The sequence below is a fragment of the Salvia hispanica genome, chromosome 5, assembly GCF_023119035.1.
Source record: "Salvia hispanica cultivar TCC Black 2014 chromosome 5, UniMelb_Shisp_WGS_1.0, whole genome shotgun sequence".
NCBI lineage: Eukaryota > Viridiplantae > Streptophyta > Magnoliopsida > Lamiales > Lamiaceae > Salvia > Salvia hispanica.
Genome location: NC_062969.1, coordinates 5,513,135 through 5,635,030, shown reverse-complemented (window position 1 = coordinate 5,635,030; position 121,896 = coordinate 5,513,135). Strand labels below are relative to the sequence as shown.

The window sequence follows — 121,896 nt, the reverse complement described above, 5'->3', positions numbered from 1 at the left end:
GTTAATATAAAATGCTGAAAACTAGATGTATTTGAAGTTAGAAATATTTTAAAACAAAATACAAGATGTGAAGCATAGATAAAACTCAAAAAAAGTTATAATGGACCGTGGGATTTAATTTCGTTCTAGTGCGGTCTGATAATTTTTTATAGTCGATGTGATCATGTGAGTTACACAAGATGGAATTATTAGCCAATACTCCAAAAAAGATTTAAAAAGGCATATATTTGGATGACTAAGACATCGATAGATTTTTAATATAATGTGGGCTGCCACCATGTTCCGTCGATGAAAATGGCCCATCACACTCTGTACTGTGAATTACAGACAGGCCCACTCGATTTAGCTATTTCATAGAAGGATATATGTTACTATTGATAATACTACTTTAAACAATTACATATATTTAAGAAATTATATTTGAGTTAAAATGTCACGGTTCGTTAGCATATTATGAAATTTAGTCCAACCCAAAACATATTCAAAACTACTAACTAATCTTCAATGAAGTTAGGCTTCAAAGGGAAGTAATTAAAGAAATAAAAATACGATGGCAGTGCCAGTGGGGAAACAAATGTGCACGAAACTCAATTACGATTTGAAAAGAAAAGTGGAGCAGCATATTTGAGGTAGGTTCTCCTCCACAAATGAGGGCGGAATGGTTTAGAGTCTGTGGCCTCGCCTCTCCGTTAAGAAGAGGTTTGGGTGGAGGAGGAAATGGAGGTGGCGAGAGAAATGGGCATGAGGCAAAGACCCTTTCCTTGAAGATACTGCATGGCAGAACCCATGTCCTCCTCTAGAAGCTTCGCCACCTTCTGCTCTGCCGTCGCCATTCCTTCCTTTTCAGCCATGTCGCCTCCGTTATCCTTCTTTCCCTGCAGTCATCACACCACCCAACTTTTAGCGTGTGCATATTTCTAGGCAAGTAGTAATATATATTACAGAAATAGGTTATGCTTATTGAGATATGTAGCTTAAATATGATACACAAGCCTGTTTCCAAATTATCATCTAGTGTAAACTGAATGTATGTTGATGGGGTAATGATTATGAGTGTTAGATTCCTTGTAAAGATTAAAGAAAATAAAATTAGGAAGTTTAACAAGTGGACCTAATATTTGGTGGAATTCATATGAGGTTTCGTGCAAATTCAGGATGTAACTAGTTGAAGTTGAGAGAGCAAAAATAGGGAGTAATATTTGAAGATAAAATTGGGTCAGATTTGTCACTCCAAAGTGGGGAGAAAGGGGTTTTGGTATGAATAAAAAAGGCGTTTAAAGGAGGGGTGAGAATATGAGGTGGTATCTGAAAAGTGGCACGCGTGCTACCTTTTGGTTTTGTTGTTTTCTGGTTCAACATGGAAATGGAGATAATTCAAATTTATTTTAATACGTACGGATAACAACCACTCGTGGGGTTGGGTTTCTTTATCAATACATATTTTTTGAAAGATGAATATGCAAGAGAAAGTATGGCTTAAAGGTAAGTAGAAACACCTCCAAAATAGTAACACTCACTACTCTTAATTGACCTTATAAATGTCTGTTACATCTAAACTAAAATATAAGTAGAATGGTAATAAAGTATTTCTGTGAATTATATAACCTAGTACTAGCTTTTAGGAAATGTAATGATTTTATACTAAGCTTGTCAAAATTTACAACAAAAGGAGTGAAAAACTTCATCAAAAGTTCTCCTTTTGTTCAACTAATCAAGTGTAAGAATACCAATTTAAACATAAAAGTATTAATCATTTTATTAATGAGATTGTGTGCGGAATTTTGTCTTAACACGTGGGGTTTTCACTTCATAATTTTGGAAGATGGGGATTTTCAGATTTTCTATGGCTACATCTGCTTTTTTTTGCTTTATATAATGCTCTTTTCCATTTTCAAAAGATTACAACTTCTAGCCTAAGACACGCAACTTCTTTTCTTGTCACAGTTATTAAATACGATAACGCAATTTCATTTAATTCGTCCAACTCATGATAAAACTTTTAGCCTATATGACGACATAACTATTTAAATCTATTAAATAGCCCCTTCCCCATATTCTCCAGAATAAGACCATTCCCTAATCACTTTTTCATTTCAACTAAATCATGTTTATCTCTAAATAAATGTATTTTACATTACCTGAGAGGATGCATCACCAATTAATGGGGCGACAGCTCCAACCCCGCCTAATCTGCTCGTACTCAGTACCTACACGTAATAACATTTGGTTAAATACATCTATATTAAATTATTAATTAAAAAATAATCTTAATCAAAAAAGTAATTTGCAGATTGAGAGAGAGAGAGAGAGGAGAGGTACTTTGACTTGGAGGCGTAGAAATTTGACATAGTCGATGATCTCATCCAACATGGAGGCTTTGTCCGTCTGTCAACCAATAATGTAAAATTAATAAAGCTAATCTTTCAGTGTACCAAAGATTATCATCTCATAAATTATTCAAAAATCTTCCTACCCAATATTCCAAACAATTTTTTATCCAATTAATAATTCCTTCCTCCCCTATCCCGAGGCTTATTAAATCATAAGCCCCATCATTATTAAAGTGATTAATTATTAACAACTCCCCCTGAGTCAGCATCAGCTGATAATGATTTCCTCTGCCAAACACTTTCTCCAATCGACACGTGCCACATGTGACTTCTATGCTAATCATTCACAAAACAGCACGTGCCGCTGGATTGATTTAACCAGATTAGCGTCTTCTCGAGAGTAAGAAGAATTTTCAAAATTTTAAAAAATGGGTTCTTGTTAAAAGCTGTCAGCTTATCGCTCGCCACACGAAGTTTCTTCCACATACAGTGATATGGAGTAAAATATTTATTTACTTTTTTACATGTATTTATGTTAGTTAATGAATGGAATTCCGAAACTGAGTCGTGCAAGAAAAATAAAATCGAGAAAATATTTGGTTTCAAATAAAAAAGAAAAATGAAAGTATTACCCGGTTAGCATTGGGTACAAGCTCCTGTAAAGCCTTCATTCTCTCCGCAATTCGCTCCCTTCTCAACTGCCCATATTTGGTTTCACCGGAAAGCAGGAAAAATCAAAACCAAATATTCGCTCAACAAATACCAGAACACATTTAATAATTTAATACTACTAATTATTATAAAAACGACAATAATAATAATCCAAAGGAAAATGATTTTTTTTTTAAAAGTGCCTTCAACAAACACTCACCCTTTCGGCTATACTGTGAGGGTCGGTGGCCTGCCCTCGCCTGGCCCTCACCCGCTGCCGCGGCTGCCCAGTCGCCGACGGTTGGCTTGGCGCCGCCGCAGACGCCGACGCACCAAAACTCTCAGCCTGTAATAATTCGACGTTTTAGTAATTTATATTAGTAGAGGGGGGAAAATAGGATCTGAGAAAATGATAAAATTGGATTTAGATCAGTTGCCAATTTTGCATAATTATTGACTGCAAAAGGAAATTGTAGGGCAAACCTGAGAGTGAGTGAAATGCTGATCCTGATTTGTAGTCTGACCTAGGGAGGCGGTGAAGCCATTGAAGAGAGCTTGAATGGAGGCATCATTTTCCTGCATCAATTAATAAATTAATCAGCATCAATTTTGTCAACGACGCGTAAACAATTAAAAAAGCCGACCGCGATATCAGGCTTGAAGGAGGGGCCGTCAACGACGTCGTCGCGATCGCCTCGGGGAAGGGGGAAGAAGGCGTTGGCGGCTTCCGTGGGGGAGCGGAGATCGTTGGCGTCGGCGAGGCTGCGGGAGAGGAATAACTGCTGCTGGAGCATCATCGCTCTAGCGCTGATCTGGTGGTGCTGGTCGTCGGCCCAGGGGAAGGCGGCGGCGGCGGGGGAATTCATGGATAGCATTTGCTGGAGGAAGTCGTCGTGCGAGGGGGGCGGATCGAATTGGGAGTCGTCGTGGAGAGATGACATTTGCTGCTGGTTCAAGAGAGAGTTTAGGTTGTTCATGGAGTCAATCGGCGGAATCTGAGTGGGGATTGGAGTTGGTGAGAGGGAAGTCAGCGAGAGAGGAGACAGGGAGCAGAGTATCAAGTTTGGGGTTTGGGAATTCGGGAATGTTTTGTTTTTGTGCAAAAATGATTTGGAATCCAACTGGGCCTAACAAATTTATAGACTATATTCACGGCCCATATACTTCTTGTTGGCCTATTTATTGTGAACATTTAGGAAAACCACTTAATGTGATATTTCAAATAAAATAATTAAACAATCATTTATCTCGTGGTGGATCCATAAATTTTAAATTGGGGGTACCGGTTTTATTAAATAAATACTTAACACAATAAAACTAAATAGTAGTAGTATTTAATTGTATATCTTAAATACTCAAATTCAAAAAATTCTAATAATATAAAAATATAGGTGTGATAAAATATAAAAAAACAATAAAATATAGTACTCCATAAACTACCTATGTACTACTGGTACTTAAAATCCACAAAATATAAAAGTTAAAACCAGTTATATAAAAATACAATGAGAATACAGGGGAGTGAAATTCAAACTCTGGTCAACGGCCGAGAAATAACATAATCTACTACTAGACCACCAATCCTTTATGTAAAATTTATGTCATATCTACATTAATATATATGGGGTTATAATTGTACCCTTTTATTGACCGTTGGATCCGTTCCGTCAGTGTTAGTATGTGCACGGCCATGCAGGCGAAAGACTGCCGCACTGTGTGTCTGTGCATGGTGTGGGCTTCTTCATAATCCAAACTTCGTCCTAAGTCCGTTTACTCGACTCTCCACCTATGAAGGGAAATACTACATGTTTATTGTGAGTATAAAAACATATGAAAATGTGAAATTATTTTATTCACATCAATATTAAGCTATTAAAGGTGGCATATGTGAGAGGATGATTCTAACTCAGTTATAACCATTCAAACGTTAAATGAGACACATGCTCAAAACTTACAAAACTCAGTTTTGGTCGATTATACTCTATAAAAAATACTTCCTCCTCCTTTAAAAGATACTATCTCATTTTTATTTTTAGTTTATCCAACTAAAAATGTCACATTTTCATCTTATGTCACATTTTCATCTTTAAAAAAATTATCTTTTTTGTTAATGTAAAAATTATATTTTTTATGTCTACTTAACACACAAAATAAAACCTTCTAAAATTTTGTATTGTGATTTTTTTATGTGACGGAAAAAGTAATACTCTGAACTAAAATACTTTTAAGTTTTAGACAAGATTATAGTGACAAGTTACATGTGATTGGTTAACCCAAATAAAATGATGATCAAACCTTAGTTAGTCATTGAAATTCCAAATAATTTAATATCATCGCACGTCTGCGAAATGCTACACAATTAATATGATTATATCAATTATTTAATTTAAATTTCGGAATTCCATGTTATAAAATCTGTTATAATTCTATAGTTTGTAATATTCAGTTCTCAAATTATTTTGACAGGTTACATGTTATAGGAAATTTAAAATTCGTCTCATTGTTATTAGTCCAAAATTCGTCTCATATATTGTTTATTAACTCCCAAATTTTTCGTATTTGCTGCAATTTTATTTAACTTTTGATTTGATGCAATGCAATTTTCAGCAAATCTGGGTTACTCGTCAATTGATATAGCAAGATTTAATTAATGTCATGAAGTGATAAAACATGTATATTTAAATTCTTTGGTCAATAAATAAGTACAATATGATCAGTTATTATCTTGAAATTATTAAGATATTATAAGAATCAATATTATATAGTAGTACTAAACTAAAGTGGATACTAATTTCATGTTAATGTGTTGTCTAAAACACTGTCATAATAGTAAATAGTAAGTAGGAGTATATCTTTTTATTGAAAGTATCATTACAATATATTTACAAACGCGAACACCAAAGTAGATGAATCAACCACAACATTAAGTGGCTGTCAAACTAGTGTATAGAAAATGATGAATTTAAAAGAATTACGTTTATAAGTTACGTGGATCCAATTTTAAAATATTGGTGTAGAATTAAATTTGATGGGCCAAGGCTCGAAGCCCAACACAGGAGTGGCATAACTTTCATTTTTCCCACATCGAACACTCACAAGCTTTACCTGAGGTTTATAGTTGCGAAAACAGCAAGAAGTGTTGTCCCTTCGGGGACATCCGATAAAATTGGAACGATACAGAGAAGATTAGCATGGCCCCTGCGCAAGGATGACACGCATAAATCGAGAAATGGTCTAATTTTTTTTTCAATTAGTGTTTTCGGATTTGTATTTTGCCCTTTTTTGCCCTAAGATCAAAAAAATCTGGAAGAAGCGATCACTGGCAGCGATTCAGCATTTCCCCCAATTTTTAGAACCCTAACGGTATGTGCTCACTCCAATTTCTTAACGGCGTTTCAATTTTGTGTTTCTTCGAACATGTAAAATTATGTGTGTTACATAAGCGAAGGAATTATGTTCCTTTAATGCTCAAATCCAGCCCCAGTGTGAAGATTTGGGTTTTGTATTTTTGTGTTTTTATGAAAATTTGATGCGGTGTTGGACTACTACTTGGCTATTGAATCGTTTATGCATCCAATTTTATGATTCTGGTTTGCTTCTACAGATTAATTGCGTATTTTAGTTGTTGAAAATGAACAAAGGAGGAGGGGGGATGGGAGGTGGAGCTGGCGGCGTTGCTGGGCCGACTGCTGCTGCCGCAGCTGCAGCGGCGCAGAAGCAGAAAACCCTTTTGCAAAGGGTAGATACAGATGTTGGAGGTCTCATCGATAATTTTGGATTCCTGGTTAATGTAGCTCGGGTATGCTTAGTCTAATATCTCTACTCATGGATATGTCTGTGTTTGTATGCTTTTTTCTTTGCCATAGGAAAATAACATATTTCAACTCCGAATTCAGATTCGTTTTGTATGTTTATCCTTCTAGGCTTTTTGCAGCTTCATGTATCCAATATATCCCTTTGTAGAGAGTCGGGATCATTTAAGTAGTGAAACAGTGAGCAGAAATTTGATTCTAGATGCTAGACTTGGATTAATTTGCTTTCCATCCAAAATGCTGATGATCCCTAAAGAATTTTGTGAACCAGATGGACAGTAATGATAATTGACTGGTATATCACTGCAGAGTTGATTGTTGTTATTATTGTTATTGACATTGAAGATATCGTGTCTGCCTAAACTTGATGCACCGCCTAGATATTTGGAAAAACAGTATGATCATTTACCGGTGTATCTCTGCCAGTTTAGCTGGTCTACTTGAGGGCTCAGGTTCTTACACCTATTAGTGTTTTCTCTCTATCAATGTAGGCAACCAATTTGCTATGGAGTGTCTTCAATAAATGGATTGGTACAGTTGGCAGATCTTCTGTAATACATATCTAGTTTATGAGGAATCACTCATTTTTCTTTTTACCATTTCAATAAAAAATCAAGTTTAGTGTGTTGATGAGTCATGAACCCGTAAATAGACAAAAAATTGGGAGAAGTTAGACTCCTGCCCTGGAAAGAAAATATATAAAGATTTAGGAACCTTTTATTCTGTTTAAAGAAAATGGATATATGGTTTTGCAACTATTATTGAGTTCCTTACATACACTTTAATAAGAGGTTATGTGGTCGACTAACTCCATAACTTTGTTCTTTCACACTTTACTTTACCTTACCCCTTATATAAGTCTTTTTAGATTTTTGCCATGCCTCTTGCTCAAATACATTTGAAATTTGAGAATTTGATTTAGCTAAAAATTAGCTTTTGCGATGAATGCACATGTGATGGAAATCATACACTTCAGGTTAATGATCCACCAGTGCGAAACTCCCAAGAATCTTTCATGATGGAGATGCGCGCTGCCAGAATGGTAAGGGATATTGTTAGAACTACTTCCCTTATAACGTCAGTGTTGTAGATTTCTGATATCCATTGTTCTTCTACTTAAAATGCTAGAGCATGCCAACTGGTACGAGCACCATGACTCTTTGTGAACTGAAATTTTTAAGAAATGCTGCAACAGTAGTGCTTTAATACGTAGTGCCAAAACCCAAATGAACAAGATTTTCCAGGCACTGATATTCTTTACAGTATAATTATTCGGTCATTTTTTAGTTCTTCCATGAAACAACATCATTAAGTATACAGTGCCATATTGAATAGTTCTATCAATTCCTCACCATTTATTCTCTCTTCCGCTTGCTCTATGCTTGACTAATTGGGGACACAAATGTCAGGTTCAAGCTGCTGATTCTCTGCTGAAGCTGGTGTCCGAGCTGAAACAGACAGCAGTCTTCTCCGGGTTTGCGTCTCTTAACGATCACGTAGACCAAAGAACTGATGAGCTCAATAAGCTGACGGAAGATACAAATAGCATATTGACTAGAATTGGAGAAGAGACAGCTGCTAGCCTGAAGGAGCTCGAGCACCATTACTACTCTTCCACAATTAGAACGCCTCAACCTTGAAACAAGTCCTCGAAATGTATGTTGTATGAGAATTTGGCTGTAGCATTTTTATTGATTCGTAGCATTAATTTTGGTGCAAGTGCAGGGCTTAATTTTTATGTATGTGAAGGTGCAATGATATGATATTTGTCTATAACCTTTACATGTTCGATTTTCATGCCCATATATTCAAGCATATGTTATTAATTGGCCGAATTTCATTCTAAAATATGTTTTCAATTAAGAGTTCTTTTAATCATATGAACATTCTTTTCTGTCAATACATGGTGAAATAAAAGTGCATACTCATTTGTTTTGTAACAAATAAGTGGAAATTAGTAAGTGGAAATGACGAGGCTGAGATCGTCATTTCCGATATCCAGTTGTTCTTGATGAATTATCCTTGCCGATTCAACGAGTGAGTCCAGGCACTGCCCTCTCACCTCAATCATCACCAGCGGCCCGATTTCTCCGATTTCGGTTGGAATCTCTTCCAGATTGGGGCAATAGCTCAACACTAATTTTTGAAGCTTAGGGAAATGTTCGGTCGATTCCACCTTCCATTCAGAGATGCCTATTCTATCCAATTTCAAGAATCTAAGTTGTTGGAATTCACCATCTCTCGTCTCCCATGCTTGGCCCACCATTGCCCAAGATCGCAATTTGAGAACTTCTAGCTGTTTAAGTTTCCCAACTATCGACATCTTCTCACTTGAAAACTTGGAACCGTGTAGGCTCAGCTTCCTGATGTTGTAGGGGAACTCAAATTCCTTCATATTAGGCCAGAATCTTGCCGTGAGCGAGTCGAGGTGTGCGAGGAAGCGGAGATCGAAATGCTGGTACGCGTCGTACCAGCATTTGAGTCTGCTGAGATGGGGCGAACTCTTGAGCATCTCTTGGTGCTCGAACCTGCTGATCCGCACACGCGACAGGGATTCTATATTGTTCCTCTCGGAGCTACTGCAGTGTTTGTCGTATATTGCTTCGGTGTTGACGTGGATGCATCTCAACTTGAGCATCTTCATCACTGCGGGAGGAAGGTGCACTTCCTCCTCTGTCTCCACGCGGAGATACTCCAGATTGGTAAGCCTGCCTATAGATGGCGGCAAGTAAGTGATAACCAGGTATCTCAAGTTCACTAGATACTGCACTCCCATAAAATATATTGGCCTATAACAATAGTAGAAACTCAACACTCGGAGTGATCTCATGTCACGAACATAGAACGTCGAGATTAAACCGCGTCCATGGAAAGACCGTACGTGTTGGCAATAGTAGGATGTCGACGAGTGTTGGAGCGCTTTAAGACGGTAGCCTCTCTCGCTTATTAAGTTATCACTGATGAGAAAAAAAATAAGGCTTATAAACAACATAAGCACATATTATGTGCAAAATTAGTTTTAAATGCAGAACGCATAACTATAATACATAGGTCATTATTAGGTAACACATTGTATTATATGCAAAATTAGTTTTAAATGGAGAACGCAGAACTATAACACGTAGGTCATTGTTAGGTAACACGAAGTTCATCTAAGTTTGTTTGTAGTACTAAAAATAAACAAATAATGAACTACTGTCCGTTATCTAACAATGACCTTCCGTGTTTTGGTTCAAAGTTCTGTATAGATGAAGAGACTTGCTCTTAACAGATTTCAATAAGTTATCTTCAGTAGATCTTCTGAAGCACAAGTCGCGCCATAAATCATGTAGAGTACAAGATTTGACTCCGCCGTCTGATCTCCGTTTAGCAACCATGACAAGACTTTTGTCAACTAACTCAATCAAATACTCCTCAGCAATATCCTCCACACCCTTGTCACCTACCTTATGAACGAATCCTTCAGCCACCCACAGTCTCGTCACCTCTCTAACTGAGATTTCTTCGTCTTCTCTAAATGCCCCAAAATAAAGAAAGCATGCCTTGAGATGCTCTGGTAAATGCTTGTAACTGAGCTCCAGAACTCGCATTACTGAATTGCTTCCACCATCAAAAATACACGAGGCAACATTTCCTCCTACTCGTTCCCACGCTTGCTCCTCCAAGTCCGTGGATGAAAGAATCCCAGCAATAGCAATTACTGCGAGTGGAACTCCGAAGCAATTAGCTGCAATTTTCTTTCCAGCCGCTCGCAGTTGAGGAGGGCAGGCTTTGCTACCCAACACTTTCTTCCTTAAAAGCGCCCAACACTGGTCCTTCAGCAAACAAGGCATTGCATAAATCGTGGTGTCGGGTGGAGCTACATCTCTGATTCTACTGGTAAACAATATCCTGCTTCCATTCCTATCATCTGGGAAACATGTCTGCAAATCGTACCACACATCTGGATCCCATACATCATCCAACACAATCAGGTACCTACGGCTCTTCAGAGTCTTGTATATGTGCTCCACTAGACTTTCCTCTTCCAGCTGCAAGACCAACTTATCATCTAGCTCGGTCGCTATATCAGTCAGAAGCTTAATCAACACCTTCTTTTTATGAAATGTTTGACTAACTACGCACCACGAGAGCCTGTCAAACCAACATTGAACTGAGGGGTAGTTGTACAATTTCTTAGCTAAAGTAGTCTTGCCAAGTCCAGCCGTTCCAACGATTGAAATAACTTGTCGGCCTTCTGACCTACCTAGTAAATGATCTAACAGATATCTTGTCTTCTCCTCACAACCAACTACAACATCATTGACCTCGATACTACTCTCTTCAGGTTGTATCACTGGTTGCTTGCTAAGACACTGGACAGTTCTGAGTCTCCAAATCATGGTGATCTCGTGAAGCTCGGTCCCCATTTGCTGAATCCTGTTGTTTACATCAGTGAGCCTCTTGGCAATGTACCAAAGGGGAGCATCTCCACCCAGAAAAGAGATTATCAAATACTCAGCTTCATGAGCCATATCTCCAATTCGCATCAGCGGATCTCTAAATTCTTCAATTTCTGATGGCCGTAGCGCCCTTATATCTTTGAAACAAGACTGCAGAGAGGTGAGCCCCTGGTGCAGCTTTTCGATGTGATCAGCTATCCCGTTGTCCTCCGGTTTCATGGAACCCTCCTTGAGATCGTAAACTAGAGAATCGACCATATGGAGCGAGTCGGCCACACAAGTCCCTGGAACCCATCTCCCCATACAAGGCAAAAAATTCAATAACTCACTGATTCCAGCTGCCATGACTTGAACATTGTCGAAAAATGCAGCAAGCCCCTCATCCAATTCCGCAGATTCGAAAAACAAGGAATGCACCAAAGCTCCAGCTTCATTTGCGATGGCTTCAATTCCGGCCAAGAGTTTGTGGAATTCTTGACGTGCGTCACACAACAACATCAGTGATGTGTCGGAAAGAACGGTGAGGAGAAACCTCAGCTCCTTGTCAAGACAGTCAAAGCTAGCGCAGTTTGAGCAGAAAGACAAGTCCCTTCTTAGGTGTAGCAATTGAAGAAGGAAGCTCACAAAGACTTTCAGAAGCTGATGTCTCTTAACGTCGGTGTGGCCATCATACAGCTTTTCAAAGCTGGGCACCGTGAAGAGATGGCGAAGCTCTCGTGTGAAAGAAGCGACGATGTTGGTAAAAATGGAGGCCTCTCCCAAGTCGGAGGTGCTTGAGAACTTAGAGAAGTAGTTGCGAACAACTGAGAGATGTAGATCGTTCCAGTTGCAACTGTTTTCGGTGGCCTTCCTCCACCGTATTATCATTTGAAAAAGTCCCAACAAGTTAGATCTTGATGAACGCTCCATTTTCGTTCGCCCAAGAGATAAGGAGCGCTGGCTATTTGGTCAGGGAGGCGTCGGTGCTGCACACCACAGTGTAGTGTGTCCCTTGACCAAGTGGAGTATTATTTTCGATTCAATATTCCATCTAGAATACTCCCTCATCCACCGTTACAAAGTCATATTGACTGGATACGAGTTTTAAAAAATGTAATAGAAAATGAGTGAGAAAAAGTTAGTAGTATGTGTACTTTCCATTTTTTTCCATCCCACAAAAATATGTGCATTCAATTTTTGGAAAGTTATATCAATTTAATAATATAGGTCTCATTATCCGTTAACACTACTTTAACTATCATTCTCATACTCTCTCTTACTTTACCTTACCAATCCACTCCTCTTTCTTACTTTACCAATTTTGTCTTAATTTTTGTGCCATATCCATTGCCATATTTTAATGGGAAGGAGAGAGTATTAATTTTAAATGATACGCGAGTGAAGTGAGTTAGTGGATTGTAGAACCCATTTACTGTTTACGGTAATTATGAAAGAGGACTTCTATTCGCGAATAGAATGAGTATTAGTTTTATAATGAAATATGGGTGAGATAAAATTAGTGGAATTTGGGGGCCATTACAAAAAATGGTAGTAAAAGATAAATAGGACTAGTATTGATGGATTGATAAAAAGATAAAAATGGAACGTTTATTAGTGGACGAAGGGAGTAAACAAAACATATTCTCCATGTTCTTTTTTGTTTTGATAAATTCCCCATGTTATTAACTCAATCGCATATTGGATACATTTACTGGGTTTACCCTTAGTCAACCCGATATCCGTCGGATATTAGTTGAATATCCGATATCTGATTTTATGTGATTGGATAATCCTAGAATTTAAAAATTATTGGGTATTGAGTATATCCGGTTAATACTCGGATTACTTTCTTTGTTTCCTACAAGAAGAAATTCTTTTTTTATGACCGCTCCTAAAAATAGAAATTTTATTTTTAGAAAATTAATTTATCTCTAATGAGGTGAGATTTATTTTCCACTAACACACTCTTCTTCGTATCTCTCTCTTACTTTACCAATTTTACATTAAAATTTATGCGGTTTCAAAAATTTTATTTTTAGGGGATGAAGTGAGTATTGTTTAAAGCTCTTTCGTCTATACAACATTAGTCACCATCGAATGGAATCATTTAAATGAGAATTGCACATAATTAGAGTGTGTGATACTTTAGATACTTGATGATTTATAATTAATGACAGAAATGTCAGGAACTGTATCACTGTTACTTCTACTATATGTTAATCAGATGGATAATCACTTTTGCATTTCGCATAGTCAATTCTAGTAAAGTCACTCATGTGTTTTAAATTGAACGTTTCCTTTTTTTTAGTTTTATACTACTATAAAATACTCCCTCCGTCCACGAAAATTCGTCCCGGTTTGACCGGGCACGGGTTTTAAGAAATGTAATGGAAAGTGAGTTGAAAAAGTTGGTGGGATGTGGGTCCTACTTTTAAAGTATTAGTTTTATAATAAAATGTGAGTAAGAATGAGTTAGTGGAATATGAGGTCCACTACCAAAAATGGTAAAAGTGAAATGGGACAAATTTTGGGGGACGGACGGAAATGGAAAACTGGGACAAATTTTCGTGGACGGAGGGAGTAAATGTGATATATACATATTAGTCCATTTGAGTATTCTACATATTCACATTAATTTTAATTTATTTTAAAATAAAAATGAACACAATAATTGAATATTCTGAATATTCACATTAATATTAATTTATCTTTTCCGGTGTTGTATTGTATTTTGTTTTATTTGGGTCCCAATTCACCATGTTTAAATATTCGTGTTGCGTATGTTTGGGTATCCCTAATGCACTTTGGGTCAGGTTCAAGTATGCACTTTAGACAAATCTTTTGGATATGAGTATTCAATTTTTGCGGGTCAAGTAAACGGCAAATATCTGTATTCTTACCATATCTCAATTCATGATCTAAAGCGATGTTTGATATAATGGAATAAAATAAAATATATGTGAAAATGAAATAAAAAGAGGATATTTCTCTAGATTTTCTTTATATATTTATATAATTTCTACATACCAAGTAAATAAATAAATAAAATCACATTTCATTTCACCATCCCATTTCATCATAAAATAAATAAATAAAATCACATTTCATTTCACTATCCCATTACATCATATAACATGAAGTGGTCTAAAGATAAGCAATAATTAGCGTGAGCAAGTTGAATACAACAAGATGTGCCCACGGTTCCGGAACCAGCAGTTACAGTTCGGAACTGTTGGTTCCGGTTTTGGAAATTGCGGAACCGGAACCGAACCGCGCGGTTACGGTTCCGGTTTCAAAACCGTCAGTTTTGGTTTCGGTTCTGAACCAACGGTTTTTTACGGTTCTGGACTGCCTATTTTTTTTGCGGTTCCGGCTTGATTTTACGGTTTTTCGCAGTTTTGATTTGGAATCGTCTGGAACTGGCACGGTTTCAGTTCGAAATTTTTTGAACCTAAACCGAACCACGGTTCAAAAATCGACCGTTTTAATTTGGATAAATTCTCACGGTTTAGGTTTGGAATAATAACCGACCGTTACGATTTTGGTTTTAACTATTGGTTCGATAAACATTGGGCAAGTCTAAATACAGCCGAGTGATGTTTATCATTATTGGTGAAAGTGGTGATCCTCTAGCAGATTATCATTTGTAAATGGGTCAATAAAACAATAGTAACATATTTTTGCTCGAATTATTCGCCGCCATTGCAGACTTATAAATTAATACTCATGTTATCACTATCAATGGTCCCATGGTATATGTTGTAATCTGTTTCACATTATTTCTCAATTGCATAATTATATGTTAGCCGGCAATTGTAAGTCAGCTAAGTAAGAAAAAGGATCAATAAAACAATAGTAACATAATTTTGCTTCAATTATTCGCCGCCATTGCAGACTAGTAAATTAGTACTCCCTCCGTCCCAAGGAAGATGACCCCTTTCTTGGACGGCACGAGATTTTATGCAAATTTATTTTGTATGTTGAGAGGAGAGAGTAAAGTAAGAGAGAGAATAATATAGAGATAAAAGTGTTTCCATTTTAAGTAATGAATCATCTTAGTTGGGACAAACTAAAAAGAAAAGTAAGTCATCTTTAATGAGACGGAGGGAGTAGTACTCATGTTATCACTGTCAATGGTCCCGATGTATATGTTGTAATCTATTTCACATTATTTCTCAATTGCATAATTATATGTTAGTTGGCAACTGTAGTCAGGTAAGTAATTAAGTTTGCTAGAGTTTGTCAGAGCATCCACAGTGGGGTGGATGATGCTTCGGACAATGCATCGTCTGCTACTGTAGGTGGGCGGATGATAGAAAATCCTTAGAGCGCGCCTAATCAATTGTCCGCGGACTAAGAGGCGAACGATATATCGTCCGCCCCATTGCTGAGGTGCAGACGATAGATCCGAATGATGTAACGCGTTTTCCATTTTTTTTATTTTTTATATATAAATATAAGTCTTTTCCATTATTTTACACATCACTCTTTCTTTCCCCAACTCAATTCTCTCTCACTCTCTTAAAATGAATCTCAGCGACGAACCAAACATAATAAATAATTACAAATATTTTATACTCCACTACATGGTCTTTTAGAATATTCATTGTATGGACATGGACCGCACTCCGTTTTGGGCCATTGTTTGACACCTATTTCGAGTGGGCTGGCCCGGCTTGAGCACGACTATATGCATATCAGCCGTGTTATTTGACACCCAAATCTTCTGATATTCTATGTGGTTTTCTATGAATTACTGTATTAGTAAGAATTGAATAGAATTTGAGAGCGTATGTCCAATTCGTGATTCTGGGATTGAGATGAGCTACGGCAATCTTAAAGTATGGCGACATAAAGCCCTAATTCTTGTAAAAGGGGTTAGAAATTACAGCTCAAATTCGCGTCTGAGCGTGAATCTGGAGAAGCTGGGGCCTTTGATAATGAAGCGAATCGCGCAAACCAAGAATGATCCCCTCAAACAGACGCTTCCGGTGGCGCGTGAAGTCCTCCGAGCACGAAACGCTCTTTACGACGGCGTATCAATCCTCATTCGCCACATTCCGGTCTGGACTTGCAAGTACTTATACTAATATTACCCATCTTCTTCTTTTATTAAAATACAAATGAATTTGCAGCTCATTTCTGCGCCTCTTTTCTCCTTAACTATTATTGGTCTTTGGGAGATTTAATAGTGACTTCTGATTAATTGATGAATCAAATTGGTTGTCTCCCAATAAAGTATTTCTATTGACAACTAAGATTAGATTGATTATGTTGGATGACATTAAAGTATGACTAAATTGTTGTTTTTCTAGTTAAGATAAACTGATTGAAAATGAACTTGTTTGGTATTGTCCGGTTCTAAAATCTCTTACTTGCATCCGCTGCCATATTTTGCTGTCTCTGTTACTTGTATTGAAACGTTGTGGATGAATTGCATTTATAGCATTTCACATTACTCCCTATGATTCTAATCAATCGTGTAGCTATATTCTGAATCACATTCTCTGATTATTTCAGTTTGTTTGTGTTTCTATTGTTGGAGATTGGTTGCATAATTTGACATGTGAAGCTTTAGCTCTCAACTTCTATTTGTTGCACAAGAATACATTTTTCAGCTTGTTTTAGTATTGAACATAGAAATTGATTGACTAGCGGTGGAAGAAATTGTTTCGTGTTAAAACCAATTTACTTCTCCAATGCAGTATAATTCGCTGTTCATTCTTATAGGAGTATTTTCTTGTGGCAGATATTGCCCGGAAGTTTATATAGGCGAAAGTGGTCACTTGATCCGAACATGTCATGGCTACCGGCATCGTACAAATAAAAAGTTCCACGAATGGGTAAAAGCAAGCATAAACGATGTTATAGTCCCTGTAGAGGTTCTCCATCTGCAGAAGAAGATATTCCCGGATGTCAATGAAAGATTTGATCATCAATGCATTCCTGCAGTTGTGGAGCTTTGCCTGCAGGTTGGAGTGGATGTCAACGACCCAAGTACTACTTCATCTAGTCTGATTACTCCACCATTTCCACATTATGGTCAGACACTGATAGCCCGACAAACCATGAATGCATGGGAGGTGCTTCGGTCTGGAGTCCACAAGTTACTGTGTGCTCATCCGGTGAGAGTGTGCAAATTCTGTAAGGAAGTGCAGGTTGGGCCATCGGGGCACAGAGCACGAGCATGTGGGGTGTTGAAGGATGAGAGTTCTCATTGGTGGAAGAGGGCGTTTGTGGAGGACTTAGTCCCGTCTAATGTGGTTTGGTCCAGACGCCGACAGGATGCAGCTGTGCTCGTTGATCAGGGTCGCAAGTATTATGGTCACGCCCCTGCTGTTGTGGATCTGTGCAGTAAGGCTGGTGCATTGGCCCCATCTAAATACTTCTGCATGATGAAAGTTGATGGATTCACTGCTCCCCCTAAATCGTCTGTGTGATCTTATATTCAACTACCGTGGCCGGCGACGATATGGTGGTTGATTGATTGGCGTGATTTCAAACAGTTTGTTAGAACTTGGAAGAGAAGAATTGAGAAGAATGAGGGTTTTAGAGTAGAAATTGGGATTTTTTTTACCCCAATGGTTGGTTTATCCTATAGTGATTTTCTGCAAAACATCAAGAGCAACAGTTTTTGTATACAGTATATACCAGACTACCAGTAGTACCCTCTGTGTCATTTCGATCATTAATTATTTTTAGGTGTAATTTGAAACTTATTATTTTTTAACTTTGTTTTGATTTATTCATCATGCCACCTTAGACCATATTTCACCAATTACCACCCTAATTACGATTTCAGCAAAATTCAATTTTATAAGAAATTAACTACTCCACACTAAATTATTTACTCAAAATTGGTGTTATATTTTTTGGGTTTGAAATGAGTGTGCTATGCTTATGAGCGAAGAGATTGGAAACTTTGTCCACAAGATTCAAATTCCTTTAAAATCATTATTCAGGAAAATATTCGAGTAGGTTCTCAATTATTCAAGAATGTTGATAGAGTATAATCATAAGGCTCTCAACGCTCCACGTCCTCTTTCAAAAAACCCTATCGACAAAATATATACTCCTCCTTCCCCAAATTCACAAAACCCATAGACATTAGACGCAGAAGTAAAATACAGTCAGAAACAATGGCGACGAAAGAGATGCAAGTAGTGAAGGGGCTGGACATCGAGAGATACATGGGGAGATGGTACGAGATCGCATCGTTCCCGTCGAGATTCCAGCCGAAAAGCGGCGTGGACACACGCGCCACCTACAGTCTGAACCCCGACGGCACGGTTCACGTGCTGAACGAGACGTGGACGGATGGGAAGAGGGGCTACATCGAAGGCACCGCCTACAAAGCCGATTCCAACAGCGATGAGGCTAAGCTCAAAGTCAAATTCTACGTTCCCCCCTTTCTGCCTATCATCCCCATCACTGGTGATTATTGGGTTCTCTACCTCGATGCTGATTATCAGTATGCTGTAGTTGGCCAGCCCTCCCGCAATTATTTATGGGTATGCTCCTTCTTTCATTTTTCTGCTGTAGAGCAACACAAATGCTAATTTTTTAATTTTTAATTACGAATATTCCTTGATTGTTTATAATAAAACTAGTAACTAGATCTGGAATTTGGGCCCCCCTTGGAAATCGGCAATATATAAGATCAAAATTATTTTTGGATTGGATAGAGAACACAATTTAAAAGAGTGTGATTTTTAAGATCGGAAATGTACCAGAATTCGCCTAAAGTTTATGGTTTTAGGACCTATATTACCAAACATTAGTAGTGTGGGAGGAGTAAAAGGATTAGTGAATTTGTGTTGCAGATTCTGAGCAGGAAGGCTCATATTGATGAGGAGACATACAATATGCTGGTGGAGAAGGCCAAAGGGGAAGGATACGATGTGAGCAAGCTCCACAAAACGCCTCAATCTGATACCCCGCCCGAAACTGAGAACGCCACCAACGACACTAAAGGCATCTGGTGGCTTAAATCCATCTTTGGAAAATAGGATGTAGTATAAGATAGTACTCCATGTTGAACAAGAAGACTATGTATTCATATTAATATTTCGTCTTATTTCCTCCTTGTGCATAATATAACATGCTAAGAGTTTTTATCTAGTACTCCTACTTACTATGCTCTTTTGATAAGTGGCTTACAAAATGGTCCAAATTGTTGAATGAAGTTCCACCACTAGTGGTTGCATCTTGTGCAACTTTGCTCAATGCCATCGCACGAGCCCTTCTATCCATCCACTTGTGCGATGTAGCTTCGAGTACATGTCGTGCTAACCCATCCGAACTAAGCAAGGCCTCGTCGCCTACACATACCTGAACCCCAATATCGAGTTCGTTCTCTATTAATGTCGCGTTGACAAATTGGTCAGCGCCCATAGGCCATGCCATCATCGGCACTCCAGCAGTGATACTTTCCAATGTCGAGTTCCAACCACAGTGCATGAAGTAGGCACCCACCGCTTTGTGTCTCAATATCACAACCTGTGGAGCCCATCCCCTGATCACAACCCCTCTCCCCACAACTCGGTCCTCAAATCCAACAGGAAGCACTCCATAATCACTCTCTATTTTATCCTTCACCACTAATATGAACTTGACTCCACTTTTCTCTAATCCCAAGCATAACACTTCCAATTGCTTGTTACTCAATAATGTCTGGCTTCCGAAACATACGAACACCACCGTTCGATCTTGACACGTGTCGAGCCACGCGGATATTCTAGAAATGGGTACCGAACTCGATCCGCCCCGGCCGACTGCCCCAATCTCAATAGGAGGCAAAAGTGGCCCAATGGGCCATATCCGATTATGGCCCAACGCCTTAGCCAAATAGTCCAAGTAAGCACCCTCCAACTCCGTAAACGTATTCAAAATCAGCCCATCACTAACTGTATTAGCGCGGAAGGAATCTTTAACGAATTCCAAAACTAGGTCTCCCTTCACGTAGCTCTGATAGAGAGGGCTCAGCTGCCACCAGGGGTAAAACGGGGAATTTGGAATCTTTGGAAACCGAATGACCTCGTGGTCGTCGTCTTGGTTTCTCCTCGTCGGAATCTCACACCAGAGTGAATTGATGATGGAAATGGCGAGAGCGCCGCAGGGGGAGAAGACGTAGCGGGGGATGCTGAGCTGGGAGGCGAGGTGGTGGGTCCACCCGAGAAAGAGGTCGGAGATGATGGCGGAGGGCGGGGAGGGGTGGCTGCGGAACCAGCGGAGGAGAGGGTCGTGGAGATCGCCGAGCGCGTGGAGCATGAAGCGGAAGGCGTCGGGGGGGAGTTGGAAGAGATTCTCGACGCCGGCGGGGATGGCGGGGTGTGGCGGGAAGGGGAGGGAGAGGGCGGAGATGGAGGTGGGGTGGGCGGCGAGGAGGCGGTCGAGGAAGTGGAGGTTTTTGGGGGTGACGACGACGGTGACGGTGAGGCCGGAGCTGGCGAGTTGAGCGGTGAGGTCGAGGAGCGGTATCATGTGGCCCTGAGCAGGGAATGGGAATACTAGCACGTGTGTGTGCATTCTGGATTTTGATTAAACTTAGACAAGAATTGAATGAATTTGGTTGAACATGTGAAGTCTGATAAGCCAGTATTTGTACATAAATTAATTGGAGTTAATTACATTTAAAAAGTATTTTGCGATTGACAAATTGTGATTGGTAAACGTGTTGGGCACGATTATCACCACCGACTACCTAATATAAATACAGTTCTAGTTGTATTATGATAATCGAATTTGTTAACTTATATATTTTCAATAACTGAGAGTAAAATTCTTAACAAACTCTATACATATGTACAAGCAAAATTTCTAACCGAAAATTCTAGATCCTCATATTAACTACTTCGTGCTGGGTCAATATAACTCAAGGGAATCAATTTCATTGCGATTCTTCACATCTTAAACGATTAATTATAAACACTCTTCCAATTGCTTATTAGTCGATATTGTTTGGGGCATTTTAACATGCAGAGGGCTCAGCTGCCATCAAGGGTAAAATGGGGATTTCGGGAGCAGTATCATGTGCCCTGCCTAGAACGTGCGCATGCATGCATGTGAGAACTTAAACAAGAACATCAAGTTTGTTTTCTATTTTTACACATTAATCTAATGTGCTTTAGAAAACAATTAATTCATATGCAATTGATTACTGGTAACATAAGTACCCTTTTATACTATATATCAACTGTAATACTCCATCAATTAATAAAAGTAAGCTGATTATAGCTATAAAAAAGAACAACAGTGTTGCATTGTGATATTACCAACACTGCCAACGTGATTATAACCTTTAAACAATGTGGTGACAGAGAGGAGGAGCAACCAAAGATTTGAGCCTCAAAACAGTATACAAGCAATATAAACACTGCCAAACTTCACATTTTATCAATTCATCAACACAACTTAGCCACGTATGAGATCATCCCCTTCTTTCTGAAGCATTTACAGTACAGTACAACATTGATTAGTCTTCTTCGCCTGCTTATAAAACATCTGTTTCGAAATAACTTGCATCAGAATGATCAGCAAAAAAAGAACTTCACATTTATCAATTCTTTAACACATAACAAGTCGAAGAAAAGAACACTTCTAACTACATTAAGCATCTCATTAAGGAAAACCACCATGTCTACCCCATCTACACCAAAGAATAAAAACTTAACTGATAAAGTCAAAAAATTTACAACTCCCAGAAAGTTAAAGCCGGAGGAGCAAAATGAGCTTAACTTCATTTGGGCTTTTATAGGGTCATGTACTTTTGAAGATTACCTTAGATATATAAAATTGGAAAAACTAATCCCTAGTTTACTTTGAACTTTGAAGGATTGGAGTTTTTGGGATATCCCAAGGGACCTTGATAATTTCTATCATTTGAGTTTATTTTGTTTGATTCATATCTCATTCATGTAGAATTGGAGAAATCCTACAAATGAGGATAAAAATTCCCAATCTATCTTTAATAATCATGAAAAGTAAATGCCCACTAAGAGTATTTTTGCTTATGCTCATCACCAGTAACCATGATGACATCATCTTAGGGAAAAATTCAACCACTGCTAAACTTATTCAACATTTGATACAGTGCAACTTATAGAATTTTCAATACGGTTTGAGATCAAAGATAAGTCAGGTGGGGATGGCAATGGGACAGATTATAAAAAAAAACAGAAAAAAGGCCAGGTCGAGGTGGGTCTAGAGTCTCAACTCGGTCAGACAGGTCCCTAGAAGGGTATGACTCCAGTCAAACAGGAACAAAACGGATCTGGGGTCAGTGAATTTTAGCAGACTTATTCCACATATTTTAATCATTTTAATACATATATTCATTCTAGACACTATCCAACCACTTCCCTTCCTTTCCCTTCATCACATCACCACTTCTCTAATGCATATACATGCTACATTTCCCTGTGACTCTTCTGTCATTACATTTTCTGAGAGTCTCAGCAGCTACGTCTGCCCAAATTCTGCACTTTCACCCATGGACACACCCACCACTCCAGATGCTAGTAATAGACACCATGAGCCCTCCTCATCCCTGCCATTGGTTTTGTTCCCCTACATATTCCTCTTCTTCCCACTTTAAAGTCACTAAATATACTGACATATTAATGTTCTATTTTCTCAATTTTCTTCCACTGCCATCAATGCAAGAAATTCTATTTTCTTGATTTCTACTATTGATTTGTTTACTTCATTCTTGCAGATCGGCAAGTTCTGTAATCCAACTTAAATTGTGAATGTAAAGAAGAACCCTATTTTAAATAGTTGAAAAATAAAGGAAACAGTAAACTGGGGGTGCAGCAGACTAGACACGCTGGGTTTCATGACAGGGCAGGGCCAGACGGGAGCTACTGAGCTGGCCCACATGTTTCCCAGGCTGAGTGGATCCTAGGAAAATCCCATCCCATCCCAGACCTCCCCATTGCCATCCCTAAAGCCAAGGATACTATATAACAATAGTATAACATGCAACTAGACTCATTAATAAAATATAAGTACATTTTAACGTTATCGATTTTCTTCAGGGGGAAAGATAAATGTTTTTTCTTTTTTCAATTTATTAAAACATATCCTAAGAAATCAAATAAGGATGAAAGGGTGCTCTCGGTGTAGATCGTGTGGAATCATATGCACTGTAGAACACATACAACAGATTAATGGTTCATGATTCAATTATGTCAGGGAAATAAGAGACCATTTGCTCTTGGAGATTTATTTTAGAGGCACCAGATGATCCAACAATAAACAAACCTGAGAAGCTGCACTGAGATCTGAACTCTTCTCAACCAAGCTATCAAGCTTCTCACCTCGTTCTAGCACACTGTCAATAGTTTTGTGCTGAGACAAAAACCAAATACAAGTATATCATTATAAAAAGGTTAAGATAGAGGATCAGGTGAAAATATCACAAAGATCTTAGTGTATTAACTTGGAAGCTTAACTAAACCAACAGTATCTAGCATTACGAAAATTCTAAATACATGCTAGAGTAGACCGTGCAGAGTAGTCCCCGTACAGGCTTTCAGTAACTACATGGTACAATCTTCTAATCTTCAATATATCACACGAAATGAGAAATGTGAATTTAAAATCTCAAATTATGAGGAGCATAGTTGAAAAAAACAAGTGAAAGAAAAAAATACACCTAAGTAGTTAGAATGTTGAGAAGTTAGCAGAGTTAGAAGAGATTGGTGACAATTTGCAACTCAGGTGGAAATGTGCTTCCCCTCTAACTAGTGCATTGTGAGTATGGTGTGTGTGAGTTGTAAGCTGTAACTCAAAAAAAAAAGTTATAAGAGATTACTTACAAGAATAATTTTAGTTTCATCCAACTCCCGCTGGATTCTTAACAGCTTGTCCGCCTCAGCGGGATCCTGAACAGTTACAGGGGTACTAAATTAGTAAACTACAATACATGGAGAGAAAAAGAAAACAATGTTCACTGAGAAAAATTGCAATTCTTGACTAGCATACCTGAAATTTGGTAAGTGCCTCACTTAGATAAGGCCATTCTTGACTGTTGTCAGCTTGGGCTGTTTGCCATGAATCACCAAAATTCTTTAGATATTCATCGAAGACCTGCCAAACAATAAAAAGTTCATTCAATTTCATACTACGAAAAAGGTCTTTTTCCTTGCAAAGTCAAAACATTTTCACTGTAGCATGAGCCAAGAAGATTATGGATACCTGGTTGAGCAGTGAAAATGCACTTCGAACAGGATAGTGGTCATCCATAAACCCCAATACACACAAGCCATTTCGATTATAAGAATGAACCTTGTATTCTGATAAATAACAATCAAAGAAGATGTTAATTGATTGTATCTATTAATAGACTACCTTGCATAACAAATTGAATAAACAAGCAACTACATGTTCTGCGCACAGCATACACATCAAAATAAGTTATCAGTAATCAACAACAAAGAGAGACAAAAAACATAAACCAGCAATTCGAAAACAAACTTGAGGGAATAATACACACCAAAGTAAAAGATAGTGTATAAGCTAAACAAAGCGCAAAGCCCCTCAAATCACTAAAATCCGCACAATCCCTAGACAAATCGAACCAAAAACTAATCAATCAACAAATTGATGAAGAATCGTATGAGACTGACCTTCATGCTGCACCGATTGGCGTTGTCCGGGCGGCGTCCGTTTAGCTACGGTCCGACCAACAAAAACAATGAACTCCTTAACGCTGTGGCGTTGGAAAAATCCGAAACTGCTTAGATCCGTGGCGTTTGCCAATATAATCGGATCCGCGCCCTCCGGGATGCATTTCAGTACCGTCAGCGCCGTGATCTTCACCATTCTCTCTCTGCGGCACTCGTTACGGAAGGCGAGAAACCCAAATTTGGTGTAATAAAAATTTGAAATTCTATATTCTCTTATCGCAGAATTAAAAAAGTGTTTATGATGGGGGATCTGATGCTCTTCACTTTGCATTTCTATTTTCTTGCAGCAAATCGTTATTGGATTTTTGCATTACATTATTTTATTTCTTTGTTATACTACGATGTCGATTGAAGTTATTCCTTTTAATTTAATTCAATTTTTGGTTTATGTTTCATAGTAGTATTTCTTCATTATTTTGTAGTAGTATTGACTTTATCACAAAGTTTCAATGATATGTACATATTTTATTTTGAAGCAAATGTTTGCTAACTTAAATTGTAGTAATTTATTTTGATGATTAAATTGAATGTGTTTTACCATTTCAAAAAGCAAAATATTCTAACATTAAAAAGGAAAGGAGTAAATTTATGTTACACATATTTTATATTATTACAGCGCAATTTTTTTTTAAAATATTAAAAACTATAAATTTAATTATCAAAATGTCATAGTATAACTAAAAAGTTTAGCAAAAAAAAAATTTAATAGTCATATTACTATAAAATGTAGGACTCATATTTGATTAATTTTTTCATTATTTTTAAAATCTGTGAGTTAAGACTCCTATTCTAAAATGGAAAAAGTATAATTTGAGAATAATATTTTATAATTCAGACAATCAGTGAAGAGGGAAGGGGTAAGTAGATCACGTGAAGCGTAAAATAATTGGGATCGAGTGGAATTAAAAACATGAAATTAAAGGAAAAAGCAACATTGAAAAGAGGACAGTCGCTGACATTCAGACATACATTGTTGGGCTGGCATCAGTTCACTACATAGCCAAAATTAAAAAAAAAGAAGAAATAAGGACAAAATAAAAGAAGATTGATTCATGGATTAATTTCCGCATCAGACGGTAGCAACTATAATCAACTACCCGACTGCATCGCAGGTTCGCAATATTAAAGAAAGAGTAAAAAGCAGTAACTCACCACTGGTAGTGCTGCTGGATGAGTTGAGAGAGAGAGAGATGAGTGGCGGGAGAACAGTGAAATGGAGTTTGGTGATTCTTGCTGTGGTGTTATCGCTCTGCGTTTGTGGGCCAGCTCTCTTTTTTAAAGTGAAGAAGGGTTTCAACTCCAAGGGGATTTCTGCTTCTTGCGCTGAATGCATTTGCCATTGCTCCCCACCTCAATCGCTCTCACAGATTTCTCCTGGTTCGCCATTCTTTCCTTCTGCTTTTTTGCTTCTATTTTGATAAAATTGAAGTCTTGATAATGTTTCTACTCTTTTTTACTATGAATTCAGCTCTGCGTGTTTCAGCATTATTTGCCCTTTTTCATCTTCAGCTCTGTTTACTCAAAGGTGTTTTTTTTAAAGAAATGGAATAAAGGTTAATTTGATTGCGACAACTGATACTATTGGGGAAAATATAAGCATATAATGCCAATGGAAAATTTTGAAGCACTCTTTTTAGTCTCAATATACACGAGATTATCTTCATCTATTCCTATGATCTATAGCAGCGTGCGTGTATATGTGCTTGCTGTTATTGTAATTTACTCCAAGTTCTGTGTTAGTGTATGGCTACATGAAGTAAAGAGGTTATGCTGATTGACAGACTGTGAAGCTCTTTTCTCCAGAAATAAGATTATTTAGTAAATTTGCATTTTGGAGCATGTTTAAGGCATTCTTATTCCTGAACCGAGTTGCTGTGCTGCCTGAGCTACCTGTACAGTAACTTTTCCAAGCCATAATGTAGGAGGAAAGAGTGAAAATATATTGTTTAGATGCTGATATACAATGAGGGGAACCAGATCCTTGGTTGGTTTCACCTTTCCAATTGCTCCAAGGCCTTTAGAACTTATTTTCTCTGTCTTCTATTCTCTTGTAATTATAATTCTTAGTTTTTTAGTGATAATTTTAAGATCAAAATCCTAGGTGCTATTCGTCTGATTAAGGTCTTGAGCAGGTTTTGTCACAGAGACGAAAAAGTTGTTTGAACTCTTCTGGTTTGTCTGCAATATTGCTATCACCTTCTCCTGTCCAAGTGTACACCAATTTTTAGTCGCATTTGTTTAGTTCTAATTGTGTATTTCTTATTGCCTGTCTTCCCTTTCCCTTGTCATATCAACAAGAGGAAAGAGAGAAGAGCAACACGAGAATGAAATACGTTAGTGAAGGAAGATGCAAATGAACCGTTGAGTTAGGCCTTCTTTACCAACAAGCTATTTCATCCGTTATTAACTAGTAGTAGAAGTTATTTGTTCTCTGTAGAAACTTTTGGGTACTTTAGATTTCTCTTCATTTTCATATTCTTAGATTATGTTTGCTTGACTCTTAAAATGGAGAGTCACAACAATTTGTAGCTTGGAAACTCAATTTTACTGACCCTTTATGAAATTTTATAACTTGTGCGTTTTTCTGTGGTGTTTGCAGGCTTGGCTCACCTCATTGTTAAAGGTAAGAATATTGGACTGAATTTCTCTTAGTGAACATTTTTTGTGAATTTAGTTAGCATGAAGAAATCATGGTGGTCTGGCAGATTGTGGAAGAGATGATCCTGATCTCAAGGAAGAGATGGAGAAGCAATATGTGGACTTATTATCCGAGGAGCTAAGATTGCATGACGCTGTAGGCAAACAACAATCGCAACACATGAACATCACTTTGAGGGAAGCAAGGAAGTCGGCTTCTGAATATCGCAAGGAAGCTGAGAAATGCAATGTTGCCACAGAAACCTGTGAGGGAGCACGCGAACGAGCTGCCCTGCTACTTACTCGGGAGAAGAAGATAACAGCTTTGTGGGAACGAAGAGCTAAACTTCTTGGTTGGGAATAACTGTAGCAATGATGCTCTGTAATGAATTGTTTAGGTATTGTACAATGTTTTAAAGTTTGCAGAAATCTCAAAATTCTGCTGCAGCTAAGATTACAAGTGTCTAACAACAAAATTTTGAAACTTTCATCCAAAAATTCTAAACTAAACAAAATCCAAATTTCTCCATGCTCATTGTAACTGGGAGTTACAAGAAAAAAAAAAGTAACAGTACTAGAATAAAGCTTTGCTAGAAGGGATCTATCAGAAAAATGATAATTTTGAATATAGATAACCTTGAAGAGAAGCTCCTACTGCGTGCCTGCGCCAAACGAGTGATTAGCAAACGCAAGCTCATCATCTGGCACAGCTTCATCTTGTTGCTACAAATCAAGAAAACATGATAAGTACTATATATTAGTAACATATATGTATATATCCATAATCCTGCTTCTGAGCAGAAAAGAAAGAAACAAAAAAATGCAACATAATTATGGCCATGATAATCTACGATAGTGCAGAGGAAGTGTGATATAAAAAGTTAAGATAGAGTCGAATGATTGCCTACCGGCTTGAGCATAACATTCACCAGTTCATCCATCGGATCATAACCTTGAGGAGTATATCCTGGCAGTAACTTTGGTTGCTCGGAGAAGAGCAAGTCCTCGTTAGAACTTGATCTGGATTCTGTAGCCAGCTTTACATTCTGCTGCACAAGAGCTGAAGCACCAACGCTTGATCCGCCACCAGTATGCATATCCATCTTCTGGTTCAAGACCCCACTACCCTGCCCTTGTTCTGCCCAACATTGGGCCATATTCTGCACATCGCCCGTCGACCCTACCTGGCACTGCATTTCTCTAGAAACTTCGAAGCCAGAAGAAAGAACAATAGGGTTGTTCTGTAAATAAGCCCCTGAAGAGTTATTATCACTGAAAACATTTAAAGGCAACTGACTGTGAAAAGGCTCAGCAGAAAGCAGAGGATTTGGGTGCATTTCAGATGCCTCGACTCTTTTCTGCCAATGAGAAACACCATTATTGATGGATTCCAAGGCAAAGGAAGCCGACTGATTAATAAACCCTCCACTACTCGCGTTTCCATGCAGCATCTGCGGATTATTCATGGGACCACTCGCCAAGTTGTTCAAGCTGCTTAGAGCGGTTCCAGTTGAACTCCATTTCCCTTGTTGTGTTGAAACTGACATTCTCGAATTGTTGAAATTTGCATTTCCCTTGTTGTGTTGCAACTGATCCAGTTCCAGAGACGGCTGAACTCCATGAAATAAACTCGTATTTCGATTGGAAGTTGGAAGGACGTAATGCATTTCCCCAACTGAATCGATGGAGTTGCTCACGTTTTGAACTTGACTTGGATGGACTAGAGTGGAATGAGTAAGGTTATGAATATTCACACTGGCAGGACTGTTTACTCGACCAAGCATGCCCCCCGTGCAAGGTGATAATGCAACATTAGTTGGTCTTGCTCCACTAAAATCTCCAAATCCATCCAATGAACCCATATTCATGACACCGGGATCATTATCCATGCTTGCTTGTTCGGTTGCAGGATTAATTTTTTTCAGGTAACCCCTATACTTCTGCAGGACAATAAGTAACAAGAATTACGGAGTATTAAAAGAGAAGATAATTTTCTTTGCATCTAAAATAGGAGGCTATTCCATTAGTTCATGATTTTATTCACTAAATGGTTAGATGTAATTTTCAAGGATGCAAATACTTTCATAGGCAAAGGAAATATTATTACCTGGAGATGGCTCGCCACATTTTCGCGGGTAATGCCTTCGACGTTCATTAAGTTCAATATTCTTTTGGGAACGGCCCCTGCAATGAGAAACATAATCAAAGGAAATTAGACATTAGGAAGTTCAATATCAAAAGGAGAAATTTGTGTAGAACTCACTTTCAATTCCCAACTGACTAATTGATTGGAGAAACTTCATGTGAAGCTCTTTAGTCCAGGTAACCCGGCGTTTCTTGCGTGGCACATTGTCTTCTTCATCTTCATCATCATTACCATCGTCCTCATCTTCATCATCCTTTTTCTTTCTATTACATTTTTCATCATTTTGGTCCGATGAAGACCCATGACCTTCTCCAATTGCCTGAAGAGCTTTGGTTTGATTATTCTGGTTCTTAGGCTTGCACTTCATCCTCCTTACTACATGCTGCCAAATGTTACTCAGCTCTTCAATCCGAATAGGTTTCACCAAATAGTCACAAGCTCCATTGTTAACCCCTTTAAGTACAAGCTCGGGATCACCATCTGCCGACAACACTGCAACGACATAGCATCAGAACAAGTTACAAGCTGAACAAACCACCATAATAAACACAAATTTAGGTTGAGGTGCACTTACTGATAACCGGTATATCCAACTTAAGACCAACAAGTTCCAAAAGCTTAAAGCCATCCATGTCGGGCATGTAGACATCGCTAATCACCAAGTCGAATCTGTCATTGTCTTCACTGATCATCTCCCACGCAACCCTCGCCTGGCTCGCTGTAGTGACTGTGGAAATAATAATAATATGTCTTATTCATGAAAACAGTGGATTCGGCAGTTAGTAATTTAACCAAAAGAATCAAAATCCCGGATTCATTAAGGGGTCGTTTGGTTGCTTTGTTTACTCTCGACTCGTCAAAATTTTATTGTATCTCGTGATTAACCATTTATCCCTCCCTCTATGACTTCAAAAAAATCACCAAACATGGTTTCAACAACAGAATTCAGGAACACTGACAAAACAACATAACTGAAAACGCGAATTCGACAAACCAAATTTCCATAGGCGACCAAGTAACAACTCAAAATTCAAACTTTTCAAGAAAAAACAAACCATTATAGCCGCATTTTTTGAGTAAAGTTTCCAATAACTTCAAGCAAGTTGGGTCATCATCAACAGCAAGAACACGCATCCCCGCCGGGAAATTCTCATCAATAACAGTCATTTTTAACAATTTCAAATCAGAGTCTGAAAATCAAATCTCCAACACAAAAAAGTTAGTTGCTTTAAAACTCCCGCCAAAATCCCACATGAAAAAGAGCTTCTTTTAACATCCTGTGAAGCATTGACTGAGAAGACAGGAAGTTATCACAGACACAAACAAAAATTACACAGCGTGTGCCAGCAGAGTGAAGAATTAAATCCTGTCTCCTCTCTGTCTCTCAACTAAGTGATTTGTTAGAGAATGCTGATACAGTCTCTAACACGAGTATTTATATAGGACTTGTGAAAATTATTGTGTTCCGTAGATCAAAGTTAACAACTTAAGATCTTCACCGTTGGATTTGCATCAACCAATATTTTTGGTAAGTGTTTATGGGCCTGGGTCTCAAAGTTAAATTAGGAAAAATTTTGCTCTTTTTGGAAATTTAAAAGGTTTCCTTAGCCATATTTCTTCCCTGCGCGACTGCAACCTACAAATGGTTGTTTGTGACATATGGTAATTGGTTACGGCTATTTATAGACGTTGTTATCAATTGAGAGTGGCTCCATCTAGTTATTCAGAATCGTTAAAATTATTTATAACTTGAATGCTTATTATATTACCCTTTTTCCTTTTCTGAAAATCATTGGCATCTTTCAGCACTGCAAAATTACCCTATTTTGAAAAAGGAAAGGTTATTAATAATGATATCTATCACCAAATTTAAAACAAAATCTCTTCATCTTATTTTTTTTTACATATATATCAGTTGGAAGGGTATGAATTCAAGACTCACAAATATTGTTTCTACTAATTGATTTTAAGATACAAAAAGGTACTAGTACTATGAAATAATGAAATCATTCACAATTGTAAACATCTGAATTTTCTTATCAAAAAAATTAGAAAATCTAAAAATTCTATAACGTGACTCATTTGCACTTTGCAGAGTACTGATTTGTTTTCATTTTTCAGCCACTTTACTTGTAATCTTTAAATGGCTATAGTATTCTATTTTGTAGAACTTTTTTTTGTTCCCATACTAACATAAATTGAAGCAATATAATTATTTTGGTCTTGTTACCATGTGATGATTAAAATCTATTTTAATAGAATTAAAATTTGATAATTCATAACAGGAAAAAAAGTTGACCATGTTTGTGCTTTATTTCCATTTTGGTGATTAATAGGTCAAATATAATTATGCATATGTATAAACTTTCGTAGTTTTTACTTTTTAGCTCCAATTTTATGCGATTTTAAGTTTGTAGTATTATTTACTGTATTTATGTAATCGCGATAAAAAATTCGATATATACAATGGTTTACAAAAGGAGCATCAATTTTTCATAATTCATAATGAAAGTGTACAACTCGAAAATACAGATACACATGAAAAACAAAAAACCTTCAATTTCCACTGTCCCATGTCATGGAGGCTGCAATACAGAAAACAGTTTATGACCATTATTCCAAAGATGATTTTACTTAAAAGTCTGATAAACCATATAGAAAAGTTAAAGACTGAATATTATATATACCTGTCTTAGCAAGAGTCCAGTTGCTGTCATCACCAAGTGCCCAAAAGAAATAGCCTCCAAGCCCCTGAGCCTTAGCAAACTTCACCTTAGCCGCTATCGAAGTAGCATCGTCGTATCCAACCCAATTCGTCCCAGAATACGAATACGTAGACACTGTCGCGTTGTCGAAAACCACCGTCGCATTATTCCCAGCGTTGAACTCCACAACCGCCGAATAAACCAGCACGCCGCCGCCCTGGCCCGCTCCGACGGCCGGCGCCCCGATCCCGTGCTGATCCGGATCCTTGAGCATCCACGTCCGCCCATACGCCGGCATCCCCATCACTATCTGCTTCGATCCCACCCCGCCCCTCTTCCACGCCGCCACGCCGTAGCTAGTGCTCACGTTGCTTTTACTATCATACAGCAGCGCGTGCGCCGCTGTCGCATTCGGCTCCCATCCGCCGTGGTAGTCAAAGCACATTGGACTTAAAATGTCCACATACCTTAGACGACGTATTGCCAGAAATAGTAAACATAAAATGAGAGTAATATTCTAGATTTATGGAGAAAATTAGGTAGAAATATGAAAAAAATATCTGTATCATACCTCCTGATGGCGTCCCCGGGATAGGCGCGGGGCCCGGGGTACGACAGGTCTGGGGAGTAGTAAACGGCGGCCGAGAGCAGCAGCCTCGGCTGGGCCGTGGCGAGGGACTCTTGGTTTAGAAGGGATCGCCATTCTTTGAGGAGGAGTGCGAGGTTCGACATGTCTTGGGCGTTGCTGGGGAATTCCCAGTCGAGGTCGAGGCCGTCGAAGCCGTGGTGGCGTGCGGCGGTGATGGAGGATTGGATGAAGGCGGAGCGGGAGGCGGAGGAGCTGGCCATGGCGGAGAAGGTGGCGGGGTCGGCCCCTGCTCCGCCTATGGAGAGGATAGCCTTGGATTTAGGGGTGGAGGCGTGGAGGGTGGAGGTGAAGGCGTGCATCCATTGATCGTCGTTGGGGTTGAGTAAAATTTGGAATGTGTTTGGGTCGATTAGGACGAAGGCGTAGAATAGGTGTGTGAAGTAGGCGGTTGGTATGGATGAGGGCGGGAGAGACTCTGCCTGCCACGACGGCCAGTATGCGGCTTTTACGCCGCCACGGTGAGGTGGTGGAGAGGGAGAAGCTGCAATATGATGGGACGATGCATAGAGAGTGGTGATGAGAAGAGAGAGAATTTTATGATAACCCATATTTTAGTTTGTGTTGTTGCAGGAAGTAACTATGCTGTTGCTTGTATATATAGATAGGTGGATAGATTTAGCAGTGTAAACGGAACGTTGGATCTAATTAGCATGATGTATGTTTATGTTTATGATGCCTATGAGGACATTCACAAGAACACAAAGCTGTGTGTTTGTTGTGTGCGTCTTACTATGAATAGATTCTTGTTTGAGGCACAATTTTCTTCAACTTGTTAATCTGGTGTTTTGATTTTGTAGTTTAAATTGTTGTTTGACAAAATATTCAGCTAAACAAAGGGTCAAAATCTTTTCAGTTTTGTGGTTGAATATTGAAGATACAATATAGCAGTCAATTCCTTCTTATCGAGGCATTTTTACATTTAGAAAGTTTTTTTTACAGTTGAATCAAATCTCTGAGTCATTTTCATATATAATACAATAACTTTTTACTATTTTTAACTTTACTCTCTCTTACTTTATTACTTTATTCACTTTTTACTTTATCTTTTATACGTTTTTCTTTTTTATTTTTTTTATCTATTACTCCGTAAGGGTGTCTCCAATGGCGGAAGTCCTGGTAGGACGTCGCCGACGTCCGCCGTAGTGAAGGGGAAGGGCGCCCACGCCCGTCCCATGTGCCTGTCCCATGTCCTCACCCCTCAGCCCGACGTCATATCTGACGTCCGCCACTGTGGCTTGGGTAGGACGTCCCACCGAAAATTAATTTAAAAAAAAAAAAAACTCTATAAATACGGCTCGTGTCGAAATTTTAATTCCATAAATTTTAATTTTAATTGTGAATTTATTAATTTTATTGCGGGAAGTCCTAGTGAAATGGGAAGTCCTAGTGATGACGTGGCATGAATTTTGTGTGGGAAGTCCTAGTGGGAAGAGCGCCACCGGAGACACCCCTAAGTATTTCCTCAATATTCCTTTCTTATTTTACACTCCGTGTCGAAAAATTTCACATCAATTATGAGAAAACGGAGGAAGTAACATTTTTTTCACACTTACTTTACAATGCATTGACTTTTTGGCATTTGTTTTTCAAAATTTTAACTATTTATTATGTGTTCAAAAGTTTTGCCTCAACCATAAAGTAACGGGGATTTGCAGTCCAATTTCAATCTCATTAATTAATTCGGAGCAAATATCATGAGAGAGTCGTATCACATTCATATGTCTGCAAAAGAGTCTGATACGTATTAATTCGAAGAAATACTTGGAGAGGGAGAGAGAGTAGATAATAGATTGGAATTTCACTCTTGTGAAAAACATTAAATTCTTCATTATTTTATTAAAATATTATAATATACTACTAATTCTTCATTTTTTATTCTAAGAAAATATTTTACATATATTTATAAGATATGGTATGTAGAAAGATATTCTAATAAACCAAATCAAATCATAACTGACTATATAATAGATCAAATCAATAATAATATATGAAGATTATAAAAATGAATTGTATTCTAACGGATAAGGCAATGATTAGATAATTAGTCATATGTTTCAAATTAATCTGAATATGCACGAATGTACCCGGAAAGGTTATAATAATGCCTGTAAATTACTAATACACCCCTGTAATCATTCTCCAAATGCAGCAAAATCAGTCTCAAGTTAGGGGCAAAACTAACCCATAGAATTCAGTCATCCTAGTATAAAATCGCTCTGCTACCCAAGCTCAACAACCCAGATCATCCGTAAGTATTTCCTCAATTATCTGTGTTATCTGTAATCCAGGTCAAAGAGCTCGAGTGTCAGAACTCTTTCTGTCTCCGTGCATGTGTGTGTTTTGGGATCTGCATAAGTTTTGAGTAAGCTGTAGGTTTTGATTAGAAACTGAAAAGAGTGTTGAGTCAAAGGGATTTCGAAATTGGGGGCTTTACAATTTCATCTTAACAATCAAGAACTAATCTTTTTGTGTGATGATCGGTCACTAAAATAATTGCATGTTTAATTGCTTTCAATTTTTTCTAATTCCGATTTTGTTGAATCGCTTACTAATTTCTAACTCTGGTGCAGTATTATTCTGTTTTATGAGAAATGAAAATGAAGAGCGTCAAGTTCTTGTTGTTGCTATCATCCCTAATTGTGGTGGTCTCTTATACAGCGGTAGAGTTTCTGTCTTTTTTCAGTTTGTAACATTTTTCCAATACGATTAGTTATGAAATGAATGAATGTGTGTGCAGACGGCTGCGCCGCCGCCGACTTGCCCTGCTGATGTTTCAAGTGATTGTGGTTCTGGTGAATGGGAAGGGGACTTCTTCCCAGGCATTCCAAAAATTAAGTATGAGGTGAAATTTGTGATAAGTTTTTTCTTTTCCCAATAATAGTTACTGGAATTGATGAATATGGTGATCATGGTTATCCTTTGCTAATGTAGGGTCCTACCAGTAAGAATCCTCTTGCCTACAAATGGTATAATGCCGAAGAGGAAATTCTTGGCAAAAAGATGAAGGTGAGAGTTACATTGTGGTTATGCTAAATGCTTTTCAGCAATCTTGTTTGTAGAGGATTTGTTTTGGAACCTAAAATTTTAATTTGACCTAGGATTGGTTGAGGTTCAGCATTGCATTTTGGCATACATTTCGTGGGACAGGTGGTGATCCGTTTGGTGCACCCACAAAGACGTGGCCTTGGGAAGATGGAACTAATTCTTTGGCAATGGCAAAGAGAAGAAGTATGGTTTAAGCTGCTAGTATTTAGTTCTTAATTTTGATTTAAAATGTATTTATTTTATCTGATGTTTTTGGAATTTGATTATTCAGTGAGGGCGAACTTTGAGTTCCTTGATAAGCTTGGACTTGATAGATGGTGCTTCCATGACAGGGATATCGCCCCAGAGGGTAAAACGATTGAGGTTAGTTGTTGGTGCATAAATTCAGTTAATCTGATAGACTGATATCTTTCTCCCTTTGAAGACAGTAAAATAGAGTGGAAAATCATAGCTCTTTTGTTCGAAAAAGTTACTATCTTATTAATCTGATGCAAACTTAAAATTTCAAATATTTGAGTTTGCTTATATTTGTTTGTGATTTTGTAGGAATCTAATGCTAACTTGGATGAAGTGGTTGCTCTTGCCAAAGAACTCCAGGTAGCTTTACGTATTGCCTTTTAAAAGATAATAACAAAGCAATAGCATGGCAATCTCAATTTTGATATTCATGCATATGAAGTTGAGATCATCACAATTTTCTCTATAAACAATTTGAAGCTTTTTATTGAGTACAAACTTTGTTCAAGTGTGCATTGAGTACAAACTTTGTTAAGTGTGCTCATAGACACTTTCTTCCAACATTCCTGTCTGTAAACACTAGGGCACAAGGATTCGTCCTTTGTGGGGTACAGCTCAGTTGTTCTTCCATCCAAGATACATGCATGGAGCTGCAACTAGGTACACGACCGTATATGTTTGTTCTATTTGATGACTCATTATTGAATGTTCACCGCCTGCCTAATATTCTGACCTTTTTGTTATGCAGTCCTGAACTAGGAGTGTATGCATACTCAGCAGCACAGGTCAAAAAGGCAATCGAGGTTGGTGATTGAATCACTTGGTCACAACCCATTAATACATAATATAGAGTTATACTCGACATCCCTTATTTTGCATTATGTTTGACATTCCATTTTGTGCCTATAGGTTACGCATTATCTAGGTGGAGAAAATTATGTCTTCTGGGGTGGTCGTGAAGGCTATCAATCTCTTTTGAACACAGATATGGAAAGAGAGCTCAATCACATGGTGCGATCATTATGCTATGTTATCTTTTCATGCCTATACCTGAATCATTTCACGTAGATTTCTATTTGTGTGCCTTGTATGTTTGCTTCTAGTAATTTTTTTGCTAAGGTTATGAATCAAACGATTGTCATTTTATTGCAGGCACATTTTTTTGAAGCAGCTGTTGCCTACAAGAAGAAAATTGGATTCAATGGTATTTTTATATATTACTTTGTGTAGACATTGACATTTATTTCTGAGTTGCAACACTAATATGAATGGTTGATGGTAGCTCCAACTCGACCTCATTCTAAATTTGTGCTTTACCAGAAAAATCGAACCATTAACTGCAACACTAATCTGATTGCTGTCGTTGACAATCGTTTTCAGGGACGCTGCTCATTGAACCTAAACCCCAGGAGCCTACAAAACACCAGTATGTTTCTGTCAACGGGTACATACTATGCATAAAAATATTCAGCTAACATGACATATCTCAAAACTTGCCAGGTATGATTGGGATGCTGCAACATCAGCTAACTTCCTCCGTAAATATGGATTGATAGGTAAAAGTTGTGTCCTTTACTCCTTTATGCATAGTTCTATCTTCACCGTTTTACAGAAATAATAACGGGTTTATTTAACAAGATTGACATTAGAAAGCAAAGTTGTTACTCGAGTGGAGTTGGATGAATTGATTGTGGCACTGTTCTGATTCAGCTGAACATGTCCTTTGCATTTATTTTTTTCCTCAAATTCTATGCAGGTGAGTTTAAGCTGAACATTGAGTGCAACCACGCAACTCTCTCAGGTCACAGGTATGCTGTGTTCTGTTTCAGAACTCGTAATTTAATGACATTGATTGTTTCCCACCATTCACACATGAGTGATGAGTGAATTTAGTATTCCTGACACCCAGTTGTACACTGCAGCTGCCATCATGAGATTGAGACTGCTCGAATCAATGGCATATTGGGTAATATTGATGCAAACTCCGGTGACCCCCAAGTCGGTATGTTTATTAGACTTTTCTGCTCAGTCTACCACACCGATGTTAATGCATTTTGTTCTATTTCAGCAATTAATAATATGAGTGAGGCCATGTTGTGCAGGTTGGGATACCGACCAGTTTATGATGGATGTTGGAGAAGCAACACTAGTTATGCTCTCCGTTATTAAAAATGTACGTGTATTAAGTAGTTTTTCATGCACAATGAAAGAAGTATTAGAAGTATATAAATCTAATAAACAATGTTTTTTTGTTTTATTTATGCATCACAGGGAGGGTTGGCACCCGGTGGGTTTAATTTTGATGCAAAATTGTAAGTTTTCTTTTCTTTGCCTACATTTGGTTGCAGATTGAAAATCCAATACTATATTTAAAAAAAAGAAAACTATATTGATCTGTTTTATGTTGATGTATTTGTAGGCGGAGAGAGAGCACAGATGTCGAGGATATCTTCATAGCTCATATCGCGGGTATGGATACCATTGCACGTGGGCTTCGAAATGCTGCCAAGCTAATTGAGGTAGTCATTTCTTCATTCTACATAGCTTCTTTCTCCAAGCCTTTCCATCTTATGTCAAAAATTGCGCTGTCTGTGTACTCGTGCAGGGTGGTTTGTTAGATGAACTAGTTCGCAAGAGGTATGCAAGTTTCGACACAGAATTGGGAGCCCAGATCGAGGCAAGTTTCACCGTTCCGACCTCTTTTTTCGTCTATTTTTTGTATTGTTCCATCCTATGGTTGATGATTGAATAATGCAAACAGGCTGGAAAGGCTGATTTTGAGTTACTTGAGAAGAAGACTATACAATGGGGAGAGCCCAAAGTTGGTTCTGCTAAGCAGGTAACTGCAATTGTAGATTAATTCAATTTTTGGAATGCATTTTGTAAGTTTCTAAAAAATATGTGTGGGAATGGTGGTTGCAGGAGTTGGCGGAGATGATATTCCAGTCTGCAATATAGAGTCGACCATTTCTTAGTGTTTTTTTTTCTCGTCTACTTTGGATATAGCTTCTTCTATTTTGCGCAACGGACTAAACTTTAATAAACTTAGAGACGTATACTCTCTTTCGTTTGTGATATAATTCGATTTCTAAGGAGATTGGTGTATTTGAAGTTCAGATATTTAATGTTACATTCGTTTAGATTTGACGAACTCAGTTGTAAAAGAACCCAAGTACAAAATCTTTTCTCATAATTATCCGTTAAAATAATAGCATAGAAAATTTATTGTTCTCTTTAAAAATGAACCATTAAAATAATAGCATAGAAAATTTATTGTTCTCTTTACATTAAAGAGACTATTTAATTAAGACATTTCTTTTTGGCCAAGTAATACCAAAATTAAATTAAATAATTGATCAAAATAAGTTGATTTGATTTGATTTTGGTAGTAAATAACATAATTAATACCAAAGGCAATCATAACCATATATATTCTTGACTAAATTAATGTTGATCAAGACATTATATAAATATCAATGTTCCTTATTAATAATAGGAAACATAGTACTTAGTCAACAATTAATGACTAATTAGGAAATTCCTCATTCAAATAATGTGTCTTGTACCAAATTTATGTATTATGGAATATATTAAAATTAAATTTTATTTAGGATTCTATCATATGTAACATATGTGAGACTTAAAACATATTACGCTTATCTTTTGAGTTGAAATTAATTCCAGCAATCTCTGAGTATTTTCTATTGTTAACCCTAAAATATTTTTACATCTTTCATTCTATTTTAAATGCCTTTTTGACATGGTTACTTAGGAGTAAGTTAATTAATTAGAGAGTGACATTCTATCCCATGTGTAGGAGTGTAGAGTCAAGAAAGAGCATATGGCACACAAATAGAAGGAAAATGAGATATTTCAAGTAACACGTTCATGTGGTCTATTACTAGTACAAACAATTTGATAGTAGGAGTACAAAATTAATGTCATATGAAGCCTGCTAGATAATTTTGCAAATAATCGCTACTATTACTATATACTACGAAATGACAAAATTACTAATCATGATGAATATTGATAAGGTGTTTTTACAACAATTCAAGGACGTTTTGCATCGATTAATTGTTTTATAGTATTTCACAAAATTGGAATGATATAAACATGGCATCGTTTCCAGTTAATTTTTCTTCCATGGTTTACCATTTTGCTTTTTCACTCGCTAAGAGAAGGAACTGCCGACTGCCATTTTGGTAGATATATTTGGAGAAAGAAACAAATTGGATTTTAATACCTTAAATATAAAAAAACAATTCTATGTTAAATGTAGAGATCAAGTACCATATCCTGGAGAGGCAAATCAGCCTAAAAAACCGAGTCAATAATCGATACCATGAGACCATTATGAGTGATGGTCTACCATAAATTTTTCAATCAAAATAATAGTAGTAACGAAAGCACTATGTTAAAAACGATGAACATGCAAATCACAAAGAACATATCAATCAACAAATTATCTAATTAGTTTTTCAATGGAGCGTCAAAAATCTGTGTATTAGATTAGTACTTTATGCAGGTCGCAGGATAACACCATTTTCTGCAAGCACAACATTGATGGCATAAAACCACAAAAACATTACCCTCAATAGGAAAATCAAAATAGAGAAAGAAACAGAGATAATCCATAGTTTCAAGCCTTTATCTTAATAAAAAAACACCATTATCTAAAAAGATAGGTTACAGTCTACAAATGAAGACTTAAACCTAAAACCAATTAGCATAAAGCAGTAACAAAAAAATTCCCAAGCAGCACCTCAAAACCCTAGCTTGGTACGGCGCCAATGCCTGCGCTTCGCATTGTACCTACAAATAACAACAACACTCTGCTGAATTTCCCCCAAAAATAATTATATTTCAAAGTAACTGAAAACTAGCAAAAGCAAAATACCTGATGGTGTTGTCCGTGCGCATACGGATCCAGTAAGGAATTGGCCTATTTTGCCTCTGCTTCTTCGCCAGCTTCTTCTTAATCATGAACGTCTTGTGCGACGGCTGTTCACAATTTCGTTCCGTTATTTACAAATAATGGAAAATAGATCAACAAGCTATTTACTCTATACGAAACACATATGGACGAGAGAGAGAGAATGGTCACCATTTTCGCCTAAAGATGTTCAGCAATGGGCGAAAGCCTCTGGTTGAGATGGAATAAAACCCTAGATTTGAAATAGGGATTTCGTCTAAATATGTGAACACACTATAGGAATGGGCTGAGTACTTCTGGCCCACTTAAATATGGGCCTTTACAAAATGGATATTAAAATGTGACTATTGGATCGGATCATCGCATCTAAAATTGAACACATTTTTTTGAAATATTTTTTTATCATTAATCACCTAAAAAATCCGAAGTAACAATATCCACGAGCTATATATGTTGGCCAAGTTATAAATGTGCAAATGGATTCGAGTACTAAGAGCATCCCCATCGCCATGTCCGTCCGTCCGTGCCAGCGGCAAGGAGATCCCCGTCCGCCGCTGCGAGCCGTCCGTCCGTACCGCTGAGCAGCACACACGGCGCTCTCTAATTCGCCAACGGCATAGCTGTTGGCAAAATTGATTTTTCTTTTTTTTTTCAAAAAAAAAAATTCGGAAATAATTCAAATAATACCAAAAATTAAAAATATATATTTTTGGATTCCCAAAAAATAGAGCCGATTATGGACGTTTTGGATTTTTTTTTAATCTCAAAATCATCTATAAATAAACATATTCATCATCCACTTTTCACATCAAATTATCTCTCATTCATACTTTTTCATACTAAATCATCTCCATCTTCCTCTCTCACTCAAACCCTCTCTAAAACATTCAAAAATGGATTTCACCAATCTCATTGCGGAAGCGGAGCGCGAACTGAAGGAACTGGCAGCGGAAGCGGTGCGACGGATTAACATAATTTAACAATTATTAATCGCACAAATAAATCACATAATAATCCGATTTATTTAGCAGATTATTTAGACAAAATCTATTCACGTAATTCTCACATGTATCATGCTCATAACTTGAATTAATCATGCTTTAAGAATATTGAATCCTAAAACATGCTTTTCTACGGAGCAGAAATAATACCTAATTAATTCTCCAAAAAATTGAAGATAGCTAGCAGCTTCTCCACGTGACGCTTTGAATACTAGACCACAGATCTTCTCTCTTGGTTCCCAAACTGTACTCCGATATCAGATGAGCTGATCTCACCAGAATACTAGGACTTAAATAAAAGAGACAGAAAAACTACTCCTAAGAGGAGATGGAAATTCGACCAACTCAATATGAGGGGGGCGACATTTTCGAAAATATTAAGAATAAAAATTGTGATGATTCTGTCTCCTTTATTCCCCTATTTATATTAAGTTTCTCTTTGGGCCCAGACATGGATCTATGGAAGGTTTTGGATATGGGCTCATCCAATTTACTTTTTACTAATTAAATTGAACCCACAATTTAATATAAGCTTAATTGGAATATTACGAGCAGCCACTACAGAAGTAATATTGAACTCTCCCCATCTAAATCCAAAATTATAAGTAATCCGGGTTTCCGTTTTAACTTTCATTTCCCGCGCTTAAGATAAAAATTTCCATTAATTAATTAATGTCTGCTATGGACTTAATTAATTAACTTCTTATTAATTTCAAGAGTGGACTTAGCATGAAACGCTTATTTATTATTCATAGAGTAATCAAACTCCAACTAGCTAGGTTCCGAATAATAAAACCTTGTTTCGCGCTCCTCTTGAGGACATTATCAAACGAGACTCTCCTCGCGCACGATTCAATATAATAGCAATCCTAGCACCGCTAGATATTAATCACCACTACCCAATATATCAGGTTTCTTGGGTTACGAAAAACCCGCACCATTTGATAAGTCAAAATAATGCATAATCAATACCGTATGCTCAATGCTAACCTACATTGATTAAGAAACAAATATTTATCAAGACCTCGCCTTTCAGTAGATAGCCTAAGGACAAGTCTTGCTGTTAGATCCGTTCAGTGCTATACCACACCAATGTCATCTTATTTCAGTAAGGCTTAGAAATATGCGGACTGACATTGCAACCTTTCTCGATGGATAGTCTAATTCCATCTAGGTTGTGAAATTCTTCTTTTTCTTTGTTTAGGACTGACCGTGTTACCTTAAAGTGGACGCCGCCCACAACCGGTCTACTAAAACAAAGACTTAGACCTTGTTAAGTTAACTTATACATTTAAACATGCAATTAACATCCATTAAATGTAAAACATAACAACATTATGACAAAAATAATCTGTTTTATTCATTGGAAAATAAAATAAGAGTTTTACAGTATTCAATCACTCGAAACGTGATTTCTAGTATATAAACTCTAACAATCTCCCACTTATACTCAAAACACTTTCGAGTATACAAAAAATGTGCTAATGTCTAATTCTCCCACTTACACTGAAAGCGAATTGAGGTCTTGTATTAGTCGAACTCTCATTCCTTCAACATGACTCTCAAATGGCTTGACCGCTAATGTCTTCGTGAAAGGATCTGCCAGGTTGTTTTCTGACTCAATCTTGACCACTTGTATGTCTCCTCTCTGCACTATATCTCGAATGATATGATACTTCCTCTCTATGTGCTTGCTCGCTTTATGAGCATGTGGTTCCCTCGAATTTGCCACAGCACCAGAATTGTCACAATAAATGGTGATGCTCTTGGGCATATTCGTAACCACACTTAAGTCCAGAAGGAAGTTCTTAAGCCATACAGCCTCTTTTGCAGCCTCCGAAGCGGCCACATATTCGGCTTCCATGGTAGAGTTTGCAATGCATTTCTGCTTTACACTCTTCCAAATTACAGCTCCACCTCCTAAGGTAAACACATATCCGGAAGTTGATTTTCTCGAATCTACGTCAGCTTGAAAGTCGAATCTGTATATCCTAAAGGACAGAGCTCGGCTGTATTGTAAACTAGAATATAGTCCTTAGTCCGATTAAGGTACTTGAGTATGTTCTTTACGGCAGTCCAATGTCCTTGGCCGGGATTTGATTGATATCTTGCTACCATGCCAACAACAAAGCAAATATCGGGTCTAGTACAAAGCATAGCATACATGAGACTACCAACAGCCGAGGCATATGGTATCCTTCTCATCTCTGCTATCTCAGATGTTGTCTTTGGACACATCTCTTGAGATAAATGGATGTCATGTCCAAAAGGTAAGAAACCTTTCTTGGCATCTTGCATGCTAAAGCGTCTAAGTACCGTATCGATGTAAGATTCTTGGGATAAGCACAACGTTCTCTTTGCACGGTTCCGAAGAACCTTGATACCGAGAATGTGTCCCGCATCACCCATATCTTTCATCTCGAACTGGCTGGACAACCATGTTCATACTGATGACAACATCTTTTTATTTTTTCCATTTAGAAGAATGTCATCTACATACAAAACTAAGAACACAACATTTCCCTTTTCAACCTTCTTATACACGTAACTTTCATTGGGGCATTTTTCGAATCCAAACTTTTGAACAGTTTGACCAAAACACTAGTTCCATGATCTAGATGCTTGCTTAAGGCCATAAATGGTTTTCTTAAGCTTCCAAACCATGTGTTCCTTGCCCTTTACTACATAGCCTTCGGGTTGTTCCATGTAGATGGTCTCCTCAAGACCGCCGTTTAAAAACGCAGTCTTAACGTCCATCCGCCATACTTCCCAATCCATGTAAGCTGCTATAGACAAAAGAATACAAATCGATTTGAGCATGACCACTGGGGAGAAGGTCTCATCGTAGTCGATGCCTTCCCTTTGGGTATACCCCTTAGCCACTAGTCTTGCCTTAAAGACTTTAACTCGTCCATCGGGTCCACGTTTACGTTTGTATATCCACTTACTCCCAATTGCAGTACAACCTTCGGGTAGGATAGACAAATCATGGGTTACTATGGTGTAGCACCGGCGATCGACTTCACCGTCAACGGAATTGCATACCACATGGGTTACTATCTCGCTGATGGTATCTACCCAAGGTGGTCAACTTTCGTGAAGTCATTCAACAATGCGCATGACCCGAGACTGATTCTTTTTGCGCAACGTCAAGAGTCTGCTCGGAAAGATGTCGAAAGAGCTTTTGGGGTCCTTCAAGGCCGATTCAACATTGTGAAGGCCCCGTCTCGGCTGTGGTATGTTAGGAATATAGCCGACATCATGTACACGTGTATTATCTTCCACAGCATGATTATAGCTGACGAAGGACCGATGGCGGCTAACTTTTACGATGATGAAGCTGGAAGCTCAACCGCGAGGTCTCCCCCACGACGAGGTGTGCATACGTCGGTGAACGAGAGGATCGAAACAAAACACACAATGCGCGATACAAGAACCCACGTTGAGCTACAAAAAGACCTAATCAAACACATTTGGGCGAAATTCGGTAACGAGTAGTGGGTCTTTTTAATTTTATGAATTTAACTATGTATTTTTTTTATTTCCAAGGATTTTAATTATGCATTTTTATTTTTTAGGATTTTAATTATGCAATTTTTATTTTTTAGGATTTTAATAATGGAATTTTTAATTTTTAGGCTTTTAATTATGTAATTTTTATATTTTAATGTATTTTTATATATATTGTAGAAATGTTTTTAGTAATTGAAGTAATTAAATTGAATAATAGAATGGTGGGACACTTGAGCTTGTCCTTATGGAAGAGCACGGATGTGGGTGTTGTGCTCTTAGCTAAGGACAAGAAGTAAAAGTGGGTCCGGACTCACCTCCATGCTCTTATTTAAAAGCACGAATGTGGATGCTCTAATACTGTCTCTGACTCTCACGAATAACACAATACTATTATTTAAAGCTATTTATTTATATATTAACAATTGAAAAAAGGGCACTTTAGTAAATACCAAAAGTTGTGTATTAAAATTAGAGATAAAAATGGTGGATCTCTTTGCTTGGTGCGTTGACACAAGTTTTACCAAAAAAAAATATGAGAAAGATTGGAAGGAGCGGCATCGTAGAGAGATAAACCAATAATTGAAAGAAGGCATATATAAAGAGAAGATGTGAGAAGCAAAGAGAGGGAAGTAGCGCTAGAGTCTCCCTCTCATCTATAATTTGTTCCTCTCTCTTGAGGTTATATTTTGCATGGGGGGCAGGGACATACATCATTAATCCCTTCGTGTGATCACAACCTTTACCATTGCTGGGAGGACAAGAGAGAAGAGTTTGAATGCTCTTGATCTTTCTTCCCCAACCCACGTCTCCTTGTTTCCTTCAAGAATAATCTACAAATTAATATTTGGAATTAATATCCATGGACGCCATTAATATTAAAGATGTGGACCTTGTAAGTCATCTCCATATCTATAATTATATAATTTCAAATAAGATTCCAACCCGTGACATCGAAAACAGGAGAAAATCCCCATTGAAGAAGTTTTCGCGCATTTAAAATGTTCGAGGGAGGGTTTAACGTCGGCAGAAGCTGCAAAGAGGCTTGAAGCTTTTGGCGCCAATAAACTTGAGGAGAAGAATGAAAGCAAACTTCTCAAGTTTTTGGGATTTATGTGGAATCCTCTTTCATGGGTTATGGAGTGTGCTGCTATTATGGCCATTATATTGGCACATGGAGGGGTAATTAATCCAAACAAGTTACTCCATCTTATTCTACAATATTGCCCTATAATTTATTTGAAACTGGATGAATAATCCATCTAGGGCAAGCCTCCGGACTGGCAAGATTTTGTCGGCATCACGGTGCTGCTAATTATCAATTCCACCATTAGTTTCGTCGAAGAAAATAACGCTGGAAACGCTGCAGCCGCCCTCATGGCTGGCCTTGCTCCCAAAACCAAGGTACATGTTTTTTTGTTGCATAGCTAAACATTTGAAACGACACGGATTTTAATGCATAACTGGTAAAAAATACAAGAGATGGAATCAAAAAGTGAAGGAAAATGAGTCTCATCTCATTAGAGAGAAAAAAAGTTTCCTAAAACAGAAAAAGCGTAATTCTAATGATCCACGAAGTAAAATGAAAATAGTACTGATAAAGTGTGTGTTTTGGTCTATTCGATAACAATATGCATTGGTGATTAAAAAGGTTTTAAGAGATGGAAAATGGAGTGAGGAGGAGGCATCCATTCTAGTTCCGGGAGACTTGATCAGTGTCAAGCTCGGAGATATCATCCCGGCTGACGCCCGTCTCTTGGATGGTGACCCTCTCAAGATTGATCAAGCAGCTCTCACCGGTGAATCCTTGCCCGTCACCAAAAACCCTGGGGATCAGGTCTACTCCGGCTCCACCTGCAAGCAAGGCGAAATCGAGGCCGTTGTTATCGCCACCGGCATCAACTCCTTCTTCGGAAAGGCGGCACATCTCGTTGATAACACCAACAATGTGGGACATTTTCAACAGGTATATGCATTTTCTCCTGATGATAATTGATGTACATATATAGCTCAACAATATTTTGAGTTGTTGTTTTTTTGTTAATTAGGTGTTGACTTCGATTGGAAACTTCTGCATTTGCTCGATTGCTGTGGGAATGCTGATCGAGGTCATAGTGATGTACCCTATTCAAAAGAGAGGGTACAGGCAAGGAATCGACAATTTGTTGGTGCTCTTGATTGGTGGGATTCCGATCGCCATGCCAACCGTATTATCCGTGACTATGGCAATCGGGTCCCACCGGCTGTCCGAGCAGGGGGCCATCACAAAAAGGATGACCGCGATCGAGGAGATGGCTGGAATGGATGTGCTCTGCAGCGACAAAACCGGAACTCTCACTCTCAACAAGCTCACCGTCGATAAAAAAATGATCGAGGTCTTTCCAGGCGACTTGGACGCCGATGGCCTCCTCTTGCTCGCTGCTCGAGCTTCTAGGGTTGAGAATCAGGGCGCCATTGATGCCTCCATTGTTAACATGCTCAAAGATCCCAAAGAGGCGAGGGCGGGGATCACGGAGGTGCATTTCTTGCCCTTTAACCCCGTGGAGAAACGGACAGCCATCACCTATTATGATTCCGATGGGAACTGGCAACGCTCAAGTAAAGGTGCTCCTGAGCAAGTAAACACCAGCTAATCCTCAACTTCATCACATATATATTTATATTCCTAACTCAGTTTTTGTAAGGAGAAATTGCATGTTTTGATTAGATTATCGAACTATGTGAACTTGAAGGAGAAGTGTTGAAAAAGGCTCAAACGATCATCGAAGATTTTGCGAATCGCGGTCTTCGGTCTCTTGGTGTTGCACGGCAGGTGAGTCATTGATAGCTAGAAAATATTGATACGGGTATATGTTGTGAGGGTTCATCGATGCATATCCGAACTCATATTAGTATGACATCTTCCAACAGGCCTTATACTACTATTGCTTGCAATTTTAATTATTTTCCGTGGTTTGCATCACATCATATGTAATAAACTGAGTGATGTTCAGAGTGTGCCGGAGAAGACGAAAGAGGGCAAAGGCGGAGCTTGGGAGTTTGTAGGGTTGCTACCGTTGTTCGACCCTCCGAGGCACGACAGCGCAGAGACGATCAAAAGAGCTATTCAACTTGGCGTCAGTGTGAAGATGATAACCGGCGATCAGCTAGCCATCGGCAAGGAGACGGGCCGTCGCCTTGGGATGGGCACCAACATGTATCCTTCTTCTTCCCTACTTGGTCAAAGCCAAGACGCCTCCTCAATGTCCGTTGATGAGCTCATTGAAAAAGCAGACGGTTTTGCCGGAGTCTTTCCTGGTAATTCAATTCATCAATTAAAACCATCTTTTAAAATATTAAAATCCATATTTGTATATGTAGAGCACAAGTACGAGATCGTGAAGAGGCTGCAAGAGAGAAACCACATCTGCGGCATGACTGGAGACGGCGTGAACGACGCGCCGGCGCTGAAGAAGGCGGATATAGGCATCGCCGTAGCGGACGCGACGGACGCTGCCCGGGGCGCGTCCGACATCGTGCTGACGGAGCCGGGGCTGAGCGTGATCGTGAGCGCCGTGCTGACAAGCCGCGCTATTTTCCAGAGGATGAAAAACTACACCATTTACGCGGTGTCGATCACAATCCGCATCGTCGTTGGGTTCATGCTCATCGCTCTCATCTGGAAATTCGACTTCTCCCCGTTCATGGTCCTCATCATCGCCCTCTTAAACGACGGCACCATCATGACCATCTCCAAAGACAGAGTGAAGCCTTCGCCCGTGCCGGACTCGTGGAAGCTGAATGAGATCTTCGCGACGGGTGTAGTCCTTGGGACGTATATGGCTGCCATGTCCGTCCTCTTCTTCTACCTTGCAGCTCACACTAACTTCTTCTCAGTACGTGATAGGATCATCGACTGCACATTTGTTTGATATTGTCCAAGTCTACACAGATTTGCTTTTGGAAATGCCTCAAACTAATTAGGATTGGACAACACTTATATATTATTGCTTCCAACTTCCCTCGTTCTCCAATGTGCAACCAGAAACAATTATTGATGGTCTAAATGTTTTGTAGGATATTTTCGGTGTTAGGTCGATCAGAGGGACGACGGATGAGCTGACGGCGGCGCTCTACTTGCAAGTGAGCATTGTAAGTCAGGCTCTCATCTTCGTGACTAGATCGCGAAGCTGGTCATTTGTGGAACGACCAGGGGTCTTGCTCATGACTGCGTTCGTCATGGCTCAACTGGTGAGCACTCACAAAATGGTTTGTGGATTAATGTGATTGATTTTGAGATTAAATTAAATATATGATTGTGATCAGTTGGCTACATTGGTAGCGGTATATGCGAATTGGGAGTTTGCAAGGATGAAAGGGATCGGATGGGGATGGGGCGGAGCCATTTGGGTGTACAGCATCGTCACCTATTTCCCTCTTGACATACTCAAATTCATCATTCGCTCTCTATTCGATCACAAGGTATCAAACCAAACCAAACAAGTTAAATTTAATTTACCTTGAACTGACTCTACCTGAACTCTCTTAATGTATACAACCAAGAACAACAATGGCGATGCCGAAAAGAAAGCGAGAAGCTCCCTTACCGACCGCCTCTCGGCTTCCGACTTCTGATGATACTGCAAACATAAAATGGCACACAATCGCAAGGTATCATATCTGTCCTAAACATAAAACATCTTGTCTACTCAAGCTTAAATTTCTTATACTATTAAAGTTGGTGTTGCAGTTTCATGGTTTGGACAGTGGCCAATGTGCAAAATTCCAGCAACACTAAAATTTGGTCCAAGAGAGAGAAGCAACCAATGTATTGGGAGATGAAACGTAAATTTGAACAAAAAAGTTGGCGATGATGCGATGGAATGGGCTGTCCAGTTGGATGTTCAAAGCACGTACTACTGGGCACTGGTAAGAAAACCATATTTTTTCAATAAGTTTTGGATGATGTAATGTCAATCGATGGTTGTAGTTTAGAAGGAAAATGTGATTCTCAAAGAGTAGATATAAATTCAGTTTATGAACATTTAATCTATCTGTATATAAGTTTTCTCATCTTTCACATGTTTGTTTGTCTACGAGCTTTGAGACAAGTTTTTGTCACGATCCTAAATACTAAGAATAGATTGTTACAACAAATTAATTCAATCTTCTGCAAACCCTACTGGAAAAACATCTTCATAAACATCTCTAAACGACACCGGAAGAGTATATGAAATCAAATGAATTACTATTATAACTCAAAATATATTATTACAAGAAGAAATAAACAATGGAATGAACAAAAAATAATACTACAAGTTAATCGAGAGACATCTCCATAACACTGGCTAGTCTACTTGGTCCGGTTCTTGATTTGTTGGGAACACCTCTCAGTATTTTCATCGATCCTTCTTCATACATTGTTATTAGTGCATTTTATGCTTCCATGAGGTTAGCTCCAACGGAAGCAAATCCTCGTTGCAGGAAAGCACGGCTCGAACCAACAGTTTTCCAAGCCAAGCATGGTAGAGCAGACCCCTCGCTCCGAGGCCAGTAAACAACCAGTATTTGCATGAATGTCTACCATCAATGTACTTATCTATGCAACCCAGGAGAGGAAGTGATCCGTTCGAAGTGACAGGCGGCATCCCCCTCAGCCCTCCAACAGTTCCAGTTACGTCCCACTTTTCTATGGGTGGATATACGGAACATGCTTTTGGGAGAAGCACTTTAACTGCCTTGGAAGCTTCATCAGCTGTGACGCCCCTCGAGTAATTCCTTGATTCCCAGTCCCATGTCGATCCCAAATCCATGTGTCGAGCACCATGGACAGCAAGCCAGGCATCTGACAGAATGGAGGGACTGTGTTGTGGATACTCTTCCCTGCAATAAACAGGCAATGAATTTTAATACGAACTTATGAAGTTTAGAAAGCTATTAACGCCCGAACCTTTCATCCAATATTATTCTTGAAATAAGCCTATGAATGGGTAGCATTAAACGTACCTAACATCATCAGGAAGTTGCAGCTTAGCAATGATGCCTCTACAGACTCTCAGAGGCAGTTTTCCAGAAAGCTCCGGAAGAAATGCTGCCTGGGCTCCAAAGCAGATAATCACTGCATCGTACTCCCCTGAATAATATACAATCAGATCTTATTACTATTGAGGGTCAACCGGATGAATACAATTAAAAAAGACTTCAAGAAACACCATTAACTCAGTCACTCAAAAGCTTATAATCTTAGTGTATGTAATTATTAGATTATTCCTTACATTCATTAGCAAGAAAATAATGTATGCAAAGTTGTCAGATAATAATTCATGAAGTTATGTGAGAAATTATAGAAATATTTACCAGAAAGTTCTAGCAGAGATGGGATGGATTTCTGGTAAAAATTTAATTCTTTGTTCGTATGGCCCAAGGTTAACACGCCATTAGCTAGATTTTCACATGCTAGGTAAAGACCCTAGAGATGAAAAGATACGATAGTCTCAAAAACCATGTTGAACAGAATCCAAACACTTCACTTTTGCTCTTTTTTTCTAACCTTGAGGTAACGTTGAGCATCAACATTCAGAGCTTCAGGCATGTAAAACGCCACGTCCAATGGTAGCGATAAATTTGGGACAAGCTTTTGAGCAGCATCCTCATGGATGAGTTCTAGTCTGCAATTGGCAAGATAGTTCTGAGCATTCTATTCATGAAAACAAAATAAGTATGCATCAGAGAGAAATCAAACTAAACGTATCACGGTTAGAAGGTGTTTAGCTGAGCTTAAAAGGATGAAAACACGTTAAAGGTGAAGGAGTATAATATTCCAAAATTATCTTTACTGATGTACTAATCTCAGTACTCTAATTTATGTAAAGGCTATGATAGGTTCAAACATCATACTATGAACTACATTAGCATCTTCAACAATATAGGAGTTTACAAGATAGTAGTTTTAAATAAGCTTAGCCAGACACCCATTCGATTTGGCAAAACTCTTACCTCTGACATTATATTCATGCTCTTTATATTGACAGCTGGCCTCAAGATCCCCCTACACCATACAAGTGAGTGTCAGTTCGAGAGCAAAGTAATTCTTAATGTGAACTAAATGGGAATAGCGTACGATGTAGTGAAAAGTCTTAAAGTAGAACAACCACATGCACCACAATAGATCTAGGACATGCAACTACAAGGTATAAGAAGAGGAAGAAGAAATAATGAAAAGAAAGAACAAAAATTTACAAAACAAAATTTCCAGAAGAAGAGATCCATGATTAAACACCAAAAACCTGACCTACGAGAGGATTGCTGAAAATGGTTAACATGTAGGAATATAAACTAGCAACCATACCTTCCAACTTAGGTACGCACTGTAATAGTTATAAACAATGAATGGTATCTAACACAAAAGATCACCAACATGCTCCAAATTACATATTTAAACATGAAAGCAAACACATGACAAGGAACAAACCTTCTCCTAACTATAATAGATTCGCCATCTTCCACAATTTCACCTTTTCCCTGATTTACTACATTAAGAAGTGCTTGTTCAGCAATATTTAAGAGACTCAAACTTTCTTCCCAGCACTCTGCACCTTGCCAAAGAAGCTTGACTGCAAAATAGTGAACTACTCAGCAAAATAACATTCAAAGCATTTAACCATTTAGGTGCCAAAACAGTAAAGAACCGAAGACTGACTCAAAGAAAATATGGACCTTTAGGCGAGTATGGATGCAAAAGCCCACCAGCAATTCCAGATGCACCTCCGCCAACGCCAGCTTCATCATAAATATCAACAGAAAGATGGGAGTCCTTGGAGCCATGCTGCAAATACACACTTCCAGAAATTAATGCATTAATTAACAAAGAATTTTAAAATCTTGAATAACACATGCAAAGCATTGCAGCAAATAACAAGCATTTGAAATCTAAGATAACACAAAGGAAATGGTTCTCTTTTATTCTAGTTCTAATTCTAGTGCTTCATTTTATCTCCTATAATCCTAGTCCTAGTGATACCTCAAGCTAAATTTGCCCCATATAGCTTTTCATAGGAAAAAAAGGGTTGTTGAAATCATGAGGTTAATATTCCATTGTTTATTCTCTTTAATTTACTCTTCCAAGATCACTCCTTCTCTTCTAGCACTTAGTCTCGAAGACTTCCAAGTTCCAATACAAATCCAAAATTTGAACTTTGAGAAAAAGATTTCATTTGAATGACAAATACTACGTCAGAAGAGGAAGCAACACCACCAGATAAAGTATGCAAAAATTACTCGAAGCAAATTCCAAGCCACGGATAAGCCAGCAAAGCCCGCGCCAAGAACTGCGTATCTGCAGATTAACCAGAACAGGAAAAGAGATCTCACTCAAAGTCAAAACAAAGGACCTATTTTTTACTACTAATATACAGAGAGAAAGTGGGGGGAGGGGTGCACCTGAGGGGTCGTGGGGATACAGTTGAAGAGCAACGCACATACAATGAAGTGATGGGTGTTGAAATTACTGTTCTTCTCCAATTGAAGGACAAAATTCCTTGGTTTTGCGCCAATATCGCTCCCATCATCGATTCTTAGGCTATCAAGACTCATACTGACTACGAGTATAATAAAACGAAGGTGATCCGGATCCGGATCCGTCCTTCCTTATGGGTCGGGCCACAACTACTCGTATGTTTTTTCTTGAATAAAATTGTTTTTAAAGATTATTATAGGTAGTATTCTATTTAATCAAGGTACCGTAATATTAACATTTATGGTAATTATTATTCACTGATTTTAAATGTGGTATTGTCACATTCACAATGCTCATTTGTGCCACAATAAAATGGACCATTGTTTGTCGATCGACGTGAATTTAATTGAAAATTGATGGTTTTGAGTTCTCGAATGCGTTTACTGGTCCACTTAATAATTATATACGGTAACATGACAAAATATATCAATTTTTAGTAATGTAGGTGATATAAATGGTATACATTAATTTGCACTCACCGTGGATTCTATTCCATAGCTAATGGAATTAGTTAGTTTTTCTTAGTTCGAATCCGAAGGGTAGATTATGAATTAAACATGCTTTCGTTAATTACCCTTAGCTATGTAGTACAAAACAATTTCAATTCAAACGAATTAGTTCATTTTTTAAATATTGGAAAATGCACATGATATTGTATCATCAATAGAGTCTGATATATTCATAACATTTAGATATTGAACTCGCTAAGTTTCACTATGTCCTTGCGAAAGTAGTAAACCATATCGATTTATATCCTTCGTTGAAGAGATACAGAGCACAAATAATAAATTGAGAAGATAAATCTCATCTCTGCATCTTTCAACAAACATTCTTCTACAATGGAAGATTGAGCTGCATGAGTTCAGTTCTACCTTGCTATGACTTCAAGCTTTACGGACTATCACTCGTCTTTCTCGCTTGTATTCCACTTCTTCTCTTTGATGCATAATCAGTAACGCTCTTCTAACCTGTAACAAGCTCACACCACGTACAAGAAGATGTCAGATATATGATATGCCATTTACTAAACTTATTGTAAGTAGTATAATGGCTTTTGACCCTACAATGGATTCATTCAATCCCATTCTAGAAAGCTCATCGATGAGCCGCCTCTCTGAAATATGGCTTCCAATCCCCATCCGTCTCTTGATCTGTGTTTCCGCTTGCTGTCATTTCAAAAGAGTTAGCAAGGTGTAGTTGAAGATGGATTTATATTAGGGCAAGGCAAATTGTATCTGACCTTTATCTCATTTGCCATCTCAGGAGTAAGGTTTATATGTTGATTTAATCCAGAACGTGCAGCATCCATTGTAGAGTTGTTGAATAGCCTGATGGCTTCTAGGACGTGGTTATCATTCGCCACGTGAGACCTAGCATCACAGAGAAGATTCAGCAACAGCTGTTTTAATTATACATGCATATAATACTCTGTTACAGTTGCAATAACACCAAATACATCTATAGCAAACATTGATTTATCATCTTTGTATACTTGGTATATGCTGAATGTTGTAGCAATATAATCCATTAATTACCAATTGCAACTATGGATTATGATTACGCAGACCAACGTGAAGCATGGAGTAGAGCGTCAACTTACAGAGTCATTTTTGCAAGTGCTTCACTTAACCTCACTATAGCCTCCAACTGCCTTACTGTAATTGGTATAACAGTAGCCTCACCAGTTTCATTTGCTTGCTTTCTCATATCCTGCAACAAAAACATACAGCAAGAGAAATTTATAACATTGTTTCAACTATTTGCAATTTTGCACAGCCATCAAAGTACATAAAACAGGACGAAAACCAATCATGAGTCATTAATAGATTTGCAGAAACAGTGAAACCTAATGGAACAGCTGCACTATAGGACAAAGGAACAAAGAAGGGAGAACAAGCTCGAGTTAGAAATTTTTTAATAGCAGTTAAATATCATCAAATTTAAAAGGAATACATAAGCTGATTGTCAGACCAAAAAAGCTATTTAGGAAAAACCAATGAACACACTTGACAAGATTTATCAGTGATTTAATAAGAAACAGAATTAGCCCTAGACATGTTTATGGTTTTGCAACAAACACCAAGAAGTTAATGGTTTTCCACCATCAGACTTAATTCAACTAAGGCCACATCCCAAACTTGTATGAGTAGGTTGGGATCAGCATGGTATCAAAACTTAATATCCGGAATACATCATTTTCAATGTTGAGTACCTATTAAAGTACATAGTTTTCGTACTCTTCCTATTTCCTAAAATAATATTATTACTATGGCTAATAATATTCATGTTTGCATCATTAAGATTTAAGACCAGTATGTCACCTACCTGTCTGATTTTTACGTAGCTCTCCTGCAATCTGGATGCTGCAGACTCTGAAAGACGAGGACGGCATTCAGTCCGACAATAGTTTATATACCTGCATAAGAAATTTAGAAACTTCAGACGATGAATATCCCAAAAGAAATCGTTAAGCTAGATATAAAGGATCTTGGTTAAAACCTTTTCAGCCAGTTGTCTTCTTTGGTAGTCCTTGTGTCGCTAGTGGTTCCATCAGCTGATGCATGAATTTTGATGATGTGGCTGGCAATATTCTGCAAAGGTTTAACATCTGTTAAAGCATAGCATTATTTAATTTGCCTTTCTCAGGCTGACCTCTGGTTTAACATTCTTAGTAACAATCCACCTTGATATTCAGCAAATATATTTTAAAGTTCCATGCATTTTAACTTTATATATTTCAGAAATCACATGTATGAGCATATATATTTATGCATGATAAATTTTTTCAAGTTGAACAGGATTTGAGAATATGCTGACTAAGTCAATCAGTAAATTTGTACCTTGTCCTGTGCATACATTCTGATATCTTTTACGATAAAAATTAAATCAAATCTTGATAGAATTGTTGTCTGTAAATCAATGTTGTCTTGAGCAGTCTGAAAAATAAGGAGATATGTTAGTTTAACCAATTAGTACATCACAAGCACTAACATAAAAATGATGAAAGAATAAACGAACAATCCACACAAACTAACTTTAAGGTCATCGTAACGCCCAGACGGAGGATTGGCCGCTGCAAGCACAGAGGTCCTTGAGTTGAGAACTGTTGTTATTCCTGCTTTAGCAATGGATATAGTTTGCTGTTCCATAGCTTCATGAATAGCAACCCTAAACAGATATCAATAGTTTGAGCTCTCAACTGGCAAGTGGAATCACAGAACAAGTATCTGATTCTAAGGTCAACCAAATCACAGCGCAATCACCTGTCTTCTGATCTCATTTTATCAAATTCATCTATGCAAACAACTCCTCCATCTGCTAGGACCATGGCACCTCCTTCAAGATAAAACTCCCTCTGTATTAAAGAGACAGAACCATGACAAAATGCTTTAAATTGCATGATAATTTTTTATAAAAAAAGCTGTATAGAGGAAATACATCTATGCCTTGCATAAAGATTAGGAGCTCAAAACTTACTGTGCTATTATCTCGAATTACAGAAGCAGTCAGACCAGCAGCAGATGAGCCTTTTCCAGAAGTATAAACAGCTATTGGAGCAGTCTTCTCAACAAACTTGAGAAACTACAATGGGGTAGGACAAAACTCAGAAACATTTTATACTGCCTTATTTGAAGCAATGAGATACCTTTTTTTATCTTTTAGATCTCAACATTATTCAAATCAGAAAAAGGTAAGTTTGCACAGGGTTAATGATCAAGCACAACATGCAATTGTAACATAGTACATTTCTCATATAAGGAATCGAGACCAACCTGGGACTTGGCTGTGGACGGATCTCCTAAGAGCAGCACATTGATATCACCTCTTAATCTTACACCATCAGGCAAAGTCTGCATTTTCAAAGGTAGAGTTTAATAATTAAACAAATAAATTAAAACTAATAATAAAACAAGCTAATATACCTTTCTTGAACCTCCAAACAAAAGGCAGGCAACTGCCTTTTTCACGTCTGCATGGCCAAATATTGACGGGGCAATCTTGGAGCATATTTCTTCATATGCATTAGTTTCTGATGCAAATTTTTTGAATTCTTCAATCTGAGATAGGTAGAAAGAGTTAGCATGACACCATACCATTGTCAATGTTGAAACAAGTTTACATTCAAGGTTGAGATTTAGTATTTTATAGAGCCATGAAAACCCCGGGCAATCACCTCATCTCTGGTGAAGTTGGTAGGCCCTCGAGAATTAGCCTCAGAAGTTTCCTCTAATCCAACAACACGAATATAGGGCTGCCTGACTGCTACTGCTCCTTTATGACTGCTCAAACAATTCAAAATACATTGATTAACAATCGACCAGATTACTTAAATTCTCAAATCATATTAGTGAATTCTTACGAAGCTGATGAGTTGGCAGCTTGAAAGACACTGTATATCCCCATGATTGTTAATCTTGTTCCAGGAACAATTGTTTGCACAAGATGGCGATCTACAGACAGAAGCATGTTCCTTGGTAACTCTCCAGTGGGGACATCCTTAAATTTCAAGAGTAGAAGACGTGAGTTACGCAAGAATAAATCTTTTGGAATAATCTTATTAGTCCCTGAAGTAATTATTCACCTCAGGATTCTCCTGCAACTTTAGCGTCTGTTGATCTACATACTTGCTTTTATCAGGAACCACGAGCCAAGGATCAATCGGGCATGGCTCTTCTCCAGGCTGAAAAAAGTATAAAGACATTAGAATGCAATTACGATGTTACTAACCCGAAGACTAAAACCCAGAAAGTGTTTGAGAAATACCTGAGGGGCATGATCACAAGAACGCGGGACAATTGCTCCACCAAGCCCTGGACGACATGGAACAAGCTTCACATTCTTGCAATTCTTACATAACAGTGTCACATATGTAGCTTTTGCCTTAGTCCTTGAGGCAGCTATAACAATCCCAGAGATCTTTACTAGTTTTGAAATATACTGTGCCTGCACACATTTTTGGCAGGATAAAAGAAATCAGTACAAATACGCACTCTAAACAAAGTAGCATGAATGTGAATGCAACATGACACATAAAAGGTGGCGCGAGGTGATTAACTAACCCCCAACGATCGCATTGATACAGGATCCTGTTCTGACTTCAAGAGCACTTGAACTTCCCCTGGCACCGGCTCCTCCATTTCTCCAGTATCTCCTTGAACCCTAGCTCTGAGACCTGCCAGAACCTCTGCTGCTGCATTTTCAAACTGGTTTGTTTTCGAAATAGCAATAGAGAGTTGAATAAGTCAGCCCACATATCTAAAGTATATATGCAGATGCACTGTCCAAATTTCAAAGTTGATGCTATCATGCAATAAGAGGAATCAAAGTTTCACATATCTCTTTGATTGTTGCAAATTGTTATGGATGCTTAAGTGAGACATACTGAAACTCAGTGTCACTTAAGCAGATTAAAATGGGAAATGCCTTGTATGCATAAACGTATCCTTGAAATACTGCCTTATGCTATTCATATGTGCATTAGTTGAAATTAAGAGGGATTTCAGAATCCAGATGAAGAGGACGAACCAGCGGGAGATAGTCGGCGGGATTGTGTCGAAGCAATTGGGGAAGGATTTGGTCGGGATCGTAGGAGATGAGGTCGGCGAGATCGACAAGCAGGAAGTTGGGGTTGGACAAGAGGGCCTCTCTGTAAGGGAAGACGTTGGGCTGGCTCTTGTGCTGGAAATTTCTTATGAATTCCTTGAATTTCTGGAGCGCTTGATGGCGGTTGGCGGTGTCCGCCTGGTCGCCGCCGCCATGGGGGAATTGCGCTTGATCGCTGTAGTATACTCCACCCTCGTCCCAGCCAGACATCTCTCTCCTGCTCTCACTTTCACTTTCTCTCTCTTGAAAAAGGGGAGAATGCGCGGTTGTGAGCAGAAGGCGAGGGTTTGAGGGTGGGAAGATGGGTATTTTTTGGCGGGAAAGAAATGGCGGGAAAGAGTGGAACACGCGTGCGGAGCAAAGCTGAAGAAAGGAGAGTGGAATTCAACTACACAAGCTCTGTTAAAAGTTAAATGGGCCTCAGAGAAAAGAAAAGCCCACAGTTCCTCAACTCAATAGCCCACAACTACAATATCTAAACAAAATTCCTCATTTCTTACTTAAATGGGCTATAATTAAATAGCCCACAACTTCAATATTTAAACAAAATTCCTCATTTCTCTCTAGGGTTTTTTACATCCACGGCTCACGAAAATGGTAATCCCTGTCTGTTTCTCGTCCATGATTTCTGTGTGTTTGTAATTTTTTGTGGTTGTTTTCTGCCATATTTTGTTCATCTTTTTTCCATCATGTGTAAATAACGGAACGAAATTGTGAACAGCCGTCGCACAAGACGTTCATGATTAAGAAGAAGCTGGCGAAGAAGCAGAGGCAAAATAGGCCAATTCCTTACTGGATCCGTATGCGCACGGACAACACCATCAGGTATTTTGCTTTTGCTAGTTTTCAGTTACTTTGAAATATAATTATTTTTGGGGGAAATTCAGCAGAGTGTTGTTGTTATTTGTAGGTACAACGCCAAGCGCAGGCATTGGCGCCGTACCAAGCTAGGGTTTTGAGATGCTGGTTGGGAATTTTTTTTGGATGCTTAGTGTTAATGGGTTTTAGTTTTTTTGCTTCATTTGTAGAGACTGAAACCTATCTCCCGAGACAGAAGTGTTTTTTTTATTAAGATAACAAGTTTGAAAATTATGGATTATCTCTGTTTTCTTTCATCATTTTTGCTTTCCAATTGACAGCGATGCTGATGATACTTACTCAGTTCTTATTTTCTGCCATTTCGTATAGTGCTAACTAACGTTAATGACGAGTTTGGTTAATTCATGAATTTGCTGTCATACGTTTGCCTGCTTTTATCATGCTGCTAAATTTTGATTTTGGGTTTAGTGAACTTTTTTTTATCTTCAATACCCATCATTACTAACAGATCTAACTTTATTCGTAAATGGATAGTTAATTATATAGATTGCAATCAATATTTAATGTAGTAATCACATCTGAATCCTAGGCCATTCCAATTTTGCAATTTTCTACGTCTTTTGTTGTCAAATGCGGATGTAAACTGGCATTCAATAGAAATGACTCCATATATCATTGTAGGTTTAATTAAGTGCAGCAACAAGGCTGAACTGTTAATCAAAGCGATGAATTATGTAATGCTCATTGCTTGGGTAGATATTATGTAATGTTCATTGATGAATTATGTAATACTCATTGCTTGGGTAGATAAGTACATATAGATAAGTGCATCCTAATATGTACGTATGCACATTTATACATTTAAATATGGATGCAACCTCAAGATAGTTGGATACTACATTACCTTTTTCACTTGTCACGATTTCTACCCCATGTATACCCTTCATTTTCCAAGTACCACAGTGCAGCATCTGCTGCACTCTCGGCTGCATCTTTTTTCCTGGCCTGTAGTTCCCCATAGAACTCGAATGACTCATTTGGTAACTCTTCTATTTCCAACATGATCTTGAAACAGAATCTGCAAAAATTAAGAATATGATGAGATACTCTTTGAAGCAACAGACAGGAGGTGAGGTTGAACACACTACAAACATGAAGCAATGGAGTTCATTTGAAACAAACAATATTTGCAATTGAAGGATGTCTCAGACACAAAACACAGAGAATTAGTGAAAAAGGCTAAAAGTTGTTACCAACCTTTTTAGTAACACAATTGAACAAATAATCTTATATGGGATAGCATCTTTCACACAAAGGAAGTTAATAGTTAAGTACAGAAACAGAACATTGTAGCAACTTACTCTTTTAAGTGGCTTGGTCCGATCTCTTGGCAGCACTCAAAGACGGGTGGTCTCCAGCAGTTAGCAGTACATAATTCATATAGACGTGATTTTGCCGATACATTGGTGGGAGCACCTAACAGAATTAATTTTGAGTAAGATGTGACACGTAGAAATAGAACTCCATAAGTCACATGTTGGTACCTTTTCCATTCGAGTTTGAGCCATTACTTAGTTTGGCGGCAGGGAGATCACTCTGGAAACTACTGCTTGGGGGTTGTGTAACACAGACTTCTGGAGACTTGCGATGCGAAAGAAGCTCTGTAGGTCTGGAAATGGACTTGGGCTTCAAAGTTGATATATTCCTAACTTCATAATCTTGTGCAACATCATCACTACCAGAATCTTCTACGCCAACAGATTTAGCAGTTCCAGTAGAGGGTGTCTCATCATATCCAATCAATTTGGCTGCCCTCACCTCAATCTTCGTAAGAACTTCCTTCAGTGATGGTGACTTTGTCTTGTAACCTTGAGCCTGCAAGATAAAAACAGAAGAGAAAAAAAGGGGTAATAATCAGAAAATTACATTGTTACACCTTGTGTAGAATGAATTTTGAAATCTACTTTTATCCGAGGTACACAAGTTGAAGTGATAGAAGATCTGAATCTCCTAAGATGCAGAACTATTGACCTATCATCCTGTCATCTAAGATGCATAACTATAGACCTATCATACTGCCCTTTATCTGATATCAGGCATCAGCTGACGGTCATAGCTCTGTGCTGGTCTAAAAGACATTACCATATAATCAGAGATTTCAGCCAGTCCAAATTTGTGCAGCTAATTTCTCATTTTAGATCTGCTAAAAGTGAGGCCTATAAATCCATCCTTAGTCCTTGGCTCTATATAACATAGTATTACAGAAACAAATCACGTATTAAGGGAAAACAGAAGAAAAAGCAACTAGATTTGTTTTAAAAAAATGTATTTCTAAAAGATTGATTACCTTCAAAGATTCAAATAACTGTCTTGCAGCCACTCTTTTAGCAGCTTTTCCACTGATGTTGGTAGCCAAAGCTGAGGCAGAAACATTTTTATCATCCACTTTAGCTTCAACTGTAAATTTGTTGTCTTTCTTTGATGAAGAAAACTGCAGGTCCCAGTTATAGGATTGGCAAAGTTCATAAATTTCTCTCAGTGGATTGCATTGCAGCTTCGAAATACTAACAATAGGGTCCAGCAAGAAGAGCATCGTCTTCCAGACGAGTTCCAAATTGAACCCTGTGTCAAGAAATAGGGCACCTGTAAAAGACTCCACTAAGTCGCCAAGGGCCTGAAGAATTACCAATTAAGGCACAGCTATATCAGTTCCTGTTTCTTCAATAAATACAAGGATATGTATAGTTTCATAAGAAAACAACCACTATACCAATTGAATTCATCAAATAATATTGAAGATTATGGTATAGAAAGATAATAGTGTAACCAATTTTTATTCTTCGTTTAATTAGAAGCTATTTCAGTAGTTTTCCATACGTTGCAAATGATTCAACAATCTAAAGTTTGGAGATTCTCAATTTCTCACCATGCTACATATTGGCTCAGCTCACAAAGTAATGTAAGAGGATATCATACCATTTCACATACATCACATTGTCAGACTTATACTTAAGAAATTTCTTTCAGATATGCATGCTACAAATTTGAGAAAATAACAGTTTGAGAATTACCATCCAGATGATATCATGGGGCTTTTCAATACAAACTCATAGAAGATATGGCCCTTTTTTAAATGGTAAAAAGTAAAGTAACTGATTAAAATATTTGAACAAGTTACTCTCAGCATATGAGGCACTGCTCAGGAACAACAGATAGAAGCAAAACCCTCGAAGTGAAGTTAGACTCTGTTCTGAAAACCCACAATGCTAACCCCAAATTAAGCGTACCCCAGAGAATTTCTAAACATTCCTTTCTATGCTTGATGATTCTTCTATTTCTTTCAATCCAGAAAGACCTACACAGCTCACTAGTCGATGGAAATACTGTTTTGTTTGCTAACTAAGCTCTCCTGATTAGAGAGAAATAGATCAGTGATTGAACATTGCAGTACGCATTATACACCCAGCTCCATATTAATATAGAAAAATGTATATCTGCATACTTTAGCCCATCATCTTTCACCTTATCTTACAGATATTTACGATTACAGCTTTACTCCAAGGAACTACAGATCTATTAAGAATGAACAACAGTTATTCAGACACAGCTAAGGAACAAGAGGATTACGGAATAGTGGAAAGCATGCATAAAAGCTATAATAGTTTCTTATTCTACATGCATAAGGATAAAAAAACCACAAACAGAAAGAATGACAACCTTTGGACATGCTTTCTCTTCTATATGCTCTTTCTCTGTTCCTGATTTACCAATGTTAAGGTATTTGGCTATTGCTTCACGGAGAACACTAGAATCACAAATCATATATTTGTGAAAGGACCATTTTCCAGCTACATCAGCAAATGAAGTGTTGTTCACGCATGCTGATCTCAAATCTGTTAAATGGCCAGGTTTTAAGCTTGGATAGACAGAATACAGATAGGAAGTGATCAAATAATCCAAGACAGCATCTCCAAGGAACTCAAGTCTCTGGTTGAAGTAAATGCAATATGTATTAGCACCAAAGATTGAAAACATAAATGAAAAATTAAAACTTTACTGGCATTGACAGTGGAGTGGACATCGGTAGTACCTGGTAGCAACCTCCCAAAAGATTGTTGAAAGATGGATGAACAAATGCCTGAATAAGCAAACCCTTATGGGAAAATTTGTAACCTACCAGATTTTCAAGGGCGTTAACATCAATCTCACTCGAAAGAGGAAGAAATGACTCACTGGCAGAGCAGATATTATCAATTTTTGGGAGAGTAAAATCTACTTCTACGCCAACCCAGTTAAGAAATGCAGTTGCTGATTTAAACCCACTATCTACTATAAAAGCTCCTGTAAGTGCCTCAAGAGCATCAGCAATTGTCTTGTTGTATAACCAGTGATGACATTTGTTGCATCTAACTCCAGAATTTTTGTCATTGTTCGTGCTATAATCTGAGTGAATGTCCTCCTGAGTTTCCTTTGTGCAATTTAAAGGGCACGGACGACCAAATGCATAGAATGTGTCAGGCTCAAATGATTGATCTCGAATGTAGACCTGGAGTTGTAGTTTCAAATGCAAAAATGTATTCAGCATAAAAAAAATTCTTGAAAATTTATTGAAATTATAATTTGAACATGATAAGGACACATTAATGAAATTGTTATGGCTACTTAAAACAATTAACCCCTTTTAACAGTCAAAGTATTAAAACTTTGAATGAGTTGGTCAATCAACTGTCTACTTCCAGATTCATCTTATATGATTTAGAATTTCTCGGCAAGCCCTTGTACCCACAGTAACAACAGTTTTTTTTTCCTTCTCAATATGGGTAGAACTGGAAAAAAGGTACCAAAATGGGATTTCTTTTTAAATCTGGGTAGACAAGTTTGTAACTCGCATCTCTTCTTGAGTGAAGACGTGAGCCTTAGTCGCGTCTTAGGGTAAGACGCGAATTGGACTCGCGTATCTAGCTAAGCTTTGCTGCCAAAAATTCATACGCGACGCATGACCCTTGCCATGAAGCGCATGGATCGTGCGTGCACTATAGGAAAGACAAGTTTGTAACTCGCATCTCCCATGTCTTGAAACACATAGCATCATCTCTTCCTCTCATTTCATATTTTGTATTTCATCTCCAAAAAAGATTCCCAAACCCAACGCAAATTTCAGAATTTTAGGTATGTTGGATGCTATTTTTCATATTACCTATATATTAGTAATTTTCACCCTGAAAGCTCTTTTTAAGTTCACCACACAGAAACACCTCCTTTCCTCCCCTTCTCCAACCCGACCCCCTCAGTCTGCCCCCACCATACAGCACACCAACTCCAGTAACATCTTTTAATTTGAATTGCTCTGGAACACAAAAAAGCATAAAAAAGTAGATTGTATCCTACTACCTATTCTATAATATTTCATTGGTGGCTCTTCAAGTACAGGAGTTTTACAGATTTCATGCAAGAGTCTTCCGATTATCTAAATAGTAAATAATCAAAGCAGTTCTGCCAAATCCTGGTTTCTCCAGTTCTCACTAGTTCTACTATGATGGCTTTGATTGGTTATTTTTCGTTAACTTGCAAATTCAGTAATATTGATTTATTTGACTGGCCAATTATTGTGCGAGCTTAAAATGGATACTCTTCTACATCAGTTACCTGTAACTTCTTCATCGTTGCAAGCTTGAGTAGATTAGAATTCTTCACGATGTTGGAACGCTTTCTAGTTAGTTGCCCTTCATCTAAAGCATCATGCTTAAGGAATAGACATCTGCCCACCGCAAACTTAAGAAATGCATCTCCAAGCACTTCAAGTCTTTCAAGAGAAAAGCTTTCAGAGCATTTCTCTGTTGTGAGTGCTTCAAGAACCTGAACCAGTTTTAAAGAATTATTAGCACATCTGAAATATAATTATGTGTTTCAGGGAAACTGGATGTGATGCATGAAAATAAATTTAAATGTAGAAGTGTAAGAATGTAACTACGCGGTCAAAATGGTTCAATGATACAACTAATTAATCCTGTAAATCCTTACACGAGCAGTGGTAACTTCAGCTCCCTCTGGGAAAGACTCAGCTAATTTTTCCTTCAACTCAATGGCCACAAGTAAGCTTTCAAGCCGATGCATGACTGATGGTAACAGAGACAATGAACTCCCGATATCTTTAGAGAAACCAATAACTTTCAACTGACAAATCTCAGGAGGCAATGCAACAGAGTGTTCCTCCTTTTCTCGCCATTCTTCTGAAATTAAGTGAGCAAATGATTCAACATGTTCAATATATAAGTAGACAAAGGTAAAGAGGCAAAAAGCAAAGAAGTCAATACAGAAATGTGAATGCACATGACTGTCAATTACTTTTTACCAAAGCTTTTACAGATTGATCGTGTCTTAAGGATGTATCATCTTAACATATGATGGTGATAATTCTTATTTGTATAGATATTTTTACACATATAACAAAGCTACCAGCACAGCCTAGTTCTACTTCTATTAAAGAAATCAAACAAAGCTCTAGGTCAAGCTATCATAAATGTCCTTCAGTACAGATATCAAACCACACAGTTACGCAATTCACCGATCCTTAAGTATATGATATGAGATTGAACTATAGTCAGAACAAGCATGAGAAGTCACATGCTGTAGAAGCCTACTCAGACAAGCAGGAATGCAAGTTAACTTTCCCACCTTTTGGCTTCTAAGACTCTTCTGCTTTTGTCAGTAATCAGTATACTATATACACTTTAGAACTCCCCACAATACCATAAACATATTGACCCTAGAGAAGAAAAATATAATACAATGAAAGGACAAAAAATTTGATGTACTCCCACCCATCAACAGTCATAAGTCAAATAACATAATCAAACACGGAAAATATGCCAATACAACTAAAATGCAAATATTATTTCTTAATGGGGCTTAACTCAATTCAGGGTACATAACAATGAATTAGATATATATAAATGAAATATACCTGTAAGTTTTTTCTTTCTCAATAAATTCTCCAAGACAAAAAGTTGTTTGGCTTTCAAAACAGGTTGATCAGGGTATGCAAGATGAATATCAAACCTATAAAGTTAAAGTTGACCAGTTACATAATCAGAAAACTAAAGAACAACCCTTAGAGCACATAGATCATGCAATAGTTCAACCATGTTACGTCTCATATAGAGATGGGTTTGTACTCAACAGAGATCTAGAATCAGAACAAGCAAAAACATTGAGATGACCAGAAAAAAAAAATCATCTAGCTATGCTCAGTTATCTTCAGGCATGTGAAAATTTATCTACGGATAGCGTGAGAATTGTGTGCAGGCAAACCCTCAACAGAGTCCTAATTGGTAGAAGATGGTTTCATAGTAATTCATCAATCTCAAGCCTCTATATTTGATCACCTAGTTGTGACGAAAGTTGACATAGTAAATGGAAATTATTTGCAGATGACTATAGCTGCCGGCCACTAAGTTACTAAAATACACTTGCGATGTGATTTGTTGTACAATTTCCTAAACCATTTACGAAGAAAAAAAAAAGATGATGTTTGAAGTTGGATACACTGAAATGTAATTGAATAAGTTACAGCACAATCACCTCTAGAAGGATCTAAAGAGTTCACATTCCTACTGTTGATATGGTGAACTATGTAGAACAAAATTGAGTTTGGAATATCATTATTTTTCTCAGTCTGATATATAAGCTACAATTTGAGTGGCAACATGGAATTTTAATCAAACAAGATACTAGCATTTACCTGACATCCAGACTTCATAAACAAACTAGGAGAAAGTACTGTAATTATTCGGAAACAAGACAGGGAATAACTTACTTCTCCTTATAGTGCTGCACATGGTCCTTTGATACACCATGTAAGCTATATCCATTCTTCTCCCAGTAAACTTCAGAAATAAAGAAAAATTTATGATTGCATGGGACATACACCAAACTGTTCACAACATCGTCTGAGCTAAAGTGACCATTGGCAAGATGCAAGTACTTGCTACTTTGAGAAGTTTGATCACCCACATCAAGACGTGGAAGTTTGAAAATTGGAGATGACAAACATCTCTTAATTAGTGCCCAGTCCACAGAGATGCTGCCATGTTCTATTGGTTCTATAGGAAGCAATAGGTAGAATGTTGCCGAGCTTGAGTTATAGACATCATCATTTTTTAGTGACACATATTCAGATACAAATTTATGCCTGTCAAGAATAATTTGGAGGAACATTTTCTGCACCATTTCAGCTGCGGCAATCTGTATAATACAAATAATTTAGCCTGGCATGAACTACTCAATATCATCACTTACTTGTATATAAAGAAAGAAGACTACCTCATCTTTATGAAATCTAGTAACTCCGTATGGAATAAGCTGTGACCTCACCATTCTACCACGAGCCAAACAAAGTTCAACCTTCATTTGTCCAGCCTCGTCTGGGAGGGGATCCTTCATGAAAAGACCAAACCTTCTGTATTCTCTATCTGCTGGAGTAGGACAAATATCAATGTAGTAACAACTAAAGCAAGTTGAGCTCTGAGCTTCTGTCCATGGTTTCCTAAGGGCAGCTGGAACAAGCATCTCATGTAATTCTGCTCGTGAATCCTCTTCTGCAGTGAATGAAAAAACTAATTATAAACCTAATAATTGGTATAAGAAATCTGAAACTTATTTCTATATAATACACCAACCACTGCTGCCATCAGAATCAGATAAATCTTGAGTCAATTCCTCATGTTTATCATCTTGCTCCGGCAAGAGGTAATCAGTCAGTGCTCCAATTTCATGTAGAGCCTTGCATGCTCTCAAACAGGCATCTTTCTTAGCTGCATCCGCGGAAGATTGAGGTGAACTAACAATTTGATGAATTGGAGCATTGGCTGGGAGAATTATGGTGCAAACCATTCCATCTACATCATCAAAGTAGTAAATCTGGGGCTTTGGTTGAAAGTACCTAATACAGATTTCATCAGCAAAAACTTTGAAATAAGGGATAATAGCTACGACTTCTGTTCAGATGGTAGACAATATAACAAGAGAGTAAGATCATACTCATCATGAGGCAGTTTTGAACAATAGTGATGCAGCAATGAGATGCTCATTATAGAACTAATTGTTGCCCCAGTAGTATCCACTTTATAGGTTCTCTCTTCAAAACTAGTTATCTGATTACTAGATTTTCTCAATGAAATTTCTTCATTCATCAGTGCTTCATCCTTTTTAAAGTGTTCGATCAAACCGAGTTCCTTCAGGTTGCCCCTGCATAGTGGAGAGTTTTAGACATTTGATTTTACTCGCAGAATAAAACTAAAATGTATCTTAATCAAGCTCTAAATGAAGCACCTGTCCACCAAAAATGCATATTCAGACTGGGGCATACGTGCACGACCTCTAGATTGGATAAAACTTGCAACTGTTTCTGGAAGATCAAAACGTATTACAAGGCAACATGTCTGTATATCAAGTCCCTCTTCGCCCACTTTTGTTGCAACTAATAGATTTAGCTGCCAATATAATTTGATAACAAGAACTATTATATTATTACAGCTTCAACCAAAGTTTGGTTATAAGAGCAAGGAATAAAGAGTTACAAAAACTAGAACACAATATACTGAAGAGGGAAATACAAGCTGAAGACAAGTAAATAGTTATTTCAAATTGTATGACCCCATGATCCCATTACAAACGGAAGATACAAAAAGCAAAAGAGAGGGGCATGTCATTATAATCATAATTACCTCTCCAGATCGGAACTTATCAAGAATGATATTTGTGTTTTTACGTGATACAAGTCCAACATGCACTCCCACAAGGAAACCACACTTCCAAGCTGATAAGAACTTCAAGTTTCGAAGAATATGTGAGAGGGATCTTGCAGTAACAATTCTATTAACAAATACAATGCATTTCATATTGGGCTGTAACCTGTTAAGAAAAAACGGTCTTTGTCATACATGCATAAACCGAAGCATTCAATATAAATTAATTTTGATATAAAAGATTCCTGATAATAAAAGTTAATAATAGTCAAATTGTGTGAAATAAAGAATCAATCAAACTCATAAAAAAGTTTAAGATTGTATCAGTCCATCAAGAACAGTAACATCAAACACATAAGTACTTTGTGTGTGTTGGCCTAGTGGTAGAGTGGTTAATGTCTATGGCCTCATGTTCAAGTCCACCATGGTGTGGTCCTTGAATTCAATGTTGCAATTACCAACATAAAAAACAGGGTATTGTGCCACTTTAAAATCTAGAGAAAAAAGATGACAGGAACTAGGAATCAAGAAGAAAGAGAAAAGTCAGAAAGATTGATACTGCAATTGAACTCATTAAGAAATAGACTAAAGTCCAAAATTGGTCCCGTACATTTGCTCAAAAAAACTTTTTGGATCTACACATTAAGTGTGTCAGTTTCTAGTCATAAACAATATGTTTTGGTCCATATTTGATAATTCCGTCAAAAAATAACAATCAACCACATTTTAAAGTCAAAAATTGGTCCTGTACATGTGCATAAAAAATTTAGGTCCTACACATTAAGGTATTAGCTTATGGTCCTAGACAATATGTTTTCATCCATATTTAACTCATTAGGCAGGTCAAATTATCAAATTACTCATAGTGCAATATCATGTACTATGAAAATTGTGTAATAATACCCAAAGCATGTTACAAAACTTAAGAACATTATCTCGAAACATTTCATGACTACAAATTTGTGATGTAGGTGTCTGCATAATTTCTTTAGTAACAGTTTATTATGACAGTAAACATAGGTGTACTAAGAAAGACATACATAAACATCAAAGCTGGCCTAGTAACTCTTGAAACAAAAAGGATTACTCCATTATTTAAAGCCCTAAACCTCAATATTGATAGAAGATGAGACCAAAAAACTAAGCTTCCAAAAAGAACATAAGCAATTAATTGGTCTAGCTGCTTTTATATTAGGAAACAAACACAAATTTAAGGCTCAAATTACATGGAGAATCGTAGACATTCTAGGAGAAGCATTTTAACGACAATTGGTGATATGACATTATAGTGCGACTTTCATGGAAATATGCAATTATAAAAATTATTAGGGTAATTATTACTCATGGAGCCTATTTTACTAGGAGATGACACAAATCCTTTGTGCTTTGCATACTAAATTACAGAGAAGCCATGAAAAGAGATTCGAAGCAATTACTTCACGACTATATGTCAGTTGTCAAGTGCCAACTGTGTCTGAAAGGGTTGGCCTCCTGATAGACATTATCAAGTTCCACGATAATAACAACGAGACATCTACCATTTAAATAAGTCAAATGCATTTCCAAAGAAAAGATTCTGGTTGAAAATGATTGTCTAAAAACATAAGAGCAAGCAAAAACCAACCTAAAGTTGGATAATATTCCAATAAGCCGTAAGAGCTTTTTTGAGAAGTAAGGCTCTTTCAAAACTTCAACAGTGGACAGATCAGCTTCCTTACCATCTGCATGCATAATAGGATATTATTGCTGGCATTCAAAGTAAACAAATCCCAAAAGGGAACTAAATTATAGTAATAAAAGGGAGTATATTAATCTGTGTTCCTAGTGAAGCAAATACATAACCAGAGAATGCAAACTGTATAATATAAGGTAAACAATTTATATTGATATGTCATAGGGAAAAGGGAGCAAATGCATATATATCTATCAACTTAGAAGGGCAGACATGCAACATAATAAATGGAATCAATTGTAATATTTTGGAATTTTGATATACCTCCAGTGCAATCAGAAGCAAGAACTGATACAACCTGATGCAAATATTTGTTGCACAAGTTACTCTCACTTGAACTCTCTTCTTCCACAACGTCAGTATTCTCAAAATGATCACCCTTCAGGAAAATATGGCTGGCCTTTGACAAAAGCAGGAATAAATTAGAGACGAGCAACCTTTCAATGGAAACTCTAAGTAATACCCTTGAAGTAGGGGTCTTAGACTGAAGAAGTAAGAAAAACAAGGTGGATTGCAGTATCCATTGTTCTAGAACTTAAGTCGTAAGATATGTTAGGATTTACAACAACCCAAGCCCTCAAATAACATATTAGAACTACAAAAAAAAAAAAAAAAAAAAAGAACTGATGCAGACATTATTTGAGATGTATAGACCAACTACAAACCACCTCTGACTGGGGTGCATTCGTTAGATAAAAACATATTTTTTTCGATAATTTGCAAAGTAATCCTTTGGAAGTCAAAAGTAGACTTCTGCCCAAAGTCAATGTGAAATTTAATTCGTGCAGCCAAATATGAGGTGCAGTCTAGAAAGCAGTGGCGTAAGACAAATATGTCTTGTCATCAAATAATGAGTCCTCACATGAGAGCTATGGATTAAAACATGACTACCCAAACGTGAATCCCCAGTGTATTGATAAATTTTACAGGTACGCAAAAAGAGAGAAAATGAAAATAAAATACACGTGCACCAAAACCTAACTGACAATCTTCAATGTCACCAAAGCCAGACTAACTGAAATAGTGAAAGTATGTGTTAATGTGTGATTTCTCTCCATGACGTTCATTCTCTCTATGAGAATTTGATGGAGGGGCCAGCAGACTGTTCAAACTTCAAAGTACAGTATGAATGTAACTCAAATGTATTAATTAGGAAAATCATATCATCATTCAGCAGTTACCTAAATGGGCATATCAGCACTAATTAACCTAGTTTGAAAGAAGTAGTAGTTTGCAGGCCCAATAACATTATACACCTAAGCCATGTTTAAAGGTTAAAATGCATGTAGATTACATCCATCAGTATCTGGTTCAAACTATTAAGCACTACTCCCTCCGTCCCAGCCTAAGCGAGATGTTAATTTTCGCACGTGGTTTGGAAAAATGATAATAAATAGTTAAAGCGGAGAGAACTGAGAAAGTAAAGTAAGAGAGTACTTTCTCTCCACATTAACTATTTATTATCATTTTTCCAAACCATGTGCGAAAATTAAACATCTCGCTTAGGCTGGGACAGAGGGGGTACTATTTAATAAATCAAATCCAAGCACCATATATGACTGTTTAAAAGGTACCGAGTGATTAAAAATTGTGATCTTTACCTGTAATGCTCCCCATAGTCCAAGGTTTTCTAGACAAAAGATCAAATTGCAATGCAGCTTTTGAAGCTGCTTTTTGGTGCTCATCAGAGTACTCTGATCAAGTGAATTTATTCGGAGTGCTGACATAGACTGTTATGACAAATAATATTAGTTTAATTATGGAATAAATTTTTACAAACTAAATTGTTACCTTGCAATACCTGATTCTTTATCTCCTCAAGTTTCCTAGTGTAAACAATGTGAGGCAAAGACGAGCCATCCTCCGAACTATAATAATACACATTCACCTTGGGGGATGTGACAAATTTTTCCAGTTCATCCTTGTCTTCAACAGTATAAACCTAAGAAATATAGAAAAGGATAAGTGATCAATATTTGAGAGAGGATATTCTTCCGATTTTTTGTTGGTTTGAGTGGGGACACTGGAATTGTAATATTTGGTGCTTTCAAACTACAAAATTTTCCAATTTATAGTTTTATACCCTTTCTTGAATCCCCAAAAGCCTAAATCCATAAACACTTAAAATCATGTTATTAGGTTACTTTATGTAGAACCTTAGTCCTTAATTGACTGATTCCGACAGAACCCCTGAGCCATTACTTTTCTGTCATTCTATTAAGGTTCCTTGACTCTAACAGAAACGGATTACGGATGGACAAATTAGATACTGAAACCAGATAAAGTGTAACATAATTGTGAGATAACTAATTTTTAACCTGTATGAATTTACCACATCAAAAGTGGGGCAAGGCCATACTCAGAAGGACAAAATTAAACTAATTTTTAAAGGGAAGTATAAGTCTCCTAATTATTTGCCTTGTGTAATTGTACTATTTGTAACAAACGTTCTAGTAAATTAAACTAAAGAGTGATTGAATATGCATTTTTATCCTAGAAACACACCTTTGCTCGCAGCAATGCCTCAAGACCATCTATTGAGCCACCTAAAAGAGCATGAATTCATGTCAAAACATTAATTAGTCGATTAAGAACATAAACAAACTCCTCCAGGTGAAAAAAAGCCATAAAAATTTCAGCAATTTGTCATGAACAAATACTTCATTTGGAAACAACGGTATTACACGGAGATTCAAACCCAGTAGGTCATGATAGAAAATATAAATGGCTGCTATGAGTTGTTCATCAAACCAGATTCAGAAGGACGAAGTGACAACAGAACAAAAGGAACAAAACAAAGAAGAATCAGTTGAGAAACAAATGTATTAACCAGATCAGTTTTCTTCAGGGATGGTTTGAAAAAGTTCATTGTTGATTGTGGAATCTGGACGGTTTGAGAACAAATGGAATGATACTGTTGATTTCGGTTTGTTTGAGAAGCTTCATTCTAGAATTGAGCTGCATCCCCGTTATAAAATTGTCTCAAGAAGATAATGATAAAAATGTGAATCGCCAGGATTGCATGCAATCCGCAGAACATGTGGAAAATAATAATCTTGTATTACTTGTGTGCAATGAAGATGTACAAATGACACCATTCAGTTACCTTTTCCTGATTTTGGAGATGCAGTCATGCCACAAATACGAGGAAGTTTCACGATATCTGTTTTGTAGAAGATCTACAGCATTTTCATGAAAACCCTCAATTCAAGAATCAGGCAATAAAATTCGACACTATGTGTACTGAAGTCCAGAATGATATGTGAATTCAATATAGTACCTTCATAATTTCAGAATAAGGATGATTGCTATCAAGTTGCGCATAATGGCACTCATCAAATATTAGAAGAGCAATCGCCTCAATGTTGATAAAGCAGTGAGACAAATTGTGCAGAAGTATCTGTGGGGTCATAACAAGGACCTGCATGGTAGAAAAATCGGTATAAACTAAGATATCAAGTTCCCTACAGCTAGCAACCCTGCTCAACAGCACTAAACAGCCGGTGGATATATTAGTAGTAAATCAGCATAACTACATCAAAGGACAAGTTTTCACATGGAAAAACAAATGCAGTGGATAGGACTCCAGCTCTATGATGCTACTGACAAAGAAATCCTTTAATTCATTGATCTTGGATGCCCATAGTGAGACATTAACTACATTTCGGATCATTCCTAAAATATTACCCAAGCAATCCACTCCCATTAAACAAGATCACTGTACATTCACCACCTACTGGAGAGATGAGATATCTAGAGTTTGAAATTTCAGATGGGTTAAAAAATACAATCTAATTATACAGTTGGCAAATCACGAGAACGTACTATTAAGGGGAATCAAAAGAAAATTGAACTTTAGTAAATGTTAACTAAGAAATATCGTCACCTTTTATAAGAAACAAATTTCTTTAATACTAATGTAAACAAGGATATAGTTCAAATAGAAGACTGATGTGCACCAATCTGAGAAAGAATGCTCTCTGTTCTTAAAACTTCATAATAAAAATTTACACCAACCTCATTCTCCTCAACTTCCTTCTTCCAGTAATGGGGATTCTTTACATGCGCTGAGCTTCCACAATAGATCCCAACTTTGAAGTCAATAGAATTTGCTATGACCTTTGCTTGCTGTTAGATCCACATGAGAAACCAAATGTAATTCTAACTAGCATGATAACAATAGTGGAGGAGTACTATTTAATAATAATAATAATAACGGTAATATTTAATAAAGTAGAGAAATAGTACAGTAATGAGTTTATTCTGCCATGCTAAATGCAACCATGAATGCAGGTCCAGCACTTAACTGTTCTAGGACAATATATTCAATGGAGTATAAATGAAGGATATTTAAGCCTCAACTTTTTTAATATTAATAATCTGAATATGTTTGTTGATTGAAAAAATCTGTAACGGTGTTCCCTATAGAGGTCTCTCACCAAATAAGGCTTTGATCAATAATCTTGACCAGATTTAGGTTCCTTCTCAAGAAGTTATGATAATACCTAAAATGCAAGGTAGTCATTCTGGAAGAAATTAGTTCGCTAGACAAGAGTAAGACAAGGGAGCTCATAGTCATTGGAAAACAAGTTGCTGGTTGTAAATGGATCCTCGTAGGCAAACACAAAGCAAATGGAAGAGAGGAAAGGGATAAAGCTTTTCGCATGACTAAGGGGTTTACTGAAGTGTATGGGATTTATTACAAAGAAACATTTGCATTAGCAGTAAAGCTCGACATTGTTCGTGTCCTTCTCTGATTAACACCTAACCTGGATTCGTCTCTTTACCAGTTATATGTCATAAAAGCATTTTTCAATAGAGATCTTATGGGTTATACCAACATGGTTATTCACCCAAAAATTGAATCCCCAACAAAGACTAAAAAGGTCAGCAAACTTCAGTCCTTATATGGATTGAAATATTTGGTTTAGCTTCCTGAATTATAAAGAAATAGTACAAATATAATTAATTCCAGGCAAATTGGACTCATTTTCAATAAGTATCTCTCTTGTAAAACATGTGCAAGCAGGCAACATTCTTTTAATAGGAACTCACTGTGGAGATTAATAGTTGATGCAACTCAAAGCTAAGGATTTTGCAGCCAAAAAAAACAATACACAATCCTATATATTTACTGGTAATCCCTGAAAAGCAAAGGCATCATGTCACTCAAAGAAAATAAGCGGTGGATCTCTCAAATCAACTGTAATACTAAGATATAAATGTGTTGAAACTCCAGTGGAATTAGCAGTAAAGCACGGTGCAAAAAGGATCAGTAGACTTGTAGACGAAATTTGTTATCAAAGACTAGTAAGAAAACCATGCTACCTTCTCCAATACAAGATTTAACATTGTTTTCAGTAAATGTGTCAAGTCAGTTCACAAACAACCATACTTGGAAAACATGAAAGAAGTTTATTGGATTCTAAGGTGTCTCAAGCTTACACTGGAAGAAGGGCGGCATTTTCCTGAAAAGCTTAGGTAAAAAAGAGTTATTCACAGATGTTGAACGGGCAGGCTCTAACATCATATTAAACGTGTATCACTGGACACATTAGTTGATACCAGTAGTTTTGTCGCAGTTCTTGTGCTTTCAAAATACAGCCAAAAAGTAGAAAACTAGGCAAAGAAAAAGAGAATGTAGGAAAGCGAAGGAACCTGCTGAACCAAAGCAACTGTAGGAGCAAGAAAAATGCATATGTTCTTCTGAGGTTTCTTAATAAGGTGTCCCATCTCATATATAAGTAGAACCGCAATATGAGTTTTCCCACAACCTGTTTCCAGATATATTACTACATTCTCTTCCAATGCCTTTTTACAGAGGTCTAACTGGTACCTGACAGAAAATAGTGAAGTCAGTGATATGCTAAATATTTAGGGTCACATTCATCAGAATTATAAAGTATCAGGAGATCAGTGATAAAACAGATCGGACATAAAAAAAAACATAAGTTGGTTAAAATCATGAATGTTATGAAAACATGAAATGATGCAGGAATGTAGATATGAAGAATTCAAAAATGTCATAGTTGAAATGATGCAGGAATGTAGATCTGAAGAATTCAAAAAAGTCATAGTTGAGTTCTAGGAAGTTATTCATTCTCGGAGAGCTAGCATATGCTATAGTTAAGCCTATTTCATATCAACCAGATTTTAAAGCGGTATCCAGGGGTTGTGCGCATCTCCATTCCCAATGTAACTTAAACAAATTCCCTAATCGAAACAGATAAAAAATTTCATTCACCCGAAAATAACAAAAATTATCAATTATACAGCCAGTAAAATTACAGAACAACATAATGTAAGATATAAAAGCAAGCTCTCTTTAGGAAGGGTTTTCTTATACAGATTCTTAACTAAACAAGTGTTGGTTGAAATAATGAGGTTATCAGAAAATGAACTGATGCAGGAAATTCACTCCTGAATAACTCTGAACTCTCGCATATGATACAATACATATTCGCAATGCAACTCAAACAAGCTTCACAATCGTAAGAATAAAACATTTAACTCACCGCAAAATAGCAAAAGTTCATCACCTAAACAAGCAGTGAAGTGAAATTACAGAAAAACAAAAAAACAAAACGAAACAAAAAACAAAATGCAGTTGCATGATTAGGAAAAAAAAAAAGCGCCGATCAGCAAAACAGAAGCTGAAAAGTAAAATGAGAAGGCGCACTTCCTAGCGATCTTTCTCGGGTCTTTCTCCGGTTTCACTGGAATCTGTTCTTCCTCGTCGCCGTCGATCGGTAGAGACATAAGCCGCTCCGATATCCCGTTCACCTCGGCGGAGAAGGAATCGCCGGCGTCCATGACGGTGGTAGAGAGTGAATTGACCTGCGATTGACTGGCGAGAAGAGAGTGGAGAGTGAAAATTTACAGAAAAGAAAGCGTTGGCGCTTTGATGACCTGTGTCGTCTTCTCACTTTCCTGCCCAATAAGTACTTTCCTTTCACTGGAAGTTAATTTCGATATTAAGCACTGTTATTAATAGTCTTTCCATCCAAAGAAAAATAGAGCAATTAGTGTATGGGTTTAGGGTTTAACGTAGAATTGATAAAGTAGGAGAGAAATGAATAAAAAAAAATAAGAGAGAAAAGAAAAAGTAAATGAGAAGTAGAGTCAGTGGAATGATGGGTAGAGTTATTATTTATTGAAAACTTTCTATAAATGAATATACTCTATTTTTTGGGACGATCAAAAATAATAAATGTGTTTTTTTTTTTTGGACGGACGGAGTATTATTTCCTTTTATTTTCTTGGGAAAAGTTCAGATACCCATTTTTATGAAATAAATCAAAATTGTAAATTCTGTAATTTGAATCAATTATTTTATGGTTGGATCACATGCTGCAACAATATACTTAGATTGATTCTCACGTACACAATAATACCACTGTCACTTTGCGGTACTATTTCTTCTGTCTATCCATTTTCAGTTTTCACACTTTATTTCTGTTCTTCTCCAATCACTCCATTTTTATTTTATTTTTCACTCGTGGCATCCGCACAAATATGTCACTTTTTTTTTTCGTTTTTATATTGGGATACGTGTGATAGTAGTACGTTTTTGCTATCCAAAAAATAAATATTTTCGCATGATGTGCACAACCATATCATATTCAAAAATCAAAACGATAAGCCCTAGGATCATGTATTTGATTTTTTTATCTATTGGTTTGCAAAAGAATACAGTTGTCGTTAAACAATATTGAGTGAAACATATGATAAATATCAAATGAATCACAAAAAATTATTTCTCACAATAAAGAAACTCCAATGTATTTTCACACTACATGACACTGATCAAGAAACCGAGTGAAAAAATGAAAAGAAGTGAAAAACATTTTTAATATCAATTGTGAATAATTTCACTATATGAACATAGTGTTGCATTTGTATGTCATATATCACACATTTAGATCACATTATGCGGCATCAAGACACTGCAGAAAATCATCATTCCTCACCTCACATAAGACAATCCATCAAAAATTGAACACCAAAAAAACAGCCAAAAATTTTACAAACTAAAAAGAAAACCCTTAGATTCTCTACCTTACAACAGCAATATGTTATTTGACACAACCAGAAGTAGCACTTATCAACACAGCCAAAAACAGCAGAAATCAACTCTATTTACAAGTCGAAAACTGAAAATGGCGAAACCTAGTGACGCCCTCTGGTTTTTGGCCCTGGCAAGAGCTTGATTGCATCTTGCATAGTAGGCCTATGAGATGGGATACTCCTCGTGCAGAGAAGCGCAACCTCAACGACCGACTTCATTGCCTCGTGCAACGGTGAGGAGGGAGCAATGCCGTTGTCATCTCCAACTAGCGTCATCAGATCCTCCCTTTGAAGGCTCTGTGATGCATTCCCCACTTTCCCATTTGTTAAGACCTCGAGAATCAGCTCCCCGAAGTTGTACACATCCATGTCCAGTTCGTCCCTTATCGATGTTATGAAACCACCTACATTACAAACACGTTTACACACACAAAGTATTAACAATCCTAAAATAAGAACATTGCAACAGATATGAAATAAATAAACAACCAGCAAAAGTGTATTTTATAGAACTATATAAGCAACTAAAGTGCATAAGAAATGCTGCATTTTATTGCAGAAAAAAAGTCATATATATACCTGTCTCTTTTCTAATCTTTGCCGGTAGGGGATTTTCTACTGATTCAACTATTGAACTGAGTCCAAACTCGGACAAACGGGGCTCCATGTTTTCATCAAGAAGCACGTTCCTCGCCTTGAGATTCCCATGCGGGATAGCAGGAAAGCAGTCATGATGAAGGAAGCACAAAGCCTTTGCAACTCCATGAATAATCCTGCACTTGGCCTCCCAATCTCTGCTCATCCCAATCTTCTCGGCTAGGTTTCCATTAGGCATATAGTCATACAACAAATAAGCAAGCTGATTGTTGTAGCAAATACCAAGCAATCTTGTCAAATTCGCATGCCTAGTATCACCAATCCTAGTCAAAAACTGCAACATCTCCTTCATCTCCTTCGCCTCCCACTCGATCTTCTTAGCTGAGACAGTGATCCCCGTGGGCAGAACCACTTTGCAGATTGAGTCTGGCAAAGCCGTGGCTTCAACACAGTTAAAGCTCCTCAAAACATCATTTGCTGTGAACTGAGGAAGCCCATCAAAAGCAACCACTTTCCACTGCCCTTTACTCCCTCTTCTCAAGTAAACTATCCCGAAAACTGCAGCCATGATGAACAAAGCAGTCACTGCACATAATATGAGAACCCAAGCCAGCTTCTGAGCTCTCCTGCTCCCAAGCTGGAGCCCGTTCGAGATCCCATTCCCACTAGGGCATGGTCTCAGGGGCGCCCCACAGAGCTTCGGATTGCCAACAAACGCGCTCTCGTCCATCATCTTGAACGTGTTGTTAGAAGGGATTGCACCCGAGATATCATTATAGGACACGTTAAGAAGCCTCAAACTCGAAGAGACCCCAAATTTGGCTGGGATGGAGCCAGTTAAAGCATTGTGTGAAAGGTCTAATATGGTGAGAGCAGGGAGAGTAGCAAGCTCCATAGGTATTGAGCCACTCAAATTATTACTAGCTAAATCCATAACCACAAGCTGCTTACAATTAGACACACTTTCTTGAACATTTCCAGATAAATTATTCATTCCCAATTCAATTACAACAACAGATTTACACCCTTCAAATGGAGGGATATTCCCAGACACACCACAGGAAACCATGGAAAAGTTCTGCAAATTAGGCAATGACCATAAATTCATTGGAACTACGCCGCCTAGATGTGGATTACCAGACGCATTGAAATACTCAAGCTTTAAAGCTTGATCAATATCAGATGGAAGACCTCCTACAAACAAATTCGTTGACAAGTCCACATATGAAACATCAGGAAAATTCCCAAAATGCAGAGAGATTTCACCTGAAAACCGGTTGTCTTCAAGTCGTAGGCGAACCAGAGACGAACAATTTGAGAGAGATGGAGACAGCCCTCCGGTGAAATTATTCGTAAACAGAATCAGCTTCGCCAGCTCCCCTCCAGCACAGATACCAGCAGGAATGTTTCCCACAAACAAATTAGTTGAAACATCGACATGTTGCAGCTTGGAAAACCTGCCTAAATCCTCAGGCAGTGAGCCAGTGAAGTAATTGCTCCATATTAGGAGAGTATCAAGCTGTGGAAGCTTAGCAATGCCATCAGGGACAGAGCCAGACATCTCATTATACATCAAGCTCAGCAATTTGAGGTTTTTCAGCTCAGAAAAACTGTCTGGGATCGGCCCAGAGAGCATATTATCTGAAAGATCCAAGCTTTTGAGGTTCCAGATTCTGCTGAGCTCCCATGCAATCTTACCACTCAACATATTCCTAAAGAGGAAAAGGGATTCAAGCTTGGTGAGGTTGCTGAGTTGGGATGGGATGGGGCCTGAGAGCTTGCAATCTGCAATGTCAAGATAGGTGAGCTCACTCATATTCCCAAACTGCCACGGAATCCCCCCTTCATATAAGTTGTAACCAATCTCCATATGAGAAACCGTCTTGAGCTTCCCCAGCTCAGGAGGTATGTTTCCATTGAGAAAATTCCCAGCCAAATGAATGAATTGGATCGATTTGAAGGATCCATACTCTGATGGTATCGGCCCACTGAAATAACTCCCTGCAAAATTCAAGATTTCGAGGGAATCAAGGCTTGCAACATCTCGGGGGAGGGCCCCAGAGAAGCTGTTGCTGAAGGCATCAAGAACAACAAGATTGGTAAGATTAGAAATCCCAGGTGGGAAAACACCAGAGAAATTGTTCCTGCTTATGTCTAATGATGTGAGGCCTTTGAGGTGGAAGATCCCAGGTGGGAGTTTGCCTGAGAAGGAGTTGTGGCTGAGGTTGAGATCGACGAGATCGACGAAGAGATTGAACTGCTTTCCGGAGAGGGAGCCGCCAAGATTCTTCATCGAGAGGTCTAAAGCTGTGATTTTGGTGGAGTTGTGGTTGCATTTGACGCCGGTCCATGAGCAGGCGTGGATTTGGGGGGAGGGGTGGGGTTGAGAGGGGAGAGACCAGTCACTCAAGGTGTTGGAGTGATCAAGAATCTCGTATTTTAAGTTTAAGAGGGCGTAGGAGAGGGGATCATCTTCTGCAAGAAGTGGCTGCATCAACAACATCAATGGAGTTAGCAGAATTAGGTGGAGAATCTCCATTGGAACTTGCATCTCTCATTTGCAGAAGAAAGATGGTGTAGTGAGAGAGAGGGGGAGAGAGGCTGTGGGGTGTGTCGCCTTATATTAGTATCATGAGAGTGTGTGTGAGAATGCAAGTGCATGGGGACTGGAGAAACAAGAAAGAAGGATTGATGGAGATGGAGTGAGAGAGAAACAAGCACAGTAAGATTGATTAGTTGAAATCAAAAGATAATTGGATTGCTTTTTGGAGCAAGTGGGGCCAGAGGGTGTTGTTAATTAATCAGATCCTTGTTTGGCATTATCAAATAATGAATGTGCATTCTTCTTATCTCAGAGGCATCTCCTTTTCTTTTCTTCTTGTCATTTTTATTTATTTTTAACAATGGCCAAAAATTCCATCAGATTCTTGTGATTTCTGAAACTGTAGAATGGTCAAAAGTGGTGATTTATTTGACAATCAACCCCTCAATTCTTGATTATAGCATCAAGGGCCAATGAAAAAGCCATATAATTAGTAGAAAACGGTGGGATTAGGGAAACTGGTGATGAAATTGAAAGAGAGCAGCAGTGGATGGGTAAAAAAGAAGAATATAATGATAAAAGAAGTCATCTTTCTAGTTGCTTTATAGCTTTTGTGCCTTTGAAGCCTTGAGAAAATACAAAAGCTTGAGTCTTCAATAATGGCTACCATACATACATGATACATGCAATGATCTTCACCAAACTAAACTATTAATTTCACACAATTTCATAGTATTGTGTAGCCCCATCCCACTTTATTTTTCACTCCTCTTTTGTCATTTCAAGTTTCTTACTTTTATATCTATAACTTTTATACATTGATTCTTTTCCATTTTTATACTATGACACCGAAGGAAAAAAAAAACAAAAGTTTCTCATTATTACGGATATTAGCGAGAAAAAGTTACAAATTCAGGGACCGGGTTTTAATTTTCAGAAACTTTAAAGTCAATAACGTAATTTAATTTCCCAAAACTCAACGAGTATGATGTACTTAATTTAAACCTCGATTTTGGTATAGTTTATCTTTTTAAAATCAATGTCGTTAAACTGTATTTAGTCAAATGGGCAAAGTACGAAGTTATTCAAAATGTCTAGTTACTACTTGTAAGTTTAGTGTTTAAGATGAATGTTGGATTTTTTTAAGATGTGGACATTTGCTTCTTTAATTCAAGTGCATTGTCACAATCAATATTTATGGACACTCGCTTTTCTTTCCGTTATAGTGTGTCGTCCTAAAAAATATGTGCGTTCATAAATTTATCAATGATATATACTCTATAATTACAATCCTATGCAATTTGGTCAAAAATAAAAAAATTCAAGCAATTTCTCTTCTTTTTCCCTATTTTGTTGTTGAATGTGCATGGCATAGTAAATTGGTGTGGGTTTGGCATGGAATACATTAAGACAAGTGTGTTCAGATTTCAGAAGCAATTCAAGAAAGCTTCTGCAAATATTTATTAGACAATAAATTTGTTCACAAGGTTTCCCGGTGGTACCCTCGTGAACTTGCATATTTGTTTCATTGTCCCCATCTTTATTTTTGAGATAGTTTTGTTTTTGGATTTTCGAATAATTCATGAAATTTCCATACTTTGAATTTTTGCAATGAAAAAATTGATGACCACTTTAGCCAGAAGCCTTGATATTAAATTAAGTCCCAACTCCCAACTAAATTTTCATTTTTAGAGAAACTCATTTGCGTCTTCTAAGGTTTTTTATGATTATAAAAAAGGACAGTTTAGAGAAGCTGCCAAAATCCCACGTTAATTCTGGGAAAACTCCATGAAAATCTCATACCTCAAAACATCTAGAAAATAATGGAGCTAGTAATGACAAAGTTTTCTTTTTAAAAGATGTCAGAGTTGTTGCATTAATCTAATCCCAAATCAGCACACCAGCTTTTTCAGCACAAATTTCTATAGCATTTCAACTAAATGCAGCTTTCCTAAAGTTGGTTATTAAATTTCTCAATATAGTAATCACGAGGAAAACTAGTTGTTAGTTAGCACTTAGCAAATCAATTCAATTTCAAATTAAATCACCATACATATCACAACAACTTTAAACTCATGCTAATCCGTTCACCAAAATTTATCTCACTTTGACCCGACACAAGTTTTAAAAAATGTAATGAAAAGTGAGTTAAAAAGTTAGTGGATTGTGTGTCCTACTTATATATTAGTTTTATAATAAAATGCGAATAGGAATGAGTGAGTGGAATATGAGGTCCACTACCAAAAATGGTAAAAGTGAAATGGACAAATTTTGAGGGACGAATGGAAATGAAAAAATTGGACAAATTTTGGTGGATGGATGTAGTAGTAGGACTTATTTTTATTTCTTCTTTTAAAATGTTTTTCGATTGCATTTGTCTGTTAGATGAAAATGAATAATTAAATTTATAGTACTAATTAAATCTTGAAAATCGTATAATTTAAATGTTTAAAATAACATTAATAGTGATAGTATTAACTTCAAATTAAAATACCTTGGATGAGCTATGACTAAATTTCTTGATGAGATGTTGCAGGAGATGGCCATGAAATTGTTATTCACGAACATAAGCGTGTCAATGTAGAACTTCTTCATGTCAATGTAGAACTTCTTCAAATTGAGTGGCTCTAACAAATTGTGATGGTTTAAAATTGTATTTATAGATGAAAAATGAATAAAAATCAAATTGTTAAATAAAATAAAAGCTTAAAAAATTGGGCGTTATAGTGTGATTCCATGCCCGGGTCGGACCATAGCTTGCACCCAATCTCCCACCTCCAAAACGGTCTAAGACGAAGTACATGGCCTCCACAAGGGGCAAATGCTCTACCTAAAAAAATTAATTTATACTTCTTTTAATAATTAAGTTTAGATTTTTTTATTTTTTTTAAATATCCTTATTTATGCTCCTTCTTAATTCATTAAAATGTCTTTATTATGTATATTTTTGCCTCACACATATAGAATTCCTGGCCCCGTTCTTGTCTAAGACCATGCCTCATCCTCACGTCCGCCTCCGCCAACGCATTGGGTTCGAACTGGACCGTAAATTCCAAGGTTCGGTTCCATTTAGTATGGGCAAGTGACGCTCTAATCGTGAAAGTCCAACCCCAATTCAAACCATACAATTAAGCTTACGAGACCAAGATTAATTTGAAATTTAAGAAATTAGCATGTGTTGGTATAATTTTAGCTCAAATATATCAAAATTTGGCTCCGTTACTCTGATTAATTTAAACTACCCTGAATACATATTTTAATTAAAATCCCCCATAAATGTTCGAGGCGAAGCTCGATTTAGCTCAAGCACCCCCAACAAGAAAATGATTTCTTAGACATATGAATCTAGTACTATTATTTTTAAAAAATCAGTTTCAGCGTAACTGTAGTAGAAATCTTAGATTAAAATTTAAAGTGCATGCATTCGGGATTTGTAAAATTGAAAACGAAATCCACTCTCAAATAAGGACTGATGACACGACTTTTAACGAACCAAAAGCATGAGGTAAGTGTCGTTTTTATTGACTGTCAAATGGGTAATACCATAAACATATTCGTTTTGATTAAATATCCTATAGATTAAATAGCTGTGATCATTGTGTTCCATTTCTTCATAAATTAGTAAGGTTAGAAACAAAAAACAACCCAACCCAACCCAATGCTACTATTTACGTTCATGTCGATAGAGAAAGGAACACAGAAACTGAATTCCTATGTTTCATCTTATTTTAGCAATAGTAGTCGTGCCATTATTATCCTGTTCGTGCATGGAACTGAATCAATTGATTTTTTATTTAATAAATCTAAAACAGTAAAATAAATACAAAATAAATAGTTAATGAAGTGTTTTTAAGAAAATATAACATTTTGAAAAGAAAAAAAAAACCTGACCACAGTGTGCTATAGAGTGCCGTTGAAGATAATGAGTTGCCAAATTGGAGACATAGGGGGGCAAATTGGTCTTTACGGATGCCGCTAATATAGGAAATTATGTAGTGGCACAGAAACAAATGAGACATATACTCAATCATGAAGCAAGAAAATCAACAGTCAATCATAGATTAATTTATAATCTTCCTTAATTACACACGTATGATAATGGTCATAATAGTACCCTTGCTAGTGGATGTAATGACGAGGGAAAAAGAGCTAAATAGTAGACAAATTAAATGCAATATTTAAATTCTTTAATGCAATTATTACCTGAAAATGTACTTTTTACTAGCTCCACTAACATATATTAAAATCAATAAACATATATAATTGAACAAATAGTCTATATAGATCAACCAAATTGGTCAAAAAGAACAGAAAAAGAAGATCGTTTGCGATGTAGCCAATTCATTTTGATTGGTATGATAATATTTATTAATGAAAACAATATTAATGGATTCATCCTGTTTATCTGGAAGAAAAAATGGTCCATAAAAATCCGAATTACATGATGATTCGAATATATGGAATATTTAAAATGTTAAGATTATTTGAATATTACTGGCTGATTGTTAAACATAGTAGTACTTGTTAAGAATAAAATCGGTGTCTTTGTAAGAGTGAATGGCAAGTACTATGAATCTCGATTCAATATTCCACCGCCTAAATAAAAATTAAAGAAAAATCATGCAAATCTAACCACACTCCAATTACCCATTCAAATTCAAAAGCAACCTCACTGTAATTCTTTATTAGTATCAAACAATACCCAATCACTTCTCTTTACAAATCATTGGCCCATCAAAGAAAATTTCTTTATGGACCACACCATTGTGAAGTCGACCTGCTGTGTGTGTGCACGCAAGCTGACTTGGCATACTATTATACTAGTAATGAATAAACCTTTGAAGAAGAACACCAAAATCAGCTTCAACTGCTTGTTTTAAAACATCACATTACCTTGTAAACAAAAAAAATGTGCACTATACACCAAATGTTTGAAATCAAAGTAGATAGAGATAGTGCTGTCTCATGAAAAAAATATGTAAACTTTGGACGTTGTCTCTATACATTCATAAGCAGACCTGCTGTAACAAATGAATCATGTCGGCAACAAAGATTGGTTTCATTAACCGGTCACTGATCTAAGTCGACAGCAGTATCAAGCTGTACACGGTTTAGCCTAACAGTTCCAAGAATGAATTCGGGCAGTTCTGCCTCTTCTTTTGCCTGGAATGATAGGGAAAACGTCACAATTAATATGCATGTTCAATAGAAAATCAATAACTGGGGATAATTGTGGAGAGATTATGCCAGTTATAAATAAAATCCTAATGTCTAAATTTATCAGACATAAGCTCTTCAATGTACAGAAGAAGAAAAAAACCATGGTGATAAGAGTTTAGAAGTTAGATTGCATTTCTCCGAAGAAACACATCTAACATTGTTATTGACTGAATTGCATATTAATTTAATAGAAATGATAAAGCATCAGGATCAGGTGAAGAAAATAATATACACACCTCGATAACTATGGCAAGATCAACGACAAGGCTTGTAACATATCCAAGAACGAGACTGATTACGCCCCTGGCTACAGACGATGAACCAATATCCACATCAATCTGCAGCAAAAAAGTATAAATTCATACTCCAATCCATGAGAGAGCCAAAGATCTCCACCAGCTTTATACTAAGGTGGCGTTCGGTTGCCATGACTAAGTATCATGAGACTATCCATCTAGGATTAAGTTGTGGGATTATTTTAGTTGGAGGGGGGAGGCTATGACTAATTATCATGACTATCCATCTAGGATTAAGTTGTAGAGTTTAATCTTATGAACCAAACATGATACATCTTTAATCATGAGATTTAATCTTGGCAACCGAACACCCCATAAGGGAAGTTAAAAAAGAATAAATGTGCATGCAACCATATGCTAGACTGACATCAGACAAATCAAAGTGGCAACGTCTATTTTCCAACAGGCATGCCATGTGTTTTACATTATTTTAAGCATTCATTCTCAATTAGGTACTCATTTGAGAACCCACACAGCAAACGTAAGCAGAGAAATCTACACAGAGATCCACACGCCAAACTGATTGCGGAACAATTAAAACTAGGATTTAACCTCGAGAAAGTTGTCTTGTCTAAGGTAATTGCACGTGACTGCTTTTCCAAGAATGCAAGCTTTGGTTCCGACAGCACGTTTTACCATCCAGTACCCCTGTGGTAAACAGCAATAAGAATTGTGAGCCTAGAGCTATAGAAGTTACCTACAGTTGAGAGACGAAAAGATTGCTACCTCAGTAATGCTTGGAATAAGTTTGAATCTTGAATCACGATACATGTCAGTGCCATCAATAAATTTTCCCAATAGTGAGCTCTTGATTACAGGCCTGTCTGCAGCATAATAGAGAACAAGACTATAGTTCGGTCTAGCAGGCACCTGATACAGTTAAAAACAGTTTATAAACTTCTCATTTGAAATGCTCTGAATTCAAATATTCCTAGAAAAAGGACAATAGAATAAAGTATAGTAAGTTAGACCATTATAAAGTTTCCTGGTCTGAAATGCTCTGGACTCGAATATTCCAAGAACAAAGAAGATATTTACGCTTTCTTCAACTCTAAAACACGTTGTTTCAGAGCTGATTATTTAATCAGGTAGTCAAACATAACTTCGTTTGATTTCCATCAAGTTAATCACTTCACATTTAAACTTTAAGCAAAAAATAGTCGCTCTCTTGGTAATTTGGCCCTTTTTAAATATGAATTCTTGTTTCTAGACGTTAAAACCAAAAGAGAGTAAAAACAAAACAGAAAGACTTCTTGAGAATATTAAGTATAACCTCCCAGATTGATATATAGAACATATCTAAAAAACTTATAACACTTTGAAAGGGGAGGCTACAGTAGCCACATAGACACACCTCAAGATTGATAATGAAGATGAATGGAAGCTTTTTCCCTGCCGCACTCTGCAATTAGAAATGACATTAGAAAAATTTATTTTTATTGTAAAAAAAGAAGAAAAATGTTATATTAAGGGACATAGAGCAATATTATGATCACTGGAAGAGCAAACCGATAGAAATGATAAGACTTCATGACATCAGAGCAAACAGAGAGAAGAATAACAATCCATGACATCAGAGCAAACGCAGAGAAACATAACACTTCATTAGACCAGTAACTTCCTGGCAAAGACTCCAATATTGGCACCGTGACATGGTAAGAGAGTACAGATACAACAAAAAAAAACCCCATAATAATGGACATCATGAACATGCATTATTCCTAAACCCTCTTTTTTTATGGGCAAATAAACATAAATTTTTTAAAGGCCGCGGCACGGTGGACCTGAACCCTCTTATTCTAGTTTGTCATAACACACTTACTTTTGTGAAAGTTATGTTTACTTTCATGCTATAACCTTTAAATACGTCTGACAGTGACGTTATTACACAAAACTTTATAGGTTTTCAACAGGGGGATTTAGAGAAAATTATTCAAATTGATGGAGAAATGGTCCACTTTTAGACGTCTTGAACGGGGGGTGGGGAACAGAAAATATATTTTACATTTTTAAATTCATGTGTTATAACTTATAGTAAGTAACTATTAAGATCCTACGTGCTTTGAGAATTTAATTGTGGCATGCTATGATACGGATAGTCTAGCCAAGTGGGTGCCAGCAGGATAGCTCCACAAATCTAGCTGATTGGTTAGTTTGTTCAAGCTAACTGATGGAGAAGATATGGGGAGAAGAAATAGGCAATCTTGTTAAGCTTGTTATTTTGATTTGTTTAGCTGCATTAATCGTCTATAAATATTAGATTATTAGGAGATAGAAATCATTTTGGAGAGATCAGTTTATTGGACGAGTTTTTCTCGTAGGCCTCCTTCGTGAGGATTAGGCCTCTGCGGAGGATTTCACTTTCCTGTTTTGCTATTCAGTTTCTTTCAATAAAGTCGAGCATTTCTAATTCCAACTTCTATTTTACTCTCTATGGTATTCTGTCCAGTAGTTAGTGTGAGAAATCTGTTTGACAGCCTTTACTCCTAACAATTGGTGCGGTGAACGATGGTGCCTCCGCGTACCACAGACACCCGTTTAGATGGTTTGGAGAAGGTTGTCGGCAATCTGGAGAAGAGGACGAAGACGTTGGCCATTGTGGTCAATGAATTGAAAATTCAATGCCTGAAAATGGACGAAAGTGTATCGGCGCTGGGGTCTCAACTCGAGAGGTTCAGGGCAGAAATGCGGGCTGCTTTCTTTTACGGGAATCCGAACAGCACTACTAGTTCGTTCCCTAAAGTTTCGTCTAACGGGCACGGCTCCAACATGAAAATTTCAGGTGGCACACCACCAATCACAATCCCCACATTCGACGGCTCCGATGCGATCGCGTGGCTCGCGCGGGCTGAACAGTACTTCCTGGTGTCTAAAATTCCACCGGAGAATCGCGTGAGTGTTGCCATGGAAGCCTTGGCAGGCCCTGCCGTACCATGGATCCAACTCCTTACGCGACGAATTCCCACTCTATCTTGGGACCGGTTTGTGCAGGAAATGATGAAATGTTTTGGTGATTCAGAAGCATGGAAACCCAAGAGCGTTGCTGTTCGCCAGGAGATACCAGCTATTACCCCGTCTGCAATCCACACTGATATCGACATTAAAGCGATCAATACAGTGCCCCTGCTCTTGGCAGTTCAACAGCCCATTCCACCTCCAGTTCTGGTGCCTCTACCATCTCCTACCTGTCCACCTCTACTAGCAACGGTGACAGCACCGTTGTTGTCCTCTAGTCCGCCTAAAACACTAAGGAGAATACTCTACACACCATCCAATAACCCCTACCTATACAGCAAACGTGCACACCTTTGGCAGCACAACAACCCATTCCACCTCCAGTTTTGGTGCCTCTACCATCTCCTCCTAGTCTATCTACACCAGCAACTACACCTACACTAGCACCAGTGACAGCACCGCTGTTGTCCACCTCCAACCCTTACATTCTGCAGTTTCAACCTCCATTCTCTTCCTTGCTGCGTTGTTTAGTTTCCGCTGCTAGCCACCAATCTATGCAGACGATGGTTTCCTTTCCGGGCTTCCCATATGCAGCAGTTGGCGCTCCTTTCTCCTATCTAGTCATGCTGCAATTCCTTCATATAGTGCGTCATCTTCAATGGTTTGATGCTCTGGCTACTAACGGGAAGCATGAGTTTGAACCTCCACCGAGAAAGTGTTGTGTTTCGATTTTGAGCTCAACCTTGAGGGCAAGGTTGTTTCGAGAGTGAGGCAGTTGATACGGATAGTCTAGCCAAGTGGGTGCCAGCAGGATAGCTCCACAAATCTAGCTGATTGGTTAGTTTGTTCAAGCTAACTGATGGAGAAGATATGGGGAGAAGAAATAGGCAATCTTGTTATTTTGATTTGTTTAGTTGCATTAATCGTCTATAAATATTAGATTCTTAGGAGATAGAAATCATCTTGGAGAGATCAGTTTATTGGACGAGTTTTTCTCGTAGGCCTCCTTCGTGAGGATTAGGCCTCTGCGGAGGATTTCACTACTTTCCTGTTTTGCTATTCAGTTTCTTTCAATAAAGTCGAGCATTTCTAATTCCAACTTCTATTTTACTCTCTACGGTATTCTGTACGGTATTCTGTCCAGTAGTTAGTGTGAGAAATCTGTTTGACAGCCTTTACTCCGCACCAATTGTTAGGAGTAAAGGCTGTCAAACAGATTTCTCACACTAACTACTGGACAGAATACCATAGAGAGTAAAATAGAAGTTGGAATTAGAAATGCTCGACTTTATTGAAAGAAACTGAATAGCAAAACAGGAAAGTGAAATCCTCCGCAGAGGCCTAATCCTCACGAAGGAGGCCTACGAGAAAAACTCATCCAATAAACTGATCTCTCCAAGATTTCTATCTCCTAAGAATCTAATATTTATAGACGATTAATGCAACTAAACAAATCAAAATAACAAGCTTAACAAGATTGCCTATTTCTTCTCCCCATATCTTCTCCATCAGTTAGCTTGAACAAACTAACCAATCAGCTAGATTTGTGGAGCTATCCTGCTGGCACCCACTTGGCTAGACTATCCGTATCATGCTATCTGTGTGACAGGTGAAGAAGTGCTCTCATTATTATTAATAGAATAATAGTAACACTTTTTTTGGACAGTTGAAGAATCAGAAAATCTATTTCCCGTAGAATGTTAACCTTTTTGGAACAGATGATTATATACCCTTCATCTGTCCCTCTCTCTCATAAGATTCTCACCAGGGTTGATTCAGAGGATTGTGTTTATCAGATCATGATACGCAAACCCCATAGTTTCAATACACAGCACTCATCTTTAGGACTAACAGCTTCTTCAATTGGGAAATAGCTGACTTGACACAAGATTCAGACAGACAACAAGATTTACTTGAAAGTGTTACATATAACTATGAATCGACACATTTTAAGGTTTTACATTTTTATCTGAAGTAGTGACAACTAAAGCTCCCAAGTTTATAATTCTAATTTCTAAGCACGGATTATGAACTGAGATACCCATAAGTAGAAGTATTCGGCAGTGAGTTTTTTATCAGTTGGAGTTTTGTGACATCATACACTAAGCATTACCTGGGCCAGGCTTTTAGGATGCAGTGCAACTTTTGAGGCACAATTTTCCACCTTGAACCAGTCAACTGCTACTAGCTTGAGAAGAGGTTCTCCCCCCTTCACCTAAAGGGCGTCAGGGCAACACAAAACATTTGAAAAATGAAACGGCCATAATTATTGAACGAGTATGGATCAAATAAAATAACCATGAAAAGGAAAACACTACTAGAAGCTGTCCTTGTAATAAGCTGTCTACCTTCATGCCATCTTTCAAGTATGTCTTCCCCCTGATCATGAATCCAGAACCATCAGGAGATGACCAGCAATTCTTGTCAAGTTCATCCTTCGCTCTCCTCATGGTCCCATGAAACTCATCTGAATCGAGATTAATCGGAGATACAAGTGTATTCAACACACTTGATTCTTGCCCTGTACCAGATGATAAAATTAATACTTTGCAGAATAGTGTGAATGACTAGTGCATAATAACCTATTAATGGTGGTAACATATTAAATAAAAAGTAGTAGATCGTCAATGAGATTTCGTGTAGAAAAACACCTGAAGCCCTTTTTGCTGATAGACCTGCTATGGCCCAGGATATGTTCCTCAGTTTAGTCTTCATGTCCTGACATAAAACAAAAAACAAAGAATTTGTGAAGTTTGTGAGAGCGACATCAAGTTTTTACTGCCATTGAACAAACTAAACCTTATTGACTTCTTTGTTGTCGTTCTCGTCGTCGTCGTCATCAGAGGATGAATCATCAGTTGCATCATAGAACTCATCCGCTCCTTCTGCATCCTCAAATTCACTGTTGGATCCAGAAAGATCAGATGATTTGGAATGAACTATTGTGGTGGAGAACACTGATGCAAGTGCTGGGTTTGCGCCAATATATTCCTTTAGACCTAAACAAATCATGATAACATCACAGAAAAAGGAATTACTTGACACCCAAATCACTTGAGGAGGAAAAGGAAAAAGAAACATGAATATGCATATTACGTGCTTAAAAAAAATAGCCTGCCACAGTTAAGTACAAGGCTCTATTCAGCAGTTTGGAGACCATTTGTACATTTTATGAAGACAAAAAGGCAAACTGTTAACTGTCATATAATGGAAGTTTACTAGATTAGAATTGCATTACAATCTATAAAAATCAAGTGAATAGCTGCTGAGCAGTGTTGCATCTGTCACTATCAGTCATGTCATACCCTAAGTGATGTAACATGAAGCACATAAAAGAAACATAACTTCTAAAGTAGATAAAAAAAATAAGAGTAATAATACCTAGCAGAAACAATGCTATAAAAAAACGATTCGGAAGCCTAAAAAAAGCTAACAACTAAGAATTCTTAAAAAGAGTAAATACATTAAAGTTCAAGTGAAAAGGTTCTATTATAATGATAATGCTATTTCTCATGAAAAATCTAGACAGGCCAATTTCTTATAATCTAATAAAATTCCATTGAAGGAAACTTCTCGATATAATGGCATGTGAATTTATGTTTACTTGTTTAGGATAACATCATAGAGCTAGAAGAAAAAAATTCAACTGATCAAAGTTTGCATAATTAAGGAAGATATAGTTTTTCCCTTAATAAGCATATAAAGAATAAAAAATAGACACTAAACTACGTCAATTGATTAATAAATTTAAACTTTGATAGTTAGATATCATGATTTTTTGTTTATGTACTATTCTGAATAAAAGGAATGCTTCATTAATGTTTAAGCACATTGTTTCTTGCACATTTGGAAAATAGATACTTCCCAGCTTTGTCGACTAGACTTCAAAGTATTACAAACCTGATACTTGACTTAGTAACGCATAAGGAACAGTCTTTTCAAACTTCGGACAGTGCTTATTCCTCCACTTGAACCAACCTTTGGGGTTTATTTCTAGTGTTTGTGTGATGAGACATCTTGCACCATTTGCTGAAGAAGATGTGCTTAAATCACTCATCTCCCATGTGGAAGCTACATGGAAAAAGGTTAGAGAAAAGAGTCAAGAATTATTTATGTTTTATAAACTTAAAATATAAAATACCGGTGAGTTACAAATACTCGACAAGCATTATGGCAAGAAGAACAATGAGAATGTACAAAATACATAAACTAATAATAGAATATGTAATTCATGTATGCTAAAACCAATGAGGATGAGCCAAGAAAGGATTTAGGCCCATTAATGTGCTTGTAAAGGCAGATTATAAGATGGTGAGAGTAAAATTGGATTTAAAAGTATAGAGTATCTCCTTAAGAGCAACTTTAATAAAAATTTTAATAGCATTTTTTTTTGGAAAAATGTACTGTAATTTGTACTTCAAGTTAACGTGGGAAATGCACATTCAAACAAAATGCTTCTGTTCAGCAGAAAATTTTCTTACGGTTAATTTTTGTGCGTTCGTAGCCGGATCTTGGAGGCCGATTCTTGTGTATAGAAGGAAACTGCAGGATTGCTGCACCAATAGATGTGCATCATATTGTCAATCACAAAACTGTCAGTTTTAGACCTCAATCTAGAAACTTGATCTGAATGTTTACCTTACTATTTGCATCAGGAAACAATTCATTTTATAGGCATCACAATCAGAAAATTACTAATCCACAATATTTTCACAGAACTATTAAATCTTAAACTACACAAACAGTAAAGCAGAAGAAAACACATATATAGTCTGTTTCAGCTATCTAGAATAAATGGACCGACGAAAAGCTCAAAGGGCTGGGCCACGAGTATTATATTTTCTGTTAAAATGATGTAACAGTGAGCTCTATACAAATACTGGTGAATTGCATGTGATCAAATAAGTTAAGGATGAACAATCTCACCACTCAAATGCCAAATCAAGAATATCACAATAATCAATTTGATATACTACTACATTATAATTTAGTAATTTTGACAAAATATTAAGTTATTAACTCTTTATCTTTGTATTTTGTCCAAGACACAAGATGGATTATTAATGTACAGACACATGAGAAACAGAATGAGTTAAACTTCTAAATATTGGCAAAGGGAAGCAGAATACAGATACTTACTGTATTTTCCATCTTGTCCGCGAAACCATTGCCTTGAAAAGACAAAGTCCCTCTTTGACTGCCACCTGCATATAGTAACATCTTTCAATTGGCAGGAAAAAAAATATAACCATAAGGAGCAAAGAGACAAATCCTTTTATCATTGCAGAATCGAACATCAATAGAAGAGAAAAGGAATGTAACTATTGAATAATGAGCCCAAGGACTATTGAATAATGAGCCCAAGGCTGTCACATGCACAAAATGCAACTATGAGATCAACTTACAAAAACCAGAACCTCAAAGATAATGTCAAGCCTATGGTCTGATTACTGACAAAGGTGCAGGTTGGTGCCAATTATAAAACCAAGAGAGTCGCGTTACAGTTTACAAAGAGATCATTTTAATTAGGAAAGATAGGTACATTTTAATTTTAATGAGTAAAAGTAGCCCTCCATCCCAACTCCCAATCCAATCTACTATGTCCCAAATAATAATTGAACAATACATGGGACTTGGGAGCTGCAAAAAATAGAAATCTTTGATAACTAACTTTACACTAACTTAAAATAGAAAGACTAAAACTTTAATTGTGCCATTGTTCATCTTCAAATCATTTAGCAGTTAGCACCAGAAGAGAAAATGATAAACCATGAATCTGATTAACTAGAATCACTCACCAAGTTAGATAACGTGGATCGAAAGTCCCATACACAACATCATAGTGTCCATTTATAGAATCAATCAACTCCAAGTCACCAGTCAAAGCATCCCACCTGTGAAAGAACCATCAAATTGAATTTAATTGGAAAAGCAGGCACAAAACAAAATCTGACACACTTACTCGTATCTCCTTTGTCGATCAGTATTTAACACAATTTCAAACACGGTATCAGCACTCGCATCTACAACACCAACCGCTTTGACCAGTACCCCTTTACCATTCTATAAAACAATGCATTGAGAAATTACAATACATAATCATAACTTTTCCATCAAACTTCAACCAAACAATTTTTATTGCTGGATTCAAACAACGCACATCACAGGACAGAGAGAAGTGGCAAATAAAGACCACACAATATCACGAATCATTTTCGACATCAACATTATTCTCCTTTTTGGCTTTCAAGCAAAAAAATTTGTTTATAATTGAGAGAAAACACATTTTATAATTTTTTTTCCCAATAGTGAAAGCAGGTAATAGGTTTTTCAATTACTGAATTACCGTGGAGCTGGCGACATCTTCAAATATTCTCACACCTGAAACCAAAAGTAGTGTTACAATAGTGGCTAAACTATGGTATTTTTGTAAATATAAAATACATGCAAAATTAGAATCCTATCAGAGCCTGTGGCCTGCTGTCATTAACTAAGATGGTCATCTTTGTTCATGAGTTGGATGGTTTCCAGAAGTCAAGTTCAAAATTATATCACCTACAGGGGTACAAAAAAAGAACTCCAACCAAGTTGTAAATGTACCATTGACTGTGCGGACACACCTCCATTCATGTGCTTCAACAGCATCGCCACCATCTGCATCATAATATGTCTCCAAACTATTCCCAGATAAGCTTGAGGCTTTGCGCACAAGCATTTCTGGCCCTGTGAAAAAGAGATTGAAGAAGTTTTTGTAGCAATAAGCAAATTAATAATAAAATACATATTTATATAGATACACACAAAACACAGATCTCCAACAATAATATAAGCAAATAAAAAAATCTCAGCAGTTACTGTGCATAACAGAGAGCAACCTCACCTTGTCCAATCCTTATTAGCTTTTTCAATCCATGAGCATAATGCCGCACTCTAGGCCGATGACCCTCCAGGTCAATCCTTATAAAAAAATAAAGAAAATAATGCTCAGAGTTTGTAGGAGCACTGCCAACTCTAAATGTAAAGAGAAGTTATTACACATTCAAAGTCACAGAGCAAAATGGTCCCAACTATGATAGAGATAAAGTAACCATTCTAAATTAACAAAGCAAAATGGCAAAAACACATGTAAAATAGCATATTCTGTGAGAAATTGTGGAATTACTGAAAGAACAAAGAGTAATGGCGAGCAAATGTACAAATTTCAATTTCTATGCCTCCACCTTGGGAAGGAGCTAATATGATATGCTACAGAATATGATACTCGTAACTCATTATACAAATGACATGCAACATTTACACAAGAAAAAAGCAAATTGGGAACATTTTATCACTGAAGTAAAATTATATAAATACGAGATATACACATACTCATCCTCCATACTCAGCTTGTTTCTCACACTAGCACCTCTTGATAACTCGTATTCTACCTACAATTCAAAATAGTGTGAGCCATTGGAGCAGTGAAAGATAGAAATATAAGCCAGTTCTGTTTTTTGTTATAAACTTATCTGAGGTCAAGCTTAAATGATATCATCAATAATGTCTGTTACTTAATGAAAGGGAAAGAAGCATAAATTACTCAGCGGAGTAGATGGCCGAGTGAATGTGAATAAACCAAAGGAAAAACTTAAACAACAGAACATTATACACACTTCCAGCCAAATACAAAGAACATAAGGTTCTTATCTGAACAAATGTAACCATAAAGTACTAAGCCAATCTGGTTATCAATGGCAAATGAAGAAAAGAAAATTCTAAACATATTTTATTTGGAAAAAAACAAATAATAAATGCCATATTTTGTCACTTTCTCTTATACCACTTGTTTAGCGTGATCAAATGCTTCCATCCATTTTCGGGCATCACCAGCTGTAGTACAAGCAATCTGCAACAAAAAAGAATCAACTTGGGTAACTTCAATCATAACAAAATGTCATATCAAACAGAGGAAAAGCCAGAACAACTTTTGGCTAAATAAGGAGACATTGTTTAGGTTTTTATAAAAATGCATTTATTATATTCAGAGATGAATTTAAAAGAGATACAGAAACTATAGTTTCACACAGTTGTTAAGTGCATTGTTAACTGAGAGTAATAGATAAGGTTAGTTACCCTGACTTGAATATACGATTAGAAATCAAGATAGCATTACATGATCACATCAAAAGCGAACGCAAGTGAAACTACAGACAAGGCTTAACCACTCAGCTTATCAGAAGATCACATATAATGATTTTATCACTTACCTCACCCTTTTTTTCTTCGTCCAAACGATTGTAGAACCTTAGCGCATACATATCCTACAAAATGAGCAAAAAAAATTCAGAGAGAAACCAAACTTTTATCATTGTTAAGCAATATAAGTTACGAGTAACTTGAACAATACGCTAATACAAGGATAATAAAATACGAGGACACAAAACAGTCAAAATATAAAAATCTGAGAATTATAATTTAAATGTAAGAAGATTGAAGGAAAACTGCAGAGCCTTACAATATTGTTCACCTTCCGTCGACCCAATTCCTCTACCATAAGTGTGTGTCCTATGACACCCCTTCGAATAGGTTTCTGCCACAATTGTATGAGCATAGTTATTGGATATCAAATGACCTTGCTTTCAGAAATTAATTTCATCTATACCAGATAAGTTCTAGGTGAATCATCAGAGACATGATGCATACATAGTAATAAGTAGTACTCCATTTAATGAATTATCAACACAAGAATATGGAAGGAGTTCCTCCTTCGTAGATTCAGTTTTGGAGAAGGTCCACCTAGATCAACGTGGGATAAGAAAACATGTGGCTCCAATCCAAACATGAGGGTAGACTAACTCAAGTTGGTTCTCTTTTGTGAATCCATCTTTTGGGAACAACGAGCATCTTCATTCCCCCCTCCCCAAGCTAACCAATGCTAAGAAGTGCATGAAAGATTTACGAGTGCCAATTTTAGCACACTTAATCAAAGAGGATTTCACACTCCGACGCGCCTCTCTTTTTCTTTAGACAATTTAGTAACTCAATTGAAAAAACTAGAAACCAAAAAGCATAGCCGAACAGAAAATAATACTACTATTGATCAAAACGTGTAAAAAACAGTAACCAATTGATGCATGAGTCCAAGATCAGTATTGACAACAGACACCCAGCGTAACCATCAAGCCAATCATTACTAGAAAGATGAGAAGAAGGAAGGCTACCCCACAGTCCAATCTAAGAATATGAAACTGAATTAAGAAAACGTAATGATCATCCATACTATCATATTCACAGCTCAGAATAAAACATAAATTTCAATAAAACGCCTCACGGAAACTGAAACGCGGAGAGAGAGAGGAACATACAGTGCCGGGATTGTCATGAGGATCGCGTTTGTACATCTCCAAATACTTGCCGCGTATTTTGAGAAAGCGGAAGTGGCAATACTCGCGCCCAATTTTATTCACACCGAGATGAAAAACCCAGCCGGAATACTCAAACCTGTCGCCGCTGCCGGAGCTGTGGCTTCTGATAGTGGTGTCGTAGCCGTTCTGCTTCACGGAATTTTTCGCCGGCGGCGAATTCTCCTCGGAGACGGACTCCGACGCCACAGTAGCGTCGCCTCCGACCTTGTTGAGTGCGGGGCTGGAAGCCATTGCCGAGAATCGAGATCCGCAGGAGTCGTAGCTGCGAAGACTGGAGAGAGAGAGAGAGAGAGAGAGAGAGAGAGAGAGGGACAATGACAATGGAGCAGCCTGCAGAATTGAAATTGCCGAAGTGGTTTAACGAATTAATAAATGTCAAGGAAAATATGGTATATGTAATTTTAAGTCAAGATTTGGAGTCCAAGATATAGTTTCACGCAAATTTAGTTAATCCTGTGGATTTGTCGATACTGAAAAAATCTTAATCACGCGTAATCGTCAATAAATGAAATATTAACTAATGTCTCAAAATTAAGTCATATAAGTAACTTTTTTTAAAACAAGATTAATGTGTATCTCGTTTCTTTTATATCCAAATAATCAAACTAAATAAAATTGAAATTGAGAGAAATCAAAATCGATTACGATATACTACACTCAATTGGATCTTCGGAACCTGCTTTGGTAATCCATCTAATAAATAAGAGAAATATGATTTAGCTATGGTAATCCAACCATATGTAATTTTTATATAATTCAAATTATTATTCAATTATTAGTTAATAAACTCAAATTCAGTACTAATCTGTGAAATAAGCAGTAGTATCAAACATGGGAATAAGCCCACAAAAACATCCACTTTCTTGTCTCTTTCATTTCATGCCATCAAACACGTCCTTAACGCGTACAATTTTTAATTATATACAACTCCACTATTACTGCCGTTATGAATATGTCGACGTGGCGTCCTCAACTTGACAGCTATAAAAGCATACACTCGTTTATAGATTTTGAATAAAAGAATAAGTAAAACATAATACTATGACTCTGCGAAAGAATAAAAAGGATGAGAGATATTATTTGGACGTTAATATCAACTTAGAAAAGTGTCTTATTATTTCATGGTGATGATGTTGGTGACTGACCTTTTATCTGTATGGGCAGATAATCAGAGATGATTAATTAAACTTTATTTGATAAATGTTATTCGAGGCATGTATGTTTGTTTAATTAAGGGAATTTATATTTTGATTTGTTAAGGCTTAGATCATCCACGTTAAGAATAGGCGTCAGCCACTCTCTCTCCATGCCACGTCAGCAGCATTAAAAATCCACCTGTCACGTCATCATTTACTCAAATAGGCCAGCTATAGGCCAGCCGCAATAAAAATAATTCAAAACAACTACATTTACGGAATTAAATTTACGAGACATATACGGGAAAATTCATTAATTGCATTAAAAAAATACATTCATTTAAAAAAATAAATTACATAATAAAGAAAAAAAAACTATCGACGTGCAGTCTTCCGTGCCCACAACTCTTCAATTATATTCTTTTGGAGTTAAATATGAGCATCCACTTGGCGCATGTCGGCATATTCCTGGAGGCGGCCGACTTGATCGTGAGGTACCCCACGTCGTACGCTAGGGGTGACCGTTCCGTGGCTTGGACCGGCTTCATCGTCATTGGCCCAACTAGTCGGTTGTACGCCTTCGTCTTCGACGATCATGTTGTGCATGATAATGCAGGCGTACATTATATCAGCAACACATTTGACATCCCACAAACGCGTTGGACCCTTAATTACCGTCCATCGAGGCTGGAGCACACTAAATGCGCGTTCCACGTCCTTGCGCGCCGACTCCCGCCATTCCGCAAAGTAGGCCTTCTTGTCATCCGCCGCGTGCCTAATCGTCTTCACAAAGACAAGGCCACCTAGGGTATATCCCATCTGCCAAGTAGTAGCCCATATCATGCCGGTTGCCGTTGGCCACAAATGAGACGGCTGGACCGATGCCCTGACACTTCTCGTTGAAGAGGGGCGACGAGTTGAGGACGTTGTTCGACCTGGCTACCCTAAAATACGCATGCCAGATCCACAGCCGGTAATCAGCTACGGCCTCGAGGATCATCGTGGGATTCTTTCCCTTGTAGTCGGTCGTGTAGGCCCCTTTCCAGGCAGTTGGACAGTTCTTTCACTCCCAATGCATACAATCTATGCTGCCTAACATCCCGGGGAACCCATGCTGCTCCCCGTGCATCTGCATCAGATTCTGACAATCTTGGGGGTAGGGTTTCGAAGGTATTGCTCACCGAAAATTTGAATCACTCCCTGACATAAAAACTTCAGACATTCCAGAGAAGTCGTCTCACCGATGTGGAGGTACTCATCCCACATGTCTGCTGCGCCTCCGTAGGCCAACTGCCTGATTGCCGTCGTGCACTTTTGGATAGTGAGTGTGGCCGGGTCTCAACATGCCCGCATCGTGCCTGAAGCAAAAATAAAGATATCGACGCTCCAAAGCGTCAACGATACGCATAAACAACTCCCTGCGCATTCTAAAACGCCGCCTGGACATGGTTGTTGGAAACCGCGGGTCCGGAGAGAAGTAGTCGTCATATAGCCGCCGATGTGCAGCTACGTGATCCCGATCAATCACTGCTCGGCGGTGGACAACCGGTGGAGAGCGAGGTACCGCATGCTGTTCGACCACTTCGCATGTACCGCTCTAGCTCGCGGTTCATGTAGGCCTCCATAGCCTCGTTCATCCTGCCGTTCGTACTCCTCAGTATCCCCACCACTACCACCACCGCTACCACCCGCGTAAGTCATCGCTCGATGTTGCTCTTGTACAGAAATTTAGAGAGAGAGAAAACTTGTTAAAACAAGTGGTGCAAATGAAAATGAAACTAAAATCGCGTATATATAGGTTTTAAAAAAAAATTTAAAAAAAATGAAAATTGGCGTTGGCCGATCGCTGGCCGATCGGCACGCCACAATGGCGGCCAACACACGCGAATCGACTAGCTCACACCGATTTTCTCGCCGATTCTCGGCTAGCCGACCGGCTAGCAACGCGAATCGGCTAGCCGCTATTGTGGATGCTCTTATAAACTAAATGAGTAATTGCTTCTTTAACTATGAATTTTGCTAGCCGGTCGGCTAGCCGCTATTGTGGATACTCTTATAAACTAAATGAGTAATTGCTTCTTTAACTATGAATTTTACTATGGTATTTTACCGCTTTTTCAATAAATGTCACAAGTAAACTAAGAATATTCCGAGTCAATGAGTGTTGGGCTAGAAGCCTAGAAATTTATTAATGTACACTATCATATGATAAAACTAAATAAAAAATGAAGATATGTTAAAATTAATCGTCTAAATTCTGCCACGTATATGTATCCTATTATATGGATATAGAGTGGTGATGTGTTAGATTTAATTGCACCGTGACCTGGAAATTTGACAGTTAGCGAAGCAGGTGCAATTAGATATAATTAAAAATATTTTCAATACTACTATGATTTTATGTTTGCCATCTGGCCGAATGTCAATTATTTGAAAAGTAAGTTGCATACGATGATACTAATCTGTACTTTTATTTGAAATTTTAGAATTAATTAAAATTAATTACTAAATTAAATAAAAATTAAAATATAATAATAAAATGATAAACAAAGGTCGTGATGGATGATAGATTTCAAAGGCTTGTCATAAAATTTGATAGTAAAATATTTAGAGATTGAGATAAATTCGGTTATTTGTCCTAGTTTATCGTGTGGACTGGATCGGAGTAACCAAAGTTTTGTTTCATTTCAATTGTAAAATAACCACAATGTTGAGATTAAAATTCACGCTCTCCAGTAATCAATATTTTACGCCAAATAATACAATTTCTAGAATTAATACTATAAAAATCTTCATGGAAATAAATGGTAGGGCTTTAAAATTTCATAAATCATAGTATAAACATAAATTTTTGCAAATCATTTCGATTATACATGGAGTGAGAGATTATATATTACCCCATATAATGATTTAAATTAATCTAGTATTTGTAAACTCTTTATTCACATCAATATAAAATACCCCATAATAAATACAACACTATAATGAAGTTGAGGCTTCTACCGACATATAGGGAGTACTTATTAGACTTTACACGAATGGTATAATTTTAAGAATATATGATGTTTGTACTCTTCCATTGCATCCAACCCAACCCCAATCAACTTTTTAATAAAATATTCATTTCTCTATCCTCCACATACACAACCCTCACTCAATTCAACCCCCATCAACTTTTTTACTTCCATCAGTGACCCCAACCCAACCCAACCCAATATTTTCTTTTTCATATATTTTATATTAATATTTTGATTTATAATTAATTTAAATATATTAAATAATGTCTACAAATTATAATAAAAAAGTATATGATTCAAATTTAAAACAGAAAATATTAGATATTCAAATAATTAAAGCACAATATAATAATAAATTACACACATTAAAAAATACAATATGATAATAGAAATAAACAAACCAAAATACAAATGAAGAGTGGAAAAAAAAACTAGCTTAAACAAGATAAACATTAGTACATATTTAATTGTTTGTGCCAAATTTATTCCAAATGTGCTCAATCAAATCTTCTCGAAGAGCAATATGAGCTTCTCTATTGCGGAGTTGAGCTCGATTAGTCATATATGATGACAAGCTCCCGATCCGTTGAGTGGAATAGCAAAAGGCTTCAACATTTTCTTCATGTACTCTTGTATGCGTATCTTCAATAAACTCAGTGGCATCATAATAATTTTGATATGTATCACGTTCATCTTCTACTATCATATTATGCATGATGATACAAGCCATCATAATTTTTCCCATCAAAATCTTATCCCATACAAGACACGGCCGTCGCAAAAATGCGAAACGTGCTTGTAGGACTCCAAATGCTCGCTCAACATCTTTTCTAATGGACTCTTGGTGTTGAGCAAACAACTTATGCTTTTGAGTTTGTGGAGAAGTGATTGATTTGACAAATGTAGCCCATGCAGGATATATGCCATCAGTAAGATAGTATGCCCTATTATATTGATGACCATTCACTACATAATTAACATATGGTGCTCGACCTTCTAAGACATCATCAAAAACAGGAGACCGATGGAGTACATTAATATCATTGCACGAACCTGGAGTCCCAAAGAATGCATGCCATATCCATAAGTCGTATGATGCCACAACTTCCAAAATGATCGTTGGTTTTCCACTTCTCCCTGTATATTGTCCAGCCCATGCGTTAGGACAATTTTTCCACTGCCAATGCATGCAGTCTATACTCCCTATCATGCCTGGGAAACCACGTTGATCTGCTACATATAGAAGTTTGGCCATATCTTGTTCATTAGGTCTTCTAAGATATGTGGCACCAAAACATGAAATAACACCATCAACAAAATGCATTAGAGAATCTCTTGTCGCCGTTGAACTCATCCGCAAATATTCATCGACGACATCGGATGATGTCCCATACGCCAACACCCGCATAGCTCCTGTACACTTCTGTAAAGAGGACAAACTTTGTCTCCCAGTAGCATCGCGTCTCTCCTGAAAATACTCATCGTTAGCAGTCACAGCTTCTACTATCCGAAGGAATACGGATTTGTGCATGCGAAATCGGCGTCGGAACACCTCTGGTCCGTACGTCGGGTTGGGACCAAAATAGTCATTGATCAAACGCTCAGCACCAATCTCGCGTTGCCTTTCACAATACCTTTTTCTTACTCTAGAAGCTTGGACCCCTGCAGTTAGATTGGGAATGTTAGATAACATATTCTCAACAATTGTATAAATTTGATGATTTTGTTGAGAAACTCGTTCTTCCCATTGATTGAGTGCAATGGTATTTGAATCATCAGAACTTGAATCTGATGAAAGTGATGAGTTTTCACTGGAAGACATTTTTTGGAATTGGAGTAAGTAGTTGGTGTTATCTTCAAAAAGAATTCACAAGCTATTTATAAACTAAATACTATTTACAAGTGGCACAGAATTCATATTTTCACCTAGACATGTGATAGACACATTTGCAGTAATGCATGTGATATATCAATAACTTTAGTAGTATAATGCATGTGATATCTGACTCATATTTCCAACAAGACATGTGATAGACACACTTGCAGTAATGCATGTGACATATCAATCACTTTTGCCAGAACATGCATGTGATAAATAAATTACGCTTGTGACATAATAATCACTTTTTCCAGAAAATGCATGTGATAAAGAAATTACGCTTGTGACTTCTCAATCACTTTTGCCAGAAAATGCATGTGACATATTGTTTCTGAAATCCCACTTACTTTTGCATGTGATAGAGAAATAATGTTCCTGACATCTTAATAATTATTTTTACTAGTAAATGCATGTGATATCAAACTCATATCTGCAAATCCATGTGGTAAAATTTGAAGTTTGTGACATCCCACTTACTTTTGCAGAAAATTCTTGTGACACTAATTTATGTTACATAAATTTATGTTACATAAAGTGCAAACAAAGATCACACCAAATGAAGTAAATTAAGATCACACAAAACTAACATTACATAATTAAAAGCACACCATACAAATATTACTACAACTAAGATCACACCAAACTACTATTACATAACTTGTTCTCACACCAAACTCATCTCAAACTAAAAGCATTTATTTTCCAAACACAATCTCCGTTAGGTTGCGTTTCATGTCTTGATCTTCTGGGGACAAGTGCTCTTTCTCCAACAACTTAAGCAACATTCTTTGGTACATCTTCATAGAGGGCTTATCCAGCTTTTCACGTTCTAGCTGCAGTCGAGCCCTTGCTATTTCGTTCTCATTATCTTTAGCTAGCCTAAGTGCATGAAGATCTGCAGCACATTGTGCATTAATAGAATCAGATTGTGTTACCTTGCCTTTTCCTTTTCTTTTTGCCTTGTCTCTGCCTATAGGTCGGGAACTAGTTGAATGTCCAGATGTGGGAGTTTCCGGATTTGAAGGGATAGTATACTCGCCGGATTCAGAAGTCTTTGTCCTCTTTGAGCTGCTGCCATCCTGTTCATTAGCAAAATTTTCATTGTCAGGAAATACATGTGTTGCATCATGAACACTCCACTTCTCATGTTTACTCATAACTTCATTAAACACTATCAAATCTTGAAAGCCGTTGCCTCCGTCGCCTTTGTAGATGCTATGAGCTTCATTCTCAACATCCTGGTCGCTCATGCCACTCCTTTTTCGGGCGTTGGCAGCTCTGCAAGCAGCCACCCATTTGTTGGCGTTTCCGTTAAGTTGTTTCCATTGACCCTTCAAAGAGTCCATATTTCTTTTGTTAATTTCACCTGGATTTTCTGCTTGGCAGACATGATACAATTTATGGACATTTAGCCATAATGTATCTCCCTTCTGATTTTTACCACGCACACTATCTTCGCTTGCGTAGACCCAAGAAGACATAAGTGCTATGTCTTCTTTCATACCCCAACTTAGATTTTTTGAGCTCCTCTGATTTTTGTTCGCTTGTTGGTAGGGGTGAGCATTCGGATTTCGGTTCGGTTTTTCGCCCAAACCGAACAGAACCGAAAAACCAAAATTTTTCTAATATTAAAACCGAACCGAAACCGAAAAACCGAAACCCGAAAACCGAACTACAGAAACCGAACTAAACCGAAAAACCGAAATTATTAATGATTTAAAAAAACCCAAAAAAAGAAAATTCAAAAATACATACAAATGTGTAAACCGATAAAATACGTACTAATCTAACTAAATTACTAATCAAAATTCATCTGTGTAGAATACATATTGTACAATTAATCTGTAAAATACATATAATGCTATTGAAACAATAAACTATCAACTACTCAAAATTAGTGTTATCGGTATGAAAATACAATAAATCTATGACTGGGCGACGGTGACGGACTGGAGTTGGAGGTGACGGTGACGGCGACAGGATGGAGCTAGCGTGGGTGGACTTCTGGAGGCGCCGGCGTAGTACTAGAGGCGACGGCGTGAGTGGAGAGCTGGAGGCGTCATACCGAAGCTGGCGTGGCGTGGGTGGACCTCTGGGGAGGCCGACGTTGATGGATGGAGAGCATGGGTGGACGGCTGGATGGCTGGAGAGCATGGGTGGACGGCTGGAGAGTTAGAGAGTGGAGGGAGAATGGAGGCGGCGGAAAGTTTGATGTGTATTTTTAGGGTTTAGTTTTAAGGCTAGTATATATATATAATATATATATTATTATAAAATATAATTCAGTTTTTCGGTTTTTTGATTTTTTTTTCATCCGAACTGAACCGTACTGAAAAATCGAATTTTTATTATTTTCAAAATCGAACCAAACCGAAAAACCGAAAAAACCGAACCGAATTTTAAAATTTCGGTTTGGTTCGGTTCGGATATTCGGTTTTCGGTTTTTTTTGCTCACCCCTACTTGTTGGACATCTCCGAACAAATTGCGGGTGATATTTCCAGACGTGGAAATTTCAGTAGATGTAGGAATTTGGCTTAAATTTGGAGAAAATTCAAGGTTTTGTGAATACTCCGGATTTGAAAAACATTGGGAGTTTGGATATTCTGATAATTGTTGATAATTTTGGGAATTTTGATGGTTTGAGAAACAAGGACGATAGTCTGGATAATTTGGATCCATGAAATCAAATTTATCAAAACAAGAATGAAAAGAAAGTTATTTGTTTGTGAAGAGTTTTGCATGCTTAGTGGGATATATACAGAAAAAATGAAGCACAATAAAAAAGTAGCAAATAATAAAGAAATAATAATAAAAAAAAACAATTAATCATAAATAAAATGAACTAGTTCACGTGAATTTTTCAGAAAAGGGGCTGACATGAATGTTTGGAAGAATAATTCACATGAGTTTTGAAATGATATATAAAGACAAAAATAATAGTAATTAAATAAATTAAAATTAATCACTTAAAGTAATAAAAATTTCATAAATTCACAATATTCAAAAAGTATTTAGATTTCATATTTATAGATTACAATTCTAAGACATGTACATTATTAAATAAAATAGTGATAATCAATAATTAATAGTAGTAAATAAGAAAAGTAAAAATAATAATACAGGAAACCAATGAAAATTCGACATGTGTCATTTGGCCTTCACTTTTGTATGGGCCGGCTGACAAGCCTTGAAAATGAGGGTTGGGTTGGATAATTTTATTTTTGCTTTATTTTTAATACTTCCTATTTTGTCTTATATGCTCCACCCCCATCTCATAGTCACTGATGGGGGTGGTCTTATAAATTCTCACGATTCATCAACAATATATAAAACCCGATCTTTCTTTATAGCATTTCGAATCATGCTTGTTAGGGTGAGGGTTATGGAGAGAGTGATACTGTGAGAGAGTTGGTGAGGGAGACAATTGTAAGAATCAAGGGCGGATCTATATTTACTCAATCTCTTAAAGAGGGGCAATTGCCCCACCTCATGTTTTCTATTACATGTATTTATATACCTATTTTAAATTTATTTATTTTAATCTTCTACTAAAAGCCCTTCCTCAAAATTTTAAAATTTCTTCATATGTAAATTTGTCCTGTTTTCTACAAATTTTTAGCTCCGTCCCCGGTAAGAATGGTGAGCCTTAGGGAGGAAGTTATATCCCATCTAGGCATAGCTGTGACCATGTCTATGAATTAGTGCCAGAAGATGAATAGTGCACCCAAGTTAGGGAAAGATTAGGACAATCAAACGTTAAGAGGTAAAAGTGATGATCTGTTTAAGCGAAATGTTGGTGTTCTTGGAAATAGTAGTATTAGAACCGAATGTGGTCATTAAGACTATGATGAATCTGATGACTGATGAGGAATGAGGATATTGTCTCTTAGTATTCCACAAACGAGGAGGATGAACATGCAAGGCTGCAAGAAATACGCTGAAGACGTGTGTACAGGGAGCCACCTTATACGAAGGTGGGGCAAATGTCCCTCCTCAAATATGTTTATATATACTACTTTATTATCCGATTTTGCAAAAAATTAACTTTTCTTGTATTTGCCATTTTTCTAATTCTCAAGTTTTTCTCACATATAATTTTGCCCATTTTCATTTATAATCTTAGCTCCGTTTCTGTGTATGATCCAAGATTCCAATGTGTGATCATAAGACATTTATAGTGAGAGATCGAATGAGACATTTTGGATTAATATATCAAGTTTGGTGCATTGAGGATGATTGGTAAATACATTTCAAAGGGCAAATAGGCTACAATTTGGAAGCTAGTTGTGAACCTTCTTGCTAGTGGAGGTGTTATCACAGTTAAATTAAGAAGAATAGAGCATTTTTTAATATATGCTCGACATCAATACATATATATGTAAAGCAAAATAGTGACATCCATTTACATGAGATATACCCAATGCAAAGAAAAAGATTATTCACTTGTTGGAGTCAGTAATATTGACTAAAAAAAGTCGCCACTCATACGTTTTTAGATTGACAGGTAATTAATAGTTAGCTACGCGCCAGGTAGGGGTAGAACCTACGACTTTCTGCTTAGGAAACAGACGCTCTATCCACTGAGCTACAGGCGCCGTTGTTGTGTAAAATGCATTTTTGTTTCAATATAAACTAAGACCTATTTGTTGTCTAAATTTAAACCCACACTCTTGAGCCTTGACACCCTCTTGTACAACTAGGATCCGAATAAGATTTCCAAATAACTAACAAACCGTTGATCTTTCAAAAATGTTAGTAATTTTAAATTTTAAATTTTTTATAAACATGCATGAATCAAAAGTTTTATGTGCTATAGTTACCATCAAGACAAAGTGAAAATGTAAGGAAATTAAGACACAATTAAGCTTAAGAACCCAGGGGCTAACGGCATAAGCAAATTTTAGAAATCATAAAGATAAAAATCAATAAAAATCCTTGCTTTAGGCGGGAAGTATGATGTCTAAAATTATGTTGCTCCGATCCTTCACTGTTATTTTTTTAGATATTTTAGGGATTTACCATATCTTTTCCATTTATGTTAGGATATGATTTGATTTGTATCCACACACTATGGATATGCGTCATTTAGATTAAGAAGTCTTTACCTATATGAAAGCTATCGTTTACATATTCTCGAGAACTTAAAAGTAATTAATGACCTATTAAATAATGCCGCGGGAAGACTGGGATCCGTAAGACCTAAAACCATCAACATACAATGCAAAAGACGGTGAACACATTTATTCACTAAAATTCCAAAGCAAAGAACAAATGCTAATGACCAGTCAAGTCTTTTGTTCTAATTTACAACACTAGTATTAACACTTGTGCTACAAAATATAATAAGAAAAATGTTTTGGAGACATAATGTCGGAGACATAATGAGGTTAAAGTAGTAATTTTATTTTACATTTAATTTTAAATTAAATTTAAATTTTATATATGTACTTTGTTGCCCCTGCATTTATATATGGAAGTAGTATTAATTAAGATCTTGATAAGGTTAATTTGATTATTTGTAAAATATAGAGTTCTTAACTAAATTTAATGTATCAAGAAAAATTAAATTATATTTCAAAATATAAATAACTTTAAATTATTATTTTTTTGCATCATTGTTAATGCTAGTATTGACCATAATTAATATTTATTTTTCTTTATTAAATATTGAAATTTTACTATATCATGTAGCAACAAATTTGGAGTATGCAATTTTGATTTAAATTTTTTTAAAATTGTAATATTAATTCTTTACATTTCATTTTTACTATTATTTCTGGAATTACAACTCAAAAAAAATAAATCACATGTTCTTAACTAATACTCTTATATTTAACATTTTAAAGCTATATATTTAAAATCTTCTCATTTTCTTATATTAAAATTACTAACTAAAAAAGGATACTACTAATGGAGCTTATGATTCTTAATTTTCTTAATTCTTAATATAATTAATTGATGTACGATATATTAAATAATCTAAAATGAGAAAAGTTGATTCATCCAATTATTTTCGCATTAAAATCTAAAATAATTTTTTATTTTTGAAACATTATAAAATTAATTTTCTAAGCATAATTTTATAGAGTCGAAGGCTAACTAGTACTTGTCAATCAAAATATAAAAAGATACATGTGATAAAAGTTAAGAAAATTAATACAAAAATACAAAAGATAACGCAAATAAATGATTCATCATAATAAGACCATCTCCAACCATACACCAAAACTCATTTTTGGTGTAGATAATTTCTCCAATCGTACACCAAACGCAAACCCATTTTTGGGTTTTTGAATGGATTAACACCAAATATGGTGTTTACTCCAAAATTTTGTTAGACAAATACTCAAAAATGGTGTAAACATAAATATGGTGTAAATGGTTGGAATAAAACTACTTTTTTGTGTGACATATACTCAAAAATGGGTTTGAGTTTGGCGTGAATGGTTGGAGATGGCCTAACTACTACTATTATTTAATCATACAATTCAAATTTGAATAAGAAATTTAACAAAAAAAATAATAAAATTAACCGGCTATAAAAGTATAACATAAAAAAAGAAAATAACTCATAATTAAATTATCAACTGATTAGATAAAAATTTATTTGAAAAAATAATAATATATGAAGTTATCAAATTATTTTATTATTAAATAATAATTAGTATGCATTATAGTAACTAATTTATAATCTGAATTCATAATTTTTAAATAAATAAAATAGTACAAAATTAACATGAAAAAAATGGCATGTAAACATATAAAAAGTTTCGAGCATGATTGTAGCTTATCTCCAATCAAATCAATAAATATGCATTTAGATAAACATATTTCATTTGATTTAATATTCCTTAATTAGATTTGTATCCATTTAATATGATATTGGGTAAAGTAGTCATTATAAAAAATATATCTATGTCAAAATGCCATAAGGGTATTATGGCTTGGAGACATTATGTCTCTAAATCACTACTCATATAATAAATATATACAAATTATAAATTCTAATTAGTGTGAAGATTTAAAAAAATAGAAATGTATTTATCTTGTCTAACTCTAAATGACGAATTTACTACTCCCTAATGAATGAAATATCTATACATTACAATTTTAGTTTATAATTTAAATGAAGTTAAAACAATAAAAATTAATGACAAAAAGAAGATGTGTAACTATGTTCAAAGAATATGACTTAATTAGAATAAGATATACTATTAAAGAAAATATGTGTGAGTAAAAATATTTATTGATAGTGCTATGATAGTCATTAATCGAAATAAAAGGTAAATTAGAATTTAATAGCTTAATTAAAAAAAATTAATTGAAAATTTTTCAGGAATATTAAACATATCCACATTAAATATATGAATAAATAAAATCATAAAAATTTAAAACTTCTTAGAGAAGTCAAGTTAAAAAATTTGTATTATCCAATAATCACACTTTAGTTGATTGTTTATTTCTTCTGCTTAACTTCAGACCATGGCATAACTTGATATACATGGCCAAAGACTAAATGAATTTTTAATATTAGAAAGAATAAATTTCTTACTTCCCACCACATATACATACAAAAAATAAATTATCACTTAAAATAACGATAATATTTTATGCATCTTGGTTGTTTTGAATAATGTGACAATTTACACTACTATTTATATTAAGAAGTCATACAAACTTTATAGTAAGTCAAATTTAATTTTAAATATATATAATTTCATCTTATTCCGTAATTATGTACACTAAATTTAAATGTAAATATATTTATATAGCTTTAATATTAAATATAAATAATAAATTTAGTTTTAATATTGCATACGATAATTTTAATATCTAAAGGATTATAAAGAATATTTAATAAATCAGTTATTGAATTAAAATAAATTTAATTTTAAAAATACATACTATTATAATTGTTCCAAATCTTGATTGGGAAGCTATCATTTAATTGGATTAATTTTCTATCAAATAGTTGTCATTTCTCAAAATTACCAAAAGGATAAACAAAATAGCTTTATATTTTCCCTCAAAAAAAGACAATATTGACTTTCCATCCAACTCTCCATTTTAGAAGTATAGATAAGATTCACACTTCAGTACTCCCTAGGTTTGCTTGAAAGCGTGTCTCGGTATCAGTATCACCGCAAATCCGAAACACATTCCTACATCACTGAACAATTTTGTTATGAAAAATATATAGCTCCACGTGCACTTGAAAACGATTAAAAGTGGGATATATACCATGCTTAGATTATGTAATCACTTAACTCAAAATTACGGAGAATGAAATGCGAAGAATATAAAATCCTCGTGTTTCAACTACTTTTGAAGTAATTGTATAACTTTGATAAATATCTTTTCATTTGTATTAAAAACTGTAAATAAATAATACTATAGCTTGCCAATTGATAAAGGGTCATATGCCTCATGAAGCCATAATTTTGGAACATTTAGATTTTCTTTAGGTAGAGATTTCGTTTATTTTAAGTTACGAATCCGCACTATCACATTCAGTTTGCACTTATTGCACTTACACATACTAATACGTAAAGTAAACTATTCAAGAATCTCATTATATCTCATGATAAACTATCACACTTTGCAAATGCAAACCAATTAGTTCGAAATTCTTCGCACAATATCTACATATATCTTAAATACTGTTACATCAAGAAGCATTATTTCCATATTAATACATAAACTATATATGTGTGTGGTTTTGATTTTTTTTGAACTTATTTATGAAACTTTATGTTTTGACATTTCAGTTCGAGAAATGTGTGTTGCGGGTGATTTTAGATTTTTGCTGAAATTTTTATAAGAGCCATTGTTAAACAATTCTGCAAAGTTCAAGCAATTAGAAATTGAACTTGGGGTTATACATTAAGTAAATGCTAGAGTTAAAAAGCTCTACACTATATACATTTATATTTTGAAAATGAGGTTATTAAAATAATAATGATATTAAGAAAAGGATAATGATGATGATGCATAAAATTCAAATGAAAATTTAAGACTAGATATACAATTTAGTTGATAAAACATTCAAAATAATTGAGAATTGAATTTAAGTGGAATTTGATTCTCTGTGTGACTGTGTGGTAGGCAGATTAGTCCTTTTTTTAATGCGATGAGAAATTAGTTTTGATTAAGAGACAATCTACATTTTTGACATAAAACTACTACACCACTACATGTCAATTGTCAACTTTCTTTTTCACTTGCTTCTAACATACATAAATGTTTCTTCTCCTAACTTGTAGTATAGGTGTGTGATCAAATACTAACTAATTCATAGTAATAACTAATATCAATTTTGTATGCCAAAAATATCAACACAAAAATATAAATTTATCAATATTCGTGTGTTGATAAATTTATGTCTTTGTGTTGATATTTAAATTTACATGTTGTATTGATATAATTATGTCTTTGTGCTGATAATTTTTATACACAAAATTAAAAGTTATTAGTTACTATAACTGTAAATTAGTTAGCACAATAATGCAACTAGTATATATTTATTATCTACCACACTTTCGTGCCATATGAATAGATGACTTGTTATTAATTTTTTTCATACAATAACTTTTGCCTTTATTACATTACACGGTTTGGTTGCTACATTATTAGAGTGTAAATATTCTTATTTGTTCCAAAGATGTAATGTCTCACAATCTCATTACTATATAATATACTGATCGATGAGATTTTGCAAACTATTCTTTGGTTGGATAGATAATACTGATAATAATGATCTACTAGTATTTATTAATGTTTTATGATAGTAAATTTTGCAAACTATTCTTTGGTTGCAAGAATTAATTAATTAACTATACTCACATCAACTTATACCAGCCTAAATTATACGAATGTTTAGGGAATTTAAATTATGGTACTATATACTAAATCAATACATTCTACTTCTATCAAACAATTATGTTTTAATACATTCTACCAAATGAGCTCGTATACAACTTTATGACTACGAGGATATATAAATTCAGAGTGATTATATTCTTAATTAGTGTACAAACTTTCACTCATATAAATGTTGAAACGTTAAGTAAAATGAGAAAAAATCTAAAAATCTGAGACTTACACGAAAGAAAAGATCAAAATTATAAAAATATATCCGTCCAACTTAATGTTATATCGCATTAGTTAACAATAAAATCAATCAGGATTCATCCAACTTCACTTTCTACTTTAAACGATTGCATTTACATTTTTGAGGGATAATGACGACATTCCTCCCAAACTGAAAATTCTTTACGAAAATGTCGATTTGCCACAAAAAGATATGCACCACATTGCTAACCATATAAATGTTTGAACCTCCATAGGATATACATAAGTATTACTACCATCAATTTTAATATTTAATTAATATACATAGTTCATTCACATTGATTTAGTCGAAATAAAAAAGAATACTCCTATACTACGGGGAGTGATCAATTGCTAACTCATCACTTAATTGCTAACTACAACTAATTTAAGGTCATAGGATTTTAGAAAACGTGTGGTCTACAATTTGTCACGTGTAATTTTTGTTTTTATTAATAAAATAAAAAAAAGATAAATAAAAACGTCAAATTAGGGTTTTAGATGAAAATGTCAATATAGTGTTTCGAAAATATCAACACAATGCTTTGAGAATGTCAACACAATGCTTTAAGAATGTTAACCCATTGCTTATATTGACATTCTACATATATTATATTGACATATTTTATATAGTATGTTGACATTTCTGCTTTACGAAAAAATTGAAAAAATTTTGATTTTTTTTTCAAATTTTGACGTCGGGACATATGCATGTATGATATCGTTGGAATCCTTATCAAAATTATCTTTAATTTGATATATGTTATATGAATTTAACGTTTTGGGATTTCTTTTAAAAGTTAGTTATAACTAAACATATAGTTAATTGACATTAATACCCCTATTGATATTTTATGGAATTAATCATATGCCCTTATTGACGTTTTTTGTTGATCGTATTGACATTTTCGTGGTTGATGATCTAGGCCCTTAATTTGAATATCCAATAGCTATTATTTAGTTGTAGTTAGCAATTAGGTATTGAGTTAGCAATATAACACTCCCCACTGTACTACTATATAAAAATATTGGTAAATCTAATTTTGAGCCAGTAAAAATATTGATAAACTCACGAGATTACATACAAATCGATCTACTACACTTTTTTGTGGAGTCAATTTTTAATTAAGAATTGGCCAAACGCCTAGTTTTAGGCTTCACTAAATCTTGATAATTTAATTTTGTACAGTTATTAGTGCTCTCAAATCTCAATTAAGAAACAATAATAATAGTGGTTAAAATCTATCTCTCTCTTCTAAATGGCATGACGTCAGCCACCGACGCTGAAATTAAACACAGCACATATATAGATAGTCGTGCTTTCCATCAGTCAGCGTATTTCTCTAAATTTCGGCATCTACACGTTCTCTGCCGATGTTCATGTAGCTGTTTTCAATCCCGATTCTACTTCAAGGTCAGTTTAGATCTCTAACATTTCTTATTCAAATTCATTTCAAATGTTTTCTTGAATGTTTCCGTCACAAGTTCTGTTTCAAAATTTCAAATTGGTTTATCTTCTGTGCAATTTTTTGAACTCATTTTGATCTGAAACACCTACTCTGTATAAGACCTCTAAAATTTGTGAATTGTTGCGGCAGATCTTGAAATATACTGTGTTTTCTAGGAAATCATCGTCGATTTCTTGATCTGGGCCGTCCAGATCTGCGACAGTGACGGTAAAGATGGGATCTTTTCACAGTTTGAAGGTGTCGGTCTTGCTTATCGTGTTAGTGATTTCTCAATTGAGCGAAGGGTTTTATCTACCCGGTAGTTACCCTCACAAATATGAAGTCGGTGATTCCTTGAATGTGAAAGTGAATTCTTTGACTTCAATTGACACTGAAATGCCCTTTAGCTATTATAGTTTGCCATTCTGTCAACCCAAAGAGGGTATTAAGGATAGTGCAGAGAATCTCGGTGAGCTTCTCATGGGTGATAGGATTGAGAATTCGCCCTATAGGTTCAAGATGTACACTAATGAGACCGAGATTTTCCTCTGCCAAACAAAGCCTTTGTCGGGTCACGAGTTTAAGCTTTTGAAAAAGAGGATTGATGAGATGTATCAGGTCAATGTGATTCTTGATAACTTGCCAGCAATTAGGTACACTAAGAAGGATGGGTATATGTTGAAGTGGACGGGTTACCCGGTGGGTGCCAAGGTCGATGACGGGTACTATATCTTCAATCACTTGAAGTTTACAGTCCTTGTCCATAAGTTCGAAGAGAACAATATGGCTCGTGTAATGGGCACTGGGGATGCTGCTGAGATGATCCCGCCTGAGAAAAACCAGGGATCAGCTATACCAGGGTACATGGTTGTCGGGTTTGAGGTGGTGGCTTGTAGTTTCCAGCATAAGGATGAATTGGTTAAGAACTTGAAAATGTATAACAAGTACCCAGCTTCAATTAGCTGTGATCCAAACGCGGTGGCCATGCCTATCAAGGAGAATGAGCCGCTTGCTTTTTCGTATGAGGTCTCTTTTGTGGAGAAGGACATCAAGTGGCCTTCAAGGTGGGATGCGTATTTGAAGATGGAGGGTGCTAAAGTGCATTGGTTTTCGATTCTGAATTCGCTCATGGTGATCACTTTCTTGGCCGGTATTGTGCTTGTGATCTTCTTGAGGACTGTTAGGCGGGATCTTACCCAGTATGAGGAGCTCGACAAGGAAGCTCAAGCTCAGATGAATGAGGAGTTGTCGGGTTGGAAGCTCGTTGTTGCTGATGTCTTCCGTGCCCCTTCTAATCCAGCGCTCCTGTGTGTGATGGTCGGTAATGGGGTCCAGATTCTTGGAATGGCTGCGGTGACAATTTTATTCGCTGCCCTCGGATTTATGTCCCCAGCGTCACGGGGGACTCTTATTACAGGCATGCTGTTTTTCTACATGGTTCTTGGAATTGCAGCCGGGTATGTAGCTGTTCGTTTATGGAGGACGATCTTCTGTGGGGATAACAAGGGATGGATTGGTGTCTCGTGGAAGGTGTCTTGTTTCTTCCCCGGTATTTCATTCCTGATTTTCACTCTCTTGAATTTCTTATTGTGGGGTAGTAACAGCACAGGAGCAATTCCTTTCTCTTTGTATGTCATCCTCATATTGCTGTGGTTCTGTATCTCTGTTCCCCTCACCCTTGTTGGTGGCTACTTTGGTGCGAAGGCGCCTCATATAGAATTCCCTGTTCGAACAAACCAAATCCCCCGAGAAATCCCACAGCAGAAGTATCCATCATGGCTGTTGGTTCTTGGCGCTGGGACCCTTCCCTTTGGCACACTCTTCATCGAGCTCTTCTTTATCATGTCGAGCCTCTGGATGGGCCGTGTGTACTATGTTTTCGGATTCCTCTTTGTCGTGCTCATGCTTTTGGTGGTGGTTTGTGCTGAGGTGTCGCTTGTTCTTACTTACATGCATCTTTGTGTGGAGGACTGGAAATGGTGGTGGAAGTCTTTCTTTGCATCTGGTTCAGTCGCTATATACATTTTCCTTTACTCCATCAACTATTTGATATTCGACCTCAAGAGTTTGAGCGGGCCTGTCTCTGCAACGCTCTACTTGGGCTACTCGCTCTTCATGGTGTTCGCAATCATGCTTGCAACTGGCACAGTGGGCTTCCTCTCCTCGTTCTGGTTCGTGCATTACCTGTTTTCATCTGTGAAGCTGGACTGAGGTGCGATGAGTGTTGGTGAACAGGAAACAACTTTTGAAGATTATCTAATAGTTTCTTGTTTTCTGATGAAGTAGAGAATGTTGATCCACAAAAATAACACCACGAAGTTTGGTATTTTTTGGTATTAGATACTCCACTATACTACTCTTTGCAGTCTTTTTTTCCTTATATACACGTATAATTTTCATCTTTTGATATGTTTTCTTGTCAATTTCTGTGGCTGTGTAGATTATTGATGCTAGTATGCTGCTCTGTTTGATATAATTCATGCATCATTTGTCTTCGTCACAATTCGAGAAGAGATGTTTTTTTTATGATATTATGCTATTCTGTTCTTAATATTTCACAATACCATGTTTTCTTATGCTGTTTTTAGACTCCAAATATTCGTTTTTGAGTCTCACTCTCATCAAATTTAAATCCCCCCAATACCTTTTAGAGTAAAATGTGTGAAAATATCGTAAAATTTTTTTAGCCCAATGTGAATTTTCGATACAATTTTGATTCAAAAGACTAAGTAAACCAAATGTGCATTGATAGTAAACCAAATGCCATTATGAGACACTTAATTTTAGTACAGGTTTCTGCCAAATATAAGTCAAGTTGCGCATTATTCACTTTAGGGATTATCTACTTCACTAGAGATTAGAGATCTGTTGTATTAAGAAAACTCATCCTCTAAGGCCCATTTGGCAGTGGTAGGAAGTGAAAATTATTAAAGCAGTTTATGAGAAGATACGAAATGCAGCAGCAGAGATGATGCTTTGGTATGTCTTTGATGGAAGCCTAATCGTGCATACCTTATCATCGCGACTGAAGTGTGCATTGCATAAGGACAAAGGCAAA

The 121,896-nt window shown here is 36.8% G+C and overlaps 22 protein-coding genes and 2 non-coding genes across 30 annotated transcripts; 9 read left to right on the top strand and 15 right to left on the bottom strand.

The window, feature by feature from the left end:
* Nucleotides 1-401: 401 nt before the first annotated feature.
* Nucleotides 402-4,084, bottom strand: LOC125186002 (bHLH transcription factor RHL1-like). Its single transcript, XM_048082300.1, has 7 exons — nucleotides 3,626-4,084; nucleotides 3,465-3,557; nucleotides 3,202-3,327; nucleotides 2,963-3,028; nucleotides 2,320-2,385; nucleotides 2,139-2,207; nucleotides 402-875 (listed from the first exon to the last, which is right to left on the bottom strand). Exons 1-7 carry the CDS (start codon nucleotides 3,956-3,958, stop codon nucleotides 690-692), a joined length of 939 nt encoding a protein of 312 aa, XP_047938257.1. The 5' UTR covers nucleotides 3,959-4,084; the 3' UTR covers nucleotides 402-689.
* A 2,000-nt stretch (nucleotides 4,085-6,084) lies between these two features.
* LOC125189226 (mediator of RNA polymerase II transcription subunit 22b-like) lies at nucleotides 6,085-8,590 on the top strand. Its single transcript, XM_048086515.1, has 4 exons — nucleotides 6,085-6,344; nucleotides 6,586-6,780; nucleotides 7,770-7,835; nucleotides 8,203-8,590. The coding sequence occupies exons 2-4, from the start codon at nucleotides 6,613-6,615 to the stop codon at nucleotides 8,431-8,433; spliced, it is 465 nt and encodes a 154-aa protein (XP_047942472.1). The 5' UTR covers nucleotides 6,085-6,344; nucleotides 6,586-6,612; the 3' UTR covers nucleotides 8,434-8,590.
* LOC125191483 lies at nucleotides 6,123-6,225 on the top strand. The gene has a single exon (XR_007171161.1). It is a non-coding gene; the product is annotated as a U6 spliceosomal RNA (small nuclear RNA).
* Nucleotides 8,591-8,610: 20 nt separating the features above from the next.
* Nucleotides 8,611-12,196, bottom strand: LOC125189225 (putative late blight resistance protein homolog R1A-3). The gene is made up of 2 exons (XM_048086514.1): nucleotides 10,052-12,196; nucleotides 8,611-9,750 (listed from the first exon to the last, which is right to left on the bottom strand). Exons 1-2 carry the CDS (start codon nucleotides 12,142-12,144, stop codon nucleotides 8,748-8,750), a joined length of 3,096 nt encoding a protein of 1,031 aa, XP_047942471.1. The 5' UTR covers nucleotides 12,145-12,196; the 3' UTR covers nucleotides 8,611-8,747.
* A 3,758-nt stretch (nucleotides 12,197-15,954) lies between these two features.
* On the top strand, nucleotides 15,955-17,944 carry LOC125188292 (APO protein 4, mitochondrial-like). Of its 2 annotated transcripts, none has more exons than XM_048085067.1 (2): nucleotides 15,955-16,291; nucleotides 16,964-17,944. In XM_048085067.1, exons 1-2 carry the CDS (start codon nucleotides 16,035-16,037, stop codon nucleotides 17,652-17,654), a joined length of 948 nt encoding a protein of 315 aa, XP_047941024.1. In that variant the 5' UTR covers nucleotides 15,955-16,034; the 3' UTR covers nucleotides 17,655-17,944. The 2 variants fall into 2 exon arrangements, with proteins under 2 accessions (XP_047941024.1, XP_047941025.1); XM_048085068.1 differs by having other exon boundaries at nucleotides 16,139-16,277.
* A 325-nt stretch (nucleotides 17,945-18,269) lies between these two features.
* LOC125188293 (temperature-induced lipocalin-1) lies at nucleotides 18,270-19,335 on the top strand. The gene is made up of 2 exons (XM_048085069.1): nucleotides 18,270-18,725; nucleotides 19,038-19,335. Exons 1-2 carry the CDS (start codon nucleotides 18,354-18,356, stop codon nucleotides 19,221-19,223), a joined length of 558 nt encoding a protein of 185 aa, XP_047941026.1. The 5' UTR covers nucleotides 18,270-18,353; the 3' UTR covers nucleotides 19,224-19,335.
* On the bottom strand, nucleotides 19,270-20,793 carry LOC125188291 (UDP-glycosyltransferase 89B2). The gene has a single exon (XM_048085066.1). It carries the CDS (start codon nucleotides 20,740-20,742, stop codon nucleotides 19,342-19,344), a length of 1,401 nt encoding a protein of 466 aa, XP_047941023.1. The 5' UTR covers nucleotides 20,743-20,793; the 3' UTR covers nucleotides 19,270-19,341.
* A 633-nt stretch (nucleotides 20,794-21,426) lies between these two features.
* Nucleotides 21,427-25,218, bottom strand: LOC125186096 (VAMP-like protein YKT61). Its single transcript, XM_048082413.1, has 6 exons — nucleotides 24,846-25,218; nucleotides 24,415-24,512; nucleotides 24,202-24,306; nucleotides 24,036-24,101; nucleotides 23,479-23,565; nucleotides 21,427-21,717 (listed from the first exon to the last, which is right to left on the bottom strand). The coding sequence occupies exons 1-6, from the start codon at nucleotides 25,174-25,176 to the stop codon at nucleotides 21,667-21,669; spliced, it is 738 nt and encodes a 245-aa protein (XP_047938370.1). The 5' UTR covers nucleotides 25,177-25,218; the 3' UTR covers nucleotides 21,427-21,666.
* Nucleotides 25,219-25,870: 652 nt separating this feature from the next.
* LOC125187537 lies at nucleotides 25,871-27,994 on the top strand. Its single transcript, XM_048084147.1, has 3 exons — nucleotides 25,871-26,282; nucleotides 27,505-27,528; nucleotides 27,611-27,994. Exons 1-3 carry the CDS (start codon nucleotides 26,096-26,098, stop codon nucleotides 27,904-27,906), a joined length of 507 nt encoding a protein of 168 aa, XP_047940104.1. The 5' UTR covers nucleotides 25,871-26,095; the 3' UTR covers nucleotides 27,907-27,994.
* Nucleotides 27,995-28,130: 136 nt separating this feature from the next.
* LOC125189282 (two-component response regulator ARR12-like) lies at nucleotides 28,131-30,855 on the bottom strand. Its single transcript, XM_048086574.1, has 6 exons — nucleotides 30,744-30,855; nucleotides 30,263-30,415; nucleotides 29,806-30,180; nucleotides 29,650-29,726; nucleotides 28,451-29,482; nucleotides 28,131-28,265 (listed from the first exon to the last, which is right to left on the bottom strand). The coding sequence occupies exons 1-6, from the start codon at nucleotides 30,853-30,855 to the stop codon at nucleotides 28,194-28,196; spliced, it is 1,821 nt and encodes a 606-aa protein (XP_047942531.1). The 3' UTR covers nucleotides 28,131-28,193.
* Nucleotides 30,856-32,244: 1,389 nt separating this feature from the next.
* LOC125189281 (class V chitinase CHIT5-like) lies at nucleotides 32,245-33,590 on the bottom strand. The gene is made up of 3 exons (XM_048086573.1): nucleotides 32,965-33,590; nucleotides 32,376-32,860; nucleotides 32,245-32,273 (listed from the first exon to the last, which is right to left on the bottom strand). Exons 1-3 carry the CDS (start codon nucleotides 33,588-33,590, stop codon nucleotides 32,245-32,247), a joined length of 1,140 nt encoding a protein of 379 aa, XP_047942530.1.
* Nucleotides 33,591-35,204: 1,614 nt separating this feature from the next.
* On the top strand, nucleotides 35,205-39,475 carry LOC125190910 (xylose isomerase). Of its 2 annotated transcripts, none has more exons than XM_048088333.1 (21): nucleotides 35,205-35,290; nucleotides 35,613-35,702; nucleotides 35,780-35,884; nucleotides 35,974-36,048; nucleotides 36,141-36,270; nucleotides 36,359-36,450; nucleotides 36,634-36,684; nucleotides 36,908-36,984; nucleotides 37,073-37,127; nucleotides 37,234-37,335; nucleotides 37,477-37,528; nucleotides 37,705-37,750; nucleotides 37,825-37,880; nucleotides 38,081-38,132; nucleotides 38,247-38,326; nucleotides 38,427-38,497; nucleotides 38,596-38,636; nucleotides 38,744-38,843; nucleotides 38,930-39,001; nucleotides 39,086-39,163; nucleotides 39,247-39,475. In XM_048088333.1, exons 2-21 carry the CDS (start codon nucleotides 35,634-35,636, stop codon nucleotides 39,280-39,282), a joined length of 1,440 nt encoding a protein of 479 aa, XP_047944290.1. In that variant the 5' UTR covers nucleotides 35,205-35,290; nucleotides 35,613-35,633; the 3' UTR covers nucleotides 39,283-39,475. The 2 variants fall into 2 exon arrangements, with proteins under 2 accessions (XP_047944290.1, XP_047944289.1); XM_048088332.1 differs by lacking the exon at nucleotides 35,205-35,290 and adding an exon at nucleotides 35,310-35,404.
* A 1,479-nt stretch (nucleotides 39,476-40,954) lies between these two features.
* Nucleotides 40,955-41,539, bottom strand: LOC125190476 (60S ribosomal protein L39-3). The gene is made up of 3 exons (XM_048087798.1): nucleotides 41,432-41,539; nucleotides 41,225-41,328; nucleotides 40,955-41,139 (listed from the first exon to the last, which is right to left on the bottom strand). Exons 1-3 carry the CDS (start codon nucleotides 41,432-41,434, stop codon nucleotides 41,091-41,093), a joined length of 156 nt encoding a protein of 51 aa, XP_047943755.1. The 5' UTR covers nucleotides 41,435-41,539; the 3' UTR covers nucleotides 40,955-41,090.
* Nucleotides 41,540-46,624: 5,085 nt separating this feature from the next.
* On the top strand, nucleotides 46,625-50,823 carry LOC125190646 (ATPase 8, plasma membrane-type-like). Its single transcript, XM_048087996.1, has 12 exons — nucleotides 46,625-46,666; nucleotides 46,735-46,953; nucleotides 47,038-47,175; nucleotides 47,423-47,737; nucleotides 47,820-48,389; nucleotides 48,479-48,583; nucleotides 48,765-49,068; nucleotides 49,132-49,646; nucleotides 49,828-50,001; nucleotides 50,077-50,232; nucleotides 50,314-50,421; nucleotides 50,501-50,823. The coding sequence occupies exons 1-11, from the start codon at nucleotides 46,634-46,636 to the stop codon at nucleotides 50,383-50,385; spliced, it is 2,601 nt and encodes an 866-aa protein (XP_047943953.1). The 5' UTR covers nucleotides 46,625-46,633; the 3' UTR covers nucleotides 50,386-50,421; nucleotides 50,501-50,823.
* A 158-nt stretch (nucleotides 50,824-50,981) lies between these two features.
* Nucleotides 50,982-54,316, bottom strand: LOC125191032 (putative thiamine biosynthesis oxidoreductase ThiO). The gene is made up of 9 exons (XM_048088492.1): nucleotides 54,190-54,316; nucleotides 54,028-54,085; nucleotides 53,467-53,575; nucleotides 53,222-53,363; nucleotides 52,747-52,798; nucleotides 52,301-52,447; nucleotides 52,108-52,219; nucleotides 51,757-51,883; nucleotides 50,982-51,633 (listed from the first exon to the last, which is right to left on the bottom strand). The coding sequence occupies exons 1-9, from the start codon at nucleotides 54,312-54,314 to the stop codon at nucleotides 51,177-51,179; spliced, it is 1,329 nt and encodes a 442-aa protein (XP_047944449.1). The 5' UTR covers nucleotides 54,315-54,316; the 3' UTR covers nucleotides 50,982-51,176.
* Nucleotides 53,473-60,968, top strand: LOC125191033 (60S ribosomal protein L39-3). 3 transcript variants are annotated; one of them, XM_048088495.1, is made up of 4 exons: nucleotides 53,473-53,476; nucleotides 60,194-60,198; nucleotides 60,591-60,694; nucleotides 60,780-60,968. In XM_048088495.1, the coding sequence occupies exons 2-4, from the start codon at nucleotides 60,196-60,198 to the stop codon at nucleotides 60,826-60,828; spliced, it is 156 nt and encodes a 51-aa protein (XP_047944452.1). In that variant the 5' UTR covers nucleotides 53,473-53,476; nucleotides 60,194-60,195; the 3' UTR covers nucleotides 60,829-60,968. The 3 variants fall into 3 exon arrangements, with proteins under 3 accessions (XP_047944452.1, XP_047944451.1, XP_047944450.1); XM_048088494.1 differs by lacking the exons at nucleotides 53,473-53,476; nucleotides 60,194-60,198 and adding an exon at nucleotides 60,345-60,466; XM_048088493.1 differs by lacking the exons at nucleotides 53,473-53,476; nucleotides 60,194-60,198 and adding an exon at nucleotides 60,465-60,499.
* On the bottom strand, nucleotides 54,942-60,149 carry LOC125191031 (DNA replication licensing factor MCM5-like). The gene is made up of 18 exons (XM_048088491.1): nucleotides 59,792-60,149; nucleotides 59,326-59,469; nucleotides 59,030-59,209; nucleotides 58,848-58,946; nucleotides 58,626-58,762; nucleotides 58,440-58,545; nucleotides 58,189-58,323; nucleotides 58,039-58,116; nucleotides 57,743-57,847; nucleotides 57,529-57,620; nucleotides 57,301-57,433; nucleotides 57,106-57,201; nucleotides 56,765-56,856; nucleotides 56,591-56,681; nucleotides 55,866-55,975; nucleotides 55,506-55,635; nucleotides 55,330-55,431; nucleotides 54,942-55,233 (listed from the first exon to the last, which is right to left on the bottom strand). The coding sequence occupies exons 1-18, from the start codon at nucleotides 60,077-60,079 to the stop codon at nucleotides 55,150-55,152; spliced, it is 2,202 nt and encodes a 733-aa protein (XP_047944448.1). The 5' UTR covers nucleotides 60,080-60,149; the 3' UTR covers nucleotides 54,942-55,149.
* Nucleotides 60,969-61,461: 493 nt separating the features above from the next.
* LOC125191030 (dicer-like protein 4) lies at nucleotides 61,462-79,077 on the bottom strand. Of its 2 annotated transcripts, none has more exons than XM_048088489.1 (25): nucleotides 78,846-79,077; nucleotides 77,825-78,002; nucleotides 76,184-76,294; nucleotides 75,447-75,587; nucleotides 75,273-75,345; nucleotides 74,672-74,712; nucleotides 73,968-74,108; nucleotides 73,768-73,896; nucleotides 72,431-72,566; nucleotides 72,059-72,155; nucleotides 70,414-70,600; nucleotides 70,019-70,179; nucleotides 69,728-69,934; nucleotides 69,367-69,629; nucleotides 69,011-69,285; nucleotides 68,505-68,932; nucleotides 67,653-67,747; nucleotides 66,710-66,918; nucleotides 66,335-66,544; nucleotides 64,779-65,234; nucleotides 64,406-64,675; nucleotides 63,036-63,362; nucleotides 62,233-62,563; nucleotides 62,050-62,164; nucleotides 61,462-61,766 (listed from the first exon to the last, which is right to left on the bottom strand). In XM_048088489.1, the coding sequence occupies exons 1-25, from the start codon at nucleotides 78,977-78,979 to the stop codon at nucleotides 61,598-61,600; spliced, it is 4,884 nt and encodes a 1,627-aa protein (XP_047944446.1). In that variant the 5' UTR covers nucleotides 78,980-79,077; the 3' UTR covers nucleotides 61,462-61,597. The 2 variants fall into 2 exon arrangements, with proteins under 2 accessions (XP_047944446.1, XP_047944447.1); XM_048088490.1 differs by having other exon boundaries at nucleotides 66,710-66,915.
* A 1,020-nt stretch (nucleotides 79,078-80,097) lies between these two features.
* Nucleotides 80,098-83,545, bottom strand: LOC125189113 (leucine-rich repeat receptor-like protein kinase TDR). The gene is made up of 2 exons (XM_048086327.1): nucleotides 80,813-83,545; nucleotides 80,098-80,637 (listed from the first exon to the last, which is right to left on the bottom strand). The coding sequence occupies exons 1-2, from the start codon at nucleotides 83,379-83,381 to the stop codon at nucleotides 80,336-80,338; spliced, it is 2,871 nt and encodes a 956-aa protein (XP_047942284.1). The 5' UTR covers nucleotides 83,382-83,545; the 3' UTR covers nucleotides 80,098-80,335.
* A 4,684-nt stretch (nucleotides 83,546-88,229) lies between these two features.
* LOC125188281 (protein ENHANCED DISEASE RESISTANCE 2-like) lies at nucleotides 88,230-101,622 on the bottom strand. The gene is made up of 22 exons (XM_048085054.1): nucleotides 101,188-101,622; nucleotides 100,338-100,412; nucleotides 100,090-100,143; nucleotides 99,663-99,728; nucleotides 99,212-99,270; nucleotides 98,724-98,800; nucleotides 98,444-98,566; nucleotides 98,190-98,224; nucleotides 97,806-97,906; nucleotides 97,642-97,737; nucleotides 96,983-97,047; nucleotides 96,325-96,396; nucleotides 95,744-95,914; nucleotides 94,643-94,842; nucleotides 94,495-94,561; nucleotides 94,192-94,364; nucleotides 93,957-94,058; nucleotides 90,243-90,290; nucleotides 89,615-89,758; nucleotides 89,441-89,536; nucleotides 88,829-88,930; nucleotides 88,230-88,535 (listed from the first exon to the last, which is right to left on the bottom strand). The coding sequence occupies exons 1-22, from the start codon at nucleotides 101,476-101,478 to the stop codon at nucleotides 88,443-88,445; spliced, it is 2,310 nt and encodes a 769-aa protein (XP_047941011.1). The 5' UTR covers nucleotides 101,479-101,622; the 3' UTR covers nucleotides 88,230-88,442.
* A 4,241-nt stretch (nucleotides 101,623-105,863) lies between these two features.
* Nucleotides 105,864-107,222, bottom strand: LOC125189280. Its single transcript, XM_048086572.1, has one exon. The coding sequence runs from the start codon at nucleotides 107,220-107,222 to the stop codon at nucleotides 105,864-105,866; it is 1,359 nt and encodes a 452-aa protein (XP_047942529.1).
* Nucleotides 107,223-107,974: 752 nt separating this feature from the next.
* Nucleotides 107,975-108,625, bottom strand: LOC125189279. The gene has a single exon (XM_048086570.1). It carries the CDS (start codon nucleotides 108,623-108,625, stop codon nucleotides 107,975-107,977), a length of 651 nt encoding a protein of 216 aa, XP_047942527.1.
* Nucleotides 108,626-111,802: 3,177 nt separating this feature from the next.
* TRNAR-CCU lies at nucleotides 111,803-111,875 on the bottom strand. The gene has a single exon. It is a non-coding gene; the product is annotated as a tRNA-Arg (tRNA).
* Nucleotides 111,876-118,673: 6,798 nt separating this feature from the next.
* LOC125188545 (transmembrane 9 superfamily member 11-like) lies at nucleotides 118,674-121,247 on the top strand. 2 transcript variants are annotated; one of them, XM_048085474.1, is made up of 2 exons: nucleotides 118,674-118,804; nucleotides 118,989-121,247. In XM_048085474.1, the coding sequence occupies exon 2, from the start codon at nucleotides 119,073-119,075 to the stop codon at nucleotides 121,047-121,049; it is 1,977 nt and encodes a 658-aa protein (XP_047941431.1). In that variant the 5' UTR covers nucleotides 118,674-118,804; nucleotides 118,989-119,072; the 3' UTR covers nucleotides 121,050-121,247. The 2 variants fall into 2 exon arrangements, with proteins under 2 accessions (XP_047941431.1, XP_047941432.1); XM_048085475.1 differs by having other exon boundaries at nucleotides 118,718-118,804; nucleotides 119,015-121,247.
* The last annotated feature ends 649 nt before the right edge of the window (nucleotides 121,248-121,896 follow it).

What these genes read in the sequence shown, in the direction of transcription:
- LOC125186002 (XM_048082300.1), bottom strand. Translation starts at nt 3,958, where the DNA reads ATGAACAACCTAAACTCTCTCTTGAACCAGCAGCAAATGTCATCTCTC. An exon ending in CCTTCAAGCCTGATATCGCG is followed by an intron (nt 3,558 to 3,625) that starts GTCGGCTTTTTT and finishes TAATTGATGCAG; the next exon opens with GAAAATGATGCCTCCATTCA. An exon ending in AGCATTTCACTCACTCTCAG is followed by an intron (nt 3,328 to 3,464) that starts GTTTGCCCTACA and finishes GAATTATTACAG; the next exon opens with GCTGAGAGTTTTGGTGCGTC.
- LOC125189226 (XM_048086515.1), top strand. Translation starts at nt 6,613, where the DNA reads ATGAACAAAGGAGGAGGGGGGATGGGAGGTGGAGCTGGCGGCGTTGCT. An exon ending in TCCTGGTTAATGTAGCTCGG is followed by an intron (nt 6,781 to 7,769) that starts GTATGCTTAGTC and finishes CATACACTTCAG; the next exon opens with GTTAATGATCCACCAGTGCG. An exon ending in AGATGCGCGCTGCCAGAATG is followed by an intron (nt 7,836 to 8,202) that starts GTAAGGGATATT and finishes CACAAATGTCAG; the next exon opens with GTTCAAGCTGCTGATTCTCT.
- LOC125189225 (XM_048086514.1), bottom strand. Translation starts at nt 12,144, where the DNA reads ATGGAGCGTTCATCAAGATCTAACTTGTTGGGACTTTTTCAAATGATA. An exon ending in TTGAAATCTGTTAAGAGCAA is followed by an intron (nt 9,751 to 10,051) that starts GTCTCTTCATCT and finishes TTTTCTCATCAG; the next exon opens with TGATAACTTAATAAGCGAGA.
- LOC125188292 (XM_048085067.1), top strand. Translation starts at nt 16,035, where the DNA reads ATGAGCTACGGCAATCTTAAAGTATGGCGACATAAAGCCCTAATTCTT. An exon ending in ATTCCGGTCTGGACTTGCAA is followed by an intron (nt 16,292 to 16,963) that starts GTACTTATACTA and finishes TTCTTGTGGCAG; the next exon opens with ATATTGCCCGGAAGTTTATA.
- LOC125188293 (XM_048085069.1), top strand. Translation starts at nt 18,354, where the DNA reads ATGGCGACGAAAGAGATGCAAGTAGTGAAGGGGCTGGACATCGAGAGA. An exon ending in CCTCCCGCAATTATTTATGG is followed by an intron (nt 18,726 to 19,037) that starts GTATGCTCCTTC and finishes TTTGTGTTGCAG; the next exon opens with ATTCTGAGCAGGAAGGCTCA.
- LOC125188291 (XM_048085066.1), bottom strand. Translation starts at nt 20,742, where the DNA reads ATGCACACACACGTGCTAGTATTCCCATTCCCTGCTCAGGGCCACATG.
- LOC125186096 (XM_048082413.1), bottom strand. Translation starts at nt 25,176, where the DNA reads ATGCAAAGTGAAGAGCATCAGATCCCCCATCATAAACACTTTTTTAAT. An exon ending in CCAATCGGTGCAGCATGAAG is followed by an intron (nt 24,513 to 24,845) that starts GTCAGTCTCATA and finishes GTTATTTATCAG; the next exon opens with AATACAAGGTTCATTCTTAT. An exon ending in ATGAAACTAAAATTATTCTT is followed by an intron (nt 23,566 to 24,035) that starts GTAAGTAATCTC and finishes TTTTTGTCTCAG; the next exon opens with CACAAAACTATTGACAGTGT.
- LOC125187537 (XM_048084147.1), top strand. Translation starts at nt 26,096, where the DNA reads ATGAGTGGCGGGAGAACAGTGAAATGGAGTTTGGTGATTCTTGCTGTG. An exon ending in GCTCTCACAGATTTCTCCTG is followed by an intron (nt 26,283 to 27,504) that starts GTTCGCCATTCT and finishes TGGTGTTTGCAG; the next exon opens with GCTTGGCTCACCTCATTGTT. An exon ending in GGCTCACCTCATTGTTAAAG is followed by an intron (nt 27,529 to 27,610) that starts GTAAGAATATTG and finishes GTGGTCTGGCAG; the next exon opens with ATTGTGGAAGAGATGATCCT.
- LOC125189282 (XM_048086574.1), bottom strand. Translation starts at nt 30,855, where the DNA reads ATGACTGTTATTGATGAGAATTTCCCGGCGGGGATGCGTGTTCTTGCT. An exon ending in CAAAAAATGCGGCTATAATG is followed by an intron (nt 30,416 to 30,743) that starts GTTTGTTTTTTC and finishes TTATTTCCACAG; the next exon opens with TCACTACAGCGAGCCAGGCG. An exon ending in ATGTGGCGAGCCATCTCCAG is followed by an intron (nt 29,483 to 29,649) that starts GTAATAATATTT and finishes ATTGTCCTGCAG; the next exon opens with AAGTATAGGGGTTACCTGAA.
- LOC125189281 (XM_048086573.1), bottom strand. Translation starts at nt 33,590, where the DNA reads ATGGGTTATCATAAAATTCTCTCTCTTCTCATCACCACTCTCTATGCA. An exon ending in CCCGGGGACGCCATCAGGAG is followed by an intron (nt 32,861 to 32,964) that starts GTATGATACAGA and finishes ACGTCGTCTAAG; the next exon opens with GTATGTGGACATTTTAAGTC. An exon ending in CTGGACTCTTGCTAAGACAG is followed by an intron (nt 32,274 to 32,375) that starts GTATATATAATA and finishes TCTGTATTGCAG; the next exon opens with CCTCCATGACATGGGACAGT.
- LOC125190910 (XM_048088333.1), top strand. Translation starts at nt 35,634, where the DNA reads ATGAAAATGAAGAGCGTCAAGTTCTTGTTGTTGCTATCATCCCTAATT. An exon ending in CAGGAGCCTACAAAACACCA is followed by an intron (nt 37,751 to 37,824) that starts GTATGTTTCTGT and finishes AAAACTTGCCAG; the next exon opens with GTATGATTGGGATGCTGCAA. An exon ending in GCAACTCTCTCAGGTCACAG is followed by an intron (nt 38,133 to 38,246) that starts GTATGCTGTGTT and finishes TGTACACTGCAG; the next exon opens with CTGCCATCATGAGATTGAGA.
- LOC125190476 (XM_048087798.1), bottom strand. An exon ending in CGCACGGACAACACCATCAG is followed by an intron (nt 41,140 to 41,224) that starts GTATTTTGCTTT and finishes TGTTATTTGTAG; the next exon opens with GTACAATGCGAAGCGCAGGC.
- LOC125190646 (XM_048087996.1), top strand. Translation starts at nt 46,634, where the DNA reads ATGGACGCCATTAATATTAAAGATGTGGACCTT. An exon ending in GTAAAGGTGCTCCTGAGCAA is followed by an intron (nt 48,390 to 48,478) that starts GTAAACACCAGC and finishes TGTTTTGATTAG; the next exon opens with ATTATCGAACTATGTGAACT. An exon ending in GCTCTCTATTCGATCACAAG is followed by an intron (nt 50,233 to 50,313) that starts GTATCAAACCAA and finishes TATACAACCAAG; the next exon opens with AACAACAATGGCGATGCCGA.
- LOC125191032 (XM_048088492.1), bottom strand. Translation starts at nt 54,314, where the DNA reads ATGGGAGCGATATTGGCGCAAAACCAAGGAATTTTGTCCTTCAATTGG. An exon ending in GTATCCCCACGACCCCTCAG is followed by an intron (nt 54,086 to 54,189) that starts GTGCACCCCTCC and finishes GTTAATCTGCAG; the next exon opens with ATACGCAGTTCTTGGCGCGG. An exon ending in TGGCTTGGAATTTGCTTCGA is followed by an intron (nt 53,576 to 54,027) that starts GTAATTTTTGCA and finishes GTGTATTTGCAG; the next exon opens with CATGGCTCCAAGGACTCCCA.
- LOC125191031 (XM_048088491.1), bottom strand. Translation starts at nt 60,079, where the DNA reads ATGTCTGGCTGGGACGAGGGTGGAGTATACTACAGCGATCAAGCGCAA. An exon ending in CCGCCGACTATCTCCCGCTG is followed by an intron (nt 59,470 to 59,791) that starts GTTCGTCCTCTT and finishes AAAACAAACCAG; the next exon opens with TTTGAAAATGCAGCAGCAGA. An exon ending in TATCAATGCGATCGTTGGGG is followed by an intron (nt 59,210 to 59,325) that starts GTTAGTTAATCA and finishes AAATGTGTGCAG; the next exon opens with GCACAGTATATTTCAAAACT.
- LOC125191033 (XM_048088493.1), top strand. An exon ending in CGCACGGACAACACCATCAG is followed by an intron (nt 60,695 to 60,779) that starts GTATTTTGCTTT and finishes TGTTATTTGTAG; the next exon opens with GTACAACGCCAAGCGCAGGC.
- LOC125191030 (XM_048088489.1), bottom strand. Translation starts at nt 78,979, where the DNA reads ATGGACGCCGGCGATTCCTTCTCCGCCGAGGTGAACGGGATATCGGAG. An exon ending in GTGCAGCACTATAAGGAGAA is followed by an intron (nt 67,748 to 68,504) that starts GTAAGTTATTCC and finishes TTAACTTTATAG; the next exon opens with GTTTGATATTCATCTTGCAT. An exon ending in CTGAAGTTACCACTGCTCGT is followed by an intron (nt 66,545 to 66,709) that starts GTAAGGATTTAC and finishes AAACTGGTTCAG; the next exon opens with GTTCTTGAAGCACTCACAAC.
- LOC125189113 (XM_048086327.1), bottom strand. Translation starts at nt 83,381, where the DNA reads ATGCAAGTTCCAATGGAGATTCTCCACCTAATTCTGCTAACTCCATTG. An exon ending in AAAGATTAGAAAAGAGACAG is followed by an intron (nt 80,638 to 80,812) that starts GTATATATATGA and finishes TTTGTAATGTAG; the next exon opens with GTGGTTTCATAACATCGATA.
- LOC125188281 (XM_048085054.1), bottom strand. Translation starts at nt 101,478, where the DNA reads ATGGCTTCCAGCCCCGCACTCAACAAGGTCGGAGGCGACGCTACTGTG. An exon ending in GACGGAAGGTGAACAATATT is followed by an intron (nt 100,144 to 100,337) that starts GTAAGGCTCTGC and finishes CTCATTTTGTAG; the next exon opens with GATATGTATGCGCTAAGGTT. An exon ending in ATCTTGCCATAGTTATCGAG is followed by an intron (nt 88,536 to 88,828) that starts GTGTGTATATTA and finishes CTATCATTCCAG; the next exon opens with GCAAAAGAAGAGGCAGAACT.
- LOC125189280 (XM_048086572.1), bottom strand. Translation starts at nt 107,222, where the DNA reads ATGTCTTCCAGTGAAAACTCATCACTTTCATCAGATTCAAGTTCTGAT.
- LOC125189279 (XM_048086570.1), bottom strand. Translation starts at nt 108,625, where the DNA reads ATGGACTCTTTGAAGGGTCAATGGAAACAACTTAACGGAAACGCCAAC.
- LOC125188545 (XM_048085474.1), top strand. Translation starts at nt 119,073, where the DNA reads ATGGGATCTTTTCACAGTTTGAAGGTGTCGGTCTTGCTTATCGTGTTA.